The sequence below is a fragment of the Syngnathus typhle genome, linkage group LG1 (genome assembly GCF_033458585.1).
Source record: "Syngnathus typhle isolate RoL2023-S1 ecotype Sweden linkage group LG1, RoL_Styp_1.0, whole genome shotgun sequence".
Taxonomy (NCBI): domain Eukaryota; kingdom Metazoa; phylum Chordata; class Actinopteri; order Syngnathiformes; family Syngnathidae; genus Syngnathus; species Syngnathus typhle.
The window spans coordinates 18,404,428-18,526,730 of NC_083738.1; the positions used below are offsets into that span (position 1 = coordinate 18,404,428).

The 122,303-nt window shown below is 41.9% G+C and overlaps 5 protein-coding genes across 5 annotated transcripts; 4 read left to right on the plus strand and 1 right to left on the minus strand.

Moving 5' to 3' along the window:
• The first annotated feature begins 18,283 nt into the window (after window positions 1-18,283).
• Window positions 18,284-22,551, plus strand: zdhhc15b (zinc finger DHHC-type palmitoyltransferase 15b). Its single transcript, XM_061272774.1, has 11 exons — window positions 18,284-18,444; window positions 18,820-18,846; window positions 18,923-19,017; window positions 19,090-19,210; window positions 19,391-19,460; window positions 19,602-19,634; window positions 19,721-19,841; window positions 19,920-20,052; window positions 20,128-20,254; window positions 20,351-20,466; window positions 21,537-22,551. The coding sequence occupies exons 1-11, from the start codon at window positions 18,327-18,329 to the stop codon at window positions 21,578-21,580; spliced, it is 1,005 nt and encodes a 334-aa protein (XP_061128758.1). The 5' UTR covers window positions 18,284-18,326; the 3' UTR covers window positions 21,581-22,551.
• A 353-nt stretch (window positions 22,552-22,904) lies between these two features.
• Window positions 22,905-27,526, minus strand: uprt (uracil phosphoribosyltransferase (FUR1) homolog (S. cerevisiae)). Its single transcript, XM_061272784.1, has 8 exons — window positions 27,297-27,526; window positions 26,947-27,207; window positions 25,865-25,907; window positions 25,720-25,789; window positions 25,580-25,642; window positions 25,302-25,463; window positions 24,623-24,721; window positions 22,905-23,707 (listed from the first exon to the last, which is right to left on the minus strand). The coding sequence occupies exons 2-8, from the start codon at window positions 27,177-27,179 to the stop codon at window positions 23,601-23,603; spliced, it is 777 nt and encodes a 258-aa protein (XP_061128768.1). The 5' UTR covers window positions 27,180-27,207; window positions 27,297-27,526; the 3' UTR covers window positions 22,905-23,600.
• A 14-nt stretch (window positions 27,527-27,540) lies between these two features.
• On the plus strand, window positions 27,541-45,636 carry abcb7 (ATP-binding cassette, sub-family B (MDR/TAP), member 7). The gene is made up of 16 exons (XM_061272762.1): window positions 27,541-27,708; window positions 29,264-29,347; window positions 29,427-29,504; window positions 30,758-30,877; window positions 32,707-32,839; window positions 33,979-34,247; window positions 34,903-34,991; window positions 35,109-35,196; window positions 37,612-37,786; window positions 37,919-38,076; window positions 39,831-39,994; window positions 40,111-40,240; window positions 40,569-40,740; window positions 41,515-41,618; window positions 42,031-42,138; window positions 44,331-45,636. Exons 1-16 carry the CDS (start codon window positions 27,565-27,567, stop codon window positions 44,547-44,549), a joined length of 2,235 nt encoding a protein of 744 aa, XP_061128746.1. The 5' UTR covers window positions 27,541-27,564; the 3' UTR covers window positions 44,550-45,636.
• A 7,105-nt stretch (window positions 45,637-52,741) lies between these two features.
• nexmifb (neurite extension and migration factor b) lies at window positions 52,742-111,239 on the plus strand. The gene is made up of 4 exons (XM_061290387.1): window positions 52,742-53,690; window positions 98,270-98,388; window positions 103,873-108,076; window positions 108,619-111,239. The coding sequence occupies exons 2-4, from the start codon at window positions 98,316-98,318 to the stop codon at window positions 108,830-108,832; spliced, it is 4,491 nt and encodes a 1,496-aa protein (XP_061146371.1). The 5' UTR covers window positions 52,742-53,690; window positions 98,270-98,315; the 3' UTR covers window positions 108,833-111,239.
• Window positions 111,240-113,961: 2,722 nt separating this feature from the next.
• rlim (ring finger protein, LIM domain interacting) lies at window positions 113,962-120,048 on the plus strand. Its single transcript, XM_061283088.1, has 4 exons — window positions 113,962-114,119; window positions 115,128-115,354; window positions 116,374-116,478; window positions 116,556-120,048. Exons 2-4 carry the CDS (start codon window positions 115,186-115,188, stop codon window positions 118,280-118,282), a joined length of 2,001 nt encoding a protein of 666 aa, XP_061139072.1. The 5' UTR covers window positions 113,962-114,119; window positions 115,128-115,185; the 3' UTR covers window positions 118,283-120,048.
• Window positions 120,049-122,303: the final 2,255 nt, after the last annotated feature.

The window sequence follows — 122,303 nt, forward strand, 5'->3', positions numbered from 1 at the left end:
TATTTCAAATGAAAAGGGTGGTTGATGTCGATTGATAATCCGCTCAACGTGCATGAAAACGACGAAACTAAGCGCCTTTACCGCACATGTCTGTGACGTCTCTATATGCGTTTCTGTTATTCTCGGAAGCTCGTAGAAGCAGAGCGAGCCAAAGACGTGGCGGTCACTAGAGTTGTCCTCCTGTAGGATACATTGAAGCTCCATTAGGAAGTGGTAACACAAAATAACGTTTCAAGTAGAAATGGACTGAAAGACTTCTATTACCACTTCTGGTATATTTGGCCACTAAAATAATTAGTTCTGCCTGAAAGTATGACGCATGACCATGCAAGTCCTGCTCATATCAATAGTTTTCCTGTCCATGAAAACAATGCATCCTATTGATCGGATTTAGTCCTTAGCTATTGTAGTCAATGGTGTCTGTTGTCAATCAGAGACACGTGCTCTGCGGATACACCTGGTTTCTAGTCTCACTCGCATGTCCTCCACAATGGAAAATGAAACGGTGACCAGAACTGGAATGGTTATGTCATCTTTCAGCAGACTGTTGTCACAATAATGTGGTCAAAGGAGCGGGTGAGGTGAAAATGTTATTCCAGGACCTTTGTTGCTGTGTATGAGAGAAGATGTGGTTCGACCCCGTCGTCATCAGACAAACAGATGTGCACCTCGCGCTGTTCTCCGTCCGGGCTGCCATGACCACCCTTCAGTTGGCTGGTCTAGTCAGTCATATTTGCTTTCATTAAAAAACACTTTGAACCATCGGTGTGACTCGAACACGAGGGACATGCCTCCAATAAATAACAGATTATCTATAGCATTCTAATTGGAATCACCTTTGAGTCTCTGTTCTCTGATTTTAGTACGTTTGCGTCACCAGAAACAGATGTTAGCGAGGTTCTTACTGCGTTCTGCTTTTGATTGAAAAGCTGGTCGATAGTCAGGCTGATGACATTTTGCTTGCCTGTGAACATATTTCTGATTGGATTTATGGCTTGCCTTTCGGAGTTCCCGACTCCAGCTGCACATGTCACATCCAACGTTGATACTTTACGTTTCTTACTTGTTGCGCAAAAGATAAACATGAATTAAGAATAAAAGTGGGCCAAAAAACGGACATTAAAGCAAGATTTAAAGACCCTGAAGAGCAAGAATAAATGTCTTGTTAAATTGACCCGCCACTGAGAACAACGTTGTTAAAAACTCAGGCTTCAAAATCCTAAAAAAAAAAAAGACATCGACATTGCAGCCATATCATTGAATAATACTCAACCATTAACAATGATTACATTATGTCATTCTTACATTGTTTTACAAATATAATTGGCAGATTTGATGACTGACATGATAGCCATATCCAATGAAAATTTAGCCTAATCAGGATGGAACCTGTTGGCTAGCTTACGGCGCTAGTTAGCCGGATGGCATGAAAAACGGGTAGCAGTCCCGGCCAGTTACAGCTTGCCGTACCAGGACGGGTGAAGGTGTGTATATGTAATAAGTATACAAGCATTTCCTGTTCTACAATATATTTAAAGCGGAAATCAGGGGAACATGATTAATCATACCTGTTTATTAATAATCACCGCACCACTCGTCAGGCAGAGAATTAATGAACAAGTTAGCAGAGCGTGATTTATGCGTAACCTTTGATTAACCTGATAAGTCATAGAGCAATGCTGGAAAGCAGAAGGAGTCTGTATTCCTTTTTTCTGGGCCCGCCTAGCTTCAGAGGCCCTGTCGCTTCACATTAGCGCCTACAGGCCGCCGCGTCTGGCAATCGGCTCCACAGCTTGAAACACCTGCTCATGTTAGGCACTTTCCATGGAATCATGCAGTAGTTCCATCAGGAATTGATTGGGATGGTGGAGGGGAAAAACGGCAAGCGGGAAAACAACAATGTGACTGCACGTACAGTAAAGTCGACTCCACTGGAAAGAATGCCACCGTTTGTTTTCTCAGAAAGTTCTCCTTTTCAATTGCTGTAGTTCACAGACATTTTATGATATGAGATGGCCTGGATGCCTCCTTGGAACATATGTACTTTGTTCCCCATAGGGAAAAATATACAGAGAGTTCGCTCACGCACGGGTGTCAAACTCAAGGCCCGGGGGCCAGCTCTGACCCAGCACATCATTTGTGTGTGTGTTATGTTTATTGCCAAATGGATTTGATCTTTTAACTTTGGTCTCAATGACCCTCTGAAGGCAACTAGGACCATAGACTAACATTATAAGTGCACTACAATACGATTCTTAACTCTTTCTTTGCTTTTTTTTTTCCTTCTTTTGTGTTGCTCTTATTTGTTGTAATTGCGAATAGTGCTGTTGCGACGCTATCTCACGAACTATCGTTTCGAACAATTTTGCCACGTGTTTGGGGAAAACAACCGCCTACTAGAAAAGGAACTTAGTGAGAGTTTATCAGAGGCACTTCAAATTGTGTAAGGTGTGTTCTGATTTCCATTTAACACGAGTCTGGTCATGATTCTGAACGGAGTCAGATTCCCGTTAGAAGAGGGTGTGCAGACTTGTGCAACCCCATTTATTTCAGTTTACTTTTACTTCATCTCTTGAATCATGCAGATTATAGATCACAAGAGTGGAATAATTTTCAGAAGAAGTTGTAGTTTTCTGTTCTCTCAGGATGTGTATACTTTTTATATCCACTGTATTGACCCTTGTCCCAGAAGCAGGTTGACCCCTCTTCATTTTTCAAAATGAAAACCTCTGATGAAAATCCACTTGCTGTAAACCAGCAGAGCAGATGAGCGCCTCACACATCTTGTGGTATTTCCTGGCTCGTGTCAGCTGTCTTTGGACGACTTGATTCCTTTTTAAATTCCTCCCAAAGTGCCTCCTCCTTTAGACACTTTTACAATCCATCAGGATTTGTTCTGACTTTTCCTCGAATGCCAAGTGGTTTTCATCAGCGGTATCTTTATCCACACACAAGCTCTCTTTGTTTAAATCATACTTGTCATTCTGATTGTTCGGTGCGCTACACATGTGCTTGTAAGACTCAAGTATTCCTTCGCCCATGAGAGCTGTGAACAGATGATACAAAGCGGTAGGGAGGACCACATTGTGAAAACTCTGGCAGTGCAGTCCATCTAAAGTCTTTATTTCCTTTTCTAACACTTGGAGCATTAGGACCAAAATGAAGAGAATAAAAATGGTAATTCAATGATGAAAATAAAGTTTTTAAATGTGGGTCATTTCTGCGTACTGTGGTAGCGGGTGTTGCCCTTTCATCGAGCAGTTTTCTGGATGATCTGTCTTAATCTTTACATGCCCATGTATGGGCCCATATTGTACAGTACATCCAATTGCCATTGGGATGATTTTAATCCAAACATGCTAGTATGTGATTGCTGACTTCCACGAAAATTACAGTTTTTTCTCTAACCACCAGCGATATGCTTGTCCTCCACTATCAGTTCAAATTCCCAAATATTTCGCTACGCCACTTTCACGCCTGCTCCGAAGTGGGTGTGAAAACTGGGACTCGTCTTTTGCATTTTCTATTAGGTTTTAATGTTGCATATGCAGCAAATTTTTCTGGAAAATATCTTATATGTTTTTAATGGAATATCTAACTTAAATAGTTTTATGGAACACTAGTATTTTCCCCATGTAGTTGTTCTGGTCCTGTTTGTCATACATATGTACATACAGTACGTGTTTTCTTTAACCTCTCAACCTGTAAAGACTTGAGGTTATAACATCATCTTCTTTCTCACAGATATCGTACGTGCTACATCTCACAAACAGACGCACGCGTGCACACTGACACACATCCGCTTGTGATGATGGGTAAGAGAAAAACATTCCTCAGGGGTGAAGTTGCCCTGAAGCCTTTTTGTGGGTGTGTTTATACACGGAATTAGTCAATAAGGTACATTCAGTCATTAAAAAAAACATCTTTTACCATTCGATTTGTGGAAATTAAGGCCTAAAATACAAAAATATTAAATAGCATTAATCACAATGTTCAGAGGCATTAAAAAAAAAGGAATAAAATAGATGGAAAAACATTGTTTTCACACTTTATTTTGATTATAAACACTCAAAAATGCAAAGAGGATTATATCGGTAGAATGGAGAAATGCATATTCCAGCAGAAATGATTAATTGCATGCGATTAATTGCAAACCACCGACGTATGTGTGTACTACATCCGTTTGTATTTGTGTTTACTCATGCCTGTGCGCATATGTAACAGAAGTTTGTTTTAAGAAAGAAACAGCATTAGAATGAATTCAGTTAGATTTGCTGATACCTGAAAAATAGATACCTCACCTGACCAGTGTATCGACATAAATGCAGTACACATGTTGAGAAGTACACAATAAACGGAATACTATTTTCAATGTATGTCTACGCACACGCACGCAGGCGCACACGTGCTGCCGAGTGAATCCATGTGGATGACATCAGGTCTTGAGTATCACTTCAGGTGATGCCTTGTCATGTGCGTTGTTGATGTTGTGCATGGACGCACACAGCAGCAGCCACTTGGTGGTGGTGGTGGTGGGGGGGGGGGGGGGTCGGGGGGTGGGGGGTTGGGCGAGGGGCATTGTGTGGAGGCATAACAGCCCAAAAAAATAAACATGTCGTCAAGGCAATATCCAGCGTGTTCCCTCACGCCCGAGACTGGCAGTGGGATTGTTTCCAAAGCGCTGCTGCTGTTTCTGCACTTAGACACCTGCGACACACAATACGAGCACAGCATGGGAAAAGCATGCTTGGGGTTCCCTTGGGTGGGGGGGGGGTGTTGGCGGGCATGCGTGTGAGGCCCAAAGTGTGTCGCAAGGGGTGTTTGCCTCATCGTCCAGTACGCCGTGCTGAGAGTTTTGGTACGCGTGTGTGTATAAGTATATGTGTTCAGCTGGTCTTGCAGGATGTTTTTATAAGGGAGGTGTTCTATATAAGTGGAAGCTTTCGTGGCGTGACGGCGCAGGTGACGTGGGCACGGCACCACGCGAGATGTCGAGTGTGCAACACATATTGGTCATGCGACGTCTAATATCTGCTACCAACTTGAGTGACCATTTTTATGCGAAAGTAGGTGAGTGCATGAAAGCAGCTTTCCTCGGACTGGTAGATGGCTATATCCGGCCAATTTTGGTGCTCGTTTAAATAGACACATTTATCCGTATTAAAAGCCAGTGTCGACAATCTCTCTGGATCCTCCTCGTCAACTTTCAAGATGGATTTCCTGTGCTGTTGTGATGTCACTGTTAGAATAAGGCTCAGAAGTGAGCTAAGTTCTAGCGTGAAAAGTGTTGCAACCGTGCGAGTTTTGGTTCACTCCGCCAGGCCTCAGGGGAGCCTTCATTTCTCGCAAGCGAGCACTCAGACCAACTCTCTTCCACGGTCTGCTAGAGGGGGAATAAATAAATAAATAAGGGAACGCCACATCATAGCGTTTTAATTGGTTTTAGTGGCTTAACTGTGGCTAGCCTGTGGTTACCGCGGTCGGGCCAGTGTGGAGCAGAACAGCCACCGGATGGTTTCAACTTTTAAACACACAAGCACTTTCTAAGAAATGCACACAGGCACACACAATGTAGTAATGACACTCACGTTTAAAAAGCCTGGATTACACCACCACAGCGGTCGCCATTTCCTCTCAATGTAACCACTTGGAGAAATCCATCTGATGCCGTTCACTCGTATTTTCTTACTTATTCATGAGAAAGCCAAAAATCGCTCCAAATCCCTCAGCCTCCATTATTGCAAGAAAGGGCGCCGTCACCATAGAAATCTAGTATGAGTAACAGAAAAACAAAAGGGTGGGAGGGGTGGAGCAGGATATGGAGGAAACAATAGAGAGACAATTCTCATGGGTAATATTGGGGAAAAAAAAAAAAGAATCATGCATTAAAGTGTCAAAAAGATGTTTGTGACGCATTTTCGCCAGTGACTTTATCCGCTCACTGCAATCAATCTTGAGGGGTTTTATTTCTAAAGCTTGACTACAATATATTCCAATATAAAATAGATATATTTTCTATATTTAAATTATACTATCTAAAATATATTTTTGGATCGAGCACATGTGTATACAAACCAATTTACATTGTGCTTCATTTGTTCATGGTTCAATTTTCAATCAGCTGTTTGCGCAACATGTTGGGCAGCACTGAGGCCTCCATGCCAAATATTCTGTTACTATAGCAGCAGAAGTCATGGCCATAATAATAAGCACAGTTGACATCAAAAGGGAAACTGTGGCAACTGTTAAGATGTTCAAGTGCATTCCCATTTACTCTGCAGTGAAAGGAGCAAGAGGCACAGAAACACGACATTTTCCTATTTGGATTTGGAGATTCCATGAGAGCCGCAAAGGTTAAGCTTCCAGGAGGCTGCCTGCAAACTACTTGATGGGATTAGAGAATATATAATTGTTCAACTGCTCACATGTGTCATAAAAGGCGTCGGCTAACCCCCTTTGTAATGAGGATTATGTGTGTTTTCCATGGATTCATTTCTCCAAACATTTGCTGAGCTTTGTCTCGCCCATCCTGATGTTGTTCGTCGATTGCACACATGGGCCGACTACCTTGACTTTCCACTTTGCTCTCTGACTTTTTTTTTTCTACTGGTTAGTACGGACTGCTGGGAAGCTTTGGCCAAATCCTGTAAAGTGACTTTCATTACAGTACAAGGTGTAAATGAATGGAGTTGTGTTTTCAATGGAAGGGAATCCTAACTGATGACATTTTACTTTTGGCCAGGAGATGTTGAAGCCTTTTGCTAACCGTAAAGTTGTAATGACAACTCCAAAGCCTTATTTAAAAAAAAAAAAAACTGTCACAATGGGTTTATTAGTCACTTTAGGGTTCTCACAAATGATATTTAATTTACATTTAATAAACGGGGTGGGGATGGTGGTTGGGTATGGAAAAAAACCCTCTGAAAACAAAAAAGATTGAAAAATATCCCCGAAAATGGGAATCGCAAATAAGTGAGGACTTAATGAATGTATGTGTGCGTATGTATAAAATAAACGTTTGGATTGTAAAATTGGTTTTGATTGGGGAAAAAATGCGAATGCACTGAACCAAAGTGAATTGTACTTTAAAATATATCAAAAACACATAGCAAGATACATCTTTGAAGATGCTTGCTACTTATATATAGTGATTTGCCCGCGAGATCCAGCCTAATGTTTATCATTTGAATGAAAACCTGGCTCTCCATTTGCCTAGTATTAGCCTAGCACCTGGCTCACTGATCAAGACGGAGCCAGCCAGCCCTTGAACAAGAATGTAAAAACGTATAAAAGTCCTAATCTTGGGCTATGACACCTGGGAGCTGTTTAAGTTGTAAAAAAACAAAAAAACACCTTATGTCTCCATTAAAGGTTGCATTTGTGAGTTGAGCGTTCCCTTTAAAGTGTGTGAAGTTACATGGAATCCATTAACAGTTTAGTAGGTGAAAATTATTTTTCCAGTAATAGACTTTGAGCAAATTAAGAGAGGTCGGGCAGCAATTCATAGAGCACAGAAACTTGGCAAAGTCTTTGGAGTTTAAAGCGTTGTGAACCTCCAGGGCCCAGTACCCGGTCGGTCCCTTAGTTTGATGATTGAGCTTTCCATCTCACTGCCACCTTTGCTGCAAAGTGACATCATCTCAAAGCGCTCACATAAAAAACATTTGACATCGGTGATTGTGTTTTGGTCATGTGTTTGGTCTGCGTTTGGCCCCGAGCGCCGATGAGTGTAAATGCAGAGCAATCATTTGTGCATGCACTGAAATAAGGCTTGGCTGTGGGGAAAGGAAACATTCATTCCTGTGGCGCGCAGAAAACAGCAGAAACATTCCTCATGACTCTCATGTACGAGTGAGGCAAGTGATGCATGTGGAGTCTCTACATCTAAATATACTTTGAAAGAAACCTTTGTGTAATGACTTTTCTTTCCCGCTAGGAGCTTCGGATTGTGGGAAAGAATCAACCTTTGGAGCTGTTTTTCATGGTCTGGCTAGGCTGGCAGTGAAGAAGAGTAGCGCAGCTTCGAAAAATATAATTCTTTTTTAGGTTTGGTGATATGCTGGCAAACATTCGGGAGTGTGAGAACTTTTTCATGACAGAGATCAATTCAAGCAAAATTATTCTTGCTTTGTTCACTTTGGGAGCAGCGATGGTGATTGCTCTCTAGTGCCCGATTAATCGATAGGATAATTGATTCCTAAAAGATTAGTTTGCCGTTTACACTGATTCATTTTTAGCAGCCAACCATTTGTACCAACCATGAATATTCAATGTATATTTGGCGTAGATTGGGCTGTAAAAATGGTCTTTGGGGTCTGAGTCGGATGTAAAACTTGCTTTTAGTAGGTTTTATGGAAACGTCTCGAAATCAAGTCGGTACGGCGGTTGACATGCTTGACCTCTGCGCAAGCGTCGTACTGCAGTTTCGGTTGCCACTCAGTGACATTGTGAATTTTTGTCAGTCCCGATTGGTCACGTGATTGACCGCCGACCACTCCAGTGTGTCGTCCGGGATGCAGCTCGAATGTGCTCCAGCTCCCTTTCACCCTGAGGATGTTAAGCGTTAAAGAAAATAGATTGATGTCTTTCTAAATTGTCTGTTTATGTGCTTATTTGATACAGCAAGAAATCGAAAAGCAGTTGTTGACAAGGCAAGAAGCAACACATCTTGCTTCGTTTGCGTTTTGGAACGATAACAAACAAATGAGACACTAACCTCCTTGGCGGAGAGTTTTAGCGATTCCCGTCAGCTATATACAGCTTTTTATTGTCTCTCGGCTAATTGTTTTAGCAGCATTTGTTCTGTTTTAGTGTTCTCATCGTTGTCATCTTTGGACAGAGTCAACAGTAGACGGTCGTTTTCTGAGAAAGAGCTCAAGGGCGCTCCAAGCATCTGAACCGATCGGGGGAGCCGAATGAGGAATTAATGTTGTTGGGCGCCGCGGGCAGCACGGTGTCGGTGGTGACTTTATGAGCTTCGACAGAGTCGGTGTTTGTGTGAGAAATGAACTGCAAACTGTGTGTGTGCGGTCCCGCTAATGCACTTCTTCAACACCCTGAGAATCATAAAATGGCTCTCAGTGGAGCAGGTCTCCATTCTGCCTATCACTCCATTAGCAGCCGCGCTGCTTGACTCGGGCCAATGTGCAAAACAGCTGTGGAAAAGGCCTCCTGGCTTTTCTTTAACACAGTGTCCCCTTAGAAATGTTTTTCCAACTCTCCCCATTTTTATCAGAAGTCTCGAAATTCCCACCCACTCCTGTCATGTAAGACTGGTTTCCCTCCAAGTATGACATGATGGAGCTCATCTGGATCGAGTTAGGGTGGGGCACCCTGCGGAGATAGAGTGGACGGGAATGACATGACTGAATCGATAAAGTCTCATTAACACGTTTGGGCTGATGGAGTGCAACGACTGCTCGGGACGGCGGAGCTGCCGTACTGACGCAATGCCGACGCACTGCATTAATCCCGTTTTGATTTGATCATCCTGTTCGTGGTATCTCGTGAACTTCCCTTTGCGTTATTAAGCAGAGAGGCAACTCGGAGATAAAACCTGACACTGGAGAAGCAGAGGCTGGACTTTCTGTCTACAGCGCTAGAATAAGTCGTGCACCTAATTGAGCTGGGCTTTAATGGAAGACTGACCAGAAGTAAGATGTTCATTTCAGCTAAAAATAAGAAGACACATTTTGAGTTTGCAGAAAAGGAACGCGGGAGACGCCCAAACTCTGGGGTCAGATCAGACTAAAACGGATTTTTCCGGCTATCAAGGAAACCTGTTTGGTGCACACCCAAAACATCTCATGATGACAAGCACACCAGTGAAACACAGAAGTGGCAGCGTCAAGAATCGAAGGAATGGTGGTTGGGGCTACATATGGTGATATTCTTGAGAGAAAATCTGTACCAAGGTGGCGCCACAAAGTTCTGACTTGATATACTTGATTATTAGGGGCTCAAGATCATATGACAAAACAGAAAAACAGGAACCATGTTGTAGGTCCACCAATCAGGAGTTTCCTGGTTCAAAAGTGGAATGATTCCGTGACCTTTTATTGCGGTGCTGGAATGACATTCTCCTTGCGAATGGCATTTCCTCATGAAATGACAAGATTTCCATTTTATTCAAAAGTGGTGCAAGGCACGTTATCAAACGCATCGCAATGATTTTACCTTTCCAGTTTGACCTATCTGTGGATATTAGTAACCATTCATGCAAATGCATGTTAACGCATTAACATCTTCCTCATGAAACAGCACGTTTGTTTTCCCGCTTCCTCTTCTTCTTGTGTCTGCTGAACACCAAGCCCAGGACCGATCAGGCTTGCTCCGTTTGATGCCAATGGAGAGTAATCAGACTAATTGTTTATGGCAGCGCCGATGAAACATTTCAGAAGGATAAAAAAGCCAAACTTGGAAAACGGAATCAAAATCATTAATCACAGGCGGGAATCTGCTATTATGTCTGTTTTCTATTAGACGCAGGCGTGAGCGGTGCGCAGGGATGGGGATTATCTGGCCGCTGCTCTGACCTCAGCTGTCCTCACCGTGACCAGACAACAGAGTTCACAGCAGAGTGCCTTACGGCCTTCACCCGTTATCACCCATCAAGACTTTGGTACATGGAGATGGTTGCAGGTGCCGAGTTAACGGGGGAAACTCATCTGGAGCTTTATCATGTGAACTGCGGAGGGGTGTTTGCATCATCAGCAAACAGTTAGATTCCAAACAGGTGCTGTCATACGGGCTGCTTTTCAAGAGCAATTTTGCAGGAATGGTCTTGCAAACTTGTGAGAACAGATTTTGGAAGTTTAGATTGGTAGTGGAGTGACGAATGGCTGGCACCGTTGCTCTCCGCAGGTACTCTGGCTTCCTTCCAACACTATCAAAACGTGTACAGAAGTGTCAGTGGAGAAGAAAATTGCCTTAAGCTGAGATAGATTCCAGCTTCACAGTCACACTTAACAGGTAAGTAGTATAAAAAATAAAAATGGAATATTGACCCAGTGATATTCAAGAACTCTCCATATTCAAAGTCTTGATGTTGCAACCCCTTCTAACAAGTCCCCGGAACACATACGGGCATTCGTACCACTCTTGACAAGATGACAGAATTATAATTTAAGATGTATTTGTTGCCCCAAAGAGGCTATTTCACAAGTCCACAAGAAGGCAAGAACTAGGTCATGACAATCATGGAACTCGAATGACATGGTTCCGAGGGTCAAACATTTCTACAAATCTCCAAAGTATGCTAACCACTTATCTGTGTACGTGTTAACCCAAATTGTATTTAAAGTTGGCAATCAAACGGTATCTACCATTTATCACTGCCCCTACCCTAAAATTCAACATGATACTATGACAGCAGCCAAGCAGACAATCTTAATGTTAGCTAATATTGAATATTAGCTAATACTGAATGTTAGCTAATATTGTTCTTGCCATTAGATACAAATCTCTTCTTGGATGACAGCAATGTTATTGTTGAACGCAATTTAGCAATGAAGATACTAAATCCCTTTATGAAATGCAGACCTGCAACGGAATGCCATCAAACTCTCCCTTCATCCATTTTGTTTCCCGTCTGGAGACAGACAAGAATTCACACTCGCACCTATGGGCAATTCGGCGTTCTGACTTTTGTTATTGTTTTAAGGAATTTGGCACAAGGAAGCACATACCTTGCGTATTAGACACAGCGGAAAGTTAGTCACTGTGTCTAGCCAGATTGCAAATTTGGAACCCAGAAGTAGTAGCATTAGCATAACTACAATCTGCATGACGAACAGAGCTAATAGGTCATCATCAACCTGAAAAATGTTGTGAACAAGAAAGACACTGACAAGATTGTGATATTTCCGTTCATTGCATTTAGGAGCCAAAAGAAAGAAAAATGCAAAAACAACTCCCTCAACTAGAAAGTTTGTGCTGGGGAAGGTGGCAGTAGATGCGAAATGTTCCAGCTGACCTCCAAACTCAGAGTAGGGAATCGTGAGAATAGGGAATGTGGGACCATACGTGGGAGCAGAATGAAATGAAGTGTACCCCTCCTCCATTTCTGCAGCTTTCTCGTCTTTTCACCTCTCTTCACCAGACGGACTTTGATTTAGCACCGCTGCTTTTGCTGTATTTTTCTTGGCCTTCGAATATGGAAAATACAGTGTAACAAAGCACAAGTGTATGGATTCAACTTCTTTATGTGACTTTAAAAGATGGACGAGCTTTTTGGAGGTGACACTGGCACTTTAATTCCCCTCATAATCCTTAACTCAACACAGAGCTCTCTCGCAATTGCCGTCGTTTAATGCCCGTATGCAGTGACATCATCACGGCAAGACATCTCCATTCTCAGCCACCTGATGACATGCGGACAGGTTGAATTTATTGTCATGGATACGGAAACACACGTGTAAACAACGGATTCGTGTGCGGGGGTGATTGCTCCGCGTGCGCATTCGAGCCGTGTGCTTTTTAAAATGTATTTATTTATTTATTTTTACACGAGAGCAGGTAGCTCATCACTAACAGATGGAGCCGGCCGGGAAAGAGCGCAGGGCCAGAAGCAGCGGTTGTTCATTATGTTCAGCTTACATGACTGTCCAAGAAAAACCTTTGTTTCGGATTCTGTTAATGATTCACGTACATTAACACACACTCGCACTTGCCTCGGCACTAATGAAGCAACTCCAGCTCTCAGATTTATCGTAGCCCCGCTAGGCCGAGGGGTCGCCGGATTTTGAGCGATGGCCGATTGGAGGAGGGTTTTTACTGTCACGCGGGGACTCGCAAGTTCTCTTTGAAGCCACGACAATCTTTTTCCAAGCAGCTGTCGGTCTGGCGAGTGGCTCCTGACAGCAGTGCGACTGTAACACTGGATCCCGCGCAGGGGGAGAGCAAGTCAGCTGCCAGGCTTCACATGACACTGCCAGTGGAAAGATGGAACTTTGAAAAGACATCAGTGGAAAGACCTTCAATGGAGCTAGCTCACTTTTCCACTACTGATAAAAGCCGCTTTTGATGAAAAACATTCCACGCACATAAATACGCAAATATGTCTTTGCAGACTATGACAAAAATGAAATGGCTTTGAAATGATGTCGTTTTTTTTCAAAAGCTATTCAATTAAAATGTCTTCTGTGGTTAAAAGTTTTTTTATTTTACTCTCCCTAGTCAGACTAAAAAGTGACAAGGTGCTGCTTACCACGAAGGTGGACCACCGTCTGGCTCGGCAGCGAGTTAGCCACTACGAATGAAACGTTTCGCTACGCACCAGTACATACTGTTTAGGTTTCATTTCGTGCACTGTGTTTTGAGACATGCACGCAGACCGTGACTGCCGCGGCAAATGTTTTGACAATTAAATAATCTCGCTGGTCACGTTAGCCTATCGATTGCATTGTCTCACATCTCATTTTGTGCACTGTGGTCTGAAACGAAAATGTTGCTGGGAACACGGCGGATTTATAGCCAAATGGACCACCATGGTCCATGATGGACTAGAGGCCAAGAAAATAGTCTTTTTCTTTTATAGTATTGAACTGCTGAAGGACAATATGATATTTTTTTTCAATATTTACAATGTTTGGTCTGAGTAAGGGCTTTGGATGAAAATGAAACTTTTTGCTAGTGGGCCCCTCGATACTCACATGACTCTTGTCCCTGATCTTTGTATCCCCCTCACTCTAACATCTCCTTCCCACATCAGTCTCTTTTCTATTTATTCCACTCACACAGTCTGACTTGTTGGCCCTGTGAATTAAATTGGAGCGATGGAAACATCCCTTAAGTATCTGCTCAGGAATGTCATCTGCAAGGACAACTCCAGAAGCTTTCCATGCAGAATTCGGAAAATGGTTAATCAGAATTTTTTGCTTTGAAGAAGGGAAAGAAAAACAAAGTAAAAAAGTTCAGGCCTTTTCAACCCTTTTTTTTTTGTCACTGATGGGACATCGTCTGGACGTTGGGGTCAGGGCAGACAGGGTAGGTCGTCCCGGAGCAATTTGGTGCTCTGGAACTCATGATAAATTGTTATCTCTGAGTCTTGTTCACAAGTGAGCAGGAGACTGACCCGTGGATTGACATGTTTGCTATTGAAGGAGCAAACGATCAATATTATAGTCGACTTACCTACATTCCACCCTTACCTATGACTGGTAACGAGCTTGGGTACTAGGGACCCAAAGAACAAGGTTGGCCGAAATCTGTAACTTTATTTTGCCTAAATGAATGTTCTAATTTAGCTAGCTTAAACCTACATATTATATTTGGCCCAGGATGAAGAAGTAGGATGGAAATATTTAAATTACCACCAACGATATGTTATGTTATGTGCTGGAAATAAAAAAATATATGAATAAATATATTTAAAAAAAAGTTTAATCAAATACTTAATGACTCGTCTTGTTCCATCTGGACTTTTTTCCCCCCTTTTTTGTACACAAGAACAAGAACCATCGTGAACTTTGAATCCTTTCAATCATTTGGTACGACACGTTTCAAATGTGACCCACTTTTAGCTGTTAAGTTTTGATTTACACACGCAAAAGCCATTAAATGGCTCATCTTTTCCCCTCCCTTTTTAATAGTCGCTATATACCAGTCATTAAATTAGGAACAAGTATGAATATTCTTCAATGCCACTGCATACAGCACTAATTAGAAACATTATTATTGAACAATAGGGAAAACATACAAATTAAACAGAATTCCAGATCCTTCAAATAAAAATGTGCGATACCAAAATCAGTTCAAAGGAAGTGCGTGACTCGAAATGTCTTTAATAGACAGTGTAATTAGTGTCCTCCACGTGGCACGGCCATGTCAATTACTGTGATTGTTGAAGACACGCATGTCTCCACCCTTTGAGCAGATTTATTTTCACACATGCTGGGTGAGGTGTCTGCAATTCCTCTTCCACCCCGTCATTGTTTGTTCTGCTGTGAATATGTGCAAAAGTATTAGGCCTTTTCTTGCTCCACTAAGTCCCGTCCGTTGACGTCATACCAACCTCACAACTGTCCATCTTGACCACTTCTCAGCGTGTATTCGGTTAAACGCCGTAAATGATATCTTAGGTTAAGTCACCCGCTAATTTTGATCAATGCTAAAAACGTCAGCGGTGTTGTGTGTTTTTTTTGTTTTGTGTTAGGTGATATTGCAAATGACGTGATCTTTGAAGTCATGGCGATGTCTTCTCGCAACATTTTGACCCTCTAATTACTGCTGCGCTCATGTCTGATGTTTACACGCTCACCTTTTGTCCCAATGAGGTAATGTGGGCAACCCGGAGCGCTTTGATGGTTTGGATGAGCACCAATGTCAATATGAATACAGACTTTCCAATATGTGCTTCATATTGACTTCAAACAAATGCAGGACATGATAAATTCTTTGTCCAGACACTCAAGCATGCAGGGAATGGAATGGAAATCCTATCAAATCAAGTGCTGGCCTTGCAAAACAATGAAAGAAACACACTAAACAACTCGAGGGCACTCATGTTTGTTTGGCCTTCATTTTCATGGAACAACTACACTTTCGTTTTGTAGAATTGCTATATGTAGCTGTTCTTCCTTGTAGTGGAAGCACTAAAGTAAAATGCCCAGGCAGGTGAACAATAAAAAGTCCAAGGGCCCTATTTTTGTTGACAGGCACACGCCTGCTCGGTGTAAAAACTGCCGGATCTTCATTGTCGTGCCGGGGCAAGTCTACTTTACCGTGTTTGGGAATTTGGCAGACCGTTTTATGCCTCGCTGGGTGTTCTGGCAGATAGGGGGCGTTTTCTATTGCATGCCTCCGGCGCGTCTGACATTTTGGTGAGAGAACGTAGATTAGACTTGAAAAAACAGATTTAAGTTGTGGTGCAGGTGGTGTAAGGTGACTTTGGCGACAGATTCTTTGGCCCGCTGGTATAACCGGAGGATGTCATTCCATTTCATGTGTTTCAAATGTGTTTCTTTTGGTTGTAATTATGGGTAGATGCTGACAATATAAGTTATTTTTGTCATTTTAATAGGCTACTTTTGTTCTCTTTACTTTGTGAATTTCTTCACCTGTTTTGATTGTTTGTGCTTTGGTTGTGTGAAGCATATTTAGTACCCTTGTGTATGAATGTGCTCTATACAGTGACAAAAAAATAATAATCATGGCCCTCTTCTATGAGGTGAAATTATTCCCCACTTTTCTACTTCGTTATTGTGTAAGGCGTGAGCTACAACTCCGAGCCTTTGTTCACAATGATCGAAGTCAGGCCTTCAAAACAAAAACACGTCACTATAGCGACATGGATGCGCCACAAATGCGGGCCAAATATTCTTTTTAAATCTTGCTTGAGGCTGTCTTTTTTTCCCCCCACTTAAGTGTTTGTCACTTCCTAAGATCCACATTCAGAAATAGAAGACAATTTAATTAAATCAATTATGATGACAGACTAATCTCACCGAGCGCACTTTGTTGCCTAAAGCAGTTTAGCCTCCACAAGCCCAGAATTTGTGATTAGCGACCGGTAAACATCTTTAATAAAGTCGACTAGCCATTCAGAGTATATCGTTCTAAGCGGTTTGATTTACTAGTCGCAGCAAATTTTCATTGTAGATGATTTTGACAACATGCATGTCTGTCACTACATCTATCCATCACTTGGCAAGTAAAGATTTTTTTTTTTTCATGTTCATGCTGCCGCATTCCCCAAAACATTGTCAATAGCGTTTCAACCATTGGCCACAGCGGTAGAACAAGTGCAAGGCACGAGAGTGAGTCTCTGGGGTCAAATGACATACCCACATGCTAAGTGCCACTTCCTGCTCAAAGCATGACCGTGAGCTACAGCTCAAAAGCAAACCCTTGAGCCGCTGCCATTGTGTCTCTTGCTCATAATGAGCCCTCATAGTGGTATGACATAAACCACCAAATCTTTGCTTTGCTTTTGCTCTTTCCATACAGACAAGTGTGAACTCTGCCCAAACAGGCTCTCCTTTAGCCCTCAACTGTCTGTTTATGTAGACTCCCACCAAGGTGGCATGGAATGCACCTCCATCACGGTGCACTCACACACCTCTGAGCAAAGGAGTCTGCCTCAACCTGCTGCTATGATGTTTTAGTTTAACTCCGGGGCATATGTTTTGATTAAAAGGCCGTTACTGTTTTGCTAGACACAATGGCTTTGTAGCGGAGTTATTATATTTTTTTTTTTCTGTGTCGACGGATGGATGCCTCCACTGTGCGGATGAACCAGAGAAGAGCTGTCACCACTCGGCAGCCGACATGGTCGCTTGAAGTGAGAGCAAGGCAGACGGCCAGAATGGGGTGGAGGGATGTTGTTACTTCTGGAGCTGGTGACAGATGATGTTGAATTAGAAAAATGTCATAATAGGCTCAGGAGTTTGATTCTTCTGAATCCCAGAAGCCTCTTTCATTACAATTTATGTATTTATTTTTCTTTTTTCTTTTCTTTTCTATACAACAGGAGAAAAGGTGGAATTAAAATGTGTCAAATAGAAAGTCATGATCAAAAGACTGTTATTGGAAATTGCTGCAACCGCATAAGACCATCATTCCACAATTTTAGGAAAAAGGGAGTGGGAAATATTTTTTTCTTGAGAATATTGAGGTAAATGCAATTTTTTTGGTCGTATCCTCGTACTGATACTGTTCCATAATTATAATCAATGCATACTTCACCTACAAGAAAATGTAATTTTACTGGACACCTTGATGTGTTTAAAGTTGATTCAACCCTAATCTCCTTTTTTTTTTTTATTGGTGCCACGGGCATGTTTAGAGAATGTGGAAGGAAGCACACATTAGGCATGGAAAACACATTCACGAGTAAAGATTCAAACCGAGAACCTCCCAATTGTGAGGCAGACATGTTAACCACGAGCTTACTGTTTCGCTGTAAAAATATTTATGGTCAAAGCAGGCTACAGTTTAATAACAGTCTCTTGGCGCCCTCTATTGGCGATTTTTAAAATGTCTAAACTAAGTGTGTACTCTACTTTCAATTTCACTCAAATGCATTTGTAACTCAGACGAGACAAACATTCGTTGATTTCGATTTAATTAAATTTTGTTGTTGTGATAAACCATTGGCGAAATTAGGAAGTGCTAAGTAAAGAGCCGAAATCTTTTTTTTTTTTTTACAATCCATCAATGTACTATTCTATAAATACTAAAAAAATAAATAAAGTAGAATAAACATTTTCTTATTCATATTATTATTTTTTTTAAGTAAGCGAGAGTGCGCTGAATCGACGCTGCTGTAGAAAATCCCTGGCAGGAAAGCTAATCGAGAGCAGAGTGAAGCAGCATTTCGATGGAGTATGGCGCTCTCCAGAGGTTTGAGATGCTGTCAAAGGGTTTTTTCATGGATACCCGTGCTTATTATTGCCTCCGTGGTGCTGTGGTCGTATTATGCTTACGTATTTCAACTATGTCTATGTGAGTATCTGAAAGCGGTTGTTCTTCTTAAGCATTTATTTCCTCCTTCTTAAATCGTAAACATGACATGTTTGCCGCACAGGTCTGTTGACACATTTCAATGACAGCAGGAACTCGCAAACTATCCGGAAGTGTTTTGAATTTGAGCATTTGTGTGGTTAACGTTTTCGATTTTTAATTAAAAAAAAAACCGTTAAGGTAGATTTGCTTTCATCGCATAAAGAGTGGCCATTGTTATGCTTTGTGGTGTCAGCCCGTCATTCCTACTAATGTTGCTAGCCGTAAATGTCTATTCTGTGTAAAGATAAACTGCATTGTTGTATGAACTGGGCGCTTGTTTTAAATATTCTTTTTTTGTTTGTTTTGTTTCTGTAGTCACCCTGTCGAACTCACTGGAAAAGGGTAAGCCCTGTTTTTGATGGGAGTTTTGCAATATATAAAACAATCTATAAACATGGTGTATTGTTTGTCTCTGCAGTAGCCTATTTGCTGGTATTCCATGTCTGCTTTGGGATGTTTTCCTGGACTTACTGGAAGTCCATCTTTACCCCTGCTGCATCCCCATGCAAGAAGGTATTCTCAAAATCTTGTCATGAGAAACGTATTTTGACATGCTAATTGGATTTCTTTTTTTTTGCTTTCTAGTTTCAACTGTCTTACTCAGACAAGCAACGGTACGAGATGGAAGAAAGGCCGGATGTACAGAAAGAAATCCTGGTTGAGATTGCCAAAAAGCTGCCCATCTACACTCGAGCTCAGTCTGGAGGTAAACTTTCACTTAGGTTTTAATGAGATGCTATCCCACAAAGGCAGGTGGATTAGCGTCTTCTCGCATGCTAGCAGATGCTCAAATGCAAAGCAGGCGAGCTGCGGACTCGCTTTCATTAGGGCTGATGGCCGAACAGGAAGTCAAGCTCAGCTCAAATGGCCTTCCTCTTGTGTCTAGCGATCAGGTTCTGCGACCGCTGCCAGGTGCTGAAGCCTGACCGCTGTCACCACTGCTCCGTTTGTGAAATGTAAGTCACACTCAGCTACCCAGTATGTGCTCCTTTTTTGGAATGGTAATCTTACAATAATAAAAAAAAGAGGTTTCACTCTATACAAATGAAGAGTAGCCTTAAGAATAGTAAATATTTGATCATATTTTCCATTTTTAGGTGTGTTTTGAAAATGGACCACCACTGCCCTTGGTAAGTGTGATTTTCTTCTCTAGTCTCTTCAAGAAATATTTTGTACATGAGTGTCCTCTTGACGTCCCAATGTGATTTTGCTTTAGGGTGAACAACTGTGTTGGCTTTTCCAACTACAAGTTTTTCCTGCTTTTCCTCTCTTATTCAATGCTGTACTGCGTCTACATCGCAGCCACAGTCTGTCAGTATTTCGTCAAATTCTGGGTGGTAAGTGTTCGAAGCTGTACTGAGCCGTACGATTGAACATCGCCGTGCCATTTATCGTCCTGTTACTCTCTTTCCCAGGGGGACTTGCCAAACGGGCCGGCAAAGTTCCACGTCCTTTTTCTCATGTTTGTGGCGCTCATGTTTTTTGTCAGTCTCTTGTTTCTCTTTAGTTATCATTGTTGGTTGGTGGCAAAAAATAGATCCACTTTAGGTATGTCACAAAAGGAAATCAAAAGGTAAATACCTACGCTTATCATATTTTGACTTACATGTTCACTTTTCCCAGAGGCCTTTTCAGCTCCGGTCTTTGTCAATGGGCCGGACAGACACGGTTTCAATGTTGGCGTACGCAAAAATCTGCAGCAAGTTTTTGGAAAAGACAGAAGACTGTGGTTCATCCCTGTTTTTACAAGGTGAATTTGATCTGGACCCTACCCGTGACTGCCTATTGTAATTTTTCTTTCGGTGTCTTTTCCTGTTGTGACTTCTCTTTTTGTGTCTTTTTTCAGTCAAGGGAACGGACATTACTTTCCTTTAAAGAATCGAAGTGAGTGTCAGAACCCCTTACTGGCAAACAAGGAGATGTGGGAGGAGTCAGATGATGCTTCAGAGGAAGGAAACTGGGGTGAGTCATCTCAATATGGGAGGCTCAATTTGTAATATAAGAAATATCGCATTTGATTTTACGTGACCTTAAAAAGAAAGTTTGAACTTTTACCTTAAACTAGAAGATACCAGGCAGATTAGGTTTTGACGGAGGAGGTCTTGCTTGCTTCTTTTGTAGTACAGTTCTGTACAATGCAAGGTTTTAAAGTTTAATCGAATGAAAATCTATTCATCATGTGTCATTTGCTGGAGATAAAAAGTAGTCCAGTGTATATACAGCAAATCCGTGTTATCTACTGATGAATAGTACAAATAGGTGGTCGGGAATGCATCACGTGACCACATATCTTTGCTGATGCACCCACATCATCAGCACATCCTCTTGTCTCGTCCAAGCAAACAATGTCCGTTGGCGACCTCTGAACTGACCAATGCAATTTGTGTTGTGCGTTGCGGAATGCAGTGAAAGTTCAATGCTTTATTAGGTTGATGCGGCAATTGAAGTCGAGCAAATGAAAAGTGTCACCTGTATCTTTAAAGATCATTTGCTAGTGATTCAAGATTAAGTGGCAGAACTGGAAAGCCATGGTTTCTGTACTTCCTCAAATCACAATGCGTTTGCCTCAACGTGACACGGTTTGACCTTTTCTCTAAACCTCCGTCACCACAGAGAGGAGGCTGAGACATACAAAATGAATGTCGACAGCTGTTGTTTCCAAACATGACTTCATGGTACACTCAGCGGCGATGTTATCTGTCCTGCCGAGTGCCGGGCATTATGATCGTTCTCTGGTGTCATCAAGGTTTCCAAACCATTCCGCCTTCCCGTCCAACATTAAAATGAATACAGACAATGTGAAAAGGACTTTAGAGGCTACGGTCACGTGACATTTATTCCAACGCTTCAGTAGCATTGTAATGGTTTTGGAATAGGAACCTGACTCGAGCAAGTCTGCTGATTGCTTGTGGGCAACGTCCTTAAACCAATACCGCCCTCTTCTGGCCACAGGCTAGACGATTTGAAACATTTCTAAACTCTTCGAAAGGAAACTCGTTTATATTTTCTCCCCCCCCCCCCTCCAATTTCAGTTGAGGATCAAGACCCTTCTGTCACCATAGAGATAGAGGACTAGACAATGGACACTGGTGCAGAGGTTGAAGAGGAGGAGAAGGGGGAACGTGCGCTCTTAATGTGGATGTTCGCCAACTACTCTGACATGGACCAAACTGCATTTGGATGTTATTTTCATCCTTTAAAGAGAACGTGTAGAAGCAGGTGTACATCCAGGTGCATCGTGTTGCCGCACAACAATTAACAGCAATTCCGTGTGATTATTTGAACGGGTGGCTTTTGAAAAATCCAGTGTATTGTTTGCACCCTCTACTTTTACCTCATGCTCACTTTTGCTTCTGGAGGCAACTTCATTGACTGGAAGTTCTTTATTTATTTCCTCTCACCTAACCAGATTTAACCTGCGCCTTACACGTACTGTTTTTGTCTCGTCTTGTCATTTTTCAAATGAATGTATCCAGCAGTCTGCTTTTCATTACAATGTGGCGTACATTTTAGGCAAAAATTTCCATCGGATAGTTTTTTTATTAATTACCCTGTGTGTTTGGTGAAGTTGACAAAGAAAGGTGAGAATTTTCTCTCAAAATGTAAGAACTCTTTTTGTAAGAATAATAATGTGTATTCTGTTACACACTATGTTTTTGCCTGAGCTCAATTAGTTACCAAGTGCTGACTACAAACCCACATTCCAAAAGCATGCATTTAGGGTTCTCGCATGAATGTGAATGGTTGGTCAGCTATGCAGCAAGCGCAACTTTGAATAGACCTATTCTCGGCCGAGTGCCCGGGCTTTTCCGCTTCAGCCGTGCTCTTCAGGCAGGTGTGTTTGAGAAGTGACTGAAGTAGGGAACAATTAGCTTTAAGCTGCACCCATGTAAAAAGAACAGTACAACTAAAAGCCCTAATATGAGGCAATTAGACATTCCATTCCCATTGTATATGAGGCAATTAGACATTCCATTCCCAGTGTAACACTAAAGGGACAATTCTTTGACCCCATCAGACAGCAGCAGGTCTAGCAAAAAAAAACAACCCATTTGTTCAAAGGCATCCCCTCAAAGTAGGAAGCACTTTTTGCAGTCATGCACCTCCGAAAAGCTGATATTGTATACATATATTGTCACGTGTGCTTTGACAAAAAACGTAGTATTAGGCACTAAATAGGAATTCAACTCGCATATCAGCAATTTCTAATCCATAGGATATAAAATCGTTAATTGGCACAAGTGGTTTATAAGATAGCACAAAGGTTCTTGTTAAGAAGGAGATGGTTCATCCAAAAGTGGATGGTGAGCAGGTCTCTTAAAAATGTGATGTTTGTATTGTTTTGTATCCATGTTCCTGAGGATTTTTACATATTTGATGCCAATGTTTGGAGACAAACACAATTTCTCATGAGAGTTTATTGACAATGAAAGCAAAGCAAAGCATGACTGGAAAGAAATTGTGTTTTTACTTCATTTTCACCATTCAAATCACACTTGGCTGACAAACACTCCTATGTCAAATGTTGTCTATGTTTAATGTAATGCATGTTGAAACCTTCAAAAAAATGTGGATGTTTGTTATACGCTGCTTTTTCTTATTGCTAAATTAACAATTGAGACATAGCTGCTGCGGGCAGCGCACATTTTGCTCCATTATGTGACATATTTATAGATAAATATATATATATGTCAGTGACACATTGTATGTATCAGAAACCTGGATGTCTAACAATAAATAAAACAAAACTTTTTTTTTGACCAGACAGTCTATTTTTTTTCAAAGCTCACGTGGTGGTCTTTGGCGTACTATATGTGATTGTGTCATTCCTCTTTGCCAGTAAACACCGTTCTTTTCCATTTGGTGGTCTTTCTGATAACAAATATAAATCTTTTTATTGAATCACCACTTGCAACATGCAAAATAAAACGATCTCTATGGCTCGGCATTGTTTGTATCCATATGACAAATAGCGAAAAGAAATCAATAAAATAAATAGTTTCTTTTAGTATTTGGCACAACAATATTTTGTTGTTGTTTAAATAAAACTGACAAAAACAATTACAAACTTACGTTGCCCCCCGTTTGTCCTGGATTTAATCGGTGCCAAAGTACCTTTGCCCAAAATGTGTTGGTGCCACCGGGTGAACTTCTGTTGCCAGTATTGTGATGTCTGGGAACTCCTGGATTATCGATTTGGCCCCTAAATTAAAAAGAAAAGAAATCATCTTTACATTTAATTCTTACTTGACCATTGTGGACTTTCTCTTTTTTTTAGTCCAATTTTAAATTGCGTCATAAATACATTATGAGTGAGCACGTTTTCTTTTCTAATTTTTTATGTTGACATTCCATTGACTGTAGAGGGGGCTAGCACCTTATCTAAATAAATATTGCTACAAACTGGTCATTCATTTAGTTTTTCTCTATTAGTTCGTGTCATTTCTTGTGAATCATTAAAACAGGATGATTTTACAACTCAGTCAGACAGTTCAGCGAAGCATCAAAAGGTCGCTTGTCTGTTTCAAGAAGTGAGCTAACTCATTGTAGAAAAAAAAATAGAATCCAGTTCTTTGCTTGAGTATTTTTGTTTTGTTTGCAAAGTTCCCATCAGTCTGGCTTTGGAATGAAGCACAAATCAGCATCTGCTATCCATTCCACAATAAAACCCTTTTTAAAAAGACAACGGCGGGAGAAGGGTTTTACTGTGATTAAAAACATATATATATATTGTCCATTCATGTACAAAAAATCCGATATTGTTTATTGTAATGCAAATTTATTGTTTGCTCGTGTTTGTTCAAGAAATATGGGACTGTGACCTTGATAGAATAATCAAATATTAATCGCAATATTAAGGGAAAAATAAAATGGTAGGTATAGAGGACAGTATAGTGAAGGATTTCCTTCCACAAATCTTTGTGTTCTCATTGAATATAGTGAGAAAGTTGATTTCAAAATAAGTGTTGTAGAAGACTAATCACCAGCTGCAGCCAGCGCCAGTCAAATAAAAGCAATGACACATCGGAAGGAGAAACGCAAGGGGGAGATTGAAGCCTGATTTGTTGGGTAAACAAAAGCAAATGGAAAATGAGCTGGTGCAGCTGTGCTGATGTACCGTGAGGTGTGGAGAAGAGGCTGAGGAGGATAATATGCCCGGGCTGGACCCCGTGCTCGATCAGCACCTTCACTGCTTCAATCACCGTGTTCCCAGTACCTGACCACACACACAGCGTTTAAGGTGCATTACACACAGCACACTTCTGAAAATCCCCTCACTTAAAACTTGACATCTTAAGGATGAAGTGGATTATTAAATCAGAGAGCAATATGAAAAGGTCTGCCGGAGTGTGATTGCTTATGTTCTCATCTCAAAAAGGTCTCCTTGTTGTGACCTGCACATCCAGCATGCGTTTGAATATTCTGCCATTAAAATAAACCTCCAACCTGACAGGGTCAACGACATATATTTTTTCCTCATTTGTGTGCAGGTCGGGAAATGCAAAAGAAAAGATACATTTTTCTGGCTCTCTTTATGCTGTGCTGCAGCTTGGTGGGCATCACCGAGGCAGAGTATAATTTCCTCGACGAGAGCTATAATTATCAGACCAGGGTGAGTGGCGCCTGAGTGATGTGGAAATGGAGACTTGGCGGTAAAGGTCGATGCGACGTCTCCAAATGCAATATATGCATAAAAATGCAGACCTCCTATGTGTGCTCCTCTTGGGAAATTGAAGTGCAGCCGAGAACTGTGTGTGTGTGTGTGTGTGTGTGTGTGTGTGTGTGTGCTGACTCACTGAGGATGGGATACATGAGCAGCACTTTTCTTCTGTAAATATCCGGTGGGAACTTGGCGTAGTAGACCTTGGCTCTTTGGGTCTCCTCATCACTTTGGATGAGGATTTTGCCGATGCGAATGGAGCGGCAGCAGTCCCGCAGCCCTTGCTCCATAGCCTCACCTGATGCACGGAACACACTCCAGAATATTTGAAATCGAAATCATTTTCTCACTCACAGATCACAACTGAGGTGCAGGTGGTACACAAATGTGTTTGCTTTGTGCAAATTGACTCACCACTCCTCATAATGCTAACGCCGCAGTTGCCTCTCTCAAATTTGACTCCTTCGTACTTATATCCTGAAGACAGACACAAGTCAGGAATGAATGTACTGTGAAATGAAATGGGATGGATGTCAACTTTGGCAGCTGCCCACCTGTTGGTGTTGTCACAGTACACTCGGAGTAAGGTAGTTGATTCAGGCCTTCTTCGACCACAAGTCTAATCTGTTGAACAACACTATTAGTTGATTTGACAGAATGAAAACGGATAAACATGCTGTTGGTACTAAATGATCCTACCAGTCGATCAGCACAGAACACAAAATCCCCTCTGCTGGTCGTCCTACAAACACAAGGAAAAAAGAAAAGTCCCATCTAGATGATTCTTCTTTTAGTTGTATTGGTTATTGAGTGCTGCAAATAACGATTTCCAAATAGATCAAAGTTGGTGTGATGCAAAAGTCAATGTGGAAATAATAAAGTAATTAGTGGATTATTTAAATTGGGTGCGTATATTTTCCAACCACTTGAATCAAAAGCAGTGTAATTTATCACTCACATAGCCTGATGGTCAATCCATCATGCATACAATACACATTAATTTATATAGCACATTTTACACTGTAACAAAGCGCTTCATACATAAATTATACATATGCCGACATCGGGCAATATCGCCTGACATTACTCAATCATTTGAGATGACATTAAAAGAACATGATTGATTTTGTAAAAGAACAAGATTTAGTATTTTGAATCTGTCACGACATGTCGGTTGAAGGTGGGAAACATAGAAGGCCCACGAGCATTTGTTCTGACCTAACATTGTCTTGATTGTTGTTTACATCAGTTTTAAACAATGGCCCTTTTCAATGTGTATTAATATTCCGTGTGACATTAACAAAGTTAATCCTTAACAGTGTTTTGGAGAAAAGGTAAAAATGTACTTTTATTTCCTGTATTGTAGGCATTGCACTTTTTTTGTAGGTGCAAAGGCACACCCTGACCTCTGTTTGACCCAAGCGAAAAGTACATACCAAACACAAGGAAGTTCCTTAAGGGAAATGTGTGACAATATTAGAACTGGGATGGGTCGCGATTACATACTTAGTGGGCTCTTGATTAAAGCACTTTTATGTTTTCTTTGAATGGTCATTTTTATGGAAGAGATATCTTTGCACTTGAATCACAGTATGTGGTTATTTTGTTGTTTGCATCAAACCCCTTTGTTGTTGGCTTAGGATAGTGGATATTTTATTCCTATTGGAAAATGTATGATCAAAAATGAAATGTACAGTATTAAGAATATACGTGGGATGAAAATGGATTCTTTATAAATTTGGAGGGGAATGTGTAATTGATATAACAAAGCAGTGACTCACTTGTCTCTAATAATAGTCTGTAATTCTCGTATCTGGTCATTGAGAGGAAGTAGTTTGAGTTGGGGTCCCGGTGAATCCTGGTTTACGGGCTGCCTGCTGCTAGCATCACCTGCCTCGTGAGTGGCCAACACAGCGGCCACATTGCCGCTGGTGTTGGTGGCAAAGCGCACTTGCTTCATTGGGTGCTCCTGGCCGGTGTTTACATTGCTCATTTGCTGATTGTGGCATGGCATCCTGAGTGAAGGGGCGGGCGGCGGTTCTCTAGCGAAAAAGGATCAAAGTTGGGCCGGCGACCGCCGCATTAACCAGCCGTTCAACAAAGAGCAAAGCGGCCAGACAACGTGTTTTACCTTTAGCCGCGCGGCTCGTGTTTTCGAAAAGAGAAATGCCCAAGTTAATCCAACTGTCGCATCCGGCCACACTTCAGCGACACATTCAACAACGTTTAAACTATAAACCACGTCGTTTAAAAAGTCAGGTTTGTCCTGCGTTAATGTTTAAAATCACGGTGTGTAGCAAAAACACGGCTGCTAGCTTTGACACTAGTGACAGGCGATGACCTAAACGGAAATGACGTACCCGGCGCGCGCACGCCCCGCCTCCTCTCACACTTGCAACATGGCGCCACTGTTGGTGTCACTGAAATGCGGCTTACACTTTCACAGAAGAAAACTGGCAATTATCCTTCAAAAAACTAGCTCCTACCACGCTTGGAGTAAAGGTCAAAGCGAAAATGAGTCCTCGCGTCAAACTTCTTACCTGGTAAGTTCAACGAGGAGTTAGAGAAGACATGGTGCTTTTTGGGGTGACAGTCAACACACAAGGACAGAGCTGGACACAAGTGGTCAAATGTCCTCGATTGTTACATTTGAGTTTAACTAACCAAGTGTTAATGTAGTATTCCCACGTGGGTGGTCTATGCGCCTAATGTCATGCAAATCCCACGTGAGTTTGTATAATGACTGCTAGCTAGGTGCTAACTTAGATCTCCAGTAGTTGGATGTTGTAACTTCTCTTTAAATCAATGTTTTATGCGATTTTTTTGTATGGCAACTGAATGACTATGGGTCGTGAAATGGTGTTCGTTTCTTTAGTTGGTCCAATCTTGTCTGTTTGTCTCGGGGTCTTGCATCACTTGTCAGAGAGCGACAAGAAGTCAGTAAATGTTAGATAAGCGTGTTTGTCCCACCCGGTGGTACATTGACATCTTTCTGCTGACGTCATTGTCTATGAGCTCCATAACTCCACGGTTAAACGAATGAATAGAATAACATATAAAAAGATTGAGACATTTCAAAAGTGAAAGTTGAAGACATCCATTTTCAGTTTTGATATGACACGCAGTTTCGAAATGATGCTTGGGTTTCCACTGCAAGTCACCTGCATGACTATATACTTCATTTTGCTTTTGTAGTGTTTTTAAAACACTTTTGTATTGCTGGAACTTTATTAAAGTAATTCCCACTGACAATACCCACGTGAATACTAGTATGCATATTTCTGACTATTAAATACTGCATTCAATATCTCTGTGATTTTTACGCAATTTGCTTCTTCTCTTAACAGCAAAATCAACCACGAATGTTCAATCCATTATTTACTTTTTTTTTTTGCGACAAATACTGAGGCATTGTATGATGCAGACAAAGTGAAATTAAGATTACAAGTAAAGGTTATATTTATAGTTTCATCTTGAAATTACTCTTGAAAGTCAAATACTGTATCTCCTACTTTTTGGGAGTACTGTTGTGTATTTACTACATTTTCAATTTATAATGTATTGCCAGGGTTTACATTGTACTTTCTCTACATTAGATAGATAGATAGATAGATAGATAGATAGATAGATAGATAGATAGATCGATAGATAGATAGATAGATAGATAGATAGATAGATAGATAGATAGATAGATAGATAGATAGATAGATAGATAGATAGATAGATAGATAGATTATTGATCCCGGGGGAAATTTAGGAGCCAGCAGTTAGATACAGAAACACAGATAGATAAACAAATAGACAATATCGCTTAATATTAATAAACAACAAATAGATAAACAATAAATAGATCAAATAAATAGATTAATAATTGATGGATAAACAATAAACAGTACAGTATTGTTAAAATGTTAAAATATATACACAAATGGCGTGCATTGCATGTGCATTGCATTATAAAATCTGTTAAGACAAAAATAAAAATGTACTCAACTTCTGAAAATTGCAAAACGGAAGCAATCAAAAGGAATTTTCATACTTTCAAGATCCCGCCGTAATACAATTTTATGATCAGTGCATTAACATTTTGTGTTTCAGCTTAGTACCCTGCCACACTCACGAACAATCACATGGAATACAAAAACTAATGAAGGCTGTCGCCGCATTTTGGAGGCAGCAAACGTAAGTAGACATGCGACGTACTTCCAGATCTAAGTGCTGTGAATATATCAGATTTATTCTAACGGGAAACGTTTCGCAGCATTTGCAGGTGACCGACAAACGAACATGCTGGCACGGGAATGCCGGAGGACGCCTCAATGCAGACCCCAAAAATGTGGTGAGCACTTTTGTTGTTCAGTGTTTGTGCAAGCAAATCACAGTTGGACTGATGGGGAAAAGTAATGGAGGCCTCCACTAAAAATAAGATATTTAAGAAAAATAATGGCATAATGGTTTTAAGGAAGAGAGAGAGAATTTTGACCTGTTCAAAAACCTTCAATGGACCACAACGAGAACACAACATTTGTTGCTTTCAAAAACACTCACAATTATTCACCGGTCAGTGGTCACCGTTTTGCTCCTCTTATTTATTGTGTTATCTGTTTATTTATTATTTATTCATCATTCTTATTATTTATTGTTTGTGCCTTCTTGTTTTTATATTGTGTCGTTTCGGTTTCTTTGTGTGTCTTGACATGTGAAGAGATTGACAATAAAGCTGACTTTGACTTTGAATAGGGGCTTTAGCATAAAGCTAGCTTGTCAAGTGGATACTCACATCTCAAAGCATTATTTATTTTAACAGATAGTATATATTTAAAACAAATATACTCATGAACTTTTAAGCACATTAAAGATCATCATGGATAATACTGTAAAACCAACCAACATTGATGATCGTTTTCTTTCCACACACTGAATTAAGCAGATTAAAAGCACCAATCACCCGTGCCCCATTTTGTATCACAGAAAGCTTCGCAATTTCAGTAAATGTTAACTCCCTCTATGCAGTGTCGTATATTACTTAATTGAATTGGAATCAAAGGCAGATGTTGCGAACAAGGTCGCGTAATTTGGGGCGCTTCCATATTGAATGGATTAGAGGAATTAGTGCATCAACTTTGGCCTGCGGAGAGTCCCTGTGGCAGGTGTGCGCTCGAGTGCTGGTAAATAGACATGCTGGCAGCAGCGGGCGCCCCACCGTCAGATGGGATGACAGCACAGGTGTCTCCGGGGACTTGTAGTGTCAGGCTGGATCTTCAGCTCTGCTTGGTGATTCTTTGAGAAGCCCCAGGGGCCCCCTGTAGACATTTGATAGGCCATGTCAAAGAGTCTATGACAGCCAATGTATGTCAGAGTTAACATTCTTAACTGTCTTCTGAGTAATACAAAGAAGAAATGAAATAATAAAGAAGTATTCAAGTCACAAAAAGTCAAAACTACTCCCACTCTGCAGGTTCCACTATATAGTGTTGAAGTCTTGCAAATGTGAATTTATTTGAATTGAATCGAATGCATTTTGTGTCATCTCGAGAGTAAGCCTTTTGCTTGTTTTCAAACTAAATGAGAGCTTGCTTCTGTTGTCTACAGCTGAAAGAAGTCAACACAACTACCATCCTGTCCGCCATGGTGACTTACGTGTGGCCCAAGGACAGACCTGACTTGCGGGCCCGTGTTGCTATCTCTCTGGGCCTGCTAGCTGCAGCCAAGGTACTAGGCCAAGACTATTCCGTTTCTATGATAGACATCAGATCATCATAGATATTGACTTCACTTGTTGCCTTGGCATGCCACTTTGGCTTTATGGTAGCTGGAAAGTTTCAAGTTCGAAAATTGCACCTGTTGGAGTTTTTCTTGCATTCTGCTGTGCACTTCTTTTATTTCTACACTCCAAAGGTGATGCGCCTTTGAGACTTCAGTACATGTAATATTTATGTCAGGTAAAATGTTGCAATCAGACAAAACATTTTCTTGATATTAAGCACCGTACTGGCTGGTGGAAGTTGAAAAGTGCTGCTGAGCTCTAAAATCTCCCACCAAAGGGCATTCCAGTAAAATGTTGCTTCCTGATAATAAAAGCTTCACTGTTAAAAATTCAAGACTAGACCTAAAGTCCTACCCATCACCCGCATCCTGGCAGAGCGCAGCTTATTTGTGTGTGCGCACCAAAATACAAGCACGGAAACGTCGTTTTATTTTTGTCATTGCCCTGTAATTTTCCCAATTAATTAGAGTTGTCTTTTTTTAATCAACCATTTTCACTCTAATTTGTTCCTTGGATTTTTGTGACGTCGTCTCATTTTACTGCGGGTAGACCGCACGTGTCCAAGTCAAAATGAAACATAGTACCAGTCGTCAGTGTATTTATTATATGTCCGGAAATGCTCACTTTGTAAAACATAAATTTATAGCTGCTTAATAGGCTCATCCTCTGAGCACGGCTCCCTCTAGTGTGTGTTTTAGAGGCGACATCGTCCGACCTTTCTTATTGATTTCCTGCTTTGGTGCAGGTCTCCCCAATTCTGCGTGGAAGATGTTTTTCAATCTGCTGAATTAAAAATGATCTAGTGACAAACCAGCAGGTTCAACAAAGTAACTACATTTTACAACCGTGTAATGAGCTAATAGATTAGTGATGAGGTGTTTAATATGTGGCATGGATTTTCTGATTGATTTATATTTCTAAAAGGCAGGACTATTAATGCCAGAGTACAGTGCCCATGTCAAGTGTACAAATTGCGACCCCTGTTGTTGATAGCTTTCTTTCTCCATCTCGTGTGTTCGTTTGTAGGCTATGTGAGCAATTGAGTCTATTTAGGGCTAAGTGCATGTATCTTTATTTTCTTTACTGTACTGATATTCTGTTATCTTATGTTTTGTTGATATTCGTGCAGCATTTGCTGAGAGAAAATCCAAGAAACAAGGCAGAATGGAGAGAGGGTCTCGCTGCGTTTCTCCTGTGCTGCCCTAATGTGTCACAAAGTGCTCAGGTTGACTCAGACAGCTTTTAATTAGCCCTAATACCCAATTCACTTCCATTAGCTGGAAATACCAGCCAGCACAGGAGCACCAGCAGAGGCAGTCAGGGAACATTCACGGACATGCGCGGATGATGCGTGTAAAGCTTCCAAGTGCATGCTGGAAAATAAATCTGGTTTTAGCTTTTTTAAACCTCCCAAATGGAGACTGCTGTAGGAATGGGTGCAGGAGTTCTTTTACTGGGCATTGACAATTCTGACAATTGAGTAGAATTAAATATCTTTTTGGGAACCGTACCTTGAATATCAAACTCGCATTCAGTGCGTGTCTATTATTCAAATAAATACTTGAGTGGGGGGAATCTACTGTGCGACATTTGTATTTTGTTGCTGTACTTGTCATGTCTCGACTTGTTTTGGCATTTGCTGTAATTTTTTGTCACGGATGACGGGACCTCCTCGATACATCTGATTGGGTTGACTACTTAGAACCACAGAGTTGTTTTTGTTTTCCCCATTTTGAGACTCTCTTCCCCACCTCCTCGCTCTTTGCCTTCCCAGATCACCAATGTGACGGTGCCCTTCATGTTTAAGTATGCAGTGGACGAGCTTAACCAGATGTCGGGACACATGCTGAACCTGAACGATGCGGCAAGCACTGTGGCTACCATGGCAACGGCCATGCTGATTGGCTGTGAGTTCCGCACTTTTGTTGCACTAGCAGTGTGCCGTGCTCATCAGAGGGGACTGTGGGACTGCCTATTATCTCCAGGCTGACCTTTCCGACACACTCGCGTCAATGCAGCTGCACAAGCCCTGCCTTATCTTCTTTTTATTGACATTATGCGCTTTTATTATATGTTTGAGTTCACCTATTTTAATCCGCACATATTTCCTGACAACTTTTCAATGGGGCAATCGTTTGTTTCAAGGTGAACAGGGAGGCATTCATATTTTTCCCAAAGCAGACTTAGATATTTTGATTTATCTCATGTTGGGTTTCTGACAAAGGCCAGGTATGGTTTTTTTTCCCCCGCTCTTTTTTCTCTCTGCATTCAGTTTGTATACCTCATTTCTCATTGCCCGAATCGTCTCGTCCACCAAAGAGGAGTGAGAGGTGAGGTAGAGGTTTAGTCAGAAGTTCATTTCTGATTAGATTTGTTTGTTTTTTTTTGTCTGAGGGGCTAAATGCAATAGCAAAATAGTGACCGGACACCTACCGCACGTCTCCGTGTTTGAGATCAGCTTGAATACACTTAGCCCTGTAGCCACTTATTTTAATGAGCCCATTTAGATCTTGCTCAGTCGTGCTTGGTGAATAATTGTCGCACACGAACAGGACTCCAGACGGGATGCAAAAGGATGACAATGAAGAATGTACAAGATGCTCTTTGAGAATGGAATTGTATTTGTTGCACCCTTTTTGCACTGCTCTGTGGAGGGGTGTGTAATTTGGCTGAAATGGTAGCCCTTTGCTCATCCTACCTTGTCAGATGTGGACACATTGTTCATTTGATGAGCATTCTCATTTAACGCCACATTACTGCCCCACGACGACCGGCAGACAGAGCAATTACTGCCCCACTCTCGTCCCATAAGACAAGCAATGTATTCTCAGCGAAATCACAAGACCAGGTGTCATTCAAAGTCGGACTAATATTAATTTGTAACTGACCCCAGCCAAATTGTGTGTGTGTGTACTGTACTGTATCGTACTGTACGTATACTGTATATACATATAATATACTATAATGTACTGTATATCAAGCCCAGCCTGGTTTCATTCTTCTCAGCGTCAGAGTGTGTAATTGCCTTTGTCCTGCCCTGTCCCAGATGGTTTGTCACGGGCATGCGCAGCCCTCTTCAACGAGCTTCGGAATATGGTGTTTGGCAAAGTGGCCCAGAGCTCTATCAGACGCATCGCCAAAAATGTCTTCCTCCACTTGCACAATCTGGATCTGGACTTCCATCTCAGCCGCCAGACGGGAGCACTGTCCAAGGCCATCGACCGTGGCACCCGAGGCATCTCATTTGTCCTTAGTGCCCTCATCTTCAATCTGGGCCCCACAGTCTTTGAGATGGGACTTGTGAGCGCCATCCTGGTAAGATCTGTTTTGGGATCTTTTCTCATGGTGTTTGAAAAGTTGAAGGCTCTGAAAAGCAAAAGCTTCTCACCGTTTTCAGTCTGTGTGTGGTCCCGTTATTATTCCAATACCCAGCACCTTACATCACCTTGGCACACTTCACAGCAGAACGTCAGGATATTAATTCCAGAATGTCTCATTTTCATTAGATGAATCCCCAGTTTCTTTGGGTGGGCAAGCCGGAGCCCATTAGCATCGATGTAGAAACCCCAAGCTTTGTTGCAGTCTAATGTCCTCCTGTAGTGTACGCCTCCCCGCACGCGCACGCACACACCGGCACTAAAAGACTTGCTCGTCTGTAGCTTTGCCTTATTATTCCACCCTGGACCATAATGTCAGCTAGGATGTAATGAGGACAGACTTCATTGCCCACACAGCTACAGCATTAGCACGATTAGTAGTTCTTGTCGTTTCCCCTCCATTTGTGACACCCTATTTCGTTGCGAAGTGGCCACTAACTCACTTTTGACACGCGTGCCCGAGCACGGTAGGCTGACGTGCTTGCTTGACTTTGTTTCATGGGGCTGTTAAGTTGCAAGTGAGAAAATCTTTTATTTTATTTTTTTATTTTTTTTTGGTCGTCTCTCCTTCTACCTGCTTTTGTCCTGTGCAGTTCTACAAGTGTGGTGGAGCGTTCACGGCCGTGGCCTTGGGTACATTATCCACATACACCCTTTTCACCATTCTCGTGACGCAGTGGAGGTAACATTCAGCATGTCCATCTTCAATGTGCTCATTTATAACGTGCAGACAGTAGAGACTCGCTACTGTCGGCATTTATCGGCAAACGCGCGCCAAAGTGCTTGTTTCTGTGCACAGGACTCGTTTCCGCATAGAAATGAACAAAGCAGACAACGACGCAGGCAACGCAGCTATCGACTCTCTTCTTAACTATGAGACTGTTAAGGTGAGATCACATCGGCACGTACACATTCCCGCACACCTTTATACTTCAAACCCTATTTTCAGTTCATCCTCATTGTGCCCCCCTCCTTCATTTTTTATTCCTTTATTCTTGTTTGCTTCCTTTCATTTGAGTCAGGAACTATGACTAATGGTACAATCAATATCGAACAACACTGGCTTCTCTGTCTTTCTTTTCTCTTTCAAACCTAAAATACCAAGTACTGTAACACTGAATTAGAAGGTAGCAATTTGTGTCCTTAAAAAAAAAAAAAAAAATCAATATGTGCACTTTGTACTCAATATGTGTTAGTACAGATATACAGTTGCACAACAATTTTATTTACACATCATGGGTAAGAATGTCAGAAATATCGGGCTCAATGGTTTATTCTAACCATTCCTTTTAATAGGTGGAAGGACAATTCTATGCAGTTTTCCTGTTCAGAGTTTGAACAATGTAATCTCATGTTCCATAAATGCCATCAATCACATCTTAATTCAGATGTTATGCAAAGGCACCAAGTAGTAGCTCGGCCTAGATCAATTGAGGGACTTCATATATGATTGGCCTCAGACTTTCAAAATTTCCATTGACCATAATTCCGCCCAACACATCAGTATAATCTATCTAATCTGTATGTGATTGTGCACTGATTAGTAATTGTACTCAATACAATTTAAATACATATTTAAAGGACCATAGTATTTTTTTTCTCCATTGAGTCAAAAGCCCAGGTATATAGGTCAGTCAGGCTACTTTCTATAAGAGTGTAATATTCAAAAGAAAACATTTCTTTAAGACAACAATACCATGGATCCGAAAAAAATCCATCAGGTGAGGGTTGAGAACACTTTTGTTTGTAGCCTACAAACACTTGAGAATGAAAGTAATGCACTCATACTGCAATAAACAATAGTTTTGTCCTATAATTCCGCAGCCTGGTTTACTCTCAGTATGTGCCTGTGCACCCGTGTAAAATGTCTTTTCTAAGACCGAAAGAATAATGGTTACGTGAGCCCAAAGATAAATGTCAATACTGAAATCGGTACACTTAGAAATGATTACTAGAATGCTGTCAGGTTGGCAACCTTTCCACAGTTGACAGAGCACTTTCAGCACTAATGGCTTCTGTTATTATTACAATGAGCTACAAAATGCAAAGATATTAAAATTATATCACCTTGTAGAAAATGATAATGATTAAAATAGTCAGTGTAATTGTTTCTATTTAATACACTGGTCTATAAACCCTTATTTCTCTAAAAACTCACCATTTTATTAGACTCTGATTTCTTGCACCTTGCTCCATTTTAAACCTCATTTGCTGAATCTTTTTTACATTTGTATGTTTGTGCACGCACGCACGCACACACACACACACACACGCACGCACGCACACACACACACACACACACACACACACACAAATTACCTCTCAAGCAGGTTTTTGTTCATCGCTCTGGATATATTTTGCCACCTATGTTATTTCCTTTGCTTAATTTACATTCTGTTTTCCTTTTACATGTTGTTCTGTTATTTTGTATCATCTGTGTCAATGTGGCCGAATTTAGCATCTCTCTGAGCTGTGAGTGCATACGTAATTAGATCTCCACCCACTCAGAAATCCGTTCCACTTTCACAAAGGGCTCAATGAAGAACCTGAACAGGGTGCCTTCCTTGCGCAGCTTCTGTTTGTTCGTCGTGTGCTACATTTTCCTCTCCATCAGGTCCCCTGCCTTCGCCTTTCCATATTCTATGGCACGTCCGTAGCCACACAGTCGGTAGCGAAAGAAGCAAATCCGCCCACTTTGCCCGAGCAGAAAAACAAGAGGGCAACTAAACAAATACAATGTTTGTCAGTTAGTGGGTAATTGGCGGTGGAGTGGTGGAGGGAGCTTGTTACGGTTGGAGTTTTATTTGCTGCCTTTAAGCAACGTGCGTGGAGCCGATGCATGAGGCTTTCCCCTCAAGTGATAGCTGTATGTCTTCATCAAAATTAGTGCCGCTCTTGAGATTCAGCACTTAAGCGCTTCTCTGGCAGCAGACGTTAAGATGCCATCCACCGAGTTTGACAGAAACGATTGTATGCTGTCCTTCCACCACAACTTGAAGAGTATCTCTTTACGTTCTTCCACACAAGCTTATTCTTTAGCTGACTATGAGTTTTGTTCTGTTTAGGTACTGATTTTCATTTCAATGCCAAGGATGTGAAGATACAGTCATGAAGTGTTTTAGAGGCCAGGCCAACCGAAACTCGGAGAACGAATGCACTCTTGATGCGGGCTGTACTCGAGTATCTGTCTGACACTTCCTTAACCTCCAACCCCAGCCACATTTTGTGCTCAACGTACACATTCTTTTCATTGTATGTCTCCCAAGTCATTCCCATCTCCATCTTTTTGTTTTTCACGCCAGTACTTCAACAACGAGAATTATGAAGCCCAAAGGTACGACGGCTTCCTGAAGAGCTACGAGTCGTCCTCTTTAAAAACCACCTCCACGCTCGCAATGCTCAACTTTGGCCAGAGTGCCATCTTCAGTGTCGGCCTCACCGGCATCATGGTGCTGGCAAGCAAGGGAATTGCAGCAGGTGATTGTCAACGTATTTCTACTTCATTTGTTTGCGTGACATATTTTGCTGGCCATCCTGTTTCTACACTAGTTTATGATATTCATTATGAGAAGAAGGTTCTATACATCCGTGATATGTTTTTGCTTGTAGGCACGATGACAGTGGGTGACCTGGTGATGGTGAACGGCCTCCTCTTCCAGCTCTCCCTCCCTCTAAACTTCCTGGGCACCGTGTACAGAGAGACGCGGCAGGCGCTTATAGACATGAACACGCTTTTCACACTGCTCAGTATTGACACCAAGATCAAGGTAACTTCAGCGGCAGCTCGACATTAATTTCTTCACATTGTTGAGATCATTGCAAGAGCTTTTTATGTGTTCCCCTTGGATATTCTGACAAAGTCTCAGCTTGTATGGAGCAAAACTAAATACTGTATGGAAAAGCCTGGAGATACGAGATGAAAAAAAGAAAACTTTTGAAATCGTTCTTTTTTTCTTTTTTTTCTTTTTTTGCTACAGTCAGTAGCGCTTTACCTCGCGAGGGTCGTTTTTGAGTCAGTTGCAGGGCTCACGTACACTAAAGTTAACTTCTGAGGACAATTTACGTAAAGCTTTTGATGAACTAAACTAAACTATGAAAACAACCACTGTTGCAAAATACTGTCCATTAAGCAAAGATAAGTCGTGCAACAAATAGTTAAAACAATAAATCTTTGTTAAACAGGACATCTTATGATAAATTGTTAGGTTAACAGTAAAACCTGTCCTCATCGTTTCTTCACCAGACATTTGTGAAATTCAATCGGGAGCCCTTTTATTGTAATAAAATCAAATGATAATTTTGCATGTATTTGTGCAACACACCCAGTGGAAAGATGCTGGATAAACTTGGACACTGATCTTGAAAGTTCTTCAGAAGTACTTACATTTGATCTCAGAAAAGCTGTCGAGAGCCCACAGTCTCTCCCCGCTTGCTTTTCAGCAACCACGCCATGTCGAGGGTGCACTTAAAATACATAGTCGGATGTTTACTGTTTATAAACTGTCAATGCAGATTTGATTTGAACAAGCCCGCCCTTTGTTTCTCCTTCCTAAGTGGCTGTCAGTTATTTTTATGAGATGTCCTGACAGCCCATCTTGTGCTCGAAGGGTCCACTTAAGTGCAAATGCGTGTCTGGTGCCTGGCACTCTCAACGCGATTGAGGTGTCCGGTCTGTAATTGCGGCAGTAATCATGATTCTTATTTTTTTTCCTCTCTCTTCCCTCCACTCGTCAGTACTGCTCTCATTTGTGTTTCCCCGGAGAAGGGTGCAGCCCAGCAGGCCATTATTGACTGAACACATTATGCATTCTTTTCAACATTTGCATTATGTACTTAAACTAATCCAACCCACCCCTTTAACGACTCCGCCAAACAAATGATTTTGCCTTTCCCGCATGTGGGAGAGGTGAAGTTGTAATATGTTTGTTTTAATGGACTGTGAGTTGTTTGTATTAATTGGCAGAGCCGGGTTGTGCTGTCGCTCATGTTATATAGGCAATCTATCTAGCGAGGGGCTCGACCCTTTGGAAGGTTTTCCAATTTAAAAGAAGCCAGGAAGAGCGTTTCTGCTCTCTGCCTTAGCTATAGGCTTTTTGGTTATTATGTTGCTATTAGTTTGTGCAGAACAGGCTTTCAGTCTTGGCGTAAGGACGGGGCTTTATTGCCTACTGACCTTGGCTTTATCTCAGCGTCATACTGAGAGCTGAGCCCATTGTGTAACTAAGGTTTTAGTGCGTATTGATCAGTCAGTCGAGAGTGAAGATGAAAAATCTGTCTATTTTTTTTAATTTTTTTTTTGAAGTACCACTTAAATCCTCTTTTGATACTCCTTCTTTTCCACCATATCCATCTTCACAAGGTGTTGCGCTTGAGTCATCTGTCTGTCTGTCTGACCGGCCGGCCGTCTGTCTGACCGGCCGGCCGTCTGTCTGTCCTTGCACTGTCCTTTCACTGTCCTTATGTATGTCAGTGCTTGTAATTTCATCTTTTTCCGTTTCATTGTCTGTTAACTTTGCTGCAGGAGAAGGATCTAGCCCCCCCATTAAGCGTCACACCACAAGAGTCCACCATTCGCTTCGAGGATGTGTATTTTGAGTACCTGGAAGGCCAGAAAGTCCTGAATGGGGTGACCTTTGAGGTACCTGCTGGGAAGAAGGTAGCCATAGTCGGTGGCAGCGGCTCCGGGTAAGTCGTCAGCAGTACACCCACGCCGAGGTCTCGCAATTGTCTCCACCTTCTGTCATCACTGGAGTGTAAGATTGCCACTAGTGATGATTGATTGGTCATATCTCTGCTTTCAGAAAGAGCACAATAATGCGGCTGTTGTTCCGCTTCTATGAGCCCCAGCGGGGGAACATCTACATCGGTGGGCAAAACATCCGAGACGTCAGCCTCGAGAGTTTGAGGAAGGCCTTAGGGGTCGTACCGCAGGTCTGCGATGCAATTTGATAAGGCAAAATGATTCACCGACATCTACTATGCTTAAGTTTTATGCACGTTCGTATTTTATTTCTTTTGTGTGTTAACATTCAACAACAGCGTGTAAAAAGAGTTAAAATTCCATTTAGCTTTCTCTGCAATGTGCTCACAAGATAATATGAACAGATGGTCCAATGTTTTTTTCATTCGCAAACTACTCTTTCTCCCTCCTACCTTCGTCTTTGTATCTACAGCGCTCTGCTCCTGCCGCTGCAGCAATACTGCTATTCTCTCTGAAGCTCACCCCCCCACCAACCCCCTCCGTCCTTTGTGTTGTCAGGATGCTGTTCTGTTCCACAACACCATCTACTACAACCTGCAGTACGGGAACATCAACGCCACACCGGAGGATGTTTACCAAGTAGCTCGTCTGGCAGGCATCCATGATGCCATCCTCAGGATGCCACATGGTTACGACACCCAAGTTGGGGAAAGAGGCCTAAAGCTGTCAGGTCGATAGCACTTAAATGACTTTAAAATATGATCTTATGTCATAGAAAAAATAAACTAGGAAATACTCTGTATATAATGTTCTGCTTTTTTACTTTTTTTAAAATGTGCGGGTAAAACGGTGCCTGATGATGCACAGAAAATAACCTGGTATGAGTCACCCATTGAGAAAGACACAATTCTTTAAATAGTTCATCAATCATGCTTGGCTAGAACCTAATTGTTTCTATTAAATAGATTAAAACCAGGACATTTTGTACAGTTTGATTTTTGGTAGAAACATTTTGATGTAGGGAAGGCATGCTTGAATTTGGTGCGGAGGAACTTGAGCCCTGACTTCAACCATTGTGATGAACTCACATTGCATATTTGATTTTCAGCCCATGTTCACTTGTCAAGAATTGTTACATTAATCTTAGTTTTTCATGTTGGCATAAGCTGATGTCACTCAGGGTTTCAAACTTTTTCTCTGACGTTCCCCGCAGCTGGCGGCGTTTTATAATGCTTCTAAAAGCTGCTCGCATTCAAAAGGCCACACGCGGCTTGTATGTAACAAAGGCTGAGTCAGATGTAGCCAAAGTCCCCTACTGATTTTGCTTCACAATTAAATAAAAGTCCTCTTGTATCCGTCTAGCATAATTGTTGCCGTGGTGCATTTTCGCTCTGCTTGAGGTGATTATCCGATGAGGGCAGGGGGAGACCTTTCGCTCATAATTTCGTACCTACCCGCTGAGATCTGTTTGCATTGTTTCCTGACGTCCATTGTTTCGTTTCAGGCGGGGAGAAACAGCGTGTGGCCATCGCCCGTGCAATACTGAAGAATCCGCCTATTCTGCTGTATGACGAGGCCACGTCATCTCTGGACTCCATCACTGAGGAGGTGCGAGCATATTTATTTAACAGAACAAACATCCAGTTGGTCACCTGCCAAAGGTGCACATGATAATTCTGCACCCCCCCGCCCCCCGCCTTCACACATCGCTGCACATATTCCCCCCTTGCCAGCTGCCTCTGTTTCCGTCTCCTTAAGCTCCAGCTCAGCTTAAACCTCCTCCGTCTTTGTAAATGTTACATTTAATGAGAAAGTTCAACACGCCCTTTCTGCTTTTCAGAAGCACGGTAGAGCGTGTTAATGATGACTTCCTGTTGATATGAGTGCGTTCCTCAATTAACAATGGAACCAATTGCTGTGAGAAGCACACGAGAGATGACTTGTGTCTTTTCAGTCATGTTTGAAGATTTTGGTTTCAACACGAGGAAAAAAAAATAAAATAACGCCGGCTCTTTTTCAGAACATCCTGAACGCAATGAAAGAGATGGTGAAAGACAGGACCTCTGTGTTCATCGCTCACAGGCTTTCCACTGTTGTAGACGCCGACGAGATCATTGTTCTTAATGAGGTACGTAACACGCTCTTCATTATACATTACATTGTGTTTCTTGTCAGATTGGTTATTTCTGCTGAATCAAAAGTTTCAAAGTAAAATTACGGGGCCTGCCACGAAAAATCTGCAAGTCATCCCGCGAAAGGTTCGAATTTCCTGAAAATGCCACAGGTTGGCAGTAAGACATGGCTGTGGCCAAAGTGAATTTATACGACATTTATACGACAAGGTGGCGCTAAAGCAATACCTTTATATTAGATAAGGCTTTGACCAGAGTACAAAAATGCGTATCTGATTTCTAGCAGTGAATAACTAAGGAGAGAAAAAAAATCTCAATCAATTGACGGGGTCCACTTTACGTGTTTGTTTTTAATGCCCAGTCCAATTAGCACGTTTTGCTGGATGATCTGCACTCAAATCACCTTTTGTTTATTGTCACTGCCAAACAGTTTGTTTTGGACAGTTATTATATTCCACCAGTCGATGTTATATTTAGATATATATTTCAAACATTTTTGTGCAAAACACAGGTGTTGGCTTGGATTTTGCACCATGATGTAAATTTGTTTATAACAATACTCCAGAAATCACAGATTGTTTTTTTTAAGTGCTTGTGAACCAAGCTTTGCTGAGAAACCTTACTTCAATTGTTCTATCATTGACTCACACTGGCAGGAAGGCAAGAAGATGATCCCAAAGAAACCTCTATTCAGCTCAGACCTTGTTTGTGAGACTGGCTGAGCCAAATATTGAAAAGAAAAAAAAAGAACAATATTCTTTCTATATGACATTTTTAAAGAGATTGTTTTGAAGGATTGCAGGAGTACAATTTACAGGCAAGTCGGAATTTAGAGTTGTGCACTTTTAGCGGCCTTTTGGGGGTAGAGTGGTCGTCTCCCAAACCAGAGGTCGGAGGTTTGATCTCTGACCATTGTGAGTGAAGTATCCTTGAGCAAGACGCAGAAGCCTCAGTTGCTCCTCCTGATGCTGCATCATCAAATATTGAATGTGAATTCATTGTGAAGTGCTTTGACGGTCTTAACATGTGGGAAAAGTAAGTGAAAAAACATTTTGAGGAGGTACCACATCAACACGCAACCTGCTGTGCAGCACTGAGAGTGACTGTATACTGCCAGAGAGCAAGAAGAGGTAGCGAAGGTCCCCAATGGATCTCCAGTAAAAGTCATTGTTCAAACAGATCAGAGAGAATATACGTACGTGTTGCTGCTTTGTCATTAGATGAAATGGTTCAAATATATTATTTCTGATTTTCTTTTACACTAACCTTGAAGTTGCAAATGCACAGTTTGAAGCGAGTAAGCGTTGCCATTTATTTGGAGAATTGCACTTGCGAAAGTCACCGCCTTGTTTTCAAAAGTGATGTTATGCATCACACATTTCTCTGACAGCGGAAATGTGAATAGATACTAAGGACGGCTGTAAAAGTGTTCTCCAAAGATTTTCAGAGCGGTTCACTGTAAACACAAACACAAGCAATGAGTCTTTGCGATGCGGTCAATGGCGCGTGACTGAAATAGCCAGGTGAGAAGATATGTAAAGGCCGTCCTTTGAATCCCTTGCCTTCTTACAAGAGCATCGCTGCGAAACCGATCAGCAGTCAATTGACATTTTCCGCCGGCGCTCCCAATGCTGATGAAAGAGGCTCGTTTTGAACCGCTCCCAGTGAGCATGTGCACTTCCGTGTTCCCAGAGTCAGATGGCAGGGGATCAGAGGGTCGTGGCGAGGAGGCATGTTTGGTGTGTGATGTCACCATGGAGTTTGCAGGTGTCGCTGGCAGAGGACCGCCCGGGGTGCTCATTAAAAAGCACGCTAGCGCTAGCACGCTCGTCTAACTAAAGATAATACCGACACCTCTGCACACTCATGGGAGCTGGGGGGAAGGGGGCGCCATCATTTGTGTTGGCCTGTGTGGGTGGCGTGCGTACATGCGCGCGCGTCCTTGTGTGTATGTTTGTGAGTCAGTGTTTTTATGCGAGAAAGGCAACAGTTGTTCAGGAGGCGTGAGGGATCCTACAGGGGGGAGCTGGCTCACTGCGCTGTGTGGTCAGTGTTGGTGCTCATGAAGAGATTGTTATTAAGTCGACTCATTACGCCACCTCCCTTGGTAGAACTGTGTGCGTTTGCAGACATTTTGATTTGGCCAAACTTGGGTTTCTTTCTCTCTTTTTTTGTCCTGGCGGGACAGGGCAAAGTGAAAGAGCACGGCAACCACCAAACGCTCCTCGGCACACCTGGCAGTTTGTACGCCGACCTGTGGAACACCCAGAACAGCAAAATCCTGAGCAACAACAAGAGCTCCAGCCGGCCGGCGCCCGAGCGCCTCTCCCAGAAGGAGGAGGAGAGGAAGAAACTGCAGGAGGAGATCCTCAACAGTGTGAAGGGCTGTGGGAACTGCTCCTGCTGAGAGAAGCTGCCACCTCCGAGTCTCGTCACCATCTCCACACAGATGGCCCGTGCTGGAGTCCCCAGTCTGTGTGGTATTTGAGGAAAGAGGGGGTCGGGGGATGCGGCCCCATTATACATCCCAGCCAAACCCCATGGTGCGGCCTTGCTTCCTTTCCCTCCGGCTTCTCCTTCTCAACTGAATAAAGCCCCTCGCTGGCCAAGTTGAGGAAGAGCTGAACAGACACTGGATGGCATCCAGAGCTTCTATATGTCACTTTCCTCAGTGGAAGCCAAGAGAAAGAGACCTTGTAAATCACATACGTGCACGCTAGACATCTGCTAGACAACATGGTCACATCCGCTTCCCTGTCTTAGCTTTGCATCCGTTGGCCTTTATAATGACATCTTACTTCACACTGGAAACAGAGGAGATATCGCGTTATCATGTCCATAGGCTTCATGAGACACACTTTATATGGCTTGATCTGAAAGTTCGTTTTTCAGATGAATTTTAACCCGAATGGCTTTTTAAAATACGTGCGAGCGTGTATATATTTCCGTAATTCCGACTTTCCCCGCAGTTCAGTCGTAATGCACATTTCCGCTTGAAATGTCACAGACTTGAGTGAAATGTTAACTTCTTCAGATTATCCCCATTAACGCGTCGACTATAGGTGAATGTTTGGAGTCACGCGCAGACAAAACTGTCTCCCGAGTGAATTAGCAGAATGTCACCGGTGCGTCCATGTAAAAAAATAAATAAAAAATAACACGGCAGGAACGGCGAGAAGCGTCTAATGAATGATGAATGCTTTTCACCGCAGTTGAGCCACGTTGCGAGGGCTCCTCTGGGAACATTTTGCAGTAGTATCGTCGAGCCGACGCAGCAGCTGTTGTGTCGACATTCGCCTTTCGTCAGTTTAACAGCAGCTAATTGGACGTATTGATCAGAGAGCATTGAAGGTTTTGCGTCAATATTAATTTTTAAAAACTGACATGTATGTCCTCATTTTCAGAGGGCTGCTTTGTTTTTGTGATACGCACACTTTGTTTCAATCTCTGCTGGTATTGTTTCTATTAATAAAATGAAATGATTGTCTTCTATACACCCATCGTGTGACTGATTTCTTGCACAGTGTGATGACAATAATGAGGAATAAATACTGCCTGGTAGGTCTTTAGGTATTTTTGATTTGTGTTTTGCAATTGGCACAGTTGTAGTTTTCTCTTTTGTGTTAAGAAAAGGAAAAAAGAAATCATCTTTCAAGGTAATAACTTAAATCAAAACGTGCCAAGACTGAGTACTACTTTTATACCAATATTTCTTCAGCAGAAATAGAAATAAAAAACTGAGTGAATGTTATGACAAGACGGAGACAGTGTTTGATACATTGACTGATTGATTGATTGATTGATTGATTGGATTTGGCGCAGGGTGATACTGCAATAATCCTAACGGTCAGTGGATTTTTTCTTTAATAATTGAAAGTAATAAAAAGTAACATTCAAGTAAAATGTCAGCCCAAGCGTGATGAGCCCCCCGCCACCTCACGGCGAATGAAAGTCGACTTTGATAAAGTCTCTCTTAAAAGGAAATCAAGTGCATGATTACTGTCTGGATGGCTCTCCTTTCAAGCGTTAGATGTCCAGGCACATGAGTTGATGGTAATGGCGTCCTTCTAATACAAGCCAGGAAGAGATTATGAGACACTTCATTAGCGACTCCCAACAGTGGCTGCCCCTTAAAGGTGACTCACTAATTATTCAGTGAGCATCATTCACTGTGATCTGCACAGGTTTGTGTTTGATTTGCTCAAGGACATAACGCAGCCAAGCGTTGACGTTGAGCCAGTTTGTCAGCGTGGTGGCCCTTGCATTCTAGTTTTGTGCAAAACAGGGTTACGAAAACATGTTTCACCGCCCTTATTTCCAAGTGTGAGTTATTTGTCTCCATTTGATCACGAGGTAATGAACGAGCCATCTCGGTTTAGCATGCAACGTACTCCGTGTTCTGGCTACGCTAAGGCTTTGCATAACATCCGTAATGTGGACCACAGCAGGAGCGCCAGACCCTCATACACACGGTGACCTTCTGATGAAGGAGACTTCCCAAATTGTCCTGTGCAGAAGGGATGATTATTTCCATCTTTCTGCCAATATAGCACTCCTTCAGTGGTTCTCTTTTTTTCTTTTCTTTTTGCACCGAGTACCACCTAAAAAAATACTCATCCATCCAAGTACCACCATTACAGCCAATATTCAAACACAGTAGTGTAGTAGCAGAGAGTATTTATTCCTAAGAATTTATTCAATATTATTGAAAGCCACTGTGACCTTGTGCAGTTGGAACATTAACTCTGTACTTTATAATATGGCAATGAAAAGTCTCCACGGTTCAATTAAAAAGTATTACACATACACCGTGGCAGGTTCTCATTGTTGTCATTCTTCTACATTCATCTAGCGTTCCCCCAATGGTTTGGCCATTTAAAATCATTTATAAATGGAACTGAATATTTTGGTATAGACCTAGATTAAAATTCATTATTTTGCACAAGATAAATATTTTAAAGTTAGTTTTAAATAAAATGTCTTGCTGCTAATTTTAATGGCAAATAGGCAGCTGTCTGCCTCATAAATGTTTAAATCTGACTCGAATATAAATGCTTCACCGGCCACTTAGGTAACAGCACATCATTGTTAAAAGTTAAATACAACTGAACTGTACTAGGCCAGTGAGTCTTTTCTATACCACCAGAGGGAGTCTGCATATCACATTGTATTGTGATCTCTATTGTGATTCTTTGTGGATGGATTCAGAATGTAAACATTAGCCAAAAAGCCACAGCGCCACATCCCACCTCCTACAAAGCCTAGTTATAGGTGATAAACATTTGCAACCCCCCGTCCACCGTCTGTTACTGAAGTCCCCCGCGCTCTCCGTGGTCTGAAAGTGGAAGTTGATCCTCTGCACCAGACAGCCAGCTCACACACACCCATCCCTCCTCGATGCAACTCGTAGGCCTGTGTGGCCAAGGGCGTCTTAGCCGTGATAAATATGCATCAGTGCCTCACAGAAGATGTAGTTATTTCCACCGTTTTGTGTGGGAGTGTAAATTTATGTGCGTAATCCTTGTGCATGATACCAGTGCTCCTGGTCAGAATGAGAATGAATATTCACACAGTGATGCGCACATGGGGATGAATTCAACAAATAACGATACACACTACGTTGAACATTTTTATGTACTGGAAATACTGTGTATGTATGTATGTGTGTATGTATGTATGTATGTATGTATGTATGTATGTATGTATGTATGTATGTATGTATGTATGTATGTATGTATGTATGTATGTATGCGTGTGTGTGTGTGTATGTGTGTATGCATGCACTAAATACAAATTTAAATCAAACTGCTTATGTAAGATTTTATTTTAAGTTTTCTTCATTGGAAAACACAGAAGAAATATAAATAAATACAAATTTTTGTGCAGCTTGTATAACTGTCAATTTACTGTCCCCTCAAAATACAATGATGCTGCTAACTGCTGACAACAAAAGTGAGTAAACCCCTCTGTGAAAATGTCCAGATTTTGCCCTATATTGCTGTCCACCATCTTGATTTTCTCCTCAATATGTTCCTCAGGTTCTCATTAAGAACTGCCACACTGTAAAATTTTCCTCCCTTCATACCCATAGCAGCTAAAGATTTAGTGGTATTTTTTTTTACCGCGTGGGATGTTTTGTTGTCTTGCATGAAAATCATCCTACTGTGGCAGGCACAATTCTTTTTAAACTAGGTAAAAGGTGGTCAGTCATAAACCCATATATTTTGTTGAGGTCATCTTGACACCTTCGGGTCCTCCACAAAAACCGTACCGTTTATTGCCTTGTACACGAATGCACATAATTTGCACTCTACCAATGAATGATTGAACATAGCGAGCATACACATCACCATACAGACAGGAAATTATTCTTTGAATTGGAAACACTTACTGTTTTATAGAGCGTAATTACATTTTTACACGTTTCCTCTCACCACTGACCAGCAGCAGGGAGCTGAAAAAATTATATTGTAAGCAAAAAGCATCAAGCCATTCATCTAGCTTCTGTCTTCACTCTTGTCACAGTTGAGCTGGAGGCAAATATTGGGCGAGAAGCGATGTACACCATAAACTAGTCTCCAGCTAATGCCAGGGTACTTATACTGAGGTGAGGCAAGTGTGGGGTAAATTGTAAACAGTAAATGGAGTACACTTATTCAGCACTATTTTGTTTATACCACCAGAATAGATGGAGATGACTTAAACAATGACTTTTATATACTATATAGTCTGACGGGTCACAGAGCATCAATCCAAATTGGCTATTTTTATTGTAAGAAACGTTGACTTATATTCTTTGTCATTTTTTAAGAAATTCACTATTCAAAAAAGGTTACTTGACAGTCAAGATGGTGAGACTTCTGTTCCCCACCCGGTGTGATCTAGGCTTTCGTCGTGAACAAAGCCTTAAATAGGTGGGTGCGGCTGACCGGTGTGATAGACAATCACTCACACCAAAGATGCAATTTAATTGAAGGCTAAATGATCCATAGCTGTGAGCATTACACATTTGTGGATCCAAAATGTGACAATATTTGTTTGTAAACTGCATGGATTGCGTAATATACACGAGAAATGATGACTCACATGTTAAATACCGTAGCCGAGTCTTTTGACCCTTTTACGTGTCGTGTAGCTCGTTGGCTGTTGAATCCCACTAAAATTGTCACATCACAAGTGGCTGCTGTGGTATTTCCCAAGGGAGTTGCTCCATTATTCACCGTCTACAGAGCCGCTCCGGGGTTTATGCCTAGATGACATCATTACCATCACTACAGTGTGTCAAATTCAATTTAGGTCCAAGCGTGTTTTAACTTAGCATTCAGGGCCCATTTTTACATAACTTATCGGACGTTTCACACCAACTGCCAGGCTTGTTGAGCATCTGCGTTTTTTTTTTTTTTTTTTTTCCCTGCTTGCATTTTATTCTCAACATTTCACTCCAAGAATTTCAGTGTCTTCAGTGGGTGCTGCTGCGGGCAATTTCAGGTGTTCAATACCGTCATTACTTTATTTGTATTTGTTTGTGTTCATTTTATCACTTGGGTAGGCTGCATGCCAGGACAACGACAATAATCAATATTACTATCTGATGATTTTATTTTCAAGGAGACTTCAGTTTAGTAAGCATCCAAAATATCTAATGCGGTACACTTTTTGGTCTTTTTTCATAATGTGTTTTGTAGAACATTGCCGTTTTGTATTGTCTTTTGTTCTGGGTGACTAAATCTATTTACAAAAAAAGGTTTTTCATGTGGTCTCTATATTGCAGATTTTCAACTATCACTGCTAGGTGTTGTACGCTGTGACAAAAGTGCAGAAACAGCAACGAAATGAATTCAATTAATTTTCCTACGCATGGCCAATTGTTGCCAGGCAGGATTCATATCGGCACATCGTCTGAATGAATCTTTTTTTCCATATGTCTGTTGATGTTGCTGAATGACAAATGAGGGTCACTAGACGACAGGTACTCCAAAATCACGTCATAAGGATTACGAGATGTTTATTTATACTCTGTATTTTAGTAACTGAATCACTGCTCTGTAGACGCAACATATATAATTAGAAAGAAATAGGGAACCGCTGCATAAAATGACCCATCATGACATTGAACGAACCATGTCCAAGCACTTTACAATGATAGCATTGAGCATACTTGTGATCATTTCTTGATGAAAAACCAAAAGTGATATCTGTCTCACTTGGCAATATTGCGATGTTATATTTATGTAGTAAGGAACAATTAAGGCGGAACAATGTGTGCAACCTGGCACTGGTGTAAATATAAAATTTGGGTCTGGTAGGGTGACGTTGTGAGACAGCTGTGTGGGCGTTGCATTAGGACAGCTTGTTAGTGATGTTGTTGCTCAGAAATACAGACAATGTGTCATTATTTCCACTCCAGGAATCCGTGTTTTGGTCCAACTGATGCACTGCACATTTGTAATATTTGATGAACTGATGCCCATGCCAAGTTTGCATTCACTCTCTTAATTGTGCTTCATATTTGCAACAAGATACACATTTTGGAGAGAACGTTATGATGTGGCGAGGATTATTTATTTGCTATTAATTTATTTGTTACACAATGCCGCCGAAATCTCAGCGCGAAAAGATATTTTGGGTTTCCTGCATCATATTACACACAATTAGCTTGTCAGCCTTTAAAGTAAGCTTTGAGCTTGTTCGATACGTCTCTGAAATGGTATTGAATGACTTAAAAAAAAGAAAAATATCCCTTGCAGTTGAAAAGTGAAACGAAGCAAGCAAAGGTTCCACATCTAATATTTCTAAAGTAATTTGAAAGACCGCAAGGCGGGTTTGCGTCAGAGAAGAAAATAAATTGTATTTGCCAGCGTGCATGCACTATGAGAAGAAGACAAGTTCAATTAAGAGAAGCAACATTGTGTTCGCTTATACTGTGTTTGATTTAATGTTTGTCAAAGAGCCCAAAATATCCAATTGTGTTATTGCAAGGCCATCATAGCTTCACGTCTGCACAGGTATGAGATCTCGTTATTAGTTGCAATAATTTGCCGTCTTTCTAGTGTCTGTCTGTCTATCCGTTCGTCTGCCTGAGCAAAATCACATCTGTCAATCCACCCAATGTACGCCTACTTTATGAAAATATCAAGAGACCTTTAATACATTCCCAGGTAGGCAAAGAAATACACCAGTGATGTACAGTATTATCAATTAGGAGTTGCCAATACAAGGATGCACAGTATATTAAAAAGAAGCAGTGGCTTACAACCGCATTGCATCATAATGACTGATATGTCTGTCTCTCCTTAAAAAAAATACAATCTTGGAAAAATCTCTAGGTACAGGGCTGTCACAAACAAGCCATTTTGGAATCGATTATCCTATCGGTTATTCTATCAAATACCCCTGACTAGGGTAAATTGTCCAACAGTGATAAGGACGCCTCTACATGTAACACTTGAGTTTGTCGAACTTCATGTTTTGACCACTATACTAACTTCAAAGTAAAAAACATAGAACATTAATATTATTTTTATATAAGCCAGGGTTATGTCGTTCACAAACACAAGCCAATCAATGGCTGCCCCGTTGCCAGCGGGCGAATATGAGGACTTATTGAAAAAAATGAAAAATAAAGAAAGTGTGATATAAACCATTACATAAATGGGTAAATAAAATGAAATGATTATCATGCCCTTACTGCCCGTTGTTCCTGATTCTAAACGACCTCACCTCCATTTCGCTGTAGTGTCAGAAAATCTCTATTTGGTCAATTTTAAGGGGACAAGAACAAACAAATATCATAATCCATTCATTGATTCATTTGTTGCATGAAGTGTAGGATATGCGTTTCTCCAAGCCCTGAGTAAGATGTAGTTCAGTTTTATACATGTTTTACAAATAAACATAAATAATTCAATCATCGTCAATCAATACTCTGCAATGTTACCTTTTATATACCGTACTCATTTGGAATCTCATCTCTGATTGCATTGGCTATCTGACAAGAACGTAATTCCCGACAACATGAAACTACGTATGCTGTTGAATAAATAAGGTGGTCAGTTTTGCTTGTCTGTAAGGACTTAGACTTGGGTCTAGGTTTAAATCCCAAAGCAAACAAGATCATCAGGGGTTTTATGAAATCTCTTATAAATTAATCTTTGTTTACCTATCTATGCTGATGGCCTAAATTGACAAGCACAACAGTAAAATACTTAACCTATTAGTCTAAACATCATTTTGACCAATATTGTGTTTTGCAGCAAAATACTCTATAACAGGAGTGTCAAACAAATGTATGAGCACCTCATATTACATACAGTAAAAGCTACAAAACAAACTGACAAATAACTCGTTTTCAAATCAGACGAGTAAAAACTGGTCAAATATTTCATAAAACAGATATTATTAAAAGTGAAGACAATTAGTAATGACACACGAATTTGATGCACAATTTGTCTTTGCGGGCCACTTAAAATGATGTGGCGGGCCGTATCTGGCCCCCGGGCCTTGTGTTTGACACCTGTGCTCTCTAACCATCGTGGCTCACCTGTTGTCTTATTTTGGTCATGTGACATACCCAAACTGAGCTGTGATTGGTCAATACCTGGCTCTGAGCAATTATGCTGTCATTTTTAGTTGACAAGTAGCAGAATGGCCTGCGCCTTGTGTTTACTCCAGTGGAACATATTGTAAAGCACTTTTAAGTGCTTTTTCATACGGCTCTCGTGTCGGATCTCATTTGATTGAACGGGTTATTTTGCAAGCGCAAATAAGTAGCAGCTTTTCCCAGAGAGCTACAGAGTGTCTATCCAAGTGTCACGAGTGGAGCCATCAGGACGTGCAGCCGTGGCAGCACACACGAGCAGCCTATTCATTATTCATATGCTTGCAGTCGCCCTGTTATGATACAGTCCCATCCGGAGTGGCCTACACCTGATTTGTTCCGCGCCTCCGTCGGGCGGTACGTGGCCCTGCGTCGGCCGCCTGTGCGCGCTCATAGGTCGGATCCAGAAGGCTCGAAGAGGAAGAGGAGGGGTGAGCAGACTGCAAGGAGGGGGAGAGGTCCAGCTGCAAAAAAAAAGAAAAGAAAAAAAGAATTAGAAGAGGGGAGAGGGGAGGAAAAAGAACCGTGACAATGGCAACATCAAGCTACTCCTAGGTTGTCAAAAAGGAGGCGGGCAGGAGCTGGGACGCGCGGGGCCGCCTTGTGAGCGTCTCTTCCTGGAATACGAATCGCGGCGTAACATGGAGCGGCGCAGCAGAGGAGAGTTGCCGTGTCTCCATCACTGAGAGGCGCGTCCACCTGCTAAGAGGAGGCCTGGGCTGCTGCTCCTGCCGCTGGTTCTGATTCTGGTGTAGCTGCTGCTGGCTGGTGGAGCAAGCAAAGCAGGCTGGCTGGCCGGGGCTGGTGGGTGGGGGACATGCAGGGGGGACGTGTTTGCATTTGGGAGGAAAGAAGACGCACCTTCTCACATTCCGCCCGAAGCTCTTGCGGAGGATCCGATTGCGACGCGCGGAGAAAGACGCAGTTTTTTGTGGCGCAGACGCTCTGGAGGTAGGCAGTCAAACGTTCTTTTATCATTATCATCGCTATTAACGTGAGCGTTATGTGTTGTTGAATTGGGGTGCTTGATTTATGCACCAATTTAAAGGCCATCCATGCTTTCGCGCTCCCCCCCCCACCCCATCAGACATTTTATTTTATTCCAAGGGAGCATGCGGTGTAGTAGCAGCCTCCTTGGGACAGCTGTCGTATAGCGTGCTCACGTTCATCCACGCATTGCAGCTTTCTTGAAAAAAAAAAAAAAAAAAAAAAAAAAAAAGGAAAATACCCACTCACATTGCATACTGGCTAATTTATGTTATGTTTAAGAGAAAAAAATAATGCACGTCTTTTGGAATCCTACTGTTGTGTATTTAGGGCGAGCCGTCATTTAAATATGCCCCCCCCCCCCCCCTTCCCTATATACTCCCTAAACGAACAAGACACAAATAGTCCCCAGTAATGAATGATTCATGAATGAGATATTGAACCCCCAATATGGGTTAACGCACCTTCCCAGGAAGCCCCTCCCTTCCTCTCTCCAAAGGATCCCAAACATAAATCCTCATTGCAATTTTTCTTCTTTTAGGTGACCGCCCCCACGCATGCACAGACACACATGGTGGCAGTAAAGTATACAGGTGCACTGTGTGAATGCCTTCACTGTCACCCCACTAGCTTCAGATGACTAGCTTTAGAGAAAGCACGTTTACCCGGTGTCCCGAGCACGGTCGTGGTGTTGTGGTGTTGCTTTCTAAAATGCTTGGCTTATTAAAGAGACAAAGTGTTGACATTGTGCTTGTGACAGGTACTGGGAACGCCCTCCTGCTTTTAAGTGTTACGGCCATTTAAATCCTTTTGAGTGAGGCGCTGGTCGTGAAATGCTTATCAGTTGCCCTTTGCAGGTCCTTCTTCCCTAATGTGAAGACAGCAGTGAAAACCAGATGGAAGGCCATGCATTGATTGAGTCAAAGAGAGCCTATAAGAGGGTTAAATTGAGTTGACACATTGATGTGGGTGTCATTATCATGTGTGACGGCACCGTGTGCGCTATTGGGCCCCGGGCTACGTGACGTGTGCTTGCAGGGGGGGATCGTTGCGGGCGCTCCTCGGCCTGGTCTTGTTTGACGATCCTCGGAGTGGAAACTAGCTGAACCGAAATGCGTCACAACAATCCACGTGTTCTCTTTCCTTATTGGTGGCACAAATGTAAACAGGAAGAAGGTTTGGCTGCAGTAGTGAGTGAAACAGTGGCAGTAAATGCACTGTTGTTAAAACTGCTGGGTCAAACTAACCCAAATTGGGTAAAATAGCACCATTTCAAGTTTAACAGCATTCTCAGTTCGGCGCTTGTTTTGCTGTTGTGAAAATTGACTTTCTGGATGTCACAACAAAGAAAAACGTCAGTATTCAAATTTATTCTGATAAAATGCACATTGTGTTTTTTACAATGAAGGCGTGATTATCAGTATACGTAGCTGTGGTTCAAAATAATACCCGTTTATCACAATGTTCAAAGAAGAAACAACTTTCCCCAGTCAGTGTTCACCAACGCAAGTAACTCGCGTAATATGTTTTGCCCAGTCCGCACTGGACGCCCTTCCATTATCCATGGTTTGCCCTGATTGCAATTTGAACCCGTGTTTTAAGTCATCCCGTTGATGGTTACTAAAATGGACTAAAATGACTTCAGGACACAAATTGTCCAAAATGTGGACCAGCTTCAGCTTGCGGAAGGTCAGAATAACTAACCCATCCTTCCAATACAATACAACTTTAGTTAGATGGTGCATAAATCTCGCCATGGTTGTGTCATGTAATTTCCTTAAATGTAAATGGGTTTGAGAAATTTAGCCCAGTAACACAATTCAGCCCCATCTTTCTGCCAGCAGCTTTGCCCGAAATGTGTTTTAAAATGCAGCTCAAGCTTTATGTTGCAGCCATAAAAGCGGCAGCTTGTGTACATAGTCTCTCTCTTATCTTCCCGGGGCTGATGTGTGTGTGTGCACTGCTCGGCGGCTCCTCCTGCTTTCTGGCCTTGGGCGAATGCACAAGCTTCTGCTAGCACTAGTCAGTCCATAGAGAAGCAACTAAAGCTCATCAACGCCGCCAGCCATTCTCCTCACGTGACGATCATGCTTCTTATTGATATTTTACACCTCGCACACATCCTTATCACCATAAATCAGAATCAAGGACTAAGATGTTGCAAGGTGTTGCTTAGAAAGGACATGGTATGAATGACAAACCAGCCTCTAAGGCGTCCCACTGAGCTTTATGTCTAGAATGGTCTCTTTCCTGATCTGGTATCTCTGCTCTAGAAAGCACCTTGATGATGATCCCATTAGGGGGGTTCGGTCAGTAACAATGTATGCAGAGTCCCGCTGCGTCTGGGTTGTGACACGCCACGCTGAGGCCCAGCAGCTCTAGTCTTTCTCTGCGATGCGGGCTTTCTGTAATTAAAGGCAGAGGTAAGAGCAGGGGAGCGGGCCGGGCCTGATTGCTTTTCATAGCCGCGAGCACACAGAGAGCTGCAGCGTGTCCTCAGGGGACTGAGGCGCTGTTGAGCTCTTTTTCGCTGTCAGCTCCACCCCACTCCCCTTCCCGGTTCAGGAAATATCCTCTTGCTAGTGGCGGACCCCAAAACATATGTTTATCCCTGCGCAAACAATTTTCATTTTCATCGGAAAATACGTGTGCATAAAAGTGGGACAGTGTAATGCATTAAAAACCAAAATGGGGCACTATTGCGGAATGAACAATTTATCAAATTCATTCGATGTCACGATGTACAGAAGTAGAATGCAATTTTCTAAAGGCTGCAATTAAGAAAAAAAAAGGAAATTGCGGTATTATTTTTTATCTACAGTATCTTGCTAAGTTCTGCGCTCCAAAGCTGCAGTCCACACACTGGCAGAGCAATTTTTTTTTCCTTGGCATGAAAATGTGGAAAATGAATTCCTGGAATAATCAGAAAATACCTAAAAGTAAATTGTCTGGCCAGGCACCTGGTGGGGAGGGGGGCAGTGCCCCCGCGACCCCTTCGAACTCCGCCAGTACGTCCACGTGTACATTCTATTATTTCATAAAATATAAAAAGTTGAACTGATTCAGCTGATTATGCTATGTTTTTTACACAATTTTGTGACAAGGTAGTGAATGCTTAAAATAAACTGTCGCATAGACAACTTGTGCGAGCAGTGTAGCCTACGTCCGCTCAGCGTTTGTTGGGAGAAGGACTTTGGACACAAAATCAGTTCTGTCATGTCTGGAACAATCCAAAGGGAGCATGGGAGAGCTGAGATTTACACCTGACTGGCAAAACTGTGAGGCAGACGCCTTTACTTCCCATACATCCATTTTTTTTTCTGCATACAAGCCGGATTTACTTCTGAAATTTCTGTGTCTTGTTTTTTGCATCGTTGAAAGACCAAGTAGGATGCGCGAGGCATTACACATTATGAACATGGCAAAGTGATTCGTTTTACTGACGGACTCGTCCATCTTAGGTTCAAAAGGCAATTAAGTTCACTGCTGCACATCGGTTTAACAACAGCAACTTCTCTGAGCTTTTGTGATGATTTGATTTTCTTGTTAGTGTGTTTACAGAGTTAGTTAGATGTGACTGGGTATGTCCAATTGATCAATTTAGCCCTACATGTTGCTGGTGTTAGATTGCAAATCCAGTTTGTTTGTGGACCTTGTTCAGGACATTATTAAAAGTTCAATTCAGGCAACTTAAATCTTCTGATAGACAAGCAGGCAGACAGACAGAAGCGAAGGATTCTGTGTTCCCAAAACTCCTAAACTCTTAAAACAGTTAATTTATTAGCTACCGTAATTTTCCATGTATAATACGCCCCCATGCATAATACGCACCCTAAAAATGGCATGTCGATGCTGGAAAAAAAGCCTGTACCCATATAATATGCACCCAAATGTTGACTCTTACTTAAGTCCGTAAACGTAAAATTATTTCAGAAAAAAGATCATCTTTGGGAACAACCACTTTTTTTCCTCTTCCAGGTGCTCTTGCTGAAGCCTTCGCTGTATCAAATTGATTTTTTTTCTTCCTCCAGAGTCTTATGTTTGATTCATTGACATCAAATTGGCACGCAGCTGCCCTATTGCCCAATTCTTCTGCCACTTCAATGACTCTCTATGTAAAATATGTGTTTTATTAATCAATGGCAAAACCATTAGAAAAGCTCCATTCCATTTTTTAAATTAATTAATCATTCAAAGGAATATATATCATTTATCGAGACATAAAATGGCCTATATTGGGACATATATTTTTTTCTTGTATCAAACAACACAAGATGCATACATAGATTGTCACATGTAAAAACACACTGTCATTTTACATTTGACATTGGTCAATACAGCTCATATCATTATTAGACACAGAGATATGCAAATCAATACAAACTGCCAATAGATTCCTAGACAAAGAAGATGCATGGGTCGATACACGAATTTAGATGGATAATGATTATTTATTCATTTCAAAACTTTGTGCTTATTCAACTCCCAAAATTCACATTTAATAATCACCATGAAACTTTACTATTTTTATTGATTTTGAAAATCTGAATCGACATCCATCCCAAGTATGTCACAAGCAACACGGTGAGTTCAGAGCACATTCACAATGCAGGAATTTGCATAAACCGCTTACTTTATTAATTGTCTTACAGTACTCCGATTTCAAGCCGCAAAAGTTTAAATCACAAAAACATTTTGATGAATTTGCCATCCCTAGTCTATGTAATTATTTGTTTTATGCGCCATACTTTATTAAACCCATTAGGAAAGTTATGGTGCACCAACATAACAGCGGAGAAACGGATAAACAGAGTTAATGAGACATATTGTGGAGATGAAGGTTTAGAGTGTGACAAATCACGCACACACCGAGGTGGCCCTCTCGCTCCCCTACACAGAGGCCCTTTTCAGGATACGATGTTAAAGAAAAAAGCGTGCAGAAAGCTGCGTGTCATCTTTTTGTTGATGAATTAGTTGTGCATGGTTAGACCAAGTATTTCTGCCATTAACACACAAAGGCCCAATTAATGCGGACTCTATTAAAGCACTTTCCGCATTGCCTACTTGAGCTCACTATGTGGGCTGGTGGCCACTGGGACCACGTGTACGCAGGCTTGACGTTCATACCTCGTTTTCTGCTTCCACATCAGACCCTCATATTGCGGATGGATAGATAATGTGAAGCCCCGCCCCCTGCACACCCAACGTTGCCCGCCCCCCCCCTAACATGTCAACTCCCGGGATTCTCGAAGCAGACCGTGAGATGTGATCCTGAGAAATTTGAGAGGGAGCCTGCAGCGGCGGAGGCTTTAATGTGGCGGACACAGGTGCACTCACATGAATGGTGTGAAAGCATCATATTCACAACATGACTCGGGAGGGAGGAAGCTATGTGACGAGGCTGGATTTTAATTGCTTTCGCAGTATGCTCCCTTGTATTGTTCTCTTTGTAATGGCGCACACAGTGGCAATAACAACCTTGTTTTTTCCTCATATAATAACACTAATAGATTCATTGGCCCTTGTCTAATTTCAGCTTCTTCTTTTTTTTTTTTAATGTTTTTATTTATTTTTTAAATTCCTCCTGTCGAAGCCGGAGGTGTTATTTGCTGGACATGTATACTGTGGGGATGGCGGAATAATAAGCCATCTTCATTAGCCTTATCTTTAATTTGGCGGCTGGAAAGGGACGGGAGGAGGGCGAGGGGCTTGATGATGACGAATCAGAGTAGCACGCACCAGGAGAGAGGAATAAATAGGAGCTGCAGAGGAATGGCGGGATGGTGGGAAGATGAGAGGAAAGGATGGACCGAGAGAGTACAGAGACATGAGGAATAGAAATAAAGGCTGGTGGGTGGGTGGATGTACAGGGGGGGGGGGGGTTGCATCGGGAACAAACAAACCGTGGTGAGATAGACGCTAGTGTTTCTAATGGGGAGAGAAGCTCCTTTGCACTTTCTCATCTTATTTTTTTTCTAAATGTTGTTTTGTCTGTTCACCACTTAACAAGGCCTCAGAAAAGAATCCGCTGTACGTAATTACCCGCATTTCAAGACAGCCTCGTTTGCTTCTCCAAACAATGTTGTGAATCTGCATGCAAAAAAAAAAAAGCCGACCCGATCATACGGCGAATGAACCTTTATTAATATTTATTGCGATGCAGCATTCAGTCAAAGATTTGCTGTAATCCGTTTAGCAGTGCTGCTGTTTTCATTTAGGAAAGTCTGCAGCGCCACTTGTGCCCAAAACAAAAATTCAGGATAATTGATGTGAAAAGCTTTTTTATCGTCATCCATGTCAGAGAAAAAAGCGTGGCAAAAGCCCACCCGTCCAAAACGGCCAGTAAAGCTTCGCATTGCGTTTCTCGTACCAGGCCAGAGGCAAGACATAATGCAAGTTAAATGAGAAACATCCCAGAATATCTTAACACCAAACTGAATGGCATGTGTGATTTTTTTCAAGATGGATTTGACCCCGATCTGTTGGATGTTGCTGCTGATGGCACAACAGCGTCACAACTATTCTACTAAGGCTAATAATTATAATCATTCCCAGCAAGTGGTCCTTGTCAGAGGAGCGTGGCACAATAGAAATAATAATTAGGACTTCTCATTCCACATGCGTTCAGGATGAAGAGTGATGTGAGCACACTGCGCAGTGACATCCAGGATATACAGCTGCGTGTTTTTGTTTGCCTGCCTGCTTGGACTTGCCGCAGTTCGTTACAGTTAGGATTTGCTCGTGATGAATGTCCCACTTCTGTTTTCAAATCTACTTTTAGGTGCAGTGGTGCAATAAGAGGTATAAAAAAAGGTGTGTTGAATTTAGTCTCTATTATTTTGTCACAGTAGATGTGTATACTGTATTCCGATTATTTTTGTCTATCATCTCTTTCACATTTACAGTGTTGACACGTTAATTCATACTTCCTATTGTGAAATGACAAAAAAAAAAAACATAACCTCTCGAATTGAGCCATAGGCTACTATATCGAATCGAATCCAAAATCAAACCTAATGAAATCGTTCCACGCGAACCGTCTTTGAATCGTATCGCACCCCACGCCTCGATACGGTCCGCATCGAATCGTCTTTTAGTGAAAAGATGCAAACAAAATGTCGTATATTTTGTATCGAATCGTCTATTATTGGAGGGATGCAAACAAAATGTGGTTTTTCCTGGGCCCCTCTTCAACTGCTCAGAGGAAATTTAAAATCCTACTCACTGCTGTAAAGTTAATTAAACCAACCAAGCTTGTGTTGGCATTTGTTTTTTTGTACTATATGCAAACCTAAAGTGTCTAATTGTAGCGTCAGAAAACAAGCGGGACCACGACGCCTCCCCCTCACTTATTTTGGGCTCGCCTCTGACAGTAGCATCGGGCCACGTATGGAAGCTCCACCATGAGCAAATAGACGTTTCTCAGCTCGCTATGTGTCAGTGCTCTTCCAAGTCACTTCCCCAAGTCATCATTCAGCTCCACTGTCACAATTCAGCCCACATACATCAGTGCTGAGCCAGTGAAATGCTCTCCAGAGGGAGTCAAATAAGCACCTCGGTGTAGCAGCAGCTGATGTAAAGAGCTAATTCATCATTTAGTCACACAAAGCCTCTGAGATTCATCGTTAATACCTTGTATACTTGTATGCTGAAAATCGAAATAACACTCAGGCCTCTGTTTAATTCAAATCATGGTGACTCACAGCATCGAAGTATGTTGTGGAAAATGTGTCTGATTTAGCTGAGTGGATGCTTCGGAGATATTTTTTATGGTAAATTTTTTGATGTTCAAAATGGCCTGCTTTTACTTTCCCCATCTGATCAGATAAATATTCGACTCCAGCCTTTCTTTGTCTCATTTCACCCGAGTTATTCTGAGTAGATGAAATGGATGGTAAGAAAAGTGACATTTGTTTTTGACACCTAATTGACCATTACACAGCAGATAATGATGAAAATCGCTCTTTCTAGCCGCGTGAAAGGCTAAACGAAACTGGTGGAACAAAGCAATTTCTTCTTTGAAAATACCAAAAGTGGAAATGTCGATTTCAGGACTTTTGTTGAGCTCATTCTTTACAGAATGAATCCGTTCAGAAGATTTCATCATGAAACCTTTTTTATTTTGGTTGTCGTGAAATTCTTTTTACGCTTTAACAAAGAGATCACAAAGAAAAAAAAAAACGATTCAGTGATAAAATTACCACCAAACTCAAATATTTGCTCTGGATTATTACCATGAAGTCTTTGCGATGAATCATGAACGTAGTATATTGTAATAAAAAACCAAAATGTACTTAAGCAGTGATTCTTTGCCTTACCACTCGAGGTGCATTGACCAAATTGATAAGAGCCATTCAGAATAAGAAAGTCAAAAGATATGTCCTCAGATAGCGCGTTTTTCCAAATAGCAAGAGCATCCTTTTCAGCGGGTGCATCTTTGTTGCACTTCCAATCACCGCTTCAGGACAATGTTTCTGTTATGCTTGACTAAATACTTTGGCTGCATCGCAACATGAGCTATTTATATTCAAATGCTGCTTTGTATAAACCGCTTCTTTGCCATCTGTCTCAGAGGTGTAGATACGACGTGGTTCCATCTCACCTGGTTCCCCCAAAGGTGCTCTTTATTTGGGATTTGCTTATGGTTTATTTATGTAAGTAATCCCGCCGAGGGAAAATCTTTTTTACTTTCTGCAGCCATATGAGCTAATAGGTTTTAAACCCGATCTCAAAGATGCATACCGTCGCAGTGTTTCAGCTCCGGTGATGAGGCCTCTGGAGAGGCGGGCTAAGATACCGTTGTGCAGTCTCGGGCCAACCTTTGCTGAGAGGAGCGTCCTGTTCTGACTGCTGATTCCAGAATTGCTGCAGTCCCCAGGGGTTCTACGACCCGATACGGAACTAGCCTTAACAAACACTAACTACTACACAGGCAGGCAATATTACTCTTAAACAAAATCATCTGACAAGCATGGGCAGGCACATTGTCCAATGTATGTGGGATCGAGTGAGCTCATCTTATTGGACGTTTTCCAACAATGATATCATATTGCGTAATAGATAGCGAACATACACTACATTGGTGAGACACGGGGTGTTTACGGGATTATCTCTAGGTTTTTGCCCAAAGCTGTCCCCAATTGCCCACGTCATTTATAAAGGCATTCAATCATGGCCGCTATTAATGTGTGGCAAATTATTTACACGGGCATGCCTTATGTTCAATGATTGAGTTACTGATTGATTGACTCCCCCCTCAGGGGTTGGGCTACAACCCCCCCCCTCAAATCAGGATTATTTATTGTACCAAGTCAGGCAGTCACTTTGTGGAACAGTTTCGGTAAGGTCATTTTCTGTGCTCCGATGATTTTATAGTGAGAAAGAACTTTATATTTCTGTTGGTAATTCCTTCCAAAGCTTTCAGGAGGAACTAGGGCCATATCCAAAGACTGAAGGGCAGACTTGTAAGTTTTAGTTTGTCGCTTTTTTAGGTAAATTCGGCTTTGTGGTTATTCTGAAAGCTACGCACAGGCTAAAAACTGAAATACCATAGAATGAACATTACAATTTATTTCAAAGACCAAATCAGTGGCCTCATTTCAAGCCACTGGATCATTGTTTTCACAAAAGTAAAGGCAAGATGACCCACAAAGAAGCAGAAGGTGAAGTTGGCTGACCCAGCCGGCAAAGCGTCTCCAGGGAAGAACCTAACAATTTGCTGACTTCACACACACTCATTCACTAATTCCCACAAACGTTAAGTTGAAGTGAGATAACTTGCATGACGTCTACTTAAACAAACATTGAGTAAATATGGGATAACGTAAAAACCGTCCCGGTCAACAACAATTTATGAATAGAAACTACAAGGTATAAAAGAGAAAGAACTTCTCTTGAACTAAAGAAAGAACAAAGGTGTTCTGTTCATAACTTGTGAGGGCCTCTCACAGATAAGGAAAGGAAGGGAGTCGAAGAACTCCCCAGAGCTAGACACATGTTTGCTTGAGCAAACATATGAGGCCTCCGGTTCAGGCCGACCAGCGCTTCTGCAAAAACAATTATTCCAACAAAAGGGTCCTTGGACTCATCTCTGCATACTTAAACAAATGTGGATCTTAAGTTGTGTGGTAAAATGTATTTAAAGCGGGCTCAGAATTAATTCCATTCTTCTGTGAAGGCAGATGGGCTTTCCGTATCCGCCGAGATGAGTCGCTGTGCCCTCCTGAGACTTCCCATCACAAATCAATTACCTTCCTACCTCCCTCGCCTCTCCCACTCTCTCCAAGTGCTCTCCTCATATTCTTCATTAGAAGCCCACCACTTCCCCTTGAGCTCACTTTCAACATCTCAACCAGAACCCTGTGTTTTTGAGTCTCCGTGCCACCTTGGAGTACCTCTGTGTCATTTGTTAATGTGTCTTAGCCGCATGTGCGGATCACGTTGTTCCGAGTCGGTGTCTCTCATAAAAAAAAAAAGAGGAGGACCCAGACCTTTTCGACAGTGAAATTCTGGTTGCAATGCTAAAGTGCAGCGGCTTCGTGCTTCGGGAGCGAATATGTTATTGTATATTTTCGCTTGCCTGTGCTCCCAAACAAATATCTCGCTAACTGAGGGACTTGACGGCGGTATCCTATTTTAGTCATCCGCAGGTAGGTGGATGAGTTGAACTGCCCCACGCAACAAAGTCTTAGACTAATTAGCCTGTCTAATTATGTCTTTGTGCTGGAAATTTCTCAAATTAGTGTGATCGTGCAGGATGTACGCCTGCTCATTACACTTGTCATTGTGGCGCTTAGCAAGAGAAGTGTCAGTAGGCCTCGCCGCCGCCGCCACCGCCCATATGCCATTATTAAACACGCTATTCTCGGAACTGCGAACCATCGCAGAGAACCTCACGGAGAATGTCACCTGCGAGAGACTTGACATTCCCCCGTGCGGACCACAGAAAGGTCCCCTTTGATATTCCATCTTCACGTGGCAGCTGTAAAAGTGTCACCGCATCAGGAATTGTTAGATGTCTCACATGGAGACACTTTTTGATTTGCCTCCATGGGGTAAGGAGCCACACACTCACGCTCTTTTTTTTCTTCTTCACTTTTCCTCGTGGCACCAAGTGAGGACAAGACCACCTAACAGAAAAAAAAAATCTACCTCTTCCTCCCTTGTTCATTTCCTCCCATCCCTTCTCCTTCCCCCCACTCCCAGGCCTGTGTAATTGGTATTCCGAGTGGCAGCTGGGATTCATACAAACGCAGCAGACAGAGGGAGCAAGCAAGCAGAGAGGAATGTGTGTATGTGTGTGTGTGTGTGTGTGTGAGTGTGAGAGAGAGACAGACATGGAGGCAGGGAGGGAAAAAGAGAAAGCAAGCAAGTCAATATGCTGCTTCATTAGAACACTGAGTCACAGTGGTCGTCGCCTCGTTTGTTTGTGTTTGTCCAATACTTTGTCCAAAGCAAGGCCTGACGACCCGGTTGGCTCACAGCGGCAAACCAACAGCGACACGCCCTCTGGCAGACATTTTTTGTGCCTCTTTTGACCTTTTTCTACCCACTCAGCTTCGCTAGCACTACTCACGTTTGATGCACTGAAGGTCACTCATTGGTTGAGCAGGTTTGTCAAATTGACAATCCCTAAACCTGAAAATAAAAAAAAAGGGTTCATTTCGGTCATTCGGTAGACTATTTTTATATATTTGTACAATAAGTGTATAGTGCTCAATTCTTAAGAAGTGCTGTCCGCATTTGTTTTACATTATCATTGTTTTGTGATGCATGGAGAGTTGAAGTGAAAGCTGCAGATTTGCTTGCATTATTAATGCAATCTGATTTACGACTTGATGTGAATGCTTAAAAGACTGCTGGTCAATGTTAACGACTCCGATTGAAATAGATAAACTCATTTTTATTTCTGGTTCTTTTTGCCTTTATTTCAGCTTTAGCATAACCCATAAAGCCAAATCATTTATGCATAATAAATCTGATAAGTGTAGCTAGAAAGGGGCATCGGATCAACCAGCCTGAAATGAAATTCAGCAAAATAATGATTCAACTTGACAGTGGACTTTGTAGTACCAGAACAAAGATTCTGTTTTTTGGATGAGAGCCAGTCTCATTGCTACTGCAAGCACCTTACAATAGCAACGACTAGGGTGAGATTACAATAAGCATCATTTTCTACGGGTGTAGCTGTGGTAAGCAAAAAGCGAGACAAGATGTGAAGTTTTCCAACATAAACTCGAATCACACTTGAACATCCTCTCAGAGGTTGCGCAGCATTTTGCAAAAGTGAACCAGAGTATAAAGCTTATGCATGTCTTTACATTGCTTTGGTTTTCCATGACAAATACTTATTATAGTTCATGTCTGAAGAGAAATAGGGACAAGACAAGTTTTGGGAGTCTCCACCATGGAAGTTCTAACTAGACTACAACTTGGCTCCTCACTGTGGCAGCCGACAAGCTTAATGACTCAGATACAGTTGTCCCACGCACGAGTAACACTTAAGAGTTAAATTCGAACTTGCTGGCTGCTCTGCTGGAAAAGCCAAAATGCTGTTAAAGGGCAAGTCAAGTCAAAAAGTTTTTTTGTCGAAACATAAAATTCAGATTAATAATAAACACATTTGTGAAATCTAATCAGAAACATCCACCCATTTTTAGCCAGCTCAACGGGCGGCCATTTTGCCTCTTGTTGTTGACTAAAGAATGGCATCACGGACCAATCACTCATTCTTCTGTCTTCTCTGTCAAATTTGCGAGGTTTGCTCTTAAGCTCGAATCTCACTGAGCTGCATAATATTTGCAAGTTAGCAAATGTTGGTTCGCTAGGGCCCGTCCGAGGTCACCAACGGTCTCGCCTGTACTTTTCTAGTCGCAAGGGAATCTTGAACAAATATTCCATGCAACAATAAAAAACAAAACAGAACGTTTATGACCTTGAACAAACCCTGACAAAATCCAACGCGAACGCACAAATTGCCCATCAATACAATAAGGGCTTTCGGCACTGCGAAGCCATTTTCAGTCGCCTGCAAGTGGCAGTACAAGACAAAATGGCAGCCTTAAGATGAATAGGTACAGGTGGCTTTTTCTGCTTAATTCCATAAACACAAAATTCATCAAAATACCACGTTTAGACCACCAGTAGAGAGATTTTTATTTTCACTTGATTTCCTCTTTAAGTTCTGCATCAGTTTCACATTTAAAATCGATTGTTATTGTAGAAACCAACCAACAAAGCTGCCAAGGTTATTATAGTATGCGAAAACTAAAATAACAAAAACTAAAAAAACATGTTTGATAATGAAATAAAATGAAACCGAAACTACGTGCATCTCGCTATCTTTACCGTGGCATGGTTAAACATGTTAAGAATTCCACTTTAACATTGCCTGTAAGGTTAATACAGGTCTTATAAGTTATTGAAATAGATTCTCTATCATCTCTTCATAGAAAAAGTATTTTGAAATCTTTACCAAAGCTTCATGTGTGTGTGTGTTTGACCCTATGTCCTAAGTCCTAATATGTTCTCGAAATAGGCAGTAAAACAGCAGGTCAGGTTAAGGTAGATATGTCATGTCTCGGTTTTCAAATGAAACTTCCATTAGACAGGAGGCTGCATTTATTGAAGTAAACGCCGAAGTTCCAGGAAGAAAACAAAGCGGCGGAGTGGTTAGTATGTATGTGATCTTGGCGAGCTGAGAGCATAGCGCTTGGCAGGATATTGAAAGAGTAAGTGCATGAGAGAAGCAGGTTAAGAGAGGGTTGAAATGACCCGTTCCTCTCCTGAAGGCCTGTTTATTTTCTTGTCCTATGTTATCGCAGTGGCTGTCTGGTTTGGGCTGCTGGCTCTCAAGGCCTTGGCGGTGCACAGTGACCTCTCATTAGCGTTGCTTGTGAGAGCGTGAAAAGGAGATCGGTGCAAAGGCCATTTGGGTATATGCGCCTAACCTTTGAAACCATCCGAATATGTCAACCATACAAATAACTCATTAACCTTATCAATTTAAATGAAAGGCTCCTACTTTTATCCCACACCCCTTTCCTCTTGCTTCTATGAGATTTGTTTAATTGGCCAAAGCCCATGATGAAAATGGCCAGTCTCTTTGGAATGGGAGCGTATTGGGGGTACCCCTCAACCTCCGGCCAGGACATTTAACCAAGATGGCCTGTTTAGGGAAGGGAAGTGCTTTTATGTTAGCATATGTGTGAGGCTGTTGTTTAGGAAGTGGCCTAAAGCCCTGTTTGAGTAGCACAGGAGGGTATTGATTGGAGGAGCTCAATAGTTGGGCTCTTTTAATCACCTCACTCAGAGGCTGTATTGTCCCAAAGGCCTGGAGAATGAGCGCGCCTAATAACCCCGTGCATATGCACACGGCCACCGGCTCCCAGAATTGTGCGTTTGTGTGCGTGTGTGTGTTTGTGCTTGTGCATACCCCGTTCAAGCCCACACAGCCACTAATCAATAGGGCTGATTACCAACAGGGAGCTCCATTTGCCTTTGTTCTCCTTGGAAAGCCTTCTTCGGCATTTGCACATGCCAAGACGAAATCAACAATACACCACTGATGTTTTCTTATGACAATCATCTTAATGTGCATTTTTTTAATTGGAATTTTACAATTAAGTCCAGATTTGTGTTGCCCTGCCTATATTTAGTTTCTTTCTTTTTTTAAATCCAATACAGCAAGGAATAGTATGAATGACCATGAATGTGCAAAATGTTAAGACTCAAAGCCATTGCACTCGATATGTAGGAAGAGAATTCTTGTAGTGTTACACAACAAGCAGCTATACTTCCACTTAAGGACAGAGTTTAAATAGCTCATTTTGAATCCAAATCTCAGCCAGGTACTTTTGGCTGTTTCCCAAAAGTGGACATGTCTTGAAAACAGGATGTCTGTTCTCCCGAGTTCAAGCTTTTCCACGTTTGTCTTGTGCCATTAAACAAACTGCTTGTTCTTGTTCAGTGTACAAAAAAAGCTTTGCACACGAGCATACTAAAAATGTCATTTCTCCCACTTTGTTTTCTTGCTCTGCCGCCATCTTTCCTCCGCAGTGCTTGCCTCTCAGCCTTATTGGCTGTCATATCTCTTTATACTGTTTGGAAATGCCGTACATTCTGTTACAGGCTTGTGACTGATAGCCTGCCAATTTTAGCTATGGCACATCAGAGGCTAACCCCCCCCTCCGACTCCCTTCCCCCCGAGCCCCCTCAGTGCAGAGCACCGAGAGAGTCGCATTAAAGCTGTGACAGTGTGCTCCTTTCACCGCTTTCCCTGATTCCACGCTGCCTGATTAAGTGTTTCTCACCACTACTCGCTGTTTAGTCATAATTGGAAAAAGCCACTAAAACATGGCCGCCGCCTCAGCTGCGTTGTACAAGACGCTCTCGTTGCAGGTAAACACAGAAGCCCGTCCCCCCACCTCGGGCGTTTTTTGCGTATGGTGGATGTGAACTCACATGAGTAATAGACAAGCGTTATTATTATTGTCGCCTCTTATCACGGACTCGAAGGCCAGTTATGGTTCCATCTATAAGCCCCCGAGCAGCGTTCTAAAAACTAATAACATCAATGGCTTTAAAAGAGGGGAAAAAAAAACATTCTACTGGAAGGCAGTGAATCAGCGACTTGCTTTAGTGAATATTGAGATTGTGGACGCCCCCCCCCCTCCCACACCCACACACACACAATCATTTCTTTTTGAAGCCATGTAAAGGTGTCACGACAGGAACATCATTTGCGGTTCCAAGAACAAAGGCAAATCTATACAGTGGCAGTAATGGAACACATTTTGTGTTGTGGAGGAACAGTCGCATCATGTCTATCAGCCTCATTTTGAAAAGCACCGGCAAAAGATCTTAGCTAAGTAAATAATCTGCCTATCAAGTGTGATGGACTACGTTTTAGGAGTTGTTAAAGATGGCCCTTTATATTACAGAACCATCATTTGCCTTCAGTCACCCGTGCGTTACTTTAAACACGTTGCTATTCCATCACGGCAATGTTGTAAGGAAGCCGAGGCATGTCAATGGAAACAATTGCAGGACTAAACCGCATTTTAAAAGGCGCTGTGTGCAATCCATTATGGCCGAGTATTGATGGCGCATTCCTCATGGACAGCCCCTGGTGCTCAATTATCAAGCACTTATCAATGATCTTACTCGTCGAGCTTTTGTCCCAAAACTAATAATCAAATTGGAGAAATCTGACCTCCTTTGACGGGGGAAAGTTTTTGCTGCTGTTAAGAGCTTTGAAAGCACTTTTCAAATTATAGCCCTCCAAATGTTCTTCTACTTAATAATTTTAGTAAGCTTATTTTGTTCCAGTCGCTGATGGTGTAGGGCTACTCTGATCGATTCCCAATCAGTGACAATGCGCTGGGTGTCTCTATATGTGCCCTGCGACTGGCTGGCGACCAGTTCGGGGTGTGGTCTGCCTTTTGCCTGATGTCAGCTGGGATACGAGCAGAACATGCCACGTTGAAAATGGATGAATGGATGGAGGGAGTTTGTTGCGTTCATTTGTTTTTAAAGATCTTTAACTTTTGTTCGTATTTCTTTTAAACATGTCCCTTTAACTACGTGAAGCACGTTGAGTTACTTGCCTTGACACCTGACGGGCTGAAGTTGCTGCTGCTGCTTCTTCACAGAAAATGTCGCTAATCAAATTTGTCTTAAATGTAACCACAGCTTTACTGATAACACCAAGAGTTTTCTTTAAATGTTGACTGTTGTAGTGGCTTTTATAACTATTGAGACGTGTTTCAATATTTATTCAGCTACATTATCAGTTCAAGATTAAATTGAAGCTAGCAGTGGCTCCAGGCAAGAGAGTGTGAAATATTACCAGTAGCTCTCTCTCGGTATAATAGAATGCACTTCTTCACTATTGCAAACTACAACCTTAATCCAGCCTTCCGTTTTCTATATTTCTCATCCACATTAGGGTTGCAGGTGAGCTGGAGTCTATCCCAGCTAAGATGCATGTTATTTTAGAATGTGGTAGGAAGATGGAGTACTCTGAGATTGCCCACACAAGCGCAAGCATGCATGAAAAACATGCAAATTCCTCACAGGGAGCCTGGAGCCCAGATTCAAACTCCCAACGCAACTACGATAATCTGAGTGTCAGTGAAAGCTGAATGTGACTGTTTGTAAATCCGGATGTTTTGTAACTGTGCTTGTAATGGGTCTCATTAGATCAGTGCTTCTCAAATAGTGGGGCGCGCCCCCCTTGGGGGGCGCGGTGCTATTCCTGGGGGGGCGCGTGTGACCCTGGGGAACAGGCTTTTTTTTTGGCAGTACTAGAATAAAGTGTAATTGCGCGTTTACTACAGCAGGGGGCAGTGGCGCTCTCATTGTTACTTCTGTCACGTTTGCGACAGTGCAACATTTTACGACTTACAAGACAAGTTAGGATAGTCACGGTGGGGAGGGGGGGCGCGAATAGATTTCTTCTTGCTAGGGGGGGGGCGTAACAGAAAATAATTGAGAAGCACTGCATTAGATTGTGCTGGTGTGCCTAATGTTATGGCCATTGAGCGTATATGGACATACTACGTATCATAGACTAATGAGCATTTGGATCCACAATGTTGCTGTGTATAAGAGGCATTTTGAATTTAATGGCGAATATTCCTAATTTGCCGCACGGTCGTGACTGCCTTTGTTTGGTACCTTTAGGACAGAGTGGCAAAAGTCCTAATGAGGTTTTGCACTATTTAGTCTACTTGTAAACTGCAGGCCATTCCATTTTCTTCCACTAGCTGATTTTTTTTTTTTTTTTAATGAATATGTATTTGTGCAATTGGGCAGTTTTTGTGGCGATATCATTTCCATCCGTGCGTTTTCTTCTGCACTTATTCTCGGGTGTGTGCCAAGAGAGAACTAGAGCTTACAGAAGAAAAATCCTAAATAAATATTTGACAAATATTTGCCTACCCGAGGTAGCTTTTGTCGACTTTATTGTGACAGCATGGCTTGGGGAAAATGCGCAGGATAGCCAAGCTTGCTTCACATTTACACAGCGACACATATCATCTACAAATGTGGCATATTTTTACTCAACCTTGCGTAAAGGGAAGATCATGGAGAAGAGGGATGATTATACTTTCAACTATGTGATGCGAGCTCGCCTCCAAATTAAGGTGTCTTCAAAAGCTCACGTCAAAAATGTCCAAAAGGAACCATGCAATTTGTGACATGATTTCATAAACAGAGCGCGATGTGCAGTCGTTTGTTCAGTGGACACAGACCAGCAGTCGGCTCTCGCACGCTGTCAGTCAGTATGGGGTGTTCAGACAATTACTCAACAAAAACAATTTGCACAACTACCATCGTGTCACCGATGGCTCCAGCTTGTTGTCAAATCCCATTGAGACGAGAACAATTAGGTTTTTCCCATTATTTTATTTCGAGTTTTTGATTATTACCATAAAACCAAGGGTCTCCAAGTAACCCCTAACTAATTCTCATCTTTCTACGTTTCCATTCGTTAAGATGATGAATTCTCCCGAGAAGCGGTTGTACAAAGGGGATGCTTTAGGGAGGATTATAGTGGAGGTGTAGATGTTACCAGCCCATTAAATGGCTGCTTTCAGTTGTCATCTTGAGCAAAGATGTAAGCCTTACTGTAGCTCCTAATTGGTCCATGATCCACACCCAAGTGACAGAGGACATCTCGCAGCTAGATTAATCACATGACATTGGTACAAAATGTGTAAGGTGAGGGTCAGGGAGGATGGATGGTGAGCACAATGAGACTCGGACTACAAAACAACACACCTTGACTGCGTTCGACTTCCGAGGTTTAGACAAATTCAACTTCTCTTTTGCAATTGAGAGCTTTCTTTTCCCCCTCTGTACTTTTTAGTATAGCACTCACCTCCACTCAACCCAGCTTCACGCGACCCATGTTTTTGGATCAGAGAAATCAACGAAAAGTGTGTCTGTCCATTTTTGACCGGATGAGGGTTATTTTTGACCCAACTGTTTTGAGTTACACAGTAAAATATGATGGGTTGAGCTGTAGCTCGTCGTCATTTTTCGATATTTCATTTAATTTCATTTAATTACTTTTCACCCAGCAATTTTGAGCGAGCTGTTCTCGGCCACAGCTCACACCCAGACACTCACACCTCAGTAGGCTCCTCCTTTTCAAGACCTAAAACGATTTTAAAAAGTGTTTTGGGTTAGAAATGTGCACTATTGTACATTTAAAGGTGGTCACTTTCTACCATGCAGTTCTACTTAAAGATAATCCTGGTTATCGACCACTTTTTGCAAGAAGAATCCCCGCAAAGGTCGGCTGTTCCTGTAGGTCGTTGTTAATTTTTCACATATACTGCACCACCATTCATATTTCACGTTTCATAAACCATTTACAAACCAGTTGAAAGATGTGAACCAAATGAGAATTTGCTGGGCTGGACTGAGGTTTTGAAAGGTGCTCATTGAACATTTTAATCCTCGCTTGTGATTTGATATGAGGTAGCCAACTGCAAGCAGCAATAAAAGCAGTCAAGAGAATCGCTTGCTTGTTCTCAGGAAGCGTCTGGGAATGTCCAGCTGTCATTCCGTCCACGTTTCCATCACCTCCTCCTCGCCATGGAGAGGTGGCGGGATCGAAGGAGGTAGCCTATGCATAGAGCCATTAATCACTGCTGTAGAGGTAGTAAACGCTGTTTGATGGTCATTAGAGAACACTTCTATTACAGAGGTTACTGTGTGTAGCGCTTAACCTTCTCATGTTTGATGTATAGCACGATATGACTGCTTTGGAGCAGCGGGGCGAAGCATCCTCGCCCAGACTGGAATGTCCCCCTTCAGCGCCACTTGTGCAATCATTGTGCAACCTTTTGTTTCCATCCCTCCGTGCTCCTCCTTCTACTAACAACACCCCCCCACCCCACCTTGCCCGTCATCATTCTCTTTTAGGGGTCTAACGATTCATCGATACACATCGATTAATCGATATAATGCTCTACGATTTATTGGCATCGATGCTAAACGTAAACATCGTTTTATATCGCCGTGTTTGACCTCGGACATTAGACGCGACTTTATTTTGAAATCCAATTCATTGTTGCTTGCTTCCTCTTTCCGGGAGCAGTGAGCGGCGTGTTGTGTTGTGAGCAGAGCAGGCACGTGAAAGGGGAGTCGACAACTAGTACGCGGCTCCTGGGCTGGTGCTATGGCTAGTGTCCAAAAAGACGAGGAAATTGGCTCCCCTTTAGGCTTCAAGTCATTCGTTTGGAAGCACTTTGGATTCCAAAGAAAAGATGGCTCAACGGGCAAGACACGTGCAGTTTGTAAATCCTGCCATGCGGTGATCAAATATTCAGGGACCACAAATCTCTATATTTATATTTAAAGAAAAAACACGACATGAAAGTTCAGTGTTAAAATAAGCACTTTGTATACTACAATACTCTTGTAATTTCCTAAATAGAGTTTGCAGTACCTTGTTGATTTCGCGTATGAATTGTTATAAATCAGGATATTGTTCTATTTTCAAAAAAAATATATATATATATATATCGATCGTAGAGCACTATATCGCGATGTATCGTGAATGAATCACAGCAGGCTTTAAGATATCGGCAAATATCGTATCGAGGTTCTTTGTATCGATATGATATCGTATCGTGACAAAACCCGCGATTTACACCCCTATTCTCTTTATCCTCAACCCTTACCCCTCCCTATAATCTAAAATGTGTCTTGCAAGTGGAGGCAGCTGCTTAAGTGGCAGAAGAGGGAGGAGAAAAGGGGGAGAGTGGAAGTGCAAGGAGGGAGCGAGTCTGACTCGCACTTAGCTTTGCTGGCTGAATGCTGCAGCGTCAACTCCTCCCATTTCACTCAAGGTCTTGCGCTCTCTCTGCAACCAGTATTTCACTTGAGCTTTCTGTGTTGTTGAAAATAACTTTTGCTGCATTATAGACGTCCTTTTCATTTTGTTATGGAATTTTAATGCGGGTCTTCCTAATTAGGGTGGCTGCTCGTGATGCAGCTGCTCGGCCGCAGTACGTTCACCACTGCGGACGCAACGCAATAAATGCTGCAAGGATTGTCTCCATCCATAATGTTCCAGATGAAATGTGTCTGGAACTAAGGAGCCGATTTGACATGTTTTTTAAACGCTGTCGCTTCGTTAGTGCTTAAAAGCGCACTCCCCTGCAGCGCAATGACATAGTGAGTAAAAGCCCAGTGCTTTTTATCAGCTGTCATTCACACTGGGGCTACCGAGTACAAGCAACAAGGCCACCACAAAGTGGCACAGGAAAAAAGCGCGATACTGGGAGGTTGTCAAGAGAAAATGATGTCTAACGAGGTCAAAGAGGCGCTGTGTTTTTGGGGGTAAATACAGCACGGTGAGAAATACACCACGGTAGCCTTGCTGAGTGTTTTTCTCCACTCACTGGTCACTTGGTTGTTAACATGAACCGAGTTGGCTGCTTTTTGTTCATTTGAACCTCCAAAAGTAAATTATGACTGGTCAAGCTCCAATTTGTTCTGATTTTCAAGCTAGATCGATCATTGAGATCAATCGTCCATCTATTTCTATAGCGCTGGGGTATATCCCAGGTTACTTTGGCTGAAAGTAGGGTTAGAATAGTTTGGCATTTTTTATGATCGTTGTTTTTTAAATTTCATTTCAACTTTTGTTTTCATTTTGGTTTGATTAGTTTTTAGAGCAGGTTTGTTAGTTTTTTTTTTTTTAATGTTTCATGTAAGTGAATTGTTTTGATCTGTTTTAGCTTTTTATATATATGGAGTGTTAGTGGAGTGCATATTGAAAAATGTATAAGTATATAAAAGTAATCTACAATTCTCAAATGACCTTCCCTCTTCTGTATGGATGTCCTGCAATTCCAATTTAAAATGAACCCTGAAAGCTCATGTATGATTAATTGACCAAGATGAAAACAATTTTCACTCGTTAATTTACCTAACATTTGATGTAGTTTCAGTCATATTTCTTACTTTTTCTTTCTGTTTTTAATTTAGTTTATGAAATGTTTTTTCTTCGCTTTTAGTTTTGGATATTAATTTTATATTATTTATTTATATTTATAATATAATATTATTAATTTCCGTTAACTACATTGGAGGGTAAGTTGTAAAATGGCAAAATCATTTCCATGGAACGTAACAGGGATTTATGAGTGTATAGACGAGAAGTACCCATCATTGACAAGGTTGACCTCTGACAGAGAGATACAACGGTCACGTACATATATAGCTTTGTTTTTCTTTTATTGATTTGCTTTAAAAATACATGTTTTTAAATCAATTCATATTTCAATTTTCCATTACAATATTTATACCAATACTATCCAATTTCATATCATGTTACCTACTGTAATCATGAAGGGATTCAATTTATACGGTGAGGTGAATTTTACAACATATCACCCAGCCCTATTTCAAGGTGATTATCATTCGTGATATTTTATTAGAACATCCCGGAAGACATTAATGTTATTTGAGTTGTTCTTCTTGCAATTAATTCACGCTTTAACCAACATTCATTGCCTTGACATGGCACCATTAATATTAATGTTTGGCCCTCAGATGATTGAGGTCAAGGTTTGTGACTTTGCACCACACCATTAAATGGAAACACAGTCAAGGTCTGCGGGATGTTACTGTGGACTGTTTTTTTTTTTTTTGCATTTCACATTGGTATAAATATTCATGTCAGGGGGCGGGTCTTGGAGTCGGTTTCCCTTGTCTGATTATGAGAACAGAACTCCATGAAGCAGATGGTGAAAACTGTAAATATTCATCTGGTGTCTCGCATGCCAAGGATTCTGAATGACAATGAATAGTCTCATGTCCAATGTTCAGGCCAAAGATTTTAGGCTCAATGTTCTGAATATGAATATATGCTTATCAGAACAGAGTGGAACTCAGTTTATGCATAATCTTACATGCCAATCTTTTCAAATAAACACCAAAAACCGCATTAGAAAGCACTGCAGTTCAGCTTCTCTTGAGAAGGGTGACCGAATAAATTGCTCCTTGCTTATGTTTGTTCAGATAACGGCTGGATTTGTTACTTCCTGGTTGGCAGTTAGATATACCGTTCTCATTCCAAGGCAGGGGAAAGCTCTTTCGACCTAAAGTGAAAGAAAATAAATGATTGTATCTCTGCTTATTCATACAAATACTACACAAACCAAAAATGGCATTGAATTTGCCCATTCCCTTCTTTGTGAGATGAACCCGATGCCAAAGGTCTTGGGTTTTGTTTCCATCCCCTAATCTGACAGTGCTTGAAAGAAAATCAAGATGTGTACCCACTGGTGGAGAAATGTACAACTCATCTTAATATCTAGATATCATAAGTAACTTTGCAAGTTATACTTCAAGAGGTTTAATAGGAAACTGGGGGTTTAGTTAGCAGTCTACAATATTCTGCCGCACAAGAGCAAAATGAGGATTCTCTCAACTTTGTTCTTTATATCCTTTGTGGGCCCATTGGATGAGCAGCTAGAGTTGAGTGAAAACATCCTTTCTTCTCTTCTTTCAGTGCTGTCCAGTTCTGATAAAACAACTGCTCTAAAAGTACCCGCGCTATTTAATTCTATGGCCACCATTTTTTTTACAAGCTTGGAGTGTAAGGACATTAAACCAATGAGCTGCTCCTCCACCTAGGTAAAGAATGACGGTATTTCCTGTTTCAAGATTGGTAATGATGTACCTATCTGATTGCTAATCCGAGTGTTGATTGGTTCACTGCTGATTCTCCATTTGTGCCTGTTAAATATACAATCAAAATTATAACTAGTAAAATTGCACAAGCAATTACGCAAACACACGCATTTGAGTAGAACCAACTGTTTTTTGTGTGTTTGTTTTTCTGCTTGCTTTCCACAATGCCACAATGCTTGCCACAATGCAATGCTAAAATGCAACTGGTTCTAAAAAGGAACAGCAGTCTTCAGAAGATGCAAACTCACACACGACTTGTGTAACCTATCACACAAATTGTGTTTTCAACGCCTTAAAAATCAACACATTTAAATGAATGTAGAGAGCAGTGTTGAACTTTTTTTGTCCTTTATTCTAAGGATCAATTACATTTGCTCACTGGACCTGAACTGTGATTTTATCACATGCATGGTTGCTTGATCCAGAATAAAGATATATTATGTTCACGGCAACATGACACATTACATCACACTGTGATATGTCGCTAGTCAAAAAACACAGTCGCCATCATTAGCAATGAAGAGAATATCAATTATAGAGCGCAGATTTGCACCAAGGCCACACTTCCTAAAGTCATTATGACAAATCATCAAGCGTCTCATTTGTTCGCTAGTTCGTCAGTATATATCCTGGATGGACCCTTTTTATTGTTTCCCAATATTGTTAATGGTTGTTTAAATAGATTGAATAGATTCATCTTTGCTTTAATAAGAAAAAGAGGAATTTGGAGCTGATCACCGATAAGGACATTTAAAAAAAGAAAAACGGTCGCTGATGCAATCAGATCTATTGAAATACTTTTTTATTTACTGTACTGTCAACCCACATTTATCGCGGTCGGTTGGGACTGGCCCAAACTAAGAATAGCCAAACCTTGACTTTTATTGATGCCCATTAAAATGCATTGGGAAGAAAATAACAATTAAACCCTAAAAGTTATCCCTAAAACACTGATAGAGATCAAATACACAAAAAATAATTAAAATAATGTTTTTTTCTCTAATCAGCTTGTCTATGCTGAGAAATCTTGGATTATTAACAATGGCAGCACAGAATATCCCCGGAGCGAACAAGATTGCTGTGATGTCATATTTTGCCGAACCAATTAGTGACATCATTGATCATTGGCAAATTAAAACGGAAGTTGCGTTTTGCATTAAAATGCAAAATATCTGCCTCAGAATCAGACTGCAGTGCACCAAGCAAATCCATATTCATACGCCTTTGCTTGATATATGTCTACTTTAGCTGCCACAATATGACTATGCCGCCGCATCTTTATCCTCTTTTATTTGCTCTGCAGCACAGTGCAGCCAAATTTACACAACCTTGTTTTCGTGACAGCCTGCCACCACCCTTATTCCGCTCTCCGAATACATTAAGAACAACACCCGATCTCTTTGCAGTTTAGCAAATTAATTAGAAAAAAAACCCAAGATCCATTCTATCAGTTTTACTATATGTAGCTCACAGTCGTGTTCCCTTGTAACCTCTGTCTGCATAGTTCTTTAATGATGCGCTTTGGTGTCATTAGGGCTGCTTGCAGTGCGCAGAAAATCTCTTGTTTGTTAAGAGCAGCAAATTAGCAGTGAGGTAATACTGAGTGTTTATCATCCGGTGCATTATTCCTCTCTCTATAGTACTGAGAGTAGCAATGCTAATGTTGCCATGAAAGAAACACTTTCTGCAGAATCAGGAAGTTGGAGTTCTTCTCCGCAAATTGCGCTAATTCATAGATTCGACCACTAATCCAGGTTAATCAAGTTGTTTTCTACCTTCATTTGACTAACATGAGCCGGAGTCTTTACATGATAGTTGCGATAATGGATGCGCTGCTTTAATCCTGTTAGAACACTCTCGCTAAAAGGAGGAAGAGCAATTACGCTGCTCCTTGTTAAAAAAAGAAAAAAGAAAAAAAAAAAGAAAAGAAACGTCTCTTGAAAGATGCCAGCCTACCACGCTGACTGTTTTGGTGCAAGCGAGCCATGCTCTTAGAGGAACTGTTATTTGGCCAGTGAGATTGTATGCGCCGCTGCCGCCGCTGCTGTGAGGGGGGCGTCTGTGAATGGCTGCCCTGGGCATTGAGCACACAGCGAGGCACACAGTGAGCTGCAGCCAGCAGCCAGCAGCTCTAGAGAAACAGCAACACTCTGTTATTCAGCCCCGTGCTCCAGAACATTGTGTGTGCATCTGTAATCTCACTTAGCCCCTGGGCTGGCACAGAACCCCCCCCCCCTCCCCTCCCTGACACACACACAACACTCACCGTCATGTTCTTTCTCTTTCACTCTTCCTTTCAATGCTCTTTCTCTTCATCGACACTGCGTCAATGCCGCGCTCGCTCGCTCTCTCTCTCTCTCTCTCTCTCACAAAAAGACATAGAGCCCAGCAAATACACCCACTTACTTTCTCGCACTGTCACCCATGTGCAAACACCTAAAGGGCCTTGAAGATACACCCATGTGTAAAGATCACACTCTGACTGTGTCAAAGCCGCTGCAGCCTGTTCACTTTTCATTGAAATGAAACGCAATTCTCCGTCATCGGCTTCCTCGCTGACATGGGAGTGGCACTTTTTTTTTTCCTTTCCCCCGCAAAATCCAACGAGCCACCACATTATGACCACTTGCACAACACGGCAAAAGCTGTGTCTTGACGTGTTGATAATCAAAAACGAATCAATTAGCAAAATACTACAGCTAATTTGAGCCATTGTTCAACTTAAGATCCCAAATCCTCTGATTTAATAACAATAATTATTCTTTGATTTCTGCAGTCCTTTGTGAAAGCAGACTGATTCTCTTCTGTGTTTAATCAAAATAAGACATTTGCAAACATTCCTTCATTTATTCATCTTGCGAACCGCTCCACCTCACAAGCTTCGCAAAGTCGTTGGAGCCAGTAAGCGGGGAAGACCCTGAACTGGTTGCCAACCAATCGTAGACAAACAACCATTCACACTCACACCTATCTTTTCATTTTTTGTAAACAATGACCGAACCACAAGCTGAATCATTTTAAAAAACGTTGCTGAGTACATCAATCCCTACTGCAGTGGTGGCGACTCAGCGACCCTGCCGTTGGCTCTCTAGGCACTGCTTTATATGAAATTATAATGTTTTCTTAAAACATAATGTTGGGGTAGAACCTTTGCACCTACAAAAATCTCATTGCTGTATATTCTGCCTTTATCGGACGCCATGGCAATATGCAAGCGGCTGCTTGGTGTGTTTGACTGTATGAGTCGTGTTTAAATATATATGAAGGGGATGACTGAAAGCGCGGCCAGCGAGCGGTGTCATGTGTCTGCGCTTTGCATGGACTCCTCGCTTTCTTGCCCGCTTTCGTTCATTCTCTTAGACGCTCCCTCCTCACTCTGCGCTCCCCCGTGCCGCTTTGTGCGGCGTAATGCATTCACGTCCTCGCCTTGTTTTGCTGCACCACTACACTGCAGTCCAAGTGTAAAAGCCTGCCATCTTCCATGCACTCTGATGTGATTTGACCCCTGCTACTGTATACACGACGAAAGCCATTCATGCTTTATGCTTGATATTTTATTCATCTTTTGCGTCAGCTCTTTGTCTTTCTCCCGTCGAAGCCGAAGCCGTGCGAGGTGACGGCTTTGCAGCAACAAGAATATCTCAGGAATTGACATGTTGTGATCATGCCGATGATGTATCGTCATCATCATCTGCAGTCTGCCTGGTGTGGCTGTCATCCTGTGATATCTGCTACTGGCTCTGCATCTTCATTCAATTTTTGTTTCAATTGCAAATTACAACGGAATGGATTTAACGGTACATTTGTAATACCCTGCCCTGCGTTTTGACACACAATTTATATTAGCTGTAATATCCCGCTAGCACAACATGCATACATTTGACAAAATGCTGAGGATACCTGCTACAGATTATTTGAATGATATTGCACAGTATCGGTTCAGTCTAGAAACGCCGACATCAGATATTGATTCAATGGCCTGATGGTGATGAATGATGACTGATGTGTCTACTGCATATTGCATCAAAGAAATGAAAATGGGTTTTACATTGATTATAATAATGATTCATATTTTCTTTTTTTTTTGCTACTCCCAGCCTTGTGCATTTTGTTTTGATGGAGTTTAAAACAAATGAAGAAAAAAGGAGCCAATCAATCAGTTCTTTTGTTTTACCTTAACATATGGCGGCACAGCTGACTTGTGGTTAACACATTCACCGCGCAGTTCCAAGACTGACGGTTATAATACAGAATGTGTGTGTTGCATGTGACTGTGAATGTACGTGTGAATGATCGATTTTTTTTTTCCAGATGTGCAAACCTCTGACTCCAGCTCATCTGCCACTCTAGTGAGGATGAGCCATAAAGAAAATGAATGGATAAAAGTTACAATATTGGCAAATGTACAAAATATCTTCAATTTTTTTTGGGAGAACTGATTCTGATTGGAGCATGCGGCAGAAGATCTGGGTCATTAAATTCACTCTAATGTACACTTGTACTCCGGGACAGCCCTCCGCCAGGCCGCACAGATAGATTCGGAAAAAAAACCTTATTTTTAAATTTTGTACCGGAGCATATACATTGTGATTAAGAATGTACTGTACGTCGTCATCATAATTATTTTTGACACATCTCAATGGACATTGTGTTGCTCCTTCTGCCTTGACCACCTAGAAGCAGTAAAGAGATGAATGTACTGTCCAATAACAGTCATGATCAGCATGCCTTTAGAAAGAACAGTTAAAGAGATCCAGTACGACTAATTGGTGCTCTCAGTGTGGGGGGGTAAAAAGCTCCAGAAGCACATTCTTTTCAGTGTGATGTCGGAATATAAGGCATATTGTCACATGGTGAGTTTGACAAACTCAGTAACACTGATCTGTTTTATGATGCTGTTGTAGTGGCAGCTCTTTAAAAATTGGTATAAAACATGTTGCATGTGCTTTATTTATTCTAAATTAAATTTAAGGTGATTTTCATTTTCGCTGAGTAGTATTGGTTGGCATATAGAAAAATAAATTGGCAACTAATAATGGGCAGGGGAGTATTAGAAGTTGTGGTTCAAAGGTAACAGTCAGTCTGGTTTCCAAGCTCATTTGTTTGTGTCTGATGGGGGACATTAGAGAACAATTTTTTTGGGGCGTCCCACTGAGTTCAAGGCAAATGCATTTCTTTCTTGCATCTTTCCCTTGTGTCAGACTGCAGCAACTTTCCGAATTGAAATTGAATGCCGAGCTTTTAGCGACGGGCTTGTTTGATTATCCGCACGCAGGGGGCTGTGCTGGATTGCATTCCTTTCATCATGTTTTAAGCAGTGTGAGCCCGCTCCCCCGTGGCATTTTAGGAGAGGTGATTTTTAGTGCCTCTCCTTTATGCACATCGCTTTGGCTGCCTCCTCCCAGTCTTATCTTCTACAGGTGGATATTGGTTTTGACAAGTGTGCTAACCCTAGACTACCTTGGTTCTCAACAGGCTGCCTTTGCAAGCTTGGATGTTCTGGGCCTTATGTTCCATACAAACTGCTGTGAGTTAACGTCAAGACACCGGTTGCTGCAGTTGCTATTGCTTGCTGACTAAGGCTGCAAACCAAGTTGAATATTTCCAGTCAATGTTCAATAAATATTCCAAGAAGTTTTCATGGGAAGTTTAGCAAAAGAATTTGGGACGTCTTCAGTTAGACAAAATGGATGCTTTTTAAAATGGATGCTTTTCATGAGAATTCAAAATCATGAATCAAAATTACTATACAATACATTGGGTTGTCTTATTTTTTTTCTTTCAAGAACGGTGCAATTTTGTGTGTGTGTGTCAAAGTCAAAGTCTGCTTTATTGTCAATCTCTTCACATGCCAAGACACACAAAGAAATTGAAATTACGTTCCCACTATCCCACGGTGACAAGACATAGTACACGACATACATACAAGCAAGCACACACAACACAAAATAAAAACAAGAAGGCACAAACAATGAATAATGAGTGATGAATAAATAATAAGTAAACAAATAACACAATAAATAAGAGGAGCAAAACGGAGTGTGTGTGTGTTCCACAGCTGTACCTCATGAAGTCCATCCAAGTATAAACATTTCCAAACATCGGTGAAACTTTTGATGGAAATTCAAGAGGAATTTGTTGTTCATATCAAGATTTTGTTGTTGTCATTATTGCTGGTATGATTGAAGTATAACGTTGTTGCATTCCAATATTGACCATACTTGAGTAGTTTATCTTGCACCATACTTTCCATTTTCTAACATTGCTACTTAGATGAGTGTTTTGCCTGACTTTCTATCCCTCCCCTTTCCTCTGCATGATTGTTAGCGTTCGTTTTGAGCGGTAAACGACCCGCTCCTGTTGTACTGACCGCCATGGCAAACCATCGCCTCTGAGCAATTTGTTGTTCATCATGTGAGATAAGACAAGGTATATCAATTCTTCCCTGCTTTTTCAAAGTGATTAAGACAAACGGCGGCGGCGGCGTTCTCCTCGCTAGAGTAGATTGCAGAATAAAGAGGCCGCTTCTCTCTTTATCACAGTCTATCAGCATTATTTACCAGTTCTGCCATTTGCTTTGTACAGCACCTCTCCCTGCCAAGTAGGCGACTGGCGTTGGACCAGAGGCTAGCTAGTGACAACAGGCTACAGTGGAAAGCAAGGGGAGCTGTGTGTACGAGCCAAGTCTTTTCACTCCTGTCGGCCGCCGAGTAAAACGCTGAGCTCTATCTGCTCTCACTGAGCGGAACATAGCTCTTTATAGGATTTTTCCGCACCGCTCTCGTAGAGAAGGTCACAAGACCAGCACATTTTGGGAATCAGTGTGGGCTAGACATTACAATTCCTTTCTACCTTGAGTTCTGAGACATATTGTTGCTGCAATGCTAACAAAGGTAATTGGAGATTATCCAGCCGTCACTTTTTATTTCATGTTTTTTAGAACATACAAACTGCTAACAAAGAAACAAAAGTCAATAAAATATTCTTTAGTTTGTCTATTCTGCTTCCATGAACTTGTCATACTAACTTGACTTACACAATTCTTTTAAAGCCCCTAAACCAAATCTAGCTACTCAAATGACAATTGAACCAGAAATACCCACAGGATAGTGTCCTCCATGATTGCATTCACACCAAATCTTCAAATTAAACAATAGACTCGTTGCACCAGGATTTTATTGTGCCTTTTTCCATTCCTTTATAATCAGCCGTAGAACAAAGGATGAACTCACAAACAGGGTTGCTCTCGTATCTAAAATTGTACATCACTGCACTATCTAGTCTGTGTGTGTGTGTGTGTGTGTGGGGGGGATGGATCAGTAAAATTGTTTCCAACTTAATGTCATGTAATAAGTTCATGTAATCAAGAAACCAAGTTTATTTAAGGGGGGCTCTTGAATGGATGACATTTTAAACTATTTTTATATACAAGTAAATTGTGTTGCGAGCTAGGCGCCATTGTACATGAATTACACAGGAAGATCTGTGTGCAAGATCTAAAACTTGTCAAAGGGCTTTGTGCGTGTTACGTACTGTACGGAAACGTCAGAAATTTGCTAATAAATACGTTTGTCATTTTAAGCCATCGGCAGCACCTATGGAAACATCAGCACTCAAAGCTTGGAAACTGCATGACACAGATGGTGGGAAAGCCTTTGTAATGCTAATATAATATCACATTGTGTGCATGTATGGGTGTGTGTGTGTGTGTTCATGCTCCGCAGTGCACTCTGGGTACCGAGCTGCCTGACTGTGTAGTGATTTCCCAGTACGGTGAGAAAAAGACCTCCCTGGGCTCGCGCTGAAAAGGCTGTGCGGTCAGCGGGTCTTATTGCTCGGCCTGCTGCGACCGGGCCCGCCTTGCCTCTATTGATTCCTCTCTTCGGTCAGCAATGTCGACTGTTAATTAACTCTGTCTCCAAGTGTTTGTCACATTATGTGTCCTTGTGAAAGACGGACGTAAGAAATAATAAGGCTCGCATATATGGCGATCAGGTGTGTTTAAAAGGACTTAGCCATAGCCCGCAGATGCAGTCCCGTGCCACGTAACAGTGAGCTCCCTCCTGACAAACCAGCCAATGGCAGGCCACTTCCCATGTCGCCAACCAATGGCTTTGTGCCTTCCCCGCTCGAAAGGAGGCGGCCCGGAGACATTGATGTCTTTCCCGAGCTGCTCGGCGTCACATTGTTGTCAATTAGATTTCCAGCCCTTATGCCAGGTATTTGAATCGCAAGGGGGAGCGTTTCATATCCTCGCTGTGAGAAGAAGAGGGGATCTTGTCTATCTGAAAGAGCATGCTGGATTAAGAGGGTTATTTCCCCAGAGGTGGGGTGGCTATGAGAGCGAGTGTCACTCAGACAGCTCTCACTCTCACAGTACCTCTGCCTCGGAACACTGCCAGGGAGCCCTGGCTTTGACTTCTTCCCCCCCCCTTCGTTCCTTCCTCGCATAATCCTCGGCTTTTTGCTCCAATTTAACCCCTTCTCTGCCTTTCGGGGCCTCCGTTAGAACCTGTGATGAGGCTAACGCCTTACACTTGATTGCTAACAAGTCAAGTTTATTTAGATAGCCCCAAATCACAAGCAAGTCTCAAAGGGCATAAAATGTACAAAAATTGATAATTATTCCCCTGATCTTAAACTCCCAGGAGGGCAAGAAAAAACTCAAAAAAAAACCCTACTGGGGTGGAAAAATGAGAAACCTTGAGAAGAGACCACAAATGGATGACCAGGCTGCAATGGATGCAGAGAGGGCACATTGAACACATAATATAATTGTAACTACAAGTAACTTGTAATTTAACTTTGTTATTTTTGAACTCAAGTAGTCCATAAAAAAAAGACTTTTTCTGGACAGTAATCTGTAAAGTAACTGCATTACTTTCCAAGGTAACTGTGGCAACACTGATTAGAATGGCGACAGTCGTTGAATGTTTGATACGATGCTCTTAAGACATGTCGAATGCTCCTCTTCTGTTACGGTCCCTGAGATTCATCCATCCCCCTCCTCGAGCCTTTAATGGCACCCCTGTGTACACATCCTCTTCCTTACCTTGTCACGCTCCCTTCCCTCTTTCCCTGCAGCTTCAATGATACCCTGCAGGGAATGGAGGGTGGCATGCTTTGGAGGATGGTTGTTATTCCAATCACACCTCAGATGGAGTGAGGTTCCAGTAAGGCGCGGAATAATTGGCAGGTTCACGCATCTACGCACAGCTATGCTATTCTAATGTGTGTCTGTGTGTATGCATGTGTGATGATAGAGGGTTTGTGCGCCGTTCAGAGGTCATTTAATTGATTACTAGCTTTGGTGTGTTCTCTTGTGTTGTGATATATATGGCGGCAGTTTATGGGCTTATCCTCATAAGGGTCGCAGGTGAGCTGGATCGTAGCTTAGCTGATGTCGGGGCGAGAGCTGGGGTACAACTATTAGACTATTGGGTATTTCTCACAAGTTGTTTTTCTATATGGGCACATAGACCAACAACGATCCAGGAACTAGGGTGGCTGGGGAAAAAAAGTTTATGTAAAGTGAATATTTTATTCACACTTTCTTCTTAATGACTTGTGAACAAAACATATTATAAGCTTTATTTTTGTGAGCGGAATACATCCTGGGCTGATGATATTTTCGCAAACTTGCTCTATTGGTAAAAATGATGGAATGTAATAATGACATTTGTGTCGTGACTCCCGTTTGTATTTATTGTGGAGATGTTCTTCAACTGTGTTAGTGCAGATGTTTTGTAAAAACACACACACCTCATTAACTGAGAGGGATATTGGGGTCATCCGGGCTGACGGGGCAGAGGTCATAGGTTGTATGTATTTGCCCTCTCTTTCCACGAGTCATTGACTGATAGGACTCTGGGGACAATCACTGATACACATCAGTTGAGCAATGTGAGGCGGCGCATCAAGATCGGGGATGTAATGGCGGGGACAATAAGATATACTATCTGCTGGGAATCACATTGACCCCGTAGATGCAATGGTATTGATTAGCAATTGATGGCAGATGTAGCCAACACTGATATTGAGTGTTATTTTGTATCAGCTTTTTTTTGCGTGTCTTTCTGTATGTGTGTGTATGTGTGGATCCTTACACTCCATTTCCGCCAAAGGCAGGTCTGATCTTGTAGAGTACGCACTGTTTGGAATTAAAATGGCTACAGTACAAGTGTGATGCGAGATGTGTTAGAAGATGTTTTCTTATCTGTGATTGGCTATTACACCGCCTGGGCCCAGCGGTGGGTGCCATCGCATCTTGATGGCCTTAGCCTGTGATCCAGCTCATCTGAAAGGGCATTTTATTATGAAAAATCTAAATTCCACATCACACCATCATACACACTCTGAAAGCAAACAAACACACACACTCACACACTGACAGGCTGGTTCTCTCCTTGATTGTCAGAAACATTTGAGCAATCACAGTTTTTAATAGTTTGTCCACTGCAATAGATTTGAAATTAAATAGCCAATAAATGACTGAGGTGTAGATTTGGAGTTTGAAATTGAAAGTTTTTATGAATGTATGGCACTTTCTCAGTTGGAACATACCCCAACACACACACACACATGCCCACGCTCCATTCCAAATCCAAAGTGTTGGTGCCGGTATCAAAATCCTTAACCCCTAATAATTCCATCATTTTCCTGATCCATCCGTACAATGCCATAGAATGGAGAGCGCTCACATGCGCATGAACAATTACTTGCAAGGCAAAGAAAAATACTGGCCCTGAAAATTGCATAAATGTCAATTACTATGTCGCTTAAGTGTGAGGGCTAGAACAAAGTGGTGCCAGTAAAAAATATCGATCACGACAAGCCCGAATGTGTTTGAAAGAAACAGACATTGACAGAGCGCCTTGGCTGTCATGTGAACCTGCACGATATTATTTCAGTGTATTAGCGACATAATGCTCTCCAATCTATCCGGCCTGATTTAGATGCAGCAAAGCAAACAAGGTGTAGCTCTAATAAATGCAGCTGTTGGAAATATGCTAATTCCCTCGCAGATGGTTCAACGTTTGCAGTACAGATAATATGGATCATGCAAAGCATGAGGGTGTGTTGGAAAGAGGCAGGCCATTATTACTTTTGGTGAGAAGAAGATACATCTTCTGTATTTATAAGCAGTTTATCATATAGAAGCGTCTTTTTAAACGCTACTGTATTGGAACTCTATGGTTCTAATTTGTGTGTCCTGAATGGGAGTGTATATGTTACAAGGCTGGCAAATTTGCAACTAACAATCGGTTTGACCTTTTGGACCAGTGATTTCCAACCACTGTCCCGGTAATTGGTTATTTGTTGAAATACCTGTTTTAATTTACAATCGTCTAAATCTTCAGAATTCCATTTTCTCAACAGTAAGTATTCTCCGTTTTCTGTAGTCCTTCACAAAAGCAGACATGAGCAACATTCTTGCCCATTCTCTGACTTGTTAGATAATTATCAAATTGAAATAATCTCCAGAAAAGAAATTTCAGCTGTTTTGTAAACGATTTGAATAATAGACAAATCGACAGATTAATCGAATATTAAAATCATCGGTAGCTGCAGCCCTAATTATATCCCAATCTAATGGCCAACGCAATATTTTTGTCCTTTTCAAATGTTTATAGCGATTCTATCAAAAATAATAGTTGCCTCAGTGCCTCAAAATGTGTCTTCCTGTAAATCAGTGCTTCTCAATTATTTTCTGTTACGCCCCCCCCTAGCAAGAAGAAATCTATTCGCGCCCCCCCTCCCCACCGTGACTATCCTAACTTGTCTTGTAAGTCGTAAAATGTTGCACTGTCGCAAACGTGACAGAGGTAACAATGAGAGCGCCACAGCCCCCTGCTGTAGTAAACGCGTAATTACACTTTATTCTAGTACTGCAAAAAAAAAAGCCTGTTCCCCAGGGTCACACGCGCCCCCCCAGGAATAGCATTGCGCCCCCCAAGGGGGGCGCGCCCCACTATTTGAGAAGCACTGCTGTAAATGCAGTTTTCCCATCCACCATGCTTTTTTTTTTCCTGGTACCTGTGACTTGATGACGCGTTGGGCCGCTTTGCTCAATGTGCGTTGGGGCCTGAGCTACCAACATTTAAAATGTCACTGATACTTCCTCCTTTTTTCATCCCCGCGTATTCTTGTGCTACTCTTGTTTCATCCACTTGAGGCAAGGCGAGATGTTCTTTTGTAATGTCATCACTGTACACGCGAGCCGGATATATCCATATGTTAGTAGGACTGCCTTCTCCTGTCTCATTAGCAGTGGTGTGGAGGCCCCCAGAGTTGGTTCTTGTGCTCCACTGGGACAACTGATGAAGCCTGGCTATGTGACCTTTAACAACCTAATCAACTTTTAACACCTTGCCTACTGCCTGCCTTATTGCCATTCTTCCCTCTGCCATTCAAGGGCAGGGCTCCTTCCTCATTTAAACTTCATCACGCCCTCCCTCTTCCTACAAGCACCCTTATTTTGAGGCCCGAGTCTTGTTCTTGGACGTTAATGTTCGGATGTATGAATGACGCAGTGTAGCAAACACATACGCTTACAGTCTCTAAGAGTGATGCATTGTAATCGGTTGCCGCTCTGCTCAATTTTGACCTTCCCTCTGCTTATTTCTCTCCTCTCCTTATCACTCGGTGTCCTTCTGTGTGCTGCAGTACTGAGCGTGTTTGAGAGTTATGCAGCAAAAAAAAAAAAGGAATAATAGATAATGGCAGTTTAAAAAGTCACTTTTGGAAAAAAAAAAAGATCTTGCAGCAAAATCAAAGACTTTGCCTTCAAAATCGGCTTTACACAAGCAGGAATTTGATGAGCTAGTTATACATAAAAAAAAAAGGGGTAACTGACCGATCACCAATCTGATCAGAAGATGGACCAATCGATCCAATCCATTTAAACGTCAAAATTACTGGACAATCGACCCCCGCTATTTGCAGAGGATTGGGACTGGACTGGACCGATCCATGATTAGCCACAATCTCTGTATAAATAATGTTAATTAAAATGCATTTGGGAGGGAAATAATAAAGCTTAAAACGCTAAAACTCTACAAAATACTAAGTGAATTAAAATGTATTGGGGAAAAAATGAAAATAAATCAGACATTATATTGTGAGAAAGTGACGTTGGCAGCTAAGAGCATTCCAGGAGTGAATGTGTTTGCTGCAATGTAATGATCAGTACTAAATTATGATTTATCTCTGATTTTGCATTAAATACCAAATATCTGTCAATCCTAGCCTAAACTGTAGATTTTACTCCACAATGTTAAAAATGCTACTTTTAATCAAAGTTTTTTGTTGAACTTTGCCGCAGATCATTTTGACTAGCTCATTAAGATTCAGACGAAGAATAGAAAATAATAGAGCCTGTTCCCATTGCGATGGACTTAAGGTCATCACTGCCAAGCGCAAATATTAAACATCTGAATAATCCTTTGTTTGTAAAAACATTGCTTATAATACAGATCGGAATTTTATTAGATTTTGTAATAATTCCATTAACTGTGACCATGAGAAAAACTGTGCTACGGGAACTAATTCATATTAGTTGATGAGACAAATGTCAGCAAAACAAGACAGAATCCTAGGACATCTGCTGGTGAGAGGTTGACACTGCATGCATGGATAAATAATGCCGTGATCCTCTATCAAGCGGGTTAACAAGCGCTCAGGGTCGGGATGCAAGAGGAGATGACACTGTAGGAAAACAGAAAGGCCAGACAGCGCATTTTATGTAACCCAACAGATACATAGATGCCAGGGGGTGACATAGGGGGTCCTGAGGTCTGTTGAGGAGAAACCCAGGCTAAAGGCTATTAATGGCCTGTTCATTGAGAGACAAAGTGGGACCAAATGGACACAGAGCTGTGGAGATAAGGGCTAGATTAAAGAGCAGAAAGTACACTGCCAGTCTGCAAGAAAGTCTACCGCTTTTCTTTGGTGACGCCCCCAGATAATAAAAGTAAAACCCCAAAATATATATTCTATCTAATCCTAATCAAATATCCATAAATAGGAGGTTACCTCTTTTTTTCACATAACGACAATAATGCCTTTTGAATGTATAGACAAAGAAAGGGCAACCTAAACAATGTATGATAAATATGCCTTTTGAAATATGGATAAAATATGCCATGACCCGTGAATAGCAAAAATCTGTGTATAATTGGTACCCATTCCATTTGCATTGGTGAGAAAAAGATGAATACAGCTTTGAGGTTGTTGTTTTTTTAAATCTCAGTGTGGGCAACCAGTTGGCCATTCCTTGAAGAGACGCTGCCATTTTTTGATTGTTGTTGGAATCCCTTGTTGACTGACAGTCCAGTGACAATTTTTTAAAAGAAAGAAATTTACAGTTCTATTATGATTCACATGCCTGAGGCCAAAACCATGGTGAAAAGGATAGCATTAGTGATATATTATTTATTTTGTTTTCTGCTTTTGGAAGGTCTTATGCTGGTCTGTGTGTGTGTGCGTGTGTGTATGGTGTATATCGACATACAAATCTATGTGCATATATGCATACAATAAATAGTAAATATGTGCATATATAAATAAATCTTTAGACATAAATATGCATATACAGTGCATATGGGTAATATTCATAGAGTTTCACTTTTTCCACATTTTGGTATCTTATTTATCTGACGGAACGTTTCTTACATTCTGAAGGCCAAGTGGTACCATATTTGTCTCGCAGGTTATGATGTACCCAGAAATATTTCTTTTTTTCAAATCCTGATCCACTGTGAGTGCGTGCATATCCTTCCCGTATTCTTCAGTAGCCTTCGATTGACGAAGATTATCACGAGCAGGTGCCACATCTCTTTCATCACCACCATCATGTCGGAGATTTTAAGTGAGGGTGTTTGATGAAATGTATCAACTTGGTTCTATTCATTACATATAATTGGTTTGTATCTTTTATTTTAGTGAAGCCTCTTGCTTTTTCAGTTTTTTTTTCTTTTACTTCTTTAAATATGGATGGATGGATGGATGGATGGATGGATGGATGGATGGATGGATGGATGGATGGATGATAAGGAGCGTGGGGAAGTTGTTCCCCAAAAAGCCAGGAGCAGGCATTTTAGATGACACGACACTCTTGAAATGGGTGAGAAAGACTTAAATAATGTATGTTCGGTGTATCAGTGCCAACCAACCTCATGCTGTTGTTCTCCTTAAAGATTTACTTGGACCTCAAGCTTTTGTTTAGGCAACATTGCCAGTCACAGCTTTTCTCTTTTGACTCAAGGGCGCAAGCAAAAAATGGTGGTTCCAAAATCAAAATGCTCATCGGAGCTACTGTTTACTGCCCACGCAGGAGCAAGCAGCAGAGAAGGCGGGAGGGAGACGTTTCTCGGCACCGCGTTGTACAAACCCAGTCAGATGAGAATACAGCATGCCGGCGTTTACGTCTTACTTCTCTGTCCCCTCGAAAAATGAATAACTTGATTTATTATTTCTTTGGATTGATATTGTTTATATATATTTATCTCATGCTAGATTTTGGAACTACATTACGGTAAAGCGAACACGAAGGTTGCAAATGGGCAACCTTGGGCAATGAGCAATGGGCAATGACTTATAGTCCGGAAATTACGGTACAAAAATAATATAACAATAATACCCAGACATTCGCTATAGAAATAAGTAATAATGATGGGAATTCACTTTTTTTGTTATTCTTTTCAAACTGTAACACCGATTTCAAAAGTAATAATGAACATTTGTTTATGTTAGTCATTCATCCAAAGATTTTCAAGTATTACATACAGTAGTTTTTGTTTTTAAGTCTATATTCATTGGCTGATGAAGTTGCTGTATGTTTAGCTTCAATTTTCTAAAATCTATACCAAAGTCGCAATGATGAAGACTTTTATTATTATCATTGTTTTTCGTGATACATTTAGGTTCCCTTTCCAAATATATCTGGAAATTGCGAACGATATGCATTCGTAAGAGACATTCGTAAGAGCTCCGCAGTGCAGCGATTAGGTGACATCAAGACTCCGACAGCGAGAAAGGAACAAATAGGAAGGCGGCTTTGCATGAACTTCACATGTTCTCTGCTTCCTTTTCACACTCAGCAAGCATGTTACAAATGTGCAGTGTGTCTCCAGCAGGCTTATAGTGGGAAGTCAACTTCACATGCAGCCACTACTACTAATCTCCCGACCGAGTCTAATCCCTCGCTAGCGTTTCCATCAACGAGGATATGTCCAAGTTGACGAGAACATTGTGCTTGGCTTCAACATATGTTTAAAAGTTTCTGTGTCTGGAGTGGATCCATGTTTCCGCCTAAGCGTGGCTACTAGCGCAGAAGTCTTACAATGCGTTGCGTGTGACGCATCTTATGCAAGCGTTGTGCAGTACCTGTGCTGAAAAGGCGAGTTGCCAATTTGGTACTGGCTATTTGCTTCAGTGCTCCCTGTAGTGCTTTTAGGGCTCCTCAGGTGGTGGTCTCATCTTAAACCCTTGACTCATTCCTTCCGAGCACACTGGACTCTTTGTACATGCGGTAAACATAATCTCCACTGTGAAATCTTGTTTCACCGTTTTTGACAATTAAACATAGTCCTCTACTTCAGCCGTCCGTCTTGTCGTGAAAAAAAAAAAAAATCTAATCCAGTCAGAGAGCCATGCGGTGAACCAGGAAGAGGCTTGCAAGAATTAGATTGTGCTGGAGATAGGTTCCATACAAAGCACGTAAACATGTTCTTATCTTGTTATCCAGCTTGCACATTAACACATCATGCGATGAAAAAGTGGAGGAGGACAAGTCAAACCTTAATCGTTCCGTCTGGCTTCTCCCACTTTTTTCCCCCCGCTATTTTGCTCTATTTCTGTTTTATATTCACAGACTCCGCTCCGCATAAAAAAACACTGCAGGAAGGAGTCATACACTTAATGTTTCCCTACACTCAAAGAATGCAGTGCTGCTTAAACACAATGCATTATTTCTAATAATGCTGAATTTTTTCACACCAAACCCAAAAAACAAACATTAATTTGGAATATGGTGTCAATTGTCACAGTGTCAAAGAGTGGTCATTTTGTGACTGCGTCAAGTCACTTGAATTTCACTGACTAGTACAGATCTCATAAATACTATAAAGTGAACACCCCCTTTTTTTTTTTTTTTGCATGATAGGTTATGATGGTGGTGCTGCCCGTGATAAAATGCTTTGAAAAATGACTGTCGCAAGCTTGTGGCGCTGGAATCCTCCCAAAGGTTTCACCCTTGTTAGCCCTATGGCTCCAGTGTCAATGCTCGTTCTATTACAGTTAGTCCATCATTATTAGTGGAGCTCGCCTCTGGTCACGTCTTGATAGAGTTGGCGGAGATGGTGAGTGGTGGAAATTCCTGCATGATGAGTACAAGACAACCATGAATAACGAGTAAACACGTTGACGGTATTAGAATCGAATGGCAGTGGGAGGACTTCTGCCTTTGCCTTTATCTCCTTGTCTTTCATTCTTTCTGTTTCTGGGATTGCATGTGTAGCCTCTGCCAGCGCATACCGGTGCTGAATGCTCGGCCTTGGGGCTTTGTGTAGCGCACATGCAAGCGGCCATGAAAACACGCGCACGCTCACGGAGACATGCAGAGGCCTCCCTCACTCACAACACATCCCCGATCCACACTCTGATGTCTGGCAGGACCTGTGTGGCCTGACTAGCCTTCCTGCTGTGTGTGGTGTCCACGCTCAGTGGCCACAGGCAATTTTTAATAGGGCAATGTGTGACTTCACTTTTTCAGAGTCCTTGTTGTATTTCCACCGGTTGATGTTATTTCCCATTTGATATGTTGAAATGTTGTCTTAGGTTTGGTGCCTCATTCTTGCTCTTAAATGAGCAAGCTCCATTTTTTCACCAGTCGTTGGAAAACTACCAAATGTGACTGCGTGTGTGATTTGAATCTCTAGTCCTAATCAAAGCCGAATGATTTTGCAACTCACTTGGCTCACTTTACTTTGGATTCACACTGGTATCTTTAACGCTGCATCCAGTAAAAATCATGATTCATCGACACAGTGAAACTATTTTTCTTCATCAAACTAAGTATTTTGATGAGCTCCGTCAATTGCATTTGGAGCTCTCATGTCGGTCGCTCTAGTCAAACAGCTGTTTAATTTGCTAAATGCAAATTCAATAACAACTCCAGACTATACAAATAATATACGATATATTGTGGCTGAGTGATTATAGATAATCATTTCGATTGATATTGGGAGGGACTGTGGTGGATAAAAACATTTTTTTCCCAAGTATGGATTTAGCACTTGAATAACCTTTTTTAAATATAAACATATATAAAGTCTAAAGATTTCTCAGATTTGGGGGTGGGGGTGACGTGCTTGAATCAAAAAATCAAAAAAATCATGCTTATTTACTACCACCAGCATTTTTCAAGCCTCAATACCAAATGTAAACCACAGAAGGATTGCACTGTGTTGATTCGATCCACAGAAAATAGGCTGAGTTCCTCCTAGTTGATGCAGCAAATGCATTTGTCTACACCCCCCTAGACTGGGTGTGCCCAGTACCTAATGTACATATGCACACGTGTGATGTCTGTGAATTGAAGTCACCCGCTGAGCCACTGAGTGCGCCGTTTCAAATAAAGTTCCCTTCAGGTTGCTCTCCAGCTCCCTTGCTCTCAAGTCGGTGGGCAGCTAATGAAATCTGGAAGCAATAGGATGAAAGAGACGAGCTGTTTATAGTCAGCCGTGCACTCCCTTTCTCTTATTGTTGACCGTCCGTCTTAATCTCCCAGACACCCTTTTCTCACCGTGAGGAGATCATGTTATTAGATCCCCTCCTCTAGCTCATTTGTCATCCTGGTTCTCCAGCCCTCCAGAGAGGAGATGGAAGAAGAAGTGGGGCTGCAAGCGAAGACTATCAACAAGCACAAGGCTAAATCATCTATATTAATTTCCTGGCCCCCGACCGAGTCTTTGTCATATTTTTGACATCAGATTAATATTCCTCATTAGTTACGTTTCTGCATACAGTTCAGTTGAGTTTCACGGAAAAAGTTAAGCTTGATCTTTCTTATGTTTCCATCATCAGATGTGGAGCTATAGCTGTGTCGGCATGTTCATAAATACATAATGTAGCATGTGGCTAGTGCAATACAATGTAACCTACCCGTGAACTCAACCGAGAGAAACAATGTGGAGATGGCAGCACATTGTCTGTAAAGATGAAACTGTCTTTCATCAATTGGAAGTCTTTTTTTTTTTTGATGTATAATGATGTAGTATAAGCCTGCTCTGATTAATAAACAGAGGGCAGCCTGTCTACGATCTTGTTATATTGCCATTGGCTGATAAGCCAACACCAAGATTCTGAAAATTTCATACGGAATATGATTTCAGTGGTATACATGGGCTACAAACATGACTTTTTTTTGTATTTTAAGAGTATCTAAAATCCTCTAAAATTACTTACAAACCAGAATTAGTATAATTGTAGATTTTTCACAGCAGCGTTTTTTTATTTAATTGAGTTAGTTTTATTGAGTTTTTAGATTACATTTGTTGGTATTTATTGGTTTTAATAAGATAAAAATGCTTTATTGTAGTTTAGCTTTTATTAGTTTTAGTATCAATTTAATTTTTTAATATGTGGACTATTTGTCGAGTGCAAGATAAAAAGTAAAAAAAAAAAAAGGTCAGTAAGTGTTGTGTAATAACGTAAGATACAATTGTCAAATGACTGTGACATTCCTTCGGACATACAATAGCACAGTACTTAAATACAGTTCAAATGAACCCCAAAGGTTCATATACAATATTTACAAAGGCGGAAATAAAGGCCATTTTCATTGCTTGACGCCAAAAGAGCTGTTGTGATGAAAAAGAAAAAACGAAAAATGTTTATTTAATACATACTATGCCTCTTTCCGTGATCAGAAGGGACAGACTCCTCATCACCTTTGACCTTAAACATGATTATAAATATGAAAACGGGAGCTAGATGGCTGGATAAATTGAAGGCAACACATAAAAACATGGTAAATACAACCCCCGCAAGCCCCCCTAATGCCCTGATGTTGACAGGGGAAACATAAAAACATTCCCATCGTAGTCAACTGAGCCTTTGGTGCCATCCAACCCTTTTTTAGTGTGATGTGCTTGGCTGACAAACTTCAACCGCTGTCATTTTTTCTTTTTCTTTTTGTCGCAAAAGTGCTTTGTGTCAACCTGCCTGCTTGCCGGTGCACTGGCTCTCCCGCAGCACATAGACACTCAGTCATTGCCCCAGCGCAGTCCCCATAAATCGCAACAGTAAACGAGTCGGTGTTCACAGTGTGCTGTCAGCGCCTCAGCCACATCTCTTTAATCTCCCCTCTTTGAGCCGCCTTGGTTTTCCTTGCCGCCAAGGCGCATAGGAGGGAGACAGTCGGCTAATTACAATAAACAAATATGCTCAGAGCTTCCTATGTGAGCTTGGCATAGGTTAACAACTGTGCTATAAATGTTAAATGAAGCTTTAAATAGGAAAGATTGGCGCAGTTTCCATAGTGATCTCAGCTGTGTACTTTCTTGCTTGGCAAAGTTTCAATTAATCTTAGACTGGAATCTGCGATGCACACAAGAAAGAGCGATGGTTTGCTACCCCGAGGGCCTGTTTGATGTCTCTGTCATGTTTTCCCTCAATTACTGTAACTTTGGGCTTGTCGAAGCCTCGCGCGGATCTTTGCTGTAATGAAATCTAGTACACTAGCGTTAATGTCATCACGCATTAGACACAACTGCATTCACCCTTTAATGATGACTTCTCTCTCTGGCTCTCTGCAACAGGTGGGACAGTCAAAATGATGCATAGGTGCAGCGTGGAGCCGTATTGATGGACGTGTTAACAGACAGCGGTCTCACACTCATTGTGAAGACTTTCCAGGCCGACGTGGCGGAGGACACAGGTGAAATTGTATTACTTGACTTGTACATTATGTACTATGCTCTGCAAAAAAAAAAAACTAGTCCACCTCTGAATTAGTTTTTTGCTACAATGTCCATTTACAGTGAAACGTCAAAGGACTTCTGGGAAGCTGGTCAAAACTGAACTTTTTTCTCATGAGAATGAATGTAAACATGGTTCCATAGGCAAACTGTGACCTTCATACAACTTTTATAACGTAACAATGCAAACTCCCTTACTGGTTTTCGTTTGTTTGTTTTCTATTAGAATGGTCAAAAACACTCCCTTTCATTAGTCAATAATATATTAGGGCTTAAGAAGCTTTAATGGTTTCAAAGTGACTTTAAGAATAAACGCAAACTACCGTAATTTTCGGACTATAAGTCGCACCGGAGTATAAGTCGCACCAGCCATAAAATGCTCAAAAAAGTGAAAAAAAACATATATATGTATATACCGTAATTTTCGGACTATAAGTCGCACCGGAGTATAAGTCGCACCAGCCATAAAATGCCCAAAAAAGTGAAAAAAAAACATATATATGTATATAAGTCGCTCCTGAGTATAAGTCGCCCCCCCACCCAAACTATGAAAAAAAACGCGACTTATAGTCCGAAAATTACGGTAAGTCGCTCCTGAGTATAAGTCGCCCCCCCACCCAAACTATGAAAAAAAAAACGCGACTTATAGTCCGAGAATTACGGTAATTGTGCCACGCCAATGCCTTTTTACAATGTTTCCACAGTTCTGAATAGCATCGACCTTGTGAGAATTAATTCAACTTCGCATAACTATCTGAGGTTAAACGCACAAGCCAATAGTTGTTAGCAGATCTGCCCCACAGCGAGACTGCAGTTCTGAATTTTGGGCTCTGGCCTTCCTGTCAGTGGGGTGCGGGGGTGGTCGGAGCGAACATGAAATGAGCTTTGTGGTTGGCTGATTTAGCACTGCTTTCAGGGACAAGCTTAAAAACGAGTCATGCGCGCCGTTTTGAGCAGAGAAAACATTGATTTTTAGATATCTTGAATGTCGAGATATTTAGATCTAGCTACGATAACAATCAATCATTCAATCCCACTTTTTTTTTTTTTTGGTACGTTAAATCGATATCGCAATATTCAACACCCATATTGCATGTTTTTTCAATATTGTGCAGCCCTAATGACCAGCGATAGCAGGTACACTTTAATTGGTCAACAAAGGGACGTGCATTGCTAACACAATCACGTCTGCTTCAAATGTCCTTTGCGGGTTTTGCAGATTAGATTCCCATCGAACACGAAATATTAAAGATGATGCCATTGTAAATTTGCATTTTTCATGTCTGAGTGTAAACAAGAACACTTGCATTTCTGAAGACAAAAATCAGTACTATCATTAAAGAAAATTAAAGTTCATAGAAATATATGTATTCTATTTTAAAGCTCTAAGCCTCAGTTGGTGGGCAACGTAGTTAATTCCCGTAAGTGTGATTGTGAATGGTTGTTCTTCTGTGTGTGTGCTCTGCAATTGGCTGGCGAGCGGTTCAGGGTTTGCCCCGCCTACTGCCCAATCAGCTGGGATAGGCCCCAGCACACCCGCAACCCTCCTGAGGTTAAGCGGGTCACAGTTTAAAATATTAATTAAAGATGAAAAACGCTCGTGTCTTTGCGACCTGTGATGAGCTGCGTGGAGTAGCATGTCAATAGTCAGCTACATGTGATTGAGTCTTGGAGGGGCTTTTAGCCCAGAATTTCATTCATGGTGTGAAATGATGTCGACTCGTAGATGAAAGCCACTTCTTTCGAAGACAAAGCTGGAATAGAAGCAGGAAGGGAAGACAGGTTCTGGGATAAGGACCGCCATGAATCATGCTGCACTTACTCACCGCTTATTATGAACATCCTGTACCGGCTGCATTGATTTCTCCCCACCATTCACACAGCCCATATCTTCTAGTTAAGATGGAGCAATAGGTAGCAAACAGCTTCTGTAGTTGGCCTAGCAGCTGGATGAGTGAACGCCCCAGGTGGCTGAGCTGAGGGAACAGCTACATCAGCATTTTGTGAATGTAAGGGCCTCGATATAACAAGGATAAGGCGCGCGGGACTTGCAAAGGAAGCAGATAGTGAGTAGAACAGAGACTAAGTCAGCATGGAGAGGGAGAAGTTATGAAGATGGCATACATGGAGGGAAACTGTATTAAAAAAAAAAAAATCAGCCTATCAGCTATTTTCATTCGCACTCTTCTCTGGTGATATTGAAGCGATTTGCTTCCACCAAGGCAGTTAAGTTTCATCGCTGTAGGGCTTCATTTGTTTTTCTGTCTTTTACTTTAGGTCAATGATTAATGTCGGTATTCTGTTAGTGCTGCATGGCATATTATGTAATTTATAAATCACTTATTTAATCCTAATTATAGTGCATTGAATTTACGTAAGCCAATGTTTGTCAAGAATTAAAATAATTACATTAAATTGACAGTGCAGAAAATACACACACAAACCAAAACAGTTATTGTATCTTTGAAATTTACATGGATCATTTCATGGTAATGACTATGCTAATTAAATTTCGCTTAAAATGTCTTATAATTGAATGTATGGGTCTGATGGATGTTTGACTTTGAGACAATGTGGACATGAGCGCCTTCACTTGCAGTATGTCCGGTGTGTGCAGAAAGATGAGCCCAGTCTAATCAGGTCTCATCCAGGTTGGCAGAGGGTTAGGCTGTCTAGCGTGGTCAGGCGCGGCAGGGCTGAGGATGCCGACTGTTCACCGCCGCTTGCCAGCAATCCATGTCTCTCCATATGGTTGGTGCGAGTGGCAGCGCTAGAGTGCATGTGCTGTTTCTCATCCAGCCTAGGTTCCTATTCAAACACAACTTGACCCCCAACAGGATCGACTCCATATATCTTGCTATGTGAGAAAAACATACTGAATTGCGGCGGCTGTAGTGCTTGTCTTGTTCACATCTGCCATCTTACATGTAGAAGGAACATGAGATTGTAGCTAGAAAGTGCTTGTGTGACTTCCGATCCCCATTTGACCTTTAATGTCAAGCATGATTTGTGTGCTAACGTCATTGCTGTGTATGTGTGTGTGTGTGTGTGTGCGAGAGTGTGTGTGTGTTTGTACCTGTCTGACTGATCTGTGGCACATTCTGAACAGCTGAAGAGCTAATGGTCCAGCTGGAGACAGATGGCCCCTTGATAACACTATACCCCCGAAGCCAATAACGCACATGCTTCAGTCACACACATGCACACACGCACGCACACGCGCACACATTCCAGGCATGCACACACTGGATATGAATTTTTAATCTCATATAAACCCAGTCCAAATAAATTTTGAATATGCATTTAATGTGTGTTGGTAAATTGAAAAGACTGGTTGGTATTGTAGGATTCCCACGTCCTGACTGAGTCGTGTTGAATACTACTGCTGTAGTTTTTTTCTGTAACAATTTTACTTGCAGTCAGAATAATTCAACAATAACGTGACAAAAATATTTGAAAAGTAATGAAATAAAATACAGGAGATGCTGATTATTGAATGTGTTAATGTGAACATACTGTGACAGACGGTGTTTTGCTCAATCTAATTTGGCTTGCTCTGAGTAACTAATCTGAAAATGGCAGGGAGCTGCTTTATTCTGGGATAACTGGCCTACTGAGGAAAAAGCGTTCATTCAAGTTACAACGGCCTGCAAGACTGACTTTGATGGCCTTTGGCAGATTAGATAGAAAAGGCTGCACATTGGCTGAAATTTGATTTAGACAGAATATGTAACAGTGCTGTCGAGAGACATTCTATGAAATGAGGAGACTAGACTATTAGACATAAACTAATTCAAAACAGAATTTAGGTTGTAAATGTAGGTCAATGCTTTTGACCTGATGCAGCACCACTCACTGTTATATACAATTTTAGATACTTTAGATAGCAGGCAGAGCGTATTTGCAAGGCTCAAAATAGCGGTTTTGCATCGCAATTTGCGGACTGACAATAACTTTGAAGCACTAATGGAAATAAGCGCCAACGGAAGTGATTTTCAGCCACAAACACAAATAGCAAAAATGAAGGATGAGAAACAGCAGGACCAACAATATGTATATTTTTCTGCGTGCGAGCGTGTGTAAAGTGGTCCATTTTTGTTTAATTTAACTCAGTTCATTAAAAGTAAATTCTATACTATCCTAATTAGTCTCAATAATCCCTTAATTGACTTATTGTTTATTGCCCTAATATTTCTGAGTTTTCTGCAAATGAAAGAAATGTTTGGCTGCATTTAACAGAAAACGCATCATAATTGCTGTGATGACAAGTTGCTGATATTGCACTTTTCTAACAATGAAAGGAAGCAAGAGGATGCATATTTCTCAGGGGATTAGCATGGTTTATTGACGTAGCATACACGTATGCTTTTCATGACCAGCGGGCTTGTTGCAACATTTGTGCGGGACGGAAGCCCATGAGACGCGCTCTTGCAAATTTCATTACCTTGCTGAATCACTCTCAGATCATATGCATATTCAAAGATGTGCCCAACAGCAGCACACCCATGGTGAATACTGTTTGTTCAGCGCTCTTCCCCTGAAGCATTTACCATTACATCAATAATGATTTGGCACATCTATTCAAAGACGGGTGACATTACTAGTTAACCTCTATGAATGCATGATTGTTTTTCTTTTTGATTGGAATTTTAATTTTCCAATAGAAATAAGTGTGGTGTCTCAGCATAGGGATTGCAAACAGAGGCAAGTGTGGATCATTTTACCTCGACAATTTCCAGCATATGGGCTTGCCATGTCCCAAGTGGACGTACCTGCCTCCACTGCTGGGATCTAATTATGCAGCGCAAACACATTTATCTGCCTGCTGCCACAAGCGTGCTTCTGTGTGTTTTGATTGTTCCCCATCAGTTTTCAACTAAACAATGTCCGGAACACCCCAAAAATAAAACTATGAATTTTGTAACTGACATGTTTGTAATTGTAGGTGTTTTTCAGACACTTTAGATACACGTCACACTGAACTGCTCCCTGTGCGCTTAAGAAATCCTTTGCTTCAGTAACTAACAATGCGTGTTTGCTGAGTCCATCGTACACATAAATACACAAATCCAACCACACACACCTGGAACTGTATTGATAAATGGATGTAAGAATGCACCGCAAGACCAGCCACAAAATAAAAACACACAATGAAAAGCAGTCCACCGACAGGCAAAGTCTTCTGAATTTTTGCCATGATTCCAAAATAGTTGGAATGGAGTTAGTTTTCAGAACATTTCACTGACAAGAATATTCACATTTTGCATAAGCCAGCATTGTAATATCGGTTGTGGTTTAATTCACGCTGTCATGTTTGTTTTAAAATTCCGCACTCTGGTTGTTAATTAATAATAATTGTTTCAAGGCCACAGAAAAAAAAAATCATTTTTTTCCTTTTGAGTACTAACTGGTCAAGCAACTTAAATATATTTTCTTTTTCCCAGCAGGGGTATGTGAGCAGAGTGGTGACCTGAGTCTAAGCAGACTTGATGCTGCTCTCCCACCCCCGCCTCCTCCTGCAGTGGAGTCATCACAGCGGCTATGCCCAGCACACCAGAGACCCACGCTCACATCACCGACGCTCTCCTTCCCTCTCCCCCTTGGCACTGACCCCTCTTTGGGTCTGACAGCAGCTCCATGCCCTCCCTCCCATGAGGTTCCGAGCCTCGTCCCTCACTTTCAACACACCCCGAGTGCCGCCTCGCTTCCTAACCCAGCTGTTAGCTCCTGGGGCCCGATGAGAGATACCCAGAAGAGCATCCGGTTACCTGCTGCCACCTCTCTGTCACTGACAATGATGGAGCCTGACAACGTATCTACCCTGACAGAGGAGTGTCTCCTTCAGCCGGGCCGCACCTGCCTCGGTTGCTTCATTGAGAACTGTGACGCCACCTCCGAGCAGCACCCACCACACGAGCCTAGCACGAGCCCTAATTCAGACACTGGACTAAGTGTACGGATAGGGGATGTGAACCGGGAGGATTTCTCTGACATCAACAACATCAGCATCCAGTGCCTGAGCCATGCGGGGGAGACAGTGAGTCACTACGGAGAACAGCTCCTCTCTGATCAGCTACTTAGTTTTCCCCTGCCGAAAGCCTCTGATGAAGGCAAGCGGGTGGAAGGAAACAAAGCTACAAATGACTGTGACGACCCCCAGGACGATGTGACAACCAAGAACTTATATGAAGGACTGTTACTGGACAAAGTCAGTGGGGAGGAGGTACTGTTGGCTAACGCCAGCCAGGACTGGGGTTACTTTGAATCCTTCATCAGCGAGAGTAAGATGGAGCTGCTGGATCTATGTTCTAAGAACGAGCTGTCAGTCAACCTCTTCTCCGAGGAAGATGTTGACAATTTATTTGATGACGAAGATGACGACTCTACGTTAAGCAGTGACGTCTGTTCACTAAAGATTCGCTACGAGTCGTTTCAGGACAACATGAGGGAAAAAACAAATGTGCTCCAGGAGGAGACACAGTTTAATTTTTTCCCTAGTGTCCTGGCCAACTGTGCCAAGAAAGAAGAAGGAGTAGGAGTCTTGAGGAGGAGTGCTGATGAGCTGCAGCCCAAATCCGATGAGCTCGTCTTGCAACCAGAACAGGAGGAAACCCCAGGAGACTGCAGCGGCCAGAGCCCTCTTGACGGCTCCCAAGGCTCACCCATGTCAACTCCTAAAGTGAGCTACGTAATAGACTTTAATTCTACAGAGGAATCGGGGGAATTCAGCGACGACAGCTCCTGCACTGGCTCCTCCTCAGACACCGTGCAGGAGGGCAAATTTAAGAAGGGTCACTCCAAAAGATTCCTCAGTCCCTCAAATCCACTCAATTATGGTTTGCGTTCCAAAAGAAAGGTTCGATACAGTGATGATTACTTATATGACGTTGACTCACTTGAGAGTGAGAAGAATGCAGAGAAAAAAGAGAAACCACCGCCTGGTCAGAAAGAAGAGGAAGACGTAGACTGGTGTCCCAAAAAACGGAGGAAATCGTGTCGTAAAGAGCCGCCCGTGGTCATCAAGTACATTATCATCAACAGGTTTAAGGGAGAGAGACTCATGTCGGTGAAACTGGGCAAACTAAACCCCGGGGATGGTAGCGTGAGCTTAAACGCCGACACAATAAGCAAATACCAAACTCTGGCTCCACTGAAAGATTACTGGCAGGCAAAGCAACGAGAGAGACAGGAGCGGCTCAAGCTGGTCGCCAGAGATAGACAGCAACGTGGTTTTCATCTCAACGGACGCCACCATCGTCCTTTTAATTCCAGTCATCTTAAAAGAAAATACAAGATTGCAAACAGATTAAAGGTTCGGAGGATTCACACCGTGGAGCGATCGGTCATTGTGCACGGTTCTCTGCCCTCTGATCAGGCCCAAGGGGGCGTCACTAAAGAGGAGGGCACCCTTATGTTGGGGGGAATAGCAGCAGCTCCCGACATACCAGTCACATTGGACTTCAACTCCATCGCTGACCCAGTTGTAATCAAAAGTCGCTCGCAGGAGAGGGAGGAGAGAGAGGGGAGGAGGTTGGGAAGGAATAAAATAGTCCGGATAAGAAAATTCAAAAGCGAAGCCAGGCTGAGAAGCCTGAAAATGAAAGCGGCAGAAGGAGAAGATGGGAAGAGCGTGACAAATGAAACGGACGCCCCTGCAGCAAACACTGAGGAACTTGCTGTTGGGGCAACAGACGCAAGCATGAGCTCAACTACAGGCAAACCGGATTTCTCTGACAATGCGATTGCAAGTGACACCGATAAGGTGAAGTTTCCATTTGTTTCATCCTCCTGTCCGGCGAGCAAAGCCTCTACCTCAGAGGAGGTGGAAACTGAGGTTCCTGTCATCCCAGGGGGCTACCTACAGACCCTGCTAGATGCCACAGACTCCTCTGGAGGGACATCTATCCCATATTTCCCTCAACAGCCCTCTAGGCAACAGTATCCCGTGGGTCTTTCCCTCGAGGAGAAGCAATTTTGCTCTCTTCAACTCGCTCAAAGCTGTGTACTCTCCCCTCCTTCGGAATCGGAGCTCCAACAGTCGCCCCAGAATTGCCCCAGTTTCCCCCAAATGTGGCATCCACAGCTCTGCGCCAACCCTAACCAAAACTTTGGACCTGACACCCCTGAGACCCCTATCCTACCCAACAGCTTCCCACCGGCCGTACCCGTAAGTGAGAGCCTGCCCGTTTCTAACTACAGCCAAGTGAGCCCCGAGGGTGAGCGGGTACTTTACAAGAAGAATTACCTGACTGAGCCTGGACTCCAGCCTGGGTCAGATCTGCAAGTATGTCAGTCAACCTGTGTAGAGGGCCAGGTGCAATACCAGAGAGGCTCTCTGTGCACTGACAACGGACGACTCATCAGCTACGACTCGGTAGGTTCCCTATCCGCTTCCTCGAGCAATTACAGTTCACTAAGCCTCAAATCGTGCGAGCGAGAGGGTGAGGAAGAGGGCCGAGACAGTTTCTTAGCTCACTGCAGTCCTAAAATGGTGATTCAGCAGAGTATGGATGCCCTCACGCCACTCAGGGAGTCCTCAGACCTGCTGGACATCTCCAACTTTACCCCTGACAAATTTAGACACTCGTCATTGTCGGAGCTTTCCCCACCGGAGACGCCCAACCTCTCGCCGCAGGTTGCGGGACGTGAGATGAAGATACCAGGGAATGTCGGAAAGTATCAGGATGTGAACGATACGTCCACGGAGCGCAACAGGGACGTCAAGTGGAACTGTGACATTATGCAGCAACAGGAGCACACGGGAAATGCCTACACAGTGGAGGACAGTCAGTTTCCACTGCACAACTTTAATAGCCAGGATGTCTTATGTTTAGATAAAAAAGGGGAACTGGGGGCGACAGAATTTAATGAACAGACTGATAAAATGTCAGGGGCCAAAAACATCAAGTCAAAACGGAAAGGCAATTACAAACAGGCAGCTGCGGGACAGAGCCCAAAGAAAGTTCGGGCCCCCAGAACCCCCAAGTCGGAAAAGGTGAAGACCCCCAAGCAGAATTCCCGTTCAACCAAAAAGATTAAGGCCATGTTAGAGGGGAAGGCGGCCAAGAACCAGGCGGATGGGTGCGGCGCAGGTCTGACTGACAGCACAAGCGGCGGGGACTGGTCTGGCACCGGGTGGTCAGAGGGCAGCAGTCTCGTCGCAGACGACCAGAGAGAGTTTGAGGAGCCCTCCAATATCCTGTCCAACATCGTCTCTGGCATGGCTGAGGTCCAGAGATTCATGATGGCCTCCATTGAGCCGCTGTGGAATCCCATGTCTGAGACTGATGCACCCTTTGAGGCCAATAGCCTCAACCTAAAGACCCTTCAAATCTTGGCAGGCACTGAGTCTGATCTGAAGAAAAAGGGTGCCGCGCTAACAGGGGCCGGGAGAGGCAGGAAGGCAGGGGGTAAAGGAGGGAAGAACCAGGCCAAATTCAACCCCACTCATCCCTTATTCCCTCAACTGGCTCTGGGTTGTGACATGTTTGACAAACCCAACTTTATCAACCCCGGGCCTGCGCACAAAAAGTTGTACCGTCACAAGACCAGTGCAAAGTTTCCTCGCGTTGAAACGCTGAAGGGGAAGCGAGCGGAGAGAGACCCAAATAAGGACATAGCACTGATGAGCTCTTTTGAGAAACTGAGGTAATATTTCGTTATCAGCTGCTGTTGCACCCCCCTTTTCTCTTTCCCCCCCACGATACCTGAGCCCTCCCTCACAAGCATACCTACACTGACGCTATGCCAGAGCTGCATGAGAACTAAGTTCCCCCTTGATTTCTCTCACTTCCTTTATTCCCCCAAAAGGATATTAATATCTGCATGAAAAACTTCTTGTACGTTGCAAACTACCTATTGAGTGATTGTGTCGAGCTTGATTGAGATTTAAAACGACCATGGCTGCATTTTCCTCGCTTTTGTTGTTTCTGCTTTGTTTGTTCTTCTTATAGTTGTTGTTTTTTGTTTTTTTTTCTTATTTTTGTCTGGGGAGAAAAAAAAAAAGAGGATAACCCTTGAAAAATCGTTGGGTAAGCTTTTTGAGGAGCTTTCTTTTTGTATTTTCTCAGCAACAACATGCTCCCTCGAAGTATGTATTTATATCCTTTCCCTCTGAAGATGTAGCTGTATACATAAATGCATTGAGTGACATCTACGCACCCCTCCTCCTCATTTGTTTTTGTATGCAGAATGTGGATGTCCTGTTGTTGCTGTCCTTCATACACTGCCTGGCTCATTTCAAGAGGGAAACCTTCAATTAATGAGCCCTATTTAATCCCAAGGCATCTTGAAAACACAAGATGGGACCATTTTGTATTGATGACATATCAGACGTCTTTTTTCCCCCTCGAGGCTGGAATGATTTTCTTTTGTCAAGCACTTCTTTTTCTTCTGGAGCCTTGAGGAACTGGTTATCTACATTTACATTTTTACGCCTTGCAAAGTCATAAAAGCTTCACCCTCAGAGTATTTTTGTCATTGTTGCTGTACAGGGACATGCAATATTTGCAAAAAAGAAAAAAGAAAAAACACGGAGATAATTATACCTTAAAATCAATGTGCCAAAAGTAACAATGCTGTGTAAATGACCTCTTATATATGTGTGAATATTGGCTGTTCCTATTTTCTATCTACCGGAATATTGGCTCCTTACAGACACTTACCACGACAAGAATTCTTTGTTTGGGACTCTGTCTCTCTCTCTCTCTGTCTCTCACTCTGTCTCTCACTCTCTCTCTCTGTCTCTCCTCTCTCGTCTGATGAAAGGCACCAACAGCTGGCAGTGGTACACCACCACTCACTAAACCAAATCAGAAACACTCTTCTTACCCCAACACCCCCACCACCACCACCACCATCACCACTTTGTTTGCCAAATTCAATTTACCTCAACATCGCACTGAAAAGCACCAAGCGAGAGAAACAAAAGGGGAAATCTTCTCTGAAGGCCACTGAGGAGGAAGAGGATGAGAGGAAGATGCATTCAAACAAGCTTTTTGTGAACCAAGGAGATTGTCGTTAGGATGTTTGAGGCTAAGCAAGGAAGTTATTTGTCAGTTGGGGCTGAGTCTCACTGAATAGCTCTTTTGGACGAAAGATTCAAGGCAGTTTATGACACACACATTTGGATGCACGTGTCGGTCCCAAATGGCAGTCGGGCCCGGGCGGCATCCTTTGCAGTTAAGATTTCATGTGAATGTGAAAGCAGTTTTTGGTACAAATGGAATCAGCGATCTTGTAAATGAAGAAAAGCAAAGAAGTCTTTTCGTGGATTCCATGTCAAAGGTTTGCTTTGAATAAATCCAAAATGATGACGTCAATATCATTTTCTTCACATTCTTGTGGAGTTTTATTTTCAAGTTTGTGTATTATTTTGCACCATTGGCATATTCACTTTTTGTTTTCTTTTTTTCATGGAATATCATTGTTTACTTATCATGGCAGTCTTTGGTCAGGTTTTGGCAGAAAATCAATACCATAGTAGTGCATAATTAAAAAAAAACATTTTTTAATCGACCGCCATTTGCGATTTAGCTTCCGGGATTCAACCTTAAATACAATCAATGTGTTACAAATGGCTGCCACATTTTATATGTACTTAAGGAAGGTGCAGCTTCTTTTACAGATATATACACCAGACCTTTGTCTGTGTTATTTTTTGGACGTTCTATTAAAAGGCGATGAGTGCAGACATGCAAGCTTGACTTATAAACGGGCTTTGTCACAAAGGACATTGTTGCGCAAGGATGATAGTGATAAGATCAAAAATCAAACTTTATTGCTTTTATGTTTTTGTTTTTCCCCTTTGCCATGATCCTGCTTTTCCTCCAGAATATCAGGGTTAGGACCAAGATGAGCTGCTGATGGGAAGCTCCGCACGGGTTACAAAACCCATTCAGTTTGCCTTCTCTCATTTCTGCCTATTGTCAAATTGAATGTACTTATCTAAGTTTTGATTTTTTTTCCGTTTGTTTTCAAAATGTGCCACTGTTGAGCTGCCTCATTTTAATGGTGCTAAGAAAGCTGACATTTTGTTTTGTTTCTTTTCCCAGAGTTAACAAAAAAAGAAATGCAAACTAGATTAGGTTCCTAATCCTCCTTATGAATGTATATTAAAATGTTATGTTTGATGTATTCACTTCATGATTCTTTGACATTGATTGGAATTACTTTTGCTCTTTTCATTAAAATATTGCCAAGCTTTATATATACCGTCTAGAGTTGTTACCAGAAGGAATCTTAATGAACTCTTGACACAACAAAATCTTGTATATTTTTTGTGTGCCAATTTGTAACATATTTTGTAAGTGTATATTTTTCTTAGAAAGTGCTGTGAAGTATTTGTGTGTGTGAGTAACCTTTTATGCGCCTCGATGGGCAGTGGAAAGGATATACAATAACAAGTTTCTGGTTTTAAAAACCAAAATATGAAAGTATCAACAAAAAACTAGAAATATTTACATTTTGTTGGGAGTTTTTGTAATAAGACCACTATCTTGTTGTGTGAGTGTTGTGTTACTGTGTAAAACACAAATAAGCAAAGAAAAAAAAAGAAAACTTTGGAGAAAAAAAAAATATAATTTGTGAACAATTTGCTGTTTTATAGATTTTCATGTAAATTATTTGAGTATTATTTTCTTTTTCTTTTCTTTTTTTCTTTTTTGTTTGTTTGTTTTGTTGTAACTGTTGCAAAGGTTTTAAATATTTGTGATCAAGCCTGTATGGTGATAATGTAATATTGGTAACTTGCTGAGTTTTGTAATAATGTTTATGGAGTAAATATACAAATTAAAATAAGATTTTGAATGCTGCTTTCTGAAGAGAATCGGGTTGTGTTATTTCACTGTTTTCAGTATAATCAGTGTTATTAACTGGATGGATGGATGGATGGATGGATGGATGGATGGATGGATGGATGGATGGATGGATGGATGGATGGATGGATGGATGGATGGATGGATGGATGGATGGATGGATGGATTGGCTAGAATCTAGTAGGTAGGTAGATAGGTAGGTAGGTAGATAGGTAGGTAGATAGATAGATAGATAGATAGATAGATAGATAGATAGATAGATAGATAGATAGATAGATAGATAGATAGATAGATAGATAGATAGATAGATAGATAGATAGATAGATAGATAGATAGATAGATAGATAGATAGATAGATAGATAGATGCAGTCGCATCATTCATCTCAATTAGACCTTGGCAATATTGTAAGATTCTTTGGCGAAAGGAATTTTAATTTCTCTGGCCCCAGCCTTGAATCAAGTTATTTTAATGTCAGAACTAATTAGCACTCAGGGTCAGGCATAGCTCGAGTGATTGCTCATCCATAACTCCAAGCTGGGCACTGTGGTCCACACTGCAACTCATTCTGGCATGCTTAATTGGAGCTGGAGCTACTGTCTGAGACTATAAACACACCTTGTGATGTATGCCTCTGAAATTGTCAGGCAATATTAATATTGTGTTTGTTCCCCAGTCGCACGTAACAGTTAAGCGAGCAAGCCAATTATAAAATAAAATATGTCATGTAATGGATCAGGTATATAACTTCAGTGAGATATTGTCAGTGGTTGTCTGGTTTTTCTTCAGAGTATGTTTTTCCCAGTCAACAAAATCATTGTGTGCATTGAGTCATCATCATCGGTTTAAAGTCCGCTTTCCAGGCGCCGCTGGGTTGGACTAGGTTCTCGATATGGCTGAGAATATTTTTGGAGCAAAGTCGGATGCCCTTCTTGACACCAACCCGAGGGGAAATTGATTTTCTGTAGGGGTTGACTCCCTTAGCCCATTCCTCTCCCGAGGAGCCCACTGGGCAGTGGTACTATTTAACCCATAGTTGGGGGCTGGTTCGTGGGCATCAGGGCGTGTCCACACACCGGTGGGCCTGCGTGCCGCACGTCTAGGGGCCAAACCTCCTCCGAGTCCCTTGTAGTTTCGTCTAGGGGCCAAACCTCCTCCGAGTCCCTTGTAGTTTGGCCAGGGTCCGTGTTGTACCCAGTTACCATGTGTCGCCGCGTGGAGGCACTACGTAGGGCTTGCTGTTAGAGAGCCTATGTACTGGCAGGGAGAGACTTATGCACTCGGCTCTCCCGTTCGCATACTGGTAGCCAGTGGTGAGGGTTGACAGTGAGAAGTGACATGCACTGGGCACTCCACCAACACACTAGACACATCACAACAACCCGACTTGGTCTTATGAAGTCAGACACACTTTGTGTGCATTGAGTGCTGGATTAAATTATTTCTTAACTGTATGAGCAGCTCTATTAAGGTGGCATATCATAACACCTTGTAAGATAATTACATTTGTGTGCAATAGGAAGGTAAACAGATGTAGAATAAATATACAATAGATAGTTAACATAATTAGTTGAGTGCAACAACCGAGAACATGTTAAAGTCAAACTTAGTAACAATACATACTGTATATTGGTCATAGAAATTTGGAAGTCCGATCACTGGTATCTCAAGACATCAGTATAGTCTAATTAAATAAAACAATTGGTGAAAATTCTGGCACAAACTGCCACTTATGTGTTGTTCTGATCTTTTCTGTCAAGAAAGGTGTTCCAGCAATCGTATGCCTGTTTTTTTTTTATAGGAAAACAGATGTGCTTCTGTAATAGTTTTAATGACTTGAATTTTATGCACTAAAACCGGGGCGTCAAACTCATTTTTTTCACGGGCCGCATTGTAGTCATAGCTTCTTTCGGAGGGCCATTATGACTGTCAACCCAAATAAATGTATGAGCACCTCATATTAGATATAGTAAAAGCTACAAAACAAACTGACAAATAACTCGTTTTCAAATCAGACGAGTAATAGTAAAAGTGAAGACAATTTGCAATTCTAGTAATGACACACGAATTTGATGCACAATTTGTATTTCCGGGCCACATGAAATGATGTGGCAGGCCGTATCAGTTTGACACCTGTGCACTAAAACAATCAACAGCATTTTTCAGTGAGCTATACCATTGCTGCACCAAGTTGTTTGCACTTTTCTGGTTTTCCTTCCATCCACACTAATATTGGATTGGTGTTAGCAGGGACGCCCTATAGCCAGATTGTGAGCAGTGATATGTTGGTTGCAAATGCATAATAATGTTGCTGACACATTGCTGTCAAAAATCGTTTTCCAAATAAAGACAACGCAAACAATATATAAATATCTCACTATGAAGGGGATCTGTTGGTGGAAAAGAGAATATTTTCACATCTATTTTATTTGGACTCTTAAGTGACGCTTTCGGGTCTTGACATCCCCATTAACGTAAAGAAGAAACATTTCCGTGTAAATGCGTTTGAGTGTCACCAGACTGTAGTTTGTATTGTAGCCACACCGTGACGCTGTGACTGAACTGTGATTGGTTTCAAACCAAACAATACACTCCTATTCCGGCCCCACTTGTTGTATGTCCTGAACTAGGTCTATCAGGCAGCGGCTTTTCCATTGATTCGACCTATAAAAAGCCGTGCTACGTCATCAGATACTCCTGCGATACTAAACCCGGGGAAAATAATCGCCCTTTTTACCGGAAGACCGCAGTAGGGGTCCCAAAAGAAACAAAATGGACTCTTGAAACTACACTTAGCGTTGCAGTCAATAATTTTCAAAGGTTATCAGAAGCACCACTGGGACCTACGATTATAAGATTAGTCTTGTCACCGAACAGGTAATGTAATAGTGACATTCAGAAGAACGGTGTATGTTTCCTGGTAGTATTATTTCCAGCGAACTAAATCGGTCCTGATCTGCTTGCTGAGTATTGGTTGAGAACGCTGCTGTTGTCCGCTTAGTTAGCTCAACAGTGGCTATCCATGACACTACACTTTATGAATTTAGAACAAACCCATTCCGTGGTTGAACGTTAATGGAGCTTTGTCAACTAACCCCTTACGATTGCGATTGACCTCGCCTAGTATGTGTCCACGACTATGTTGCGATACTAACAACTCCTACAAGGTAAATCGCTCTCGTAACGTAAATTGAAAGGCCCATTTGAACCATACGTAGCTAGCTGCTGCTCCGCTAGTTAGCATCGAACCCATTTAGCCCCTTGTCTCGGCTTGTTCGACTATAAGGCTAATAAAACATGTTATAAATTAATTAAATAACGGAAAGTGTTCATCGTGTGGTTTCAACCACATCGTTTGCAGTAGTACAACAACAGCGTCCGTGCTCAATTCGCGTGTTTAGCTCTATGTACGTAAGCTAAGCTATTGATGCCATTTTATGATTTCCACCGCTATTCATGAAAGTCTTACATTGAAATGAGACTTTTCCACTCGTCTTTTATGCAGTATATGTTCCATGGACGGCTTGGCCGTTTTGAGCTAAATGAAATGTTAATTTGAAGTTTGGGGTTTTGTCATCTCTAATTCACCGAGTATCGACCTGGAATATTATGACAACAAATTGTACTGTTGCCACTATATTACAGTTGAATTTAAAAGATCTAGAATCAGGCCGTTTCATTTAGTGAACCACAGTTTTTTTTTAAATGACAACAGTGACCACTAACAATTAAAAGGGTTCCTGTGGATTTTTAAAAAGTCCCTTAATTACCAAATGCCACATTCTATTTCTAATGCCGCCAGAAAAGTCTTGAAATTAGCTTGTCTTAAGACGTAGACACCATGTCCTGAATCATTATTACATATAATAATTGTGTTTGATGCAGCATCTAAATCTTGCTGGAGCCTGGAGAATCTTCCCGGACTTCTTCCCCTTCTGAATCAATGGAAGGGTCTGACAGTTCAGAGCAGAATGGCAGTGACCAGCCCGAGTCGCAGCGCAGGAGGCAGCTCGATCGTCTCGGCAGAGAAGAAGCCTTCTACCAGTTTGTCAACAATCTCAGTGATGAGGATTACCGGCTCATGAGGGACAACAATCTTTTGGGCACCCCAGGTAATATTTGATTTCATGGGTAGTTAATTTCATTGACCAATCTGTCATCTCAATTTCTAATTTCCGATGTTTAATCCAAAGGTTGGCCTAAGGCTGCCTAAACATTCTGGTTTAGGTGTCAGTGCCTTGATTCAATCCACATGGTTTAAGTGACAGATTAACCAAAAAGGGCTTGGTTTAGTTTTGTGTCATAGCAACATTTATTTCTATTTTATAGATTTAAAAATTCGACTTTAGCAAACAATCCCAGTCAATCACAGTTTTTCAACTGTTAGTGTGAATAAGAACCACTGAGTTATCATGGTTACACAAGTGTGCACTATTTATGTGATCATCAGAACTTATTTTTCCCCCACTCTCTCCACAATCAGTTGAACTTTTTTTTTTTTGCTGGTGTGCTGAGCGTTAAGATCTAGAAGCTTGGTTTTCACACTATGATGAAAATGCCGCAAGTTTGGCGCGCTACTGAAGACACCAATCCGTTTGTGTCCCAGGACAATGGGAGGGAGAGTATAAGTTTGGAGCATCCTTTAGCGGATCACCCTGCGAGCCGAGGGCATTGACTGGACAGTGGCATGCCCTGGTAAGTCGAGGTCTTAAGCATTGTCCTGTTGCTGTGCTTGAAAGAAACAAAACAGCTCTACAGATGAGTATTTTTGAAAAGTACTTTATGGACTATGGGATGAATTTACAACTCCTATGTCCTGTGTATTTATTGCAGTATTGCACCTCCAGAAACGTTGCGACTTATAAAGAATGGGGCAAATAAATGCAAAATGGATTTGTGTTTCTGATTCTATTCCTGTTGTGGAAGACGATAAAAGGTTTTGGATTCTGTTGGAATATATTTCTTCCAAATTTATTGATCTTTGGATTTAAGTGCAAAACGGTGTGCACGTTAGTGTCGTAGTCGTTGTTTGGAATGAACAAATGACGTCCTAAGGGCATTACGAGGTTAGACAAAGAGCAATTTGTCTTTTTGATAACATGCTCTTCTTGTGTTTGTAATTATTTTTCAGGGGAGGCAACCGAGGACGAGCTGTTCAGTAGACTTCAGAATATCAAAAATGGTGCAGAGCAGCAGAGTAACACGCCTCGTACCGAAAATGTGGAAGAGCCCATTGGTAAATTTTCCTTTAAAATGTAATTGTTAAAATAGAGATGAACTTGAAATGTCTTGACATCTCTCTCTGAATTGTAGAACAACCAGAAACCTCCGAAGACCCCGCTAATGGAGATAGTCTCCTGGAATGGCTGAACACTGTGAGGCGCACAGGCAACACAACCAGAACTGGTCATCGTGGAAACCAGTCATGGAGGGCAGTAAGTCAGACAAATCCAAACAGTGGAGACTTCCGCTTCAGCCTGGAAATCAGCGTGAATCGCACCTTAGCTGAGCAACAGGCAGCTGCCCAAGGAGAGCAACAGCCTCCAGAGTCTCAAGAAGTGGAAGGAAATGCAGAACCACCCGTTCTTATGGAGACGGGAGTGGTGGAAGAACCAGTTGTTGAGGAGATGGCTGTCGTCGTAGAGCCAGAGGCAGAACCTGAACCTGAGCCTCAGCCTGAGCCTGAGCCCGAGGCTGAGCCTGAGCCCGAGGCTGAGCCCGAGGCTGAGCCTGAGCCAGAGCCCGAGCCTGAGGTGGTTGTTTCGAATGAGACACACGGCGAACCTCCCAGCTCACCAGTTGTCGTGCCAGTTCAACCTACGCTTTCCGTATCCCTACGTAGAGGACACAGAAGGGCTCGCAGCCGCAGTTCGGAACCATGCAGAACCCGGGCTCGTACAGCCAGAAGCCGCTCCCCTCTTCGATTAGATCAGCTCGAAGAGCTCCCCAATCCCCGCTTAGCTGAAACTTCTCAAGGCCCCAGCACCGATATCAGCACTCCACCCGCGCCTCAAGTGGAAGGTAGTTCTCGGACTCGACAGCATGTTGTTTCTAGACAAAGTGCTGCTGAGAGGGATAGTCAGCAGTCCCAGCCTGAAACTGAACAAACGCCTGAGAGCCAAAGTGTTTCCTCTAATGAAGGAGAAAGTGGCGTCGAAGGGGGTGCAACGGGACGACGGCCCCCTACTATCATGCTTGATCTCCAGGTGCGTCGCGTGCGTCCCGGCGAGTATCGCCAAAGGGACAGCATTGCCAGTCGGACCCGTTCGCGCTCGCAGAACTCAAACAACACGTTTCTGTATGAAAGTGAGCGTGGTGGATTTCGTAGGACTTTCTCCCGCTCGGAGCGCGCCGGTGTGCGAACCTACGTCAGCACAATTCGCATCCCTATCCGCAGAATCTCGGATGCGGGTTTGGGAGAGGCGACTTCAATGGCTCTCCAGTCTATGATTCGACAGATCATGACGGGCTTCGGCGAGCTCGGCTACCTCATGGATTCAGACTCTGATTCTTCCGATTCCAATCGTGCAGCCAATGCATCGGCAGATTTGGCTGAAAACTCCAATAACCCCGACGCTAGCACTCCCGAGGCTCCCGTTGTTGACGAACCACCCGCGGTCGCCGGTGTCAGGGCAAGGACGGTTGAGACCGATATGGATGAAGGACTTGCCGCTGCTCCACCGGCACCCGGCGGTCGGGCTCGACCCCGACCGCCCATCAACCTCGAGGAGCCAAGCTCATTGCCCCTTCTTCGATTGGCTCACTTCTTTCTCTTAAATGACGAAGATGAGGACCAACCCCAAGGGCTGACCAAAGAACAGATCGACAACCTTGCCATGCGCAACTTTGGCGAGAGTGACGCCTTGAAGACTTGCAGTGTGTGTATAACAGAGTATGCGGAAGGAAACAAGCTCCGTAAGCTTCCTTGCTCTCACGAGTATCATGTGCACTGCATCGATCGCTGGCTGTCGGAGAACTCCACCTGCCCCATCTGTCGCAGGGCCGTTCTGGTGTCTACCAATCGAGAGAGCGTAGTGTAGTTCATGGCGGCTGTCTCACGCAAATGATATTGTAACCCAAGTTCAAAGAAAAGAGTCATGGTTGAAATCGATACCATCCATTCCATTTGCAAGTTTAGCTTGATGTAGTCACCAGTTTGATTTGGGTTGACCCACGCTGGCACCGGCGGAGGTTAGGGTTGCAGTGGTAGTCTGGTTGTCGGATACAATGCGTGTACATTTTCTTTCCAACGAAGAATCTACCTTTGTACATCTTTCTCCTTCCCAATTAATCCTTATTTCCAAGTTGCATATTAAAGAATGTTTTGAAGTTTTAGCTACAGTCATACAGTATAGAAAAGATCGGGTACAACGTGCATTATACCTGCAGTTGGTTATTGTGCATGGAAATTGGCTTACCATTGCAACCCTGGTCCGGACCCTAGCAACTGTCAATAAACTTCACTATTACAAAGCTAGTTTCCACCTATACAAAGTTCGCCCCACACTGCGCATGCTGTTTGAATCTTAACCCCCTAGCGACTGTTCAGTTTTTGCTCTGAATCTAGTTGTGTGTTTGTAAGAGAGAGAGCGAGCCACGATTCTCAAGAAAAAAAAACATCTGTTTTATAAAATCAGTTCGAGCAGCTCAAACTGCCCCCCCTTTAGTTCGCTGCAAACCAATGCCTTATCTGGCATAAGGTCTGTTGGTACAGTTCAATTACTCCTGGTCAAAGTATTAGCTGTAAATAGGCTTGATTTTGAGTCATGCTTTGTATCGGTGGTCTTCTTTTTGGATTGTAAATTAACTCTGAGATTCGGGGTTTATTGGCCAATGTTTGTGTCTACTAGGGCAACCCTCAATTTACATCTAAAAAGATTTGGGATCAGTCTACCAATTTTATGCAGTGATTGTTTCGGCCAAATGAGGACATTGTTGCTCTGCCATTTCATGTATACACAGCCATCTTTATTAACTAGGGCATGATGTACCTGTGTAATTGTTTTATAAAATGCAGTACATAGATGCTTGTTCAGGCAAAAAGAACATGGAAAACAGGTCACATAAAAAACGGGATTTGTGTAAATTTGGCCAATAAAAAAAAATCTCGATCCTAGGAGTTAGAGATGTGTCATTGTCTCTATTGGTTGTACATATTGGTTTAAAATTGTGCTGTTGACATGTTATTTTTCAACATGTTACCAGTACTAAAAAGCATAACATGCTTGGTTTCTGTGTCAACGGTTCGATTAGTTCCTAGTCTACTTTCATACAGAGCGAAATGTGATGCAGCTCCACCATCACGATTCAAGATGGAATATTAACAGTAATTTGCAAACTTTTTCGTCACACATAAACTGTTGAGATTTCCAGCCTCAGATGCCCATTACAGTGTGCAATACATGCAAAAGTCAAAGGACACAGAGCAATTATATAAATATATGCTATTATTAAATCTGTTGTCAATGGTTGCAATCACCAATAAAAATTTATCGCTTTATTAAATATGTTGAAATGTCTATTTTAGAGGATTTCGGCATTGATGGCAATATTGATGAACAATAGCACAGGCAAGGAAGTGGAGGACAACATTCCACTCATCCAGGTCTTTGTTATCACACTTTGTTTTGCAGCCATTGAAAATTAATGCAAGATTTTGTCATTGTTGAAGACCACAAACTTGTGTATTAAACATGTAAACCATATGTTCTCTTTTGGGCCATGCTCGGCCTTGTTCTGTGATCCACCCGATTTGACTGGGTTTGAATGGAAACTAACTGCTGAATTAAACAAGTTATGCCACTAATTCATTGTACGTATCAAGTCTGTGAATATCGTCTATGTGCAGGCTCGCATTGCTGAGGTTAAAAGGGCCAATGTTTACACTGTCACATAGATACAGTGCAATCAGATCATACGGCATACAGATGTACGGTGCTCTGAAGATCAACCGAAGCCTCTCCATCTCTACTTATGCTTGTTGGTGTGTTTTCAAGCAACCTGCTCTCCATCGAATTGCAATTACCCATCTGATCTTTTTCTCTATCGAAAGTTCTCATCCCCCAGCAGGGGGTATAAAATCCCCAATAGATTTTACGTCCCTTGGCAAATCACATACGCTGTAATTTTACATTACGCTTATGCATACAAAAATATGTATTACTTTTGAATACAATCATATACTCACACTTACGTTTTGCTGTAAATTTTGATTGGTGATTATACGTATTACATTACCCAGTGATGTGCATTCCAGTTCTTTTAAGTGAACTGAATCTTTAGAATCAGTTCGCTCAAAAGATTCGTTCAAACAAATTGTTTAACGAATCGTGACCCTGAAGTGATTCAGTTCAACTGGACTGCACATCACTAGTACAAAATTGTGCAGACGGACAAGGGCTACCCGGTCGAAATAGCCGACTGGTTAGTGACATGGGCTCTTGCTTGATAAGAACCTAGTTCGATCACAGGTGTGAGCATATATATAAATGAGCTTTTAGAATTGGAACCTTGCTTTGTATGCGTACGCATATGTAAACAAATGCAAGTATTTATGTGTAAATACATAAGGTGGCCCCACACCCAAGTGAAAAGTGCAACATCCGCCCTCACCCCCACCTTCTGATTGGCTGGTTGATCTGTGACGTCAATTGGACACTCCATTAGGTACACCGCCATTTTCAAGTGTACCTAATAACAGGCCGCTTTATTAGGGAAATATCATGGTCAAAGATCACAGCTGTCAAGCTCAAGTCCTCGGGGCCGCATTCCAACATGTTTTCCAAGATTCCCTCGTGTATTTCCCTAATGAAGTGGCCTGTTATTAGGTACACTTGAAAATGGCGGTGTACCTAATGGAGTGTCCGTGTGATTCCCTCGTTAAGTGCACCTGCGTGAAAAGTTTTAGCTCCTGCGGAACGTGAACGTGACCAAAAACTTTTCACGCAGGTGCGCTTAACGAGGGTCACTTGGAAAACATGTTGGAACGCGGCCCCGAGGACTAGAGCTTGACACCTGTGACCTTTGACCATGATATTTCCCTAATAAAGTGGCCGGTTATTAGGTACCCTTGAAAATGGCGGTGTACCTAATGGAGTGTCCATGTGACATCACAGCTCAAAAAGCCAATCAGGAGGTGGGGGTGAGGGCGGGTATGGCACTTTTCACTTTCACTTCAGCTTTTTCCCTATTGGCCTATGATGCACATCACTAGTACACAACAGTGCATTCGAACATAGTGTATCATAGGGGTGTCCAAATTACGGCCCGCGGGCCAACTTTTTTCCAGTTTTTATTGGCCCCGCAGCAAATTCTGAAAACATAATTGAATATGGCCCGCTCAACTCTGTTGCACTTCTCAGTTTGCACACTAGATGGCGCCCGCCACACAAAGCGTTTGACAAAATATTGGCCCCCGGGCCCCTTCACGTTACTAAATCTGGCCCTCCTTGCAAAAAGTTTGGACACCCCTGGTCTATCATGTCAAAACAGCCGACTGGTTAGTGACACGGGCTCTTGCTTGGTAAAATCTTGGTTTGATCCTAGGTGCGAGAAAATGCGTGAATGTGCTTATATTGTGCAATTAACCCTTTATTTATTTATTCTTTTTTTTACCTCATGTAGTGTACCTATTGAAGTGTCCATGAGATGTACCTACACATGTTGTCATATAAAGCAGGTAACCAAATGTCAGATTTTTATGTTTCAATTGGCGAACATAAAAACAAAGGAATAAAACACCAGACAAGTTTTAACACAAATGTTTATTAAAATAATAATAATAAAATAATAATACATTTCAAACCAGCAGTCCAATGTAAGATTGCAGTAGATGTATTGGATAATAATATTTAGGCATATATATGCATACACGTTATTTAAAAACTACTACAAGTGTTATAAAATCAAGATTACCCAAAGAGAAGCATAATGTCCCCGTTGTTGCATAACAGCGCATCCCTTCATTCAAGATTCAAGAGTTTTTATCCGCCATGTTTGAGCGTGCCAAACAAGGAATTTGACTTTAGTACATCACAGACTCTGTTCAACATTTAGGTGACT

Excerpts from the sequence above, each read along its gene's own strand:
- rlim (XM_061283088.1), top strand. The coding sequence starts at position 115,186 with ATGGAAGGGTCTGACAGTTCAGAGCAGAATGGCAGTGACCAGCCCGAG. Across the intron at positions 115,355-116,373 it reads CAATCTTTTGGGCACCCCAG|GGGAGGCAACCGAGGACGAG; the intron begins GTAATATTTGAT and ends ATTATTTTTCAG. Across the intron at positions 116,479-116,555 it reads AAATGTGGAAGAGCCCATTG|AACAACCAGAAACCTCCGAA; the intron begins GTAAATTTTCCT and ends TCTGAATTGTAG.
- uprt (XM_061272784.1), bottom strand. The coding sequence starts at position 27,179 with ATGCCATGCCACAATCAGCAAATGAGCAATGTAAACACCGGCCAGGAG. Across the intron at positions 25,790-25,864 it reads TGTTCTGTGCTGATCGACTG|ATTAGACTTGTGGTCGAAGA; the intron begins GTAGGATCATTT and ends GTTGTTCAACAG. Across the intron at positions 24,722-25,301 it reads GCTCATGTATCCCATCCTCA|GTACTGGGAACACGGTGATT; the intron begins GTGAGTCAGCAC and ends GTGTGTGGTCAG.
- abcb7 (XM_061272762.1), top strand. The coding sequence starts at position 27,565 with ATGGCGCCACTGTTGGTGTCACTGAAATGCGGCTTACACTTTCACAGA. Across the intron at positions 29,348-29,426 it reads GCATTTTGGAGGCAGCAAAC|CATTTGCAGGTGACCGACAA; the intron begins GTAAGTAGACAT and ends AACGTTTCGCAG. Across the intron at positions 30,878-32,706 it reads GCCTGCTAGCTGCAGCCAAG|ATCACCAATGTGACGGTGCC; the intron begins GTACTAGGCCAA and ends TTGCCTTCCCAG.
- nexmifb (XM_061290387.1), top strand. The coding sequence starts at position 98,316 with ATGGACGTGTTAACAGACAGCGGTCTCACACTCATTGTGAAGACTTTC. Across the intron at positions 98,389-103,872 it reads CGACGTGGCGGAGGACACAG|CAGGGGTATGTGAGCAGAGT; the intron begins GTGAAATTGTAT and ends TCTTTTTCCCAG. Across the intron at positions 108,077-108,618 it reads AGCTCTTTTGAGAAACTGAG|AATGTGGATGTCCTGTTGTT; the intron begins GTAATATTTCGT and ends TTTTGTATGCAG.
- zdhhc15b (XM_061272774.1), top strand. The coding sequence starts at position 18,327 with ATGGCGCTCTCCAGAGGTTTGAGATGCTGTCAAAGGGTTTTTTCATGG. Across the intron at positions 19,461-19,601 it reads CACTGCTCCGTTTGTGAAAT|GTGTGTTTTGAAAATGGACC; the intron begins GTAAGTCACACT and ends TTCCATTTTTAG. Across the intron at positions 19,842-19,919 it reads ATTTCGTCAAATTCTGGGTG|GGGGACTTGCCAAACGGGCC; the intron begins GTAAGTGTTCGA and ends TCTCTTTCCCAG.